The sequence below is a fragment of the Schistocerca nitens genome, chromosome 9, assembly GCF_023898315.1.
Source record: "Schistocerca nitens isolate TAMUIC-IGC-003100 chromosome 9, iqSchNite1.1, whole genome shotgun sequence".
In the NCBI taxonomy this organism is placed as follows: Eukaryota; Metazoa; Arthropoda; class Insecta; order Orthoptera; family Acrididae; genus Schistocerca; species Schistocerca nitens.
This window is the reverse complement of record NC_064622.1, coordinates 318691744-318835922: the sequence shown is the minus strand read 5'-3', so window position 1 is coordinate 318835922 and position 144179 is coordinate 318691744.

Below are 144179 nucleotides of genomic sequence, written 5' to 3'. Positions count from 1 at the left end.
ACCGAACTTCACTAATTCCCACTATATGTAACTTTAACCTATCCATTTTCCTTTTTACATTTTCTAACCTACCTGCCCGATTAAGGGATCTGACATTCCACGCTCCGATCCGTATAACGCCAGTTTTCTTTCTCCTGGTAACAACGTCCTCATGAGTAGATCCGAATGGGGGACTATTTTACCTCTGCAGTATTTTACCCAAGAGGACGCCATCATCATTTAACCATGCAGTAAAGCTGTTTGCCCTCGGGAAAAATTATCCCTGTAGTTTCCCCTTGCTTTCAGTCGTTCACAGTTCCAGCACAACAAGGATAGAAACGTGAAATAGAGAGAAATTAAAGTTATTCGTATTTTTATGAAATCCAATGGATTGTACATAATTCTTCTGGGCAGAAACGTTAAACTGAGACATTATTGTGGTTCAGAAGATAATCCCGAATATTGCTGGAATTTTAATTTTGCGTTCATGCTGTAGATCACCACAGAAACTTTTGTTCTTCAGAAATAAATTATTGCTGATGAATATAATGTACTGACCGGTTATAACACATGTCATTATTTTTCTTTATACGTTGTATACGTGCAAGCCACATTCATCAGCATTTTAAACAACTGAAAGCATTGAGTGCTGTCGGCATTTTCAGCAACTTTTTATGACTCTTTTTTTGACTTTAGTTGTGGTTATGGTTCCTTCTTTCAGATTTTCTCTATGTTTATGATACACACAATAACATCCCACATTCTTGGGATTAGAGCTTAATAATTAATTATGTCATGTTTCTGTCGACACAATCATGCACGATTCATGTGATTTTTTAAAAATGACTACAAGCTTTTTTTTACTTTCGTTATGTTCATGAAATCCCATTAACATCCCAAATTCTTTGGATTACAGCTTAATAACTAATTATTTCATGTTTCCGTCCACATGATTTATGGACGATTCATCGGATTGAAAAAAAGACTGCAAGCGTTTCTTTTTTTACTTTCGTTATGATTCCTTTGTTCAGACAGTCATTATGTTCAAGAAACACACAGTAACATCCAAAATTGTTAGGATTCCACCTTAACAACTAATTGAAATGGGCTGAACATACCCAACAACTGCTGTAACTTCGTTTATACACATAAATACACATTAGGTTTCACGTTACCATGCAACCTCTTTGGTACTACTGCGAAGATCGATATACGTACTCATGAAGTCGATTTAGGTTTATTTACGTCACTATGACGTAGGGTTCTCCTCACCTAGCGTGAGATGAATGCTACCGGGTGAAGATACTGTTACACTGTTTCTGCATTAGCAAAACCAAACTGTTTCTCTGACAACACACTTGTCTCTCACGATATCACACATTTAAAAAATCAGTAAAAATGTTTTTATCGACTATAAAAGAGGAGCATGGATGCTATAATGGATGTGAGTGTGAGGCAGGAGCTCATAAAAGTAAATAGAAGTTGGCTTAAAAAAAGGGGGGGGGGAAGGGACCAATCCGCTTGGTCATCTGTCCCCGTTAATTGGGTTATCCTCCGTAATCTGGGATCTCACCAGGCTGAATTAATAAAAGGAATAGAGAAAATCAAAGAAGAGCAGCACGTTTTGTTACAGGTACTTTTAGTAAGCTCGGGGAAGTGTCACAGAGATGCTTATCCAACTCTAATGTCAGACTCGACAAGAGATGCGTTGAACGTCACAGAAATGTTTGCTGTTAAAATTTCAAGAGCGTTCATTCCCTGTAGATATACCGATGAGCCAGAACAATGTAACTATTCCCCATCGCGAGAGTGAATGCTGCCTGAGAGCGTTGTGGGTATGCGAGGTATCTAGAAAAATATACAAGGAGAGCAGAAACGAAAAGGGAGTCATTCTAGTGACAATACGGGGCACAAATAGGGAACTCCAGTGATATAAGGGACGTTGATGAAGCGGAGATGGGTATGACACAGAACCTGAGAACGAGCGTCTGGGAAACGGCTAAGATTGTCGGCCGTTCTCAGGCTTCATGTCCTCAGCAACTATGGAAAGTGATTGAACGAGACCACGAGTAGGTGACGAAGTATTGGACGTCGATGCCTCATCACAGAAGGTAGTGGTGAGCGGTTTGCCTGCACTGAAGGGGAAAAAGGATGCGGCGACGATCTGTGAAAGATATGCCGGCAAAGTACATGCTGGTATCACGTATCAATACAACCCTATTGCCGTTTCACAGTTCGTGACGGAGTAGCAAGTTTCCGTCCGACGCCGGTAACAATCATGCAGGATGAGTCGGACACAATGGCGCGCGCCCTAAGGCCACGCCTCCAACGGCCCTGGACTATGAGCGCCCTCTGTCACCGCGATATAGGACGGCAAGTGGCAGCCGATCAGCCCATTTGCAGTTGAGGTGGTTTCGCCACGACACCATTATTTGTGCTTAGTACAGCGAGCCTCATCCTAGCTGACATTGCGATAGATTGACTCTGTTTCTTGCACCATTATTTATAATGGGCCTTCGTTTGCTTGGAGAAATATAAGTTAAGAAAATCATCTGTTTATTGTGTTAACTTGTTTGCTAATAATTTCTGCTGTCGTCGCCGGGCATCCGTTGTGTTGCAGAAAGGCACGAATCTTAGTCTGGAAATATTTTTTTGAAGCGACGTGGCTATCAAGTACAATACTTCATTTGCTTTGAAGTATTAAAGATTTTTCTACCGTTTATATGAAATAATAAAAGAGGAAGGAAATTATGGTGAGAATAATAAAGTAAAACTTAACGGCAATTCATTCGTAGTATACAATAAAAACTGAAAATAGCTGATGTGCTGCCTTTGTTTACGTATTATTTCTTTGTCTACTAGTAGCTCTTGAAAAGAGAGAAATTAACATGAATAACAGACTTCTTCAAAGACAGTTTCCACCGCTTGGCAATGACTAATTGTAATGCCAAGGTAGTGGTTTGAGCGGCGATTAAAACATGATATATGAGCAGAGTTTCACAGAATGAGAATGAAGAGGTGAATAGTGCTGATATTTTTGCCCGTGTAGAGAGGATAAAAAAAGGAAGACTGGCAATGGCAAGGAAACCGTTTCTCAAGAAGAGAAATTTGTTAACATCGAGTATAGATTTAAGTGCCAGGAAGTCATTTCTGAAAGTATTGGTATGGAAGTGAAACGTGGACGACAAATAGTTTAGGCAAGAAGAGAATAGAAGCTTTCGAAATGTGGCGCTACAGAAGAATGCTGAAGATTAGATGGGTAGATCACATAACTAACGAGGAGGTATTGAATAGAATTAGGGAGAAGAGGAGTTTGTGGCACAACTTGACTAGAAGAAGGGATCGGCTGATAGGGCATATTCTGAGGCATCAAGGGATCAACACTTCGGTATTGGAGGGCAGCGTGCAGGGTAAAAATCGTAGAGGGAGACCAAGAGATGAATACACTAAACAGATTCATAAGGATGTAGGTTGCAGTAGGTACTGGGAGATGAAGAAGCTTGCACAGGATATAGTAGCATGGAGAGCAGCATCAAACCAGTCTCAGGACTGAAGACCACAACAACAACAACTTTTTTGCCACTATTCAGTCACTTACCACTTTTCGAGAAAATATTGAAACATATCAGAGGAACTGCTCTCGAGGACTGTTTACGCAGTTGTTACGAATGCCTGTTCGAATCTGCAGTATGTTCTGGGCCATCTACATGTGTGAAAGTGTTTTTTCGCCGATGAAACTGTGAAAATCGAATCTCCGGAGTAGTTTTTACTGACGATCATCCGACTGGAGCAATGCTTATGATAACGAGTGATGCTGTTAAAAAGACATTTGAAGACAAATTTCGAGTGATGAAAATAGATGTTTCTTTTTCTTTTATAAGCAATAGGGCAGTTCTGAACTTATCACTTCTGTGTAAAATTGAATGTTTCACGTTAATAGATGTTCAATAAAAAAACATGTCTTCTTTGTTTATTACTTGATTTCCAGTATCTGTGAGCAGGGAATTAAGTCGACGAAAGTGATATTTTATTTTTTTCCTTGATCTCTTTATGCCCCCATTCCCCCACTTCCCCATTGAAAGACAGAAACTGGAACGTTTCGTACTGCTTTCAACCGCTGTCAAACTGTGCAGTGTGTAACTTTGTAGCGCTACAGTTCTCATTACGGCAATAGGCAGTGAAAAGACTATTCTTTTCTTGTTTGTCTGCCGACGTGTTGTCCCTTTACCGAACTGCAGACAGGCAACCGCTTTTCTATCGTCTACTGGTGTCGTCTTAAAATCTCAGAAGGAATTCGAGTCTGAACTACGAGCTGGTCACACAAAGAAAGATATCAAAAATGAAATTTCATTCATTTAGAAACATAGGAAAACAACACGACTGTTTCATAACATAATAACTGACCTGCAAAGCCGTATGTCTAGAGAAGGCGCATAAAAGCTTGTACACTGACGTAAACTCGTTTGATTTTGTTCACGACAGGATTGTAATACGATAAATTATCACTTTTTCGTTCGATGGCACTTTTGCGCAGCACAAGATTGGTCGTTAATGCTACACTTCCTGAAATATTATGCACATGTTATACACTAAGGTAACAAGTCACGGGACAGCGATAAGCACATATACAGATGGCGGTAGTATCGCGTACACGAGGTATGAAAAGGTAGTGCACTGGCGGACCTGTCATTTGTACGCAGGTGATTCACGTGAAAAGGTTTCAGAAACGACTGTGGCCTCACAACGGGAATTAACAGACTCCGAACGCGGAATAGTTGTTGGAGCTAGACGCGTGGGACATTGTAAGTCTCAAATTGTTGAAGAATTCAATAGTACGAGATACACAGTGTCAAGAGTGCGCCGAGACTAGATTTTAGGCATTACTTATCACGACGATCAACGTAGCAGCCGATGGCCTTCACTTAACAATCGAGAGCAGTGGCGTTTGCGTAGAGTTGTCAGTGCCAACAGACAAACAAAACTGCGTGAAATAACCGCAGAACTCAATGTGGGACGTATGACGAACGCATCCGTTAGGGCACTGCGGCGAAATTTGTCGTTAATGAGCTGTGGGAGCTGACGACCGACGTGAGTGGCTTTGCTGAAAGCACGATATCTCCTGCAGCACCTCTGCTGGGTGGGTTGAATCCTAGACGACTCGAAAACCGTGACCTGGTCAGATGAGTCCCGATTTCAGTTGGTAAGTACTGATGGTTGGGTCTGAGTGTGGCGCGGACCCCACGAAGCCGTGGGCCAAGGTTGACAACAAAGCACTGTGCAAGCTGGTGGTGGCTCGATATGGTGTGAGCTGAGTTTGCATGGAATGGACTGGGTCCTTTAGTCCAACGGAACCGCTCATTGACTGAAAGTGGGTATGTTCGGACTTCATATTCCGAAACTACGATCGAATTTGTATGGGTGACAATGCGCCATGTCACTGGACCACAATTATTTGCGATTGATTTGAACAGGCTTCTGGACAATTTGGGCAAACGATTTGGCCATCCTGATCGCCCGACCTGAATCCCAGCGAACATTAATGGGACATAATCGAGAGGTCAGTTCGTGCCCGAAATTCTGCACCGCCAATGCTTTCGCAATTATGGACGGCTATAGAGGCAGTATGGTTCAATATTTCTTCAGGGGACCTAAGAATTTGTTGAGTCAATTCCACAGTGAGGTACTGCTCTGCGCCGAGCAAAAGAAGGTGCGAGACGATGTTAGAAGCTATCCCATACCTTTTGCCACCTCAGCGTATTGCGTCGTAATTATTCATTGCACTGGCGAACTGCAATAATTAACGAAAATACAAAGAATAATTCTGACGTGACCACAAACTCGAGCGTGAAACACGTATGTATTCATTACCAGCGATGGCGAGGCATGACAGAGTCTCTGACCAGAGAGTTATTTATCGTTGCTAGTCTGCGCGAGTCGGCAGTAGAAGCTAGTCGGATACGGTAGTAGGGAGTCGGCATGCGTTGTCTGTGTGCTCTGCTCGCGACTCTGGTCAGCATTCTGGACGATGAGTATGGTTGTAGAAGGTAAAGAAGCAGCATTGCGCATATTTAATAATGTATGTCAATTATAATTTAATTTGTTCAAATAAGAAATGCCCCAATAATAATTTTCTTATAAAGTAACTCTTTTAAAAAAAGTATTCATTTCAATTTAAAGAATTTTTCCACTCTTTTGAAGAAAAAGCATTCATTTCAATTTAAAGTATTTTTCCTATGCATTCGTTGCAAGAATCAAAAAAATATATAGGCCAGCATTGCACGAAGCTGTGTCGATAGATAAGAGCAGATATAGTTGCAGTTTTTATTGAGGTAAGAATTTTGCTTTTGTTATTCAGAATACAGGGCCGAAAGTCAGCGCTGCTGTCCTTATAAAATTTACCAGATATTATTATTTCTGCTGAGAGGTTCAATCTGGGTCATGGTTCACTATTTAATTAATATTGTTGTTGGTTTATGGTCAATTTTCATTCCTTAATTTTTTTGTGTGGGGAGTTTATGCATGGTTCCATTTCACATTTTTTATTAAACATTATTCTGTTGGGAAGTTACATTTGGCACCATTTTCCTGTTTTTCATTAAAAATAGCTGTGCGGAGAGGTTACAAGCGTCAGCTGTAGATCGTGTATTACTGAAAGTTTTCAGTCCTTGTCGCGAATAAGAGAATGCCAGTTGTGCGTGCGTCGAGCCCGCACGTCGACACAGACGCCCAAAGTGCCCGCGGGCAGCTCATGTGCCTAGCCTAGATATGAGTAACGATGAGCGAGATGTCTGCTGAGGCCAGCACCATCAAATTATGGTTCAATCAAATAGAAAAGCAAACTGCTTTGCTACTATTTCCTTGTTTTCGATAGTTAATGAAGCCATCAGGAACACCAATGAAGAACAATACTTAATCTCTCAATGTAAAAGGCAATATCCGGACTGGCTGACATGCTCACTCACTCACTCCTCATCGCCCAGACCAAACCAGAAAGGATGGAAATTCGAAATTTCCAAAGGGTGTTGATCTTTAACTGTAGGCATCGTTTAAGAAGGGATTTCTGAAATTCCATCCCTAACGGGCTGAAACAGGGGATGAAAGATTTTTTGTAAAATATAACTATTAAGGAAATTTTGAAGCTAAACGTACGAAAATTTGTATTTGGTTTCTTGGTCAGAGACGAAAAAATACGTGTTTCAGCACTTTTGGAATTTTAACCCCTGTGGGAGTGAAATAGTGAGTGAATTATGTTTCTGAAAATAAATCATTATTAAAGAACTACTAAAGCATTTTTAGAGCTATTTCTATGAAAATTGGTACGTCCCAACTGCAAATAAAAGAAAGTGTTTCAGTGCTTCTTTAACTCAAGTCCCTAAGCGGTGAAATAGAGGATGAAAAGTTTCACGAAAATAATTCGTTATGAAAGTATTTTTAAAGCTAAATCTATGATAATCTGAGTTTGACTTCTCGTTTAGAAGTAAGATATGTGTTTCACTGATTTTGGAAATTCTACCCCTATGGGGTGAAACAGGGAATGAAAATATTTATCGAAAAATTTCATTATGCAAGTATTTTTGAAGCTATATATATGGAAATTTGTGTTTAACTTCTCTTTTAGAAACTTAAAGAAATATGTTTCACTGTTTTTGAAACTTAACCCCTAAGGGGTGAAATAGGGCCAGACTGGTTCATGGACTCTTTTTATTATTTTTGGAAATTCAACCCCCTTAGGTAGTGAAATAGGGATCAAAAGTTTTATGAAATTATTTCATTGGCAAAGCATTCTCAAAGCTAAATCTATGAAAATTTGTATTTAGTTTCTTTGTTAGAAGTAAGAACGTAAATGTTCCACTGTGTTTGGAAATTTAGCCCCAAGGGGATGACATAGATGATGAAATTCTTTAAGAAAACGTTTCGTTATAATAAAAATATGTAAAGCTAACTGTATGAAAATTGGCATTTCTCTTCTTGGTTATATATTAAGAAATGCAAATGTCACCACAAGAACGCAAAAAGCATGATTAACAAGAACAATGAATTCTAACTATCTACCAGAATCGCTCTTTGGTCACAAGTACATTTGGAAAGGACCATGCTTGTATGACCTCGATTGGAGCAAAAAATTTAGAAAGTGTTGTGATTTGTGCACAACATAAAAATAGGATAAAAGGAAAAGAAAAACAGAACAAAATATCTGTGCATACCGTATACACTATGCGAGCGAAGCAGTGGGCGCTAAGCTGGTACAAAATAAAAGCTACGTTTTATCAGAATGTACGGTCTAAGACCAAAATTAGGTCTGCAGCATATCACAGTGATCGCCTTTCATGATACTTCAGCGAAGCTGTTCTTTGTTTTCTTCGCGAACACTGCAGGTACGTCCTTTGTGTCTTTAGCAACAAGAGTAAGAAGTCCCAGTAGTGCACTGGACTTTAATTTGGCTGAGCTTCGCATTCGTTTGCTGACCACATATCCTCTGTCTCGGCGGAAGAGTGACTTGTGACCTTTAGCGGCTGCTGCAGCCAAAGTAACTTTGCACGACTATCAGGTCGCGGCTTAAAGATTCAGGTCAAATCAGTTCCTTCATTAAAGAGAGCCCGAAGGGTTGCAGAACTAGTCTAACTGTACGTTAAAAGGCAGCAGCACTCACTGCAGGCTGCTTCTGTAATGTACACCAACAAAAAGCAAGGATTAGTCATAATCTACTGTCACTAGTAATTACGGCAATTAATTCTAAATCTCGTATGTATGAGTACGAAAAAAAAAAAGCGCTGCTGCCTCCCTTATACGGGGTTGTTATAATTAAACTGTCGGTGTTGCGAGTGCTGCGGTGCAGGCTATATACATCATGCAGGACGCCGAATACTGTAGGTGCGTTCATTAATCGGTGCATTCGTGGAGTATGCTGAAAAACAATAGTTTGTGCCTCTAGATGAAAATATGGCGCTTTAGGTTAGGTTAGTGTTTGGTTAGGTTACGTTAGGTGAGGTGAGGTTAGTCAGAATGTGGTGTGGGTGCAGAAAAGGGGAGGAACCATCAAACATGATACGCTGGTTCTGGCACTTTTATTAGGATATGGTCACACGTTCCAACATGTGTTCAATATGGCCTCCAGACTCAGCAACACGCTGCATCCGTAACGTGGCATGGTCAACAGCGACATGTCATCATTTGCTATCCTCCAGATCAGGAAGAGTCCGGTTGTATCCCAGACAGACATGGTCCTTCAGATATCCCCACAACCAGGAGTCACATAAATTTACGTCATGGGATCGGGCAGGCCACACGTCTTGAAATTGCCTGGAGATGAAGCAGTCGTTAGCGAAAGTTTCCCGAAGGAAATTTTTCATCAGGCGATTTACATATGGTGTTGCTCCATCTATCATGAAAATAGTGGTGTGGACACAGTCGATTTCTCACAAAGTTTGAATCATGCGTTTGCACAAGGAGGTCCTTGTAACGTGCAGATGTCGCTGTACATCTAACAGGCCTGTGAGGTGTCTCCTGACTGAGGGTGAAATAGCTTGTGTAATCGCACCACACAGTCACATAAATTGATGCAGTGGATGTTCCTGTACAGCATGTGGAGAGTTGACAGTTCTGTCCATTCACGGCCTCATGCAGACCAAATCTGCCACGTGCGTCTGAAGAATATTTCCCAGCCATGTCATCCATTTCCATGCGTGCCAAAAAAGGAAAGACAAAGTCACGCTATTGTGGCTCATCTTGGGGCTTCACTTGGTGCCATTATGAATCTTGTAGGGATACCAGAGTAAAATGCGCCGCAAAATCTTTTGGATGTTGACCATGGCTGAGATATTTCTCGTGACTAGGCTCGAGTTCTCGCTGCAGAATTTATGGTATGTGCTGCACTGTCAGCTGTAACTACAGCAACTATATCAACAGTTGCCATGGGAATATGAGCCGCCTCTCTCCACCTGCTGCACCACCTAATTCACCTCTTTCTTTAAAATTCTTGGTCATATTATTTAGCCCATTTATCGACACAGGGTCTCTTCGCAGCTGTTTCTGTGGACTATATTCCCGCAGCACCGCGCTGCTATTGCCACCATTCTGATAAAAGAACCTTACCAGCAGTGCACGACCTTTCTTCTCAATAGCCATTGCGGTTCGGTCGGAAAACTAGGATCTTCTTAACCCTTTACACCAACTGTCGCTTCACAAAAGAAATCAACATTCGTCGACAATCGACAAACAGCATATTGACCTCAAAAGAGAAACATTTTACTTTTTGACTGCTTACACACAGCGCTCTAGCTGCACCTAGTGGTAAAAAGTGGAACTATTATGCGTTTCAGCATACTCCACGAGCACACTGGTTAATAAATGTACCAACGTTGTTTCAGCTAAGAGCTCGGACTGCAGCATTCAGAACACTGTTAGTTTAATTATACCCACTCTGTGCTATTCAGGTGCTGTTTTTATATAATACATCAAATAAAGGATTCAAAAATGTGTGCGAAATCTTACGGGACTTAACTGATAAGGTCACCAGTCCCTAAACTTACACACTACTTAACCTAAATTATCCTAAAGACAAACACACACACCAATGCCCGAGGGAGGACTAGAACCTCCGCCGGGACCAGCCGCACAGTCCATGACTGCAGCGCCCTAGACCGCTCGGCTAATCCCGTGTGTCAATAAAGGATTTATGTTACTCTGTTGATTAGAAAAAAAACCACTGTCGGCAGTCTATGCGAGGTCTGTTTAAAAAATTCCATAATGTTCGCAACTTTGCGCCAATGGTGTGTTGGAGCAAATGCGGTTGGCAGCCCTGCACACGCCTGTGTTTAATGTATAACTGCCGGAAGTCCCATTGTTGTATGTGTGTTAGTTATTGTTCAGGGCTGTATTGAGTAGAATGGTGCATCGCACTAGAGATGTGTCGAACTCGTTCATTCCCGTGAACTACTTCATTCATTTCACTCTTTGCCGTGAAGCATTCAAATGAAGTAGTTCATTCATGAAGTACGTAAGCCTGGCGAAGTTGCCCAGTTCGCCGCTCAGCCGAGGCTACGCTCGCTCGTACAAGTAAGCTTCGTAATACTTCATAATTTTACCAACAGATGGCCGAACTATGCAGTAACGTGCACGCAACGTTTTGCGTCTTACAGCGTCTGACGTGAGTTACCTTAAATAGAGCATGGTCGAAGGGGACAAAGGAAAGATAAACAGAGAAGCATGTCACATATAAAGAAGGTATTACGTTTAATCTTGCTCGACATTTTCTCATGAAGCGCCAAAATAAGTCTTCATCTGCCAAGTGAAACCTTATTTGTTTTATTCATGGACTGAAAACTAGGGCTACCAACGAAATGCCGTCCAATTTTATGTTCCTTTTAAAATTTAATCCAAAATGGAATGAGTATGTTTACCACTGTCACAAAGTGTATATACCTACGTTACGTAAATATTCAGAAGTTTTCCTGTATATTTTATTTTTGTTGAGAATAATAACCCTCTAAATTCAAAACGTAAACTGTCACCTGTAGTCAGTGGTACGATTTCAGGTAAAATCCCTCATTATTTTATTCGGAAAGCAGTTTTTGTTTCTGTTCAGGCTTATGCAACGGCTAGCAACTCACGATCGCCTAAAATTAGTGAAATTTGGGGTTTCTTCACTGGTTTAGGTGATGGGAAAGCAAAGTGCAACTGTTGCTCTAAGTGTATTTCACCGCGCGATTCGTCGACAGGCAGTAGAGGGAGAACAGAAGTGAAGGGAGAATGAGTGACGTAGCGCCGATGTAGTGGAAAAGGGAGAGTGGAAGAGAGTGAGTGAACTAGACAAAAGTGTGGAGTGTGCTATCTGTGAAGAGTTTGAAGTGCCAGTTCATTGAAATTGAGTGGTTAGTTCACACTTCACTGGAGTGAAGCGTTCATTTGAACGACTCATTCACGAGCTCCCCATCACTACATCGCACAGCTTGCGAATGTCGAGATGGAAGAGTTAGAGGCGCAACGCGTCTGCATAAATTTTTGCATGAAATCCACGAAAACCTTTACAGAGACACACCAAACGACGCAGGAAGCCTACAGGGATGAGTGCCTAAGCCGCACTCGGTGTTAGGAATCGTTCAAATGGTTTAAAAATGGCCGGACGGAAGTTACAGATGATTCTCAAAAATGGTTCAAATGGCTCTGAGCACTATGGGACTTAACATCTGTGGTCATCAGTCCCCTAGAACCTAGAACTACTTAAACCTAACTAACCTAAGGACATCACACACATCCATGCCCGAGGCAGTATTCGAACCTGCGACCGTAGCGGTCAAGCGGTTCCAGATTGAAGCGCCTAGAATAGCACGGCTACAAAGGGCCGGCAAAGATGATTCTCGTTCAGAACGGCCTTCGACGTCTACCGACGACGCTCATGTCAGGAAGGTAAACGAAACTGTGTGTTCCAATCGAGGAGTGACTGTCCGAGAGATTGCAGAAGAATGAAACGTATCTGTTGGATCATGTCATGAAATTCTGGTTCAGCATCTGGGAATGCATTGTTGCCGCCCAGTTCGTCTCACGGCCAGTGACGGATTTACATGTGGGCCCACTTGGCACTGGCCTAGGAGCGGCACCTTAAGGGGAGTGGCAATTTTTGCTGTGTACTCATTTTAATCTTTTACGTTTTAAGATAACTGCGGTAACAAATGACAAAAATTTTTAATGTTCATACACAATTTGCTAGTTTAAATAAGCCTTAGGAACGAAATTCGACAATACAAGCTTGGAAATACACGTAGTTTACTTGGTGACCGAATGGAAATCTAACATTGGGTTTCTGTCTGGTATCATCTTCATGATTGTTCAAAATATTTTGAAGTAAGCTGTCAGGACGGAAATCTACAATGCAATGTCTGAAACGTTATTATTCCGTGAATGTTGTCGGCTTCTACTTAACCCTACCATATTTTCCGCATGAAAATACGGGGACCCTCGAAAAGCTGTGATAAACTAATCAGCATCTTAAATACTGTAACATGTGTGGGCCTCAGGATGTAAAATCCGACTTTAATGTGAAATCTCTGTGGTCTTCAATATCTGAGCTTTGATTTAATGGCACCAGTTTAACAAAACATGTTGATACAGGGAATGTTTTTCATTTGTAAACACATGTTTGTACGAAAAGAACACAAGCAGAATATCTAATAATGTGTGAAATACACTCCACAACAGTTAAAAAATTTATTTATTTATTTACTTAGTTACTTTTCTTGTCGAAAAAAGAAGAAGAAACCAACTTTCATTTGTCTCATTTATTGTGCTGCAGCCTGCACGATATCGAAGTTCCCACTCTGTGAAATCGAATAGTACGCGGTATTGCAAATTTTATATTATACTTCTTTTTTTCTTCGAAGAAAGGTTATTTTTATTTTATGTTGAAACAAAAGGTGCATTAGTGTAGATATAACAGCAGTGTTCACACAAACGATAAAACACCAAATCAACTGCCAATAAGACTACTTAAACTTTGTAGTCTGTCTTCTTTGCCCACAGAAACCGCTAAAATATTATAAGAATAACTGGGATAAGAGTCGATCCAGCGCAATTCACTGCAAGAAATTGCAGAAATTATTTGCTTTTTAAATTGGAAAGACAGTGTCAAGAATATTCAGAACATATTTGCGTCCCAGCTAAAATTCCGGTGACGCGGGGAACAGAAGCCAAAGAAGGGACTGTCCCGTTTTCCTTATAAGACGAATTCCAGCCGACAGGAGCGCTTCTACTGTTCACTCAGAGAAATAGGTGACATCGAAATTAAATTATTCCGTATTGTCGTTCTTTCATAGCACAGTTACGTTGAGTAATCCCAGTTGGTCAGTTCATCGCTCTGTCTTTAAAGGAAAAATCTTTGTGCTCGTGTGCCGTGTATAAAAAAACAAACTTAGTGCTCATGTGCGGTGTACTACAATTGCAGTTGGATACAGCCTTTCTTTCTGTCCTTTTACAAACTGTTTTTCATTTGTTTTGACTGTTGGTTGACAATTTTGTGCCGCGCGGGATTAGCAGAGCGGTCTATGATGCTGCAGTCATGGACTATGCGGCTGGTCCCGGCGGAGGTTCGAGTGCTCCCTCGGGCATGGGTGTGTGTGTTTGTCCTTAGGATAATTTACGTTAAGTAGTGAGTAAGCTTAGGGACTGATGACCTTAGCAGTTAAGTCCCATAAGATTTCATACATTTGAACATTCTTTTTGGCAATTTTGTAAGTGCCTTAACATGAATAACAGTGAAAAAAGCAAACGTGCATAATGAAGTGGGGCGGCATTTCGGAAATTATCGAAGGAAAGGCGAGAACGAGAAGCCAATGTTCTAAAAACGAGTGGCAAAATAGGTAAATTTTTCGCAAAAAATGTTGCTGGTTCGACTGCGAGTTCAAGTAGTAAGGATGATATTTCTGGCACTGCAGCTGTTGTAAAAGAAGTGAATACAGACGAAACAAAAGTTGAAAATGAAGAAAAGCAAATTGTTCCTGATTTTGAGTTTCACGAAAAATTAAGTGTCGAGTCAGAGATTACAAAAAGAAATAACATCGCTGGTGATGATCTTGCAGAATGGTGTGCAACGAATCAACAATCGACATTCTCTTACAACGTAGTATTAATCAGAATTGTGACGGTGATTTTTCTAATTAAAGATCAATAGACGATAAAACCAGATATTTGAACAAAAATGTATTTTACCGTAAACTTTTAAATGGAAAATCAACTTTGCGTGATTTTCTAGTAAACTCCTGTAGCACCGGGGCTGTTTTTTGTGCACCATGTAAATTGTTCTTAGGTAAGACCGCGATTGCTATTAATGGTATTACAGTCTGGAAAAATATTTCAAATATTTTATCTCATCATGAGAATTCATTTGAACACAAAAACTCTGACCTATCACTCTTAACAAGAATAAGGTCACTTGGAACAATAGATAACCATTTCGAGTCATATGTTGACACAGAAAAAAATGCACTGGCGCAGTGTGTTGAAATGGGCGTTCGAAGTAGTGAAGAAGCTAACAAGTCGTAGACTTCCCCTACGCGCGACTGCTACGGTCGCAGGTTCGAATCCTGCCTCGGGCATGGATGTGTGTGATGTCCTTAGATTAGTTAGGTTTAAGTAGTTCTAAGTTCTAGGGGACTGATGACCTCAGATGTTAAGTCCCATAGTGCTCGGAAACATTTCAACTCCCCCTACGCGGCACGTTGAAAGATTCCTTTCATGAATGGTGAATTTTCTAGCAGAGCACATTGAACGATATGGGAATCCAGGGCAGGGACATACAAGTTATCGTTCTTCAACAATCTGTGGTGGAATAATAGAGCTTCTCTCTGAACGAATAAAAACAGGCCAAATATTTCTCTATAATAGCAGATTCTACTGTGGACATTTCAGATATTGATAAATTATGTTTCATAGTAAGATATATGAACGAAAATGGTGAACCTGTTGAATGTTTCCTTCTCTTTTAATCAAACTCGGGACACAAGTCCGAAAACTTAGGTGACGCCGTACTAAAAGTCCTGTCTACAAATTCCATTGGTATTACTGACTGTAGACGCCACTCATATGACAACGCAAGCAATATGCCAGGAATATACACTAGGTTGCAGGCACGCATTTAAGCATTATGTGCCTTGAGCAGCACATTCTTTAAATTTATCGACACTAGTGCTGCAAGCTGTTGTCGGGAAGCATGTTGAATTTTCAGTGTAGTGCAAAAACTTTATAATTTTTTCTCTGTTTCTACACAGCGCTGGGATAAACTTCTTTGTTTCATGAAACCAGGAAGCACGTTGGTCAGCAAGAGAGGAAGCGTGTGTAAATCTATACTAAAACTGGGAGGACGTTATCAATGCCCTAACACATATTGCCAATAATACGTTGAAAAACCACTTGTGCGAAATGAGGCTTCAACTTTACTGAATCAACTCAGCAGACTATAAACAGTATTCATGATGACAGTTTGGAAGGACGTACTCCAGAGATTTAATAGTGTAAATCTGAAATTGCAAAGTGTAAAAATTGATACTGAAATAGTGCATGAATTATATGAATCACTTGTAGGATTTATTGCATCTATTCGTGGCATGTTCGACTATTATGAAAATAAACCCATGGAGATTGTGACTGATATACAGTATGAATGCACCTTTAAAAGATCATGGAAACGCAAACTTCATGACGACGATGAAGCGGACTCTGAATAAGTTTTTCTGACTGGAAGGGAAAAATTTAGAATCGAAACATTTCTCCCAGTACTCGATCTTTTGTACGCCGAATTAGTGAGGAGTAAGGAAAGCTATAGAACACAGTTGGACTACTTCACAGTTTTCAGTAGCCTTAAGAACAGTTCACCTGACGATACTGCTGAACGTGCAGCAAAACTCCAAGCGTCATATGACACATTTAGAGCCCTCCCTCCCTAATGAATGTGTATATTTCGCGGAAATTTTGGAATCTTCTGAGATTAGTGACATACCAGTCGAAATGAGGGAATTTGTAGGAAAAGAGTGATTACAATCCGTGTTTCAGAATTTTGACATTGCTCTTAGAATATTTCTGTGTATGGCACTTACAAATTGTTCAGCAGAAGGCTAGTTTTCGGCTCTTAGAAGACTGAAATCGTACCTACGTTCTACGTTGCCTGAGAGACTGAATGCATTGTCCATTCTTCACATCAAAACCGACCTCTTAACTGATATCCGTCTGAACTATGAAGATACCGTCAACGAATTTTCTGCCGTCAAAGCCAGACGAAAACTTTGCTGGCTGGTTGAGTTTGTTTATTTATTCATATTAGCTTTAAAAATTTAAGATTGTAATGTGATTTTTATTATAACTTAAAGCACAGTCACTGCATTTATAAACTACGTATTACCTTTTTATTTTACAGTTGCCGATGGCAGAACGCAGAATTAAACCTCGTTTGCGTGCAGACGTGAGCGAAGGCGCCCGACAATACTGAACAGAACCCGAATGACCCAGGCCGCTCGGCGGAGTAGTCAAATCATACTGATACTTTAGTATATTACAACTGATGTGTATTCTTGGCGTCGGCTGAAATTTATAGTTATCGCGTAAATATACGTTATCGGTAGTAGGCTCAGATGAAAAAGTGTTAACAAATGACGTAGTTCAGATCTGTCGATAAATACGTAATACCTTTGCTAATACCGTTAGAAATAGCTATGGTGAGGGCAGTAGTTGCAGTACTTGTTGTTGCCGGCCGGTGTGGTAGCAGTTTTTGAATGCTGTAATTTATGACTGCAGTCATCTGTCACCTTATTTATGTCACTTCATTGTAGCCATTTTCGACTCTTGCGTTTGTTTTAGAAGAAAATTCGTGAAAGACATAATACCCTCATAGAAACAGCAACTGATATCATTACACTATCATCCCTGATAGACATCTCAGATAAAAAAGGCTGTTCACTCCGTAACGAAACACAGATTCATAGTCCGCACAGATTTACACGGGAAATGAAGATGATGCACAGAATAGACAAAATACAACAATACGGCCAATGTGACGAATGCAAAAATGGTGTCTCGCGAATGTAACACATTCTACATCGGGCAAATAGGACGGAATTTCAGCGCATTGATTATGAAAATTGGAAGGAACCTTCCCACAGTCAAAACACAGCTTAAAGAAAGTGAAGACATCGCGAAGATTTGAGCACTAATCTTACAATCCTTCTTGGAGCAAGAAGAGGAAGATATATGAACATTTTTGAACAATTAAAGATCTACAATTACACAGACCTGTATAGACAATACGGTAACTCTCTGCGAGTAATAGAAAGTGTCAAATAATAATAGGAAGTTGAGCACAGGGAATTACGAAAGAAATTTAAAGTCGACAACTTTGTGACAAAATTTTGCTACATACGTAGAATAGAACAACACAATATGAAACAATTGGAAAAAAGCATAAACGATAAAACATCTAACACCAAATTACATACATGAGTACCATCCTACGCGAAAATATAATTTGTTGCAGAACAAATTGATTTTTACCAGAGACCACATTAATAAACTTATTAGTGAGCCTAGCGATCGTCTCTCACAATTAATAGATTTCTAACAAAGCAAAAAGAATTCTTTTTTACACTGACGCTGTAAAATCGAAGGATGTAAACCAACCCAACTGCAAACAAATTAATTTTAATACCTACTATTTATGTATTTAAGACATCTTGGAATTATTACACAATATATGAAAACTGTGGATAAGTACAAAGCAAAGAAAACTGGAAACATGTCTTCCACAGCCTAATGTAGTAGATGACGTCCACTTCATGTTAGTGACTGGAGTCGGCTTTAGCCATTATGATAAATCTTTCCGGCGTGTGTAACAGTGATTTTTTGAGAGTGCCATAGTATGCAGGACATTTCAAAACCTATGTACGGGTTTTAAGGGTTTGTAGCATTTATTACATTTAACTTACACATATTCAGCTTACAATCATAAATAACACATCATGTGAAAGAGCAGCTGAAACAAATTTTCCTACAAGTGTTCAATGCGAACACCATGCATTACACATCTAGCCGACAGGCGAGTTCATTCCAAATTTTGATCAGTGTGTCTGAAGTGACTGTTGCGACAGTGCTGTTTCTAAAGTTGTCGATTGGATGGTAGAGAAAGCTCATACGTATGGCCCTTTATGAACCCCAAAGGCAAAACTTTCATGGACTCAGATGACGTGTGAACGTGGAGGTAGTATAAAACCAGCTCTGTCATCCGGCCCATTGCGGCCAATTCAGTGGTCACGGTAGAACGTCGTTTAACCAGTCGTATACTGAGTATGCCAGTGAGGCGGCGCACCATCTTACTGCCAAATAAAGTTCTGTGTTTCAGCTTCTTCCAGTTGAGGAAAGAGCCAGATCTTGCATCAAGATAAGAAACACCAGCTGCAGTTGCCTTGCCGAAAAAAAAGGACCATAACTTTCCGCCAAGATCTGGCACAAACAAACATTCAACTTAGGGTAGTCTCGCTGCAGTTGTACTAATTTGTGGGGATTTGCTGATATCCACATGCGGACATTATGTGTATTCACATTTCCACTTAGGTGAAAAGTCTATTCATCACTGAAGACGACACGATCCAGAAAATCTTCATCGTCATGCAAAAACATTTCGTTTGCCAAGTTGTCACGTAAATCGTAGTCTGTAGGCTTCAGAGCTTGTAACAGCACCAAAAGGTAAGGGCATAGTTGTAAACGTCTCCTTAAAAGCGTGCAAAATGCGCCACTGGAATTGCTAACTCACGACTAGCCTTCCCAACTGATTTCTTGGGGCTACCTGTGGAAGACTCACTCGTTCAACACGTTCTTCAGTCACTCTTGGTCGTTCCATATTCTTCCGTTTGCGCACCTGTATACCAACACAACTGAATTGCTTTCTTATTTGATGTGTTATTTGTAATTGTAAGTTGAATGCTAAAATGTCTTAAAACCCGTACATTGATTTTGAAACACCCTCTATAGACTTCCTCGAAAGAGATGTGCAGATGTTAAACCAGTGGACTGAAACACGCGATATGTGGAGTTCAGATTCCATTCCAACTATCCAGATTTAAAATTATTTTACATGGTGCTCCTAAATCGCTCGCGGCGGTGTAACGTTTGTAAGTAGGTTGTTTAGGTTTTTATGTTGGCAATGCCACGTAGCGCTCTGTATGAAAATCACTGACTGTGCTGTGTGCAGTCTGTGGCTGGTTGGACTCATTGTTGGAATATTCGCTTGTGTACTGTTGGGCAGTTGGATGTGAACAGCGCGTAGCGTTGGGCAGTTACAGGTGAGCCGCCAGCAGTGGTGGATGTGGGGAGAGAGATGCCAGAGTTTTGAGAGCAGACGATCTGGACGTGTGTCCGTCAGGAAAAGGAAATTTGTAAGACTGGATGTCATGAACTGATATATATAATGACGTCTGAACACTATTAAGGTAAATACGTTGTTTGTTCTCTATCAAAATCTTTCATTTGCTAACTATGCCTTATCAGTTGTTAGTGCCTTCAGTAGTTAGAATCTCTTATTTAGCTGGCAGTATTGGCGCTCGCCGTGTTGCAGTAGTTCGAGTAACGAAGATTTTTGTGAAGTGAGTGATTCATAAAAGGTATAGGTTATTGTTAGTCAGAGCCAATCTTTTGTAGGGATCGCCGGCCGCGGTGGTCTCGCGGTTCTAGGCGCGCAGTCCGGAACCGTGCGACTGCTACGGTCGCAGGTTCGAATCCTGCCTCGGGCTTGGATGTGTGTGATGTCCTTAGGTTAGTTAGGTTTAAGTAGTTCTAAGTTCTAGGGGACTGATAACCACAGCAGTTGAGTCCCATAGTGCTCAGAGCCATTTGAACCATTTTTTTTTGTAGGGATCATTGAAAATCAGATTGCGTTGCGCTAAATATATTGTGTGTCAGTTTATTGATGACCAGAATAAGTAAAGAGAGAAATGTCTGATTACGTTCAGTTTTACTCAGCTGTCTCTGTATCAAATAACGTGAAAGTTTACCAGCACAGTCATTCATAATTTTTCTAAGGGGACGTTTCACGTTATTTCCTCAGAAAAGGACGTAGTCGACTTCCTTCCCTGTCCTCGTACCAACTGACTTGTGTCTGCAATAGAGACGTTAAATCCTAATTTTCTTGCCTGCCTCCTTTAAAAAGTTGAATCACAGCATCTGAAATCAAACTTTCTTGTTTCTTGTGACGATTTCTATTGTCACTGTGGTGTCACCGCCAGACACCACACTTGCTAGGTGGTAGCCTTTAAATCGGCCGCGGTCCGTTAGTATACGTCGGACCCGCGTGTCGCCACTGTCAGTAATTGCAGACCGAGCGCCACCACACGGCAGGTCTAGAGAGACGTACTGGCACTCGCCCCAGTTCTACAGCCGACGTTCATAGCAATGGTTCACTTACAAATACGCTCTCATTTGCCGAGACGATAGTTAGCATAGCCTTCAGCTACATTTGCTACGACCTAGCAAGGCGCCGTATTCAATTGATATTGAGATTCTATTAATGTATTATCAAGAGCGATGTTCTACAAATGTGGATTAAAGTTAAGTATTCCAGAAGCTACGTACTTTTCTGTATAGCATTCATTACGTATCCTGTTTCAGACCTCACGCCAGCCTGCGTGAGTTTAAGTGCGTGCCTTTCGGCTTCCTCTCATTGTATCTAGGCTGTCTTGTCTAGACACAACATATTTGGCGACGAGTCTCAAAAGAGGATTTAGCGTTTGTATTGCCCTAATTTACTTGTGTCATGGCTTCGCCACAATCTCCAGATGTACTGTCCGAATTTTATCGCTTGCAGAATCAGCAGACGCAGGCGTTATTGGATGCCCTTGGACAGCTCGTCCAGGGTCAACGTGCAATGCAAAACGATGCGGCAGCCGCCGCTCCACCGCTACCGCAGCCACAACACGCAGTTGCACCACCTTTTCGTCCGTTTGATGCGGCGATGGGAAGCTGGACCGAGTGGTCACGCCAATTTGGATTCCATCTCGCCGCCTACAGAATTCAAGGTAACGAGCGGCAGCCTCACTTATTGGCCTGTGTAGGGGTGCAGACATACCGTGTGATAGTGAAATTATTTCCCCGCCACGACGTAGCAACTCTGTCCTACGAAGAAATTTTGTCTGCATTAGATGCATATTTCAAGGAATCAGTCAATGTAGTTTCAAAAAGGTATACGTTCTTTCGTACAAAACGTACAGCCGGTCAAACTAATCAGGAGTGGGTTGCAACTTTGCAAGGCCTTACAAGGGATTGTGCTTTTGAGTGTGAATGTGGACTCCCTTATTCAGATACTATGGTACGTGATGCAATTGCACAGAACGTTTCTGATGTTCATATACGGGAGCAAATTTTGAAACTAGTCAATCCCTCCCTTCAACAAGTGATGGACATATTGGATAGGCAAGACACACTTGACTTTTCTCAGGAATCATTTGAAACTTCGCCAGCCGTGTGTCACATTAACCGGCCCGCTGGGCGAGCTGCGCGGAACAGTAAACAGCCCTCGCGCTCGTCTGCGCAGCTGCCGCCAAGCTCTCAACCACGTGTCCCGCGGCAGCAAGCAAATGCAGTGCTAAAATCATGCCCGCGGTGTGCAGCCAGACATTCGCGTGAGAATTGCCCGTCACGCTAGGCTATTTGCTTTTTCTGTAATAAAAAAGGACATGTTCAGTTTGCCAGAAAAAGCTCAGATCGGACACTCAAAACGATTCCAGGCCCTTGCTTCACGCCGGAATCGGAATCGAACCAAGAATACTCAGGCTCGTGAACCTTCGCCCATGGACATTCATGTAGTTAATTCCACTCCGCCCAGTGCCACTCTTTCTAACAGTGACTGTGTTCGTCCCACAAAAAGTGTGCGTCGACGTCGCCGGAAATCACGTCAATTAGCAAGTGATTCTGTACCACTGTCTGTTCAAATTGCACGAGACAGTCGCTCTTGTCGTCAGCAGGACAATAAACTTTTTGTAGATTTGGACATTCATGGCACCGTGATACCATTCCAGCTCGATACTGGAGCTGCAGTTTCATTGATCAATAAAGACACGTACAAACAACTGGGCACACCTCCGTTGCGTGCCGCAAATGTTACGTTAAATAGTTATTCAGGTCAGAATATCCCTGTGTTAGGACAGTGCAGCCTTCTTGCAACATACAAGGGACAAACAAAACTTGTGTCATTTTACGTTCTTCGTTCTTCTTCTGCAGTGAACTTGTTTGGTTTAGATTTATTTCAGTTGTTTATCTTGTCTATAGTCAATCAGGTCCTATCAGTGAACCAGACTGTGCCTTCAGCCAGTGTTTCTAGTCTATGTGAAGAATCTGCAGACATTTTTGCACCGGGCCTTGGTTGCGCTAAGAACTATAAAGCACGTTTGGAACTGAAAGTAAATGCGCAACCGAAATTTTTCAGAGTGCGCAATGTTCCCCACGCATTGCGCGATAAGATCGCAAGAACATTAAATGATTTGGAATCACAAGGTGTGATTGAACGTGTGCAGGCTTCTCTCTGGGCCTCACCCTTAGTAATTTTGCCAAAACCTTCCGGAAAATTGAGACTTTGTGTGGACTTCAAGGCAACGGTGAATCCGCAACTAGTGATTTCAACTTATCCTTTACCCCACCCGGAAGATCTTTTTGACAAACTGTGCCCGCGTAAATATTTTTCAAAGTTGGACCTAGCAGATGTGTACTTGCAAATACCAGTGGACGACAAATCCCAGCGAGTTTTAGTGGTTAACACGCTTCTTGGTTTGTATCGATTCAAAAGACTGCCATTCGGGTGTGCATCCACCCCTGCATTATTTCAGCAATATCTGCAAACTGTTTGTGCCTCGGTCCCTACTGCGGCAAACTATCTGGACGATATTGTGATCTCCGGAAAGACGGAAGAAGAACATTTAGCCAATCTCAGAACATTATTTCATGTCTTGCGCCAACATGGTCTTCGCTTGCGGAAGGACAAATGTGTGTTTTTTGCTCGTGACTTACCATATTTGGGACATGTAATCAATGCACAAGGCATACATCCGAGTCCAGAGCACCTCCGTGCCATACAGGACTTGCCTTCGCCGCAGAATTTGAAGCAGCTACAGAGTGTTTTGGGTAAAATTAACTATTATCATCGCTATGTTCCCCATGCCTCTTCCATTTCAGCTCCGCTTCATCGCTTACCCCGTAAAGGTGTTCCGTTCGTCTGGACGACGGAATGCGACCGCGCCTTTCGCCATTTGAAATCGGCGTTGCTTTCAAATACTTGCCTTACGCCATTCGATCCCCAGGAACCCCTTTTGTTGATGGTAGATGCATCGGGTTTCGGGATCGGTGCTGTGCTTGCGCACAAAGATGGATCGCATGATCGCCCTATTGCCTTTGCGTCCAAATTGCTCTCGTCTGCGCAAAGAAATTATTCGCAGATCGAGAAAGAAGCTTTGGCTCTCGTGTTTGGTGTTACTAAGTTTCATGATTTCTTGTATGGTCGTCACTTTACCATCATCACAGACCACAAACCCTTGACATCGCGTTTTCATCCGAACAAGTCTGTACCTCCACGTACAGCACAGAAATTCATTCGCTGGTCTATTTTCCTCTCGCAGTACCGCTACGATATCTTGTATCGGTCCACTGCTAAGCACGGAAACGCCGAAGCGTTGTCTCGTTTGCCTGTTGCTGAGGATAGAGCATTCGATTCTTCCGAACTTGCTTGCATGTTCATTGATTCGGAAACCGATGCCGTGGTCGAATCGTTTCCGATTGATTTTCGTCGTGTAGCTACAGCCACAGCTGCTGACCCTGTCCTTGCTACCGTTTTGCGTTTTGTTGCTACGCAATGGCCCTTGTCGAAATCACGGATCGAGGATCCGTTGGTTCGCCGATTTTTTGCTCACAAGGAGAGACTTTTTGTTCGACGTGGTGTTTTGTTGTTGCGTTCTGTTAATGATCAGTCCAGGGTCGTGGTCCCACGTTCGTTACAGTCCTCTGTCTTACGGCTCCTCCACCAAGGACATTGGGGTATAGTGCGAATGAAACAACTTGCTCGTCAGCACTGTACTTGGTTCGGAATCGATGCTGCAATTACAAATATGTGCTCTTCTTGCATGGCGTGTGCCGAACAACAATCTGCACCACCGCAGAAATTCTCTGCATGGCCAAAAGCCACTTCCCCTTGGCAACGCTTGCACATAGATTTTGCTGGTCCATTTTGGAATGCTCGATGGTTGGTTGTGGTCGATTCTTTCAGTAATTTTCCTTTTGTTGTCCGGATGTCTGCCACGACATCATCTGCCACCATCCAAGCGTTATCCGCTATCTTTTGCATTGAAGGTCTTTCACAGACTGTTGTTTCCGACAATGGCCCACAATTCATGTCCGCAGAATTTCAGTCATTCTGCAAGGCCAATGGTATTCAACATCTGACATTCGCGCCGTTTTCGCCTCAGTCAAACGGTGCCGCTGAAAGATTGGTCCGGACTTTCAAGTCACAGATGTTGAAGTTGAAAGAGTCGCATTCTCGGGAGGACGCGTTATTGCTCTTTTTGTCTTCGTATCGGTCTCAGCCCCGCGATGGTCGCTCGCCGGCTGAGTTGTTGCACGGTCGTCCTCATCGAACCTTGATGTCTTTGTTACATCCGCCGCATCAGGTTCCTGTGCAGCGGCAGCCACCTGCTTTTGCTCCAGGCGACGTTGTATATTATCGCAACTATCGTGGTTCACGGCGTTGGCTCGCAGGGTGCATTCTTCGCTGCCTCGGCCGCGCTATGTATCTGGTTTTGGGGGCCTCTGGTGAGGTGCGTCGGCATCTCAATCAGCTGCGCCTCTGTCGTCGCACGGGTTCTGCCGCTCCCCGTCTGCTTTCAGCAACGGTGCCGTCCGGTCAGCGCCCTGGGGACCCATCAACTGGCTCCCTCATCCCCAGGTGTTACCGACGATGCCTTCCATTTTGCCCCATGGCGACGCGCCGCCGCCGCCGCCGGTCCTCCCGCCGGCGCCGCCCGCAGTGGACGCTTCGCTGCAGCCGCCGGGCACCTCCCTGGGTCACGCGCCGCCGATCGCTTCCCGTGACCAGCTGTCCTCCGACTTGGACCTCTTGCCCGCTCCGGACCAGATGTCGTCTTCGCCCGTCGAGCACCCCGACGCGATGGAGGTCGAATATTCGGCCCCTCCTGTCTCTTTACGGGCGCATACACCGCATGTTGGCGTGCACCCTGGACTAGGTTTTCAGGCGTTTCCTAGCTCCCCTCGGACCGAATAGCCGGGTGCGGGTGGCACAGCCTCGCCTGCTGTTAGGCTCCCCACCTCGTCGCATACGTCAACATGGGGTCCTCCCCACGGCGGGCGGAAGCCTTATAACACAACCGTACGCCGATTTGCGGGGGAGGAATGTGGTGTCACCGCCAGACACCACACTTGCTAGGTGGTAGCCTTTAAATCGGCCGCGGTCCGTTAGTATACGTCGGACCCGCGTGTCGCCACTGTCAGTAATTGCAGACCGAGCGCCACCACACGGCAGGTCTAGAGAGACGTACTGGCACTCGCCCCAGTTCTACAGCCGACGTTCATAGCAATGGTCCACTTACAAATACGCTCTCATTTGCCGAGACGATAGTTAGCATAGCCTTCAGCTACATTTGCTACGACCTAGCAAGGCGCCGTATTCAATTGATATTGAGATTCTATTAATGTATTATCAAGAGCGATGTTCCACAAATGTGGATTAAAGTTAAGTATTCCAGAAGCTACGTACTTTTCTGTATAGCATTCATTACGTATCCTGTTTCAGACCTCACGCCAGCCTGCGTGAGTTTAAGCGCGTGCCTTTCGGCTTCCTCTCATTGTGTCTAGGCTGTCTTGTCTGGACACAACAGTCACTATAGTCTGTTCATGGTAACTTTAAAGCGGAAGTAAACGGTTCGTTATGTATCCTTCCGCGTGTGGTGATGCCGTACTGGATTTTCCTTCCTGCAAAATGTAAGTGACGCCCTGTGGAGTACAGCTGCGTACGCTTATTATGGTACGTTTACGCTCCAGACTTTGCTGCTCGAACATTGACTTGGCGCCTGATGAATTTTACCTGCAGCTCCGCTAACCTTCCCACCGCTAAGAACCTTGCCTTGCGAGGATTAGACTAAAGCTGCAGCATTACGACAGTCGCGCCCCTTTGCCTCCCGTCCGTAATCCCACTGCACCTATGAAGCGCTTTACTAGTTATTACCAGTAAAACAAGGCCCAAGCGTCTGGGTGCTTTGCTAATCCACGGATAAAGACGCACGTTTCATGTAAGTAGTAAATTTTATTGCATTTTAAAGTGAATAACTAAGCGAAACGGTCCGCGGAAATATTGCCTTCTGACTGTTACGGCACCTTTGAGAGCGCGCAACTAATGAAAGGTTAACCTATGGTAACGGCCGAACGACATAACGTCAAATTCGCTGTATACATGGTTCGTAAAAACGATGTACAACACGCTAACAACATAACTTAAAATTTCTCTTAGTACTATTTGTACGGGGATCATTTTTTAAAGTTAGAACCGATTTGTAATGGAGAAAGAGAAACTTTATTTATGAACGTAAATTGTATCACAGACTACAATATGCACATTATATCAATTTTCAACGTAGCCACGAGGAGTGTCTAAACATTTTTCAGGTCGCAGCACCAGCTTTTGATCCCAGTATCTAGTGGCACAAGCTTTTGGATCCCAAGCAACAAAAAACTCTGCCGTCTGACTGCCAAACCAGTTAGTAACAGTTTCTGGCAACGTGTTGTCATTTTCTAAGCGCTTTCAACCAAGAAATTCATTCAATTTTGGAAACAGGTGGAAGTCTGATGGTGCTAAGTCAGGGCTGTGTAGTGGATGATCCAGCAACTCCCGATTAAAGTTGTCCAGTTGCGTCTTTGTTCTTGCCGCAACGGGAGGCCTAGCACTGTCGTGAAACAGAACGGCGACGCCGGCCGTTGTGACCGAGTGGTTCTAGGCGCTTCAGTCCGGAATCACGCTGCTGCCTCGGGCGTGGATATATGTGATGTCCTTAGGTTTGTTAGGTTTAAGTAGTTCTAAGTCTAGGGGACTGATGACCTCAGATGTTAAGTCCCATAGTGTTTAGAGCCATTTGAACCAGAACAACGCCGCTATAGAGCGGTCTCCGTTGTCGATTTTGAATAGCACGTCTAAGCTCTAATAATGTTTCACAGTACCTCTCGGAATTTGTCATTCCTCTTGGCAAAAATTCTAACAGAAGAATACCTTCCCGGTTCCAAAAAACGTGGCCATGACTTCTCTTGTTGAAGGTTTTTGTGTGAATTTCCGTCGTTTCATCGGGGGAGTTTGAATGATCCCGCTCACTGGATTGACGTTTATTCTCTAGAGTGTAGCGTGGAATACGCGTTGCATCACCGGTTCACAATATGACTCAAGAACTCGTCACCATCCTTGTGACAGCGCTCCAAACCGGACAAAGAATGTGCCATTCTCTTTGTTTTGTGTTCTTCTGTCAACATTTTCGCCACCCATTTTTTTGTAGTGTAGTGTGGCAGTAACAATGTGAAAAATTACTGATCTTGAAACTTGTGGAAATTTATGATGCAGTTCGTCAATAGTGAAGTGCCTGTTTTGGTGAATTGCCTTATCAACTTTTTATGTCAAGCGTTCATGCCATTAGGCGGCCCAGATCGTTCTTCATCATTACATTTGTCCTTCCTCCATCAAACAGCCTACACCATTTACGCACATTTCCACCTACACTTTAAAAAGCTGCTGGTGAATTTCAGCAGCGCGAACTTGTTTTGCATTTAAGAAGCGAATAATCGAGCGCACTTCACAATCGGCGGGATTACTGACTGACATGGCGACGAATGAAGCAGTATACTCACACGACCAACACCGGTAGACACGTAAAACGTAATGGCGGCGTAGTGAGAGGCTGGCCGAGAGTGGACGACCGTGAACGTACGTCACGTTTCAGGAAGCGCGGACACAATGTGCTATCGGTTTTTACTTTAAAAATGAGCTTCAGAGCCGGCCGAAGTGGCCGTGCGCTTAAAGGCGCTGCAGTCTGGAACCGCAAGACCGCTACGGTCGCAGGTTCGAATCCTGCCTCGGGCATGGATGTTTGTGATGTCCTTAGGTTAGTTAGGTTTAACTAGTTCTAAGTTCTAGGGGACTAATGACCTCAGCAGTTGAGTCCCATAGTGCTCAGAGCCATTTGAACCATTTTTTGAGCTTCAGAACAACATTGAAATGTTGACAATAATTCGATGTAAAATAAACAGAATCTCTTTTTCACTGTAATTTAACATTTTTGGGCGCCTATGTTCCACTACAGAACACGAAGCAAGGTTACAAATTTTCACAGCTCATGCGACACGAAAGACCCGATCAGTAACAGGAATAGCAGCTGTCTAACAGGATTTTAAACGCGAAGCACATGGGATAAAAATTCAGCGGCTTGTTTGGCAAAGTCAGTGAAGATATCCCGGGTCGAATAGCAACGAAATAGTACTTATCTCAAGCAGTGTGACGAGGTACCTGTGCTAGAGCTGTTACGACTGTGTACTTTCCGCTCAGGCCATTACAGAAGAGAAGACCTGGTAATAATATTAGGTACGTTAAAATGATTTAACGGGCATTCAGGCAATTTTGTATGTTACGATACTATATGAAACGTATGCTTAACAAATGTCAGTTGTACGAACGACGCAACATTCAGATGGTAGTACCTGCGCGGCAGCAGCGGTAGACGCTGAGCCGCCTACCCTCCGACAGCCTGCGATCGCAGAAGATAACCACCATTCACTGTTGTGGAGCTGTGACCCGATCATATTAATCATAATTAAAATAAATAACTAAATCTCTGTTAAATATCATGCAGTATATAAGGTTGAAATTTCACTTTCAGTGAAGAACTGACGCGCTGATTTATAACGTGCGCCGGCCACGGTGGCCGAGCGGTTCTAGGCGCTTCAGTCCGGAACCGCGCGACTCCTGCGGTCGCAGGTTCGAATCCTGCCTGGGGCATGGATGTGTGTGATGTCCTTAGGTTAGTTAGATTTAAGTAGTTCTAAGTTCTAGGGGACTGATGACCTCAGATGTTAAGTCCCATAGTGCTCCGAGCCATTTGAACCTTTTGATTTATAACGTGCACTGATTATCGTCTAAGAGATGTTATTGACCTTCGATTGATTTCTGGTCCTTTATTTTTGGGTGGGGGTGGGGTGGGGGGATGATAGATGAAACGTTTGGTGTACAAGACACCGATAGGCACAGCGGAGGTGGAGCTGGTTACCTTTCGGTTCAAGCGGCGCCCATCATTCGTGCAATTTCTGTTGTCTGCAGCGTGTTAGACAGTTTCCAGTTGTAGATTAATGCAGTTGGAAGACTTTTTCAACAATATCTGTAGAACAATATTCATCACACGACAATGTCAACACTGTATTTGAACATCACTAGCGTCGAAACCGCCACGGGATTCTAGCGGGCAAACAAACGGCGCTACTGTGATAATTTTGTCACAGAAACAGTGTGTTTCTTACTATCTCCTCTAAACACTCAAAAATTTACTGTACGTAATTTTTTACACCGTGCATATACACCTGAGGCGAGTAAACTACATTATACTGCGAATATTTACGCGCAATGATACTATATCCTGTAAATTAAATGAATTTATATACTGGAAAAAATGTCACGTGGCAACACTTGCTTAAAGAAACGTTAAAGAAATTTTGTGATGAATGAAAGATTGTTTGAAAGAAAACGCATATGCACGATTGCTTATATGGCTCAAAGCAGATCACTGAAAATTTACCAAATAACATTCTCAAAGAGTAAACAGTCATTCATTCTATACTCGTATACACATAAAATTATAGCGAATCTTTTTCTTGCTATGATATAACGTATTGATCGTCAAACTATTTTGTTCAGGAGGCAATACTGAAATCTTAGGGCGACACCTCGAGTCACAACATGTACTTTTCTGAAAGCTTACATAGTGACTAATTTTCCATACCGAAGCGGGTAATATGGCCAGTGCCATCGCAATAGAATCCCATGTTTCTTTTTCTGATTTACGTTTTCTAAGCGTCTTCACGCTTCATAGCAAGCGACTGCAGCAGAGCGTTTTCAATGGGACTTTATTAGGCCAAATATAGCAGAACGGGGGCGGCTTAAATATTCAAGTAAGTACTACTTAATAATTACATAAATAATTGTAATCTTGTAATAGGAAACAGATAAATTCAGTTTTTTGTGATATATTTAAGGCCTATATACTGGAGAAAATCGTTGTTGCAAACACGATGTTCACGGTCATAACACGCAAACCAAATTTTCGGGAATCCAGTCTCGTCGTCTCTCATTGCACCCGACGGCCAGTCTCCAAACGTACTGAGCGGTTTGTTTCTATTGCGATTGAACGTACGATGAACGAAGTACAGAAGCAAATAATGTGTTTGTGGTTGAGGTAAACTACGTAGAAAAACTAAAGCCCCCCCCCCCCCCCCCCAGGCATTCGCCTGAGCTACTTGTGAGTAAATATCCTGATATTTAGGCACAATGCAATTACTAATCAACACCTGACAAGGATTTTGCATTTATAGTCACGTTGTTCTGTAAATGTGTCATTACCGGCAGCTAGTCGTTAGATTGCGCCGCAGACTGTGGAGCAGCCATTAGCGGTAATCAATCTCTGCCTTTGCGGCTGCGAATGTTAATGGCGCGGTTCCGTTAGATGGCTCTTCAGTGTGACGGGGTAGATCCTCTTACGGTTTCGTAACAGTTGCGCTTGGAATACTTCATGATTAGTCAGGGAAGCATGTCGATAACTCTTCAGGACGCTCAGTGCTGTTCATCGTTAAGACGACAGCTTTTTTCTTCTATTATGAGGCCTTTCGCAGGTTCCTAGAACTTATTCTAAGTTCAAACATCAAGATGTTGCTGCAGGAAAACTAGCTTCTTTTAATGTAAACACGTCCTGACATACGCATCTATGACATCTTAAATGCAGATGAATATGTATTTTAATCCCTATTGTCTCCCCCATTATTATGTACTTCTATTCCCCTTTTATCGCCTTATTATATGTTACGTGTCATATTTTTTAATTCGTGTAATCTCTCGGCTGAAGACGTCCGAATTATGCCGCTGACAGCCCTCCACTGCCCGTATGAGGCAGGGGAATGAAATAACAATAAAGGGAAAAAAGTATGTAGATTTCGTCTTCCTAGATTTTCGAAAGACGTTTGGCACTGTATGATGTCATAGACTATTGAAGTAGATACGATCATACACAGTATAGTCGCAAAATAGCGATTGGTATTCTATTATTCTTTAGATCAAGAGATAGCTAAAGAGGTTTCGAATGAGAATGTTAAGGACTACTTGTCTTTTCGATTTTCCTTGATTAGGCTGATCAATTTTAAGCAATTACATCTTTCCCAGAATAAATTTTCATTCTCAGTATAGTGGCCGTTGATTTGAAACATTCTGGCGAATTAAAACTTTATACCAAAGCGGACTCGAATCTGGTACCTTTGTTTTTTTCTTTTTTTAATCAGTCAATTATTACAGTTTGCTTAGTCATAATAATTACGTGGGAAGAAATAAATAAGTGTAGGCAGGGTTATTCGTCCATTTTTTTAAATTTACGCCTAATTCATGAGTAAAATGTTTTAGATAATGACGAAGCAAATGAAAATCTCTGGTCTTCTAAAATAAATGATGGTCTCCATCGTATAATAAAAAAAATGTCTCGAAAAGGTAAATAATTATACTTTTTCATCATAAGTTTTTTTCAGATCATGTATCATACCAAATTATTTATTTTTTTCTTGTTATTTGGTTCGATCACATAGGACGCCCTCCAGGCGAAAGATAACGAAGTATACTTAGCATCAATAACAAACAAAACGTCCTTCTGGCAGAATAGAGAAAATGGCATCCGCATTCTGTAACTTGTGGCTAGATGCACTCTGAATTCCAACGCAGCTAGGTATGGTCCACGCACGTCTTCACGAAGAATATTTCATTTTGCCGGTGCATTGGACCGGGTCCTGGTAAAACACAGTCACACTGAAAACACCTTCTCATACCCGGGACGCCCCAGAAGCAAGGGGGGGGGGGTGGAGGGGGATCGAAGAAGGCACTACCCAACAAGTTGGCGTAGTACTGACGGTATCGCAGATAGTGTACGAGAAAAGTAAAGCGATCGTGCAGGAACGTCCAAAAATCAATAACACTCTTATCGCCCTCATGGAACAAATAAGAGGTCTTTTATCCAGATCACAGCGTTGGTCTTCGTACGTGGGAAATAAGCCTCATCTGCGATCAGAAGCGATTTCGGTGTTGTGGTATGGGGAGCCGTACGTAGAAGAAAGGCAAGCATCTTCTGAATCAGCTGCCACACCCCTGCAAAAGATCCACACATCAGTCGATGTTCGTCCATATCAAGCGTGTGACAACGAGGGCACAGCTTCGAATATGTCATGTTTATAGCATTCAGATGAAGTTGTGTCATATATTTTCCATTAACGACCAGATACCAAGTCGCAGGAGCGCTCGTATCGAGGAGGACATGGTGCACAGAACGCCAAACCACGGGCCATGCGATCATAGGATATCGACTTTCCACAACATTCCGAGCATGATTTCTCATCGTTAGGCAGTAAACATCACATACCGTAGGGTCCCTGGTTCCAGGCAAATCGGCATGGACGTAACTGTATTCGACGAAAAAGGTCCTGACATGTGAGAGAGAGGAAGAAATACGGGCTACTGCAACAGGTGCCACTCGAGAGGGAGCGTCCAGTTCGTTAGTGAGGCTTCCGATAGCCCGGTTCGGAGGCGGGTCCACGATTTAACCATCGAATTTACGTAAAGGGCAGCTGCTCTCGCTTGGACGTTGACAAGGCCGAGGCCGCCATCTCGAGGAGGAAGTGTCAGCGTGTCGTACCGCACTTTGGAGATAACACCTGTGTTTACAAAGTGGCCGAACGCCACCTACAGTCCGTGTGCCATTGCCTTTGGCATGGGCAAAATATGTGCTAAATGCGGTAGTCACGACACTAGATGAGTGTTAACAAAATCCATTGTAACATGTCCAATGCTCTCAGGAAGTTGCCAAGAACTTTCGTGCTTATAGCTTGAAGCAGGCGTTTATCCTTAAATGAGCTCGTACGCTGCACATCACGCGTGAAGGATATCCACAAACATTTGATCTTGTTCACTAATGGCAATGGAGCCGCACTCTCTGCTGGAAGACCTCTACCGACGAACATACCACTAGATTTCGTCGGGTTCACACAGCTGCCGGCAGCAGTCCCGTAGTGGTTGATCCATGGCAGTGACTCTCTCACGTCATCCTCCGCTAGAGCCAAGAACATCACGTCATCTGCACAGGTGCGGCACATGAAAGCATGCCCTCTCATTGTTATCCCTGTCAACCGGCTCCTCAAACCGTGTAGCAGTGGCTCAAGGGCGATGACGAAAAGGAGTATCGACACCGGATATCCTTGACGGACCAACCGACTAATATTAATAGGGCCTGACACATGACCATTGACTAGCAATCGCGACGTCGCACCTCGGAGGAGCCGCAAGATGATGTGTTTAAATCTGTGGGGAGAGGTCATTTGTCGGAGTACGTTTTCTAGAAAGTCATGACTATCAGAGGCGTGGTCGAAGTCCTCTTTCACTAAGGCACCGCGACTACAGGCACGTTTGATCCAGAGAAATGACTTGAGGGATGACGCGCTGAAGGTGAGCGGCAAGCAGCCGGGTAAAAATCTTGAAGTCACAATTTACCTAGGTCAACGTCCGATATTGTCCAACTCATCCACCTCCTGATGGCTTGGGGACGGGGACAAGCAAGGCTCCTAAGAATTCGGGTGGGAGGGGAAGGTCAGGGTTCATCAATTCTTCATACATTGCAATCCTGCATGAGCCCATGATGTCGTGGAATGTGCGGTAAAATTCCAGCGGAAACCCGTCGGGACCTGAGGCTTTGTTCGCCGCACCCTTGTGAAGAGCATCAGCGATGTCATCAGCAGTAATTGCCGGCGTGGGAATCTCCTCAGCAGCTCCGTTAAGGGTACCTGCCAGGGAACGGAGGACATCAGTCGTTACGCCATGTTCTGGTCCTCTGCTGCCCAGAACTGTTTGTAGTAATCCACAAAGGCGTTTATGATATCATTCTGGGACGTCAATCGACGACCATCTGGTATGTCGAGGGCGTTGACCAGCTTTCTTCAACGCCGCTGCTTCTCTTGAATAATATGATGCATGGACTGGGTTTCTCCTAGTACTGCACGTACTGTTGTGCTTTCAAGGCGGTGATGCGTAAGAGAAATTATCTTTGCCTTAATCCAACGAATTTCAACCTGTCGTTGAACAGAGAGGGCATGTTTGAGATTCTCACACCCGGGTTCCCGGGTTCGATTCCAGGCGGGGTCAGGGATTTTCTCTGCCTCGTGAAGACTGGGTGTTGTGTGATGTCCATAGGTTAGTTAGGTTTAAGTAGTTTTAAGTTCTAGGGGACTGATGACCATAGATGTTAAGTCCCATAGTGCTCAGAGCCATGTTTGAGAGTTCGCTATGTCGTTGCCACAGGATTTTGTCGCGACCGTAATTCATCATCAAATGGTGTAAAGCAGGCCTGGTGCGGTCGAGCCACCACCGGAATGTTGAAGGACACGCTGGAAGGCGTCTCACACAGTTGTTCCACGTCGTCTCTACGTCCTGCCTGCATTCCGAATCCTTGAGGTGGGTGACATTCAGCTTAAACAGGCCTCGACTGCGCCACTCCTTTTGCCTCTGGAGCCAAACAGTGCAAATGGCGATATGGTCGGAGAAAGCGGTGGGCCATAACTCAGTGTCAAGCGTGGCAGATACGATTTCTTGGGAAATGTAAACATGGTCAGGATGACATGCTGAATGGCTGGTGACGTACATGTATCCAGATCGATCACCATGCACACAGTCCCAAATATCGGTGAGGTTCAGTTCATGCACGAGCAGCTTGAGTTCCTGGCATGTGGTGAAATGGGGTCCTTCTGGGATAACACACAATTGAAGTCGCCGCCAAGAATAATATGGTCTTAGCGGCCCACAAACAAAGGAGCGACCTGTTCTGATTAGAATCGGGACCGTTTCCGGCACTTCGCCAAGGTGTAAACATTGATTCGTACATGGTGGAAAGTATTATCCAGACCCCTAGCTGGTAGTAGAGAAATCACATCGTCTACCTCGATGCCTTCCTTTAAAACAATAACCGTCCCACTGCCACCATAGATATTAGGAAACGTCGCTAGGCGAATTTCCTACAGAAGGACAACATCGAGGTTCGACGCCCTCAACATTGCACGGAGCAATTGTAGTTTGACAAGGGTGCCAATGGTGTTGACATTGATGGAGCCAATCCTGAAAGATTGTCACGGAATTGGGAGTACTGCAACGCAGTGGTACGAAGAGCAGCAGCGAACAGGAACGTTGTCCCAGTAGGCTGCACATCCCCATCCAGTAACCCTGTCGGTTAGCGGTAGTGGGTTGGAGCATTCGCTGCTGTTACAGTGGTGGATGTTTCGTGGTCTACATCGTCAGACCACACAAAGGTACGTGGATGGTGTGCGTCCAGTGGAGTACCTGTGGAGTCCAAACGTGCTGTCATGTCGGCGCTGGAAGAGTGGTGCTGGCTCAGCTGCTGTTCAACATCCATTGGTACAGCGCCTGTTGCATGCAAAAATGGTTGTACCTCCGATGGGGAGCAAGCTGGTGCACCCACCACGAAATTGTCCATCGGGTGAACAACTTGACAGTTGTGATCCTCATTATCTTGAGATTGCGTCCTGCGGGTGTCAGACGGGGCTATCCGCCGTTTCAGACGTCTTTTCGGCGACCGTTGCTTGCGCACGTGATCTTCAGTGTCTGAAGACGCCTGGTGATCTGGCTGGTCAGGCACAAAAACATCGGTAGGCACAACATGGAGTCAAGGGCCATCCTCTGCACTAGAGATTGCTCACCACTGCACATGACGGGAGGAGGAGGAGGCAAGGGCGTCGGTCCTTCCGCAACAGCCTGAGGCATTAACGGAGCCAATGGTGATCGCAGTCGGGCGTTGTTATGGAGAACATCGACAAACGTCAGTGGAAGCGTCGTTGGAGTGGTCATGGCCTGCAAGTCGCCAGGTGGTAACTGTGTGATTCTGCATTGCAGACAGCTGGAACGTAGGTGTCCTTCTTTGCCACATCCCGAGCATGTCTTTGGCTGGCCATCATAAATTATAATTACACGGCAGCCACCAATATATAAGTAGGACGGCACATGTTTGGTTTGCTCTGTACGGATCTGTCAACTCCAGGTACGTAGTGAACTGAACGCACTTTTCAGCTGTGTGACTAATCACCTACCTCTGAAGACACCTCGAAAGGGAGTTCAAATACACTGATCGTTTGTAGTCCAAGTCCTGCATGTGTCACTGTTATGCCACTGATATGTCCATCAGAGTGACGGAACTTATGACCACTTCGACTTGCACTTAAAATTTTGTCACATATGTCTTCGTTAACCAATTTCACGTATACCACAGTGCTTACTATAGACAGGTGGATGTCAACAAGATCGTTGCAATCAGTCTTGACTTCATTTCTGATAAACTATTTGATTTCAAGTGCTTTTCGTCGGGGATACTCAGGTGAAAAGCTAATCTTCAGTGTCGATTTTCGCGACTGGTCCCAGCGGAGGTTCGAGTCCTCTCTCGGGCATTGGTTTGTGTGTTTGTCCTTAGGATAATTTAGGCTAAGTAGTGTGTAAGCTTAGGGACTGATGACCTTAGCACAGATTTCACACACATTTGAACAGTGTCGATTTTCTGTGGGCATAAGCCATTCTCTTTCGAAGGAAATAGAGCGCGCTAAGACGATAGAATCACGTAAACAATTTTGCAAGCTAGCTGCGCGGCGAGGACGTAAACAAGACGTCCGTGCCGCTAGCGTACCGAAAGGAGTCGGTATTTAGCGGTCAAATGCTGAAACGACGCCACACGCCCTGCTCTCCCACTTCAGTTCCTAACTTCCACACCTCACAGATGGTCTACTGCATACCTTGCGGGACAACATTCGCACAAGAAAGGATATTGCGGAGACATAACTGAAACACAATCTGGCGGATTGTCTCCAGAATGATTTTCCATTGTTCATCGTAGTGTGTACTGATCTGAAAGTTCTTGGCAGATTAAAGCTGCGTGCCAAACCAGGTCTCGAATGAGGAACCTTTTCTTTTCGCTGGAAAGTGCTCTACAGACTGTCTTTTCAACTGACCACAATAAAAAGTAAGTCATAACGAGTAGGCCAGGAGGGCGATGCAGGCGTGGGCCTGGCCTGACCGCAAAGTCCCCACCTCTTACCTTCTACGACGAACGTGACGGGAAAGGAATTCGGCTAAGGAAATGACAACAATGGTTCTGTTATTTTCACTTTTTGTTACTTTTATTTTATTCAGTTTTTTTGTTGTTTGTAAATATATATCGACGAGACAGGAGTGAGTCAGCGCATCAGGCCATTCCAGGTGTGGGGCCGGGGGAGAGCCGTTAAGTGGCGTACGATATCAGGGGCCATGGGCAGAAAAACACAGTAGCTAAAAAGTGAATTCAGGAAAAAATAAAAGAAAGGAAACAATATTCATTCAGCCATGCAGTTCCTCCCGCAACAATTCAGGTCGCCGGCCTGGGCATGTGTGTACACGGCACAGTTCCAGAATGATTGTGAACTTGTCAAGAAAGTAGGAGGTGGGTACTCCCCAGTTATGGGGGACGGGGGAGATTGTTAATCAAACTCCACAAATATTTGGCAAAGGTACTAAGATCTGTGATGGATTGTTTGAGTGTACTGTGAGCTCCCACCATATGGAACCAAAATTCAAGTGTCGAGTGTGTGTGATAACGGAAAGAGGTAGAGAGTCGCCTGACCTCAGAACAACGTGATGGTGTGATGTTTAGCTGGGGAAAAATGAGAAGTGTGTGGGAGAAATAGAGATAGCAGTGGACCTTCGCTGGTGGGGTGTGGAGGTAGCAGGTCAATATACTTAGTATTAGGAACTAGACATTGCTTTTCGTAGTGAATGCAAGGTGGTGCTCGTCAGTGTCCCCATATAGACAATTGTGCAAAGTGTCGATGTAGCCTGACTGGTACTATGTTGTCATTGGTTGTTCGAAAAATTGCCATTGACAATGTGGCACCAAAATGTCCTGGTGTCAGATGGAAGGAAAGGTGCATGAATAGTCATCCACACTGTCAACTGTTGGGCATCTGAGCTTTGTGCCTCCAACAAGTTGCAGAGTGTGTGCATCAACAACAACTTACAAAAATGCTTTGTCCATGGTGGACACGTTGTTGGAAGAGCATCGTGTACATAATTAAGTTCGAAGTACTTGGAATTAAGAAATAGTGCTGGAGCAATGTGCACCACATTAAATTGTGGGGCAGATGAGTCCAGCATGAGGATTTCCAAGATGCGTTGAATGAGGGATGCTGAAGGTTCCCGCTGACGTTTCGACGTGGTGTGTGTATATAATACCTTGGCCTTGGCGAGAACATGGACAAGACTGAGGCCACCTTTCGTAGGAGGGAGGGTGAGGGTCTCATATCGGACATTTAAGATGGTACCAGCCGAAAAGGAAGTACCCAGGATCAATGATAGAGGGAGTACTTGGGTGGCATGAACGAATTTAGGTGCACTTAAGTGTTGACGTAAGTCACTGTTTGTAGTGGGTTTAGGCTGTGCGGGATGTTGTGGAAAACGTGGTAAAAGATGGACTGCAACTGTCAGTGGTATGTTTTCGCTGCAGCAGGAACTGGTAAGATCGACATCCAAGTAATGGAACATTGTCACAGTGAGCAATGGTAGTGGTCCCTCATCTTGGAGTCCACATCTGATGTTCATGTACCTCGATTTGGTAAAGTTGAGGTGACTACCCAATGATTGTCCATAATATTATCTCATTGTATATTTCTGTGGTCAAGTGTACGAGAAGTAGGAAGTCATCTGCAGTGGAACCTGTGGTTGCACAATGTAAATCCTGTAATATGAGGTAGGAGTCCTTTTGTTAGAGGGTTGAGGGATATCGTATCCCAAATAGTCGACAGAGGGCATCCCTGCCGGACCAAATGCCAAACAGGGATCGTCCCAGGCAGTCATGAGTTCACCTGGATCATGGACATGGTATTGCAAAGTAAGAGCGAATGCCATCTGTGAATGGTGGAGTGAACCCCACGCATTCCGTCACAATAGGAAAAAATGGTTGTGGACAGGTCAAAGATGCTGCTGAAATCCAGCAACACAAGTGTCACACGGAGGTGGCAATACGTGACCAGCACAATCAGGTCCCAATATTCGTCTGTTACAATCTGGAGGGGGCTCCACCATCTCATGTTGTTTATTCTGGAGAAGGTGCTGCAGGTAACACTGCATGCATAAGCACTGCCAAGAGATGTGTGATTTTATAATCCACATTGAGTAATGTGAGTGGGTGAAAGTTAGTAATATGAATGCTCCGTGTCAGTTTGGGCACTGGTATGAGAATGTCATTGACAAAGTCTGGTGGTATGTGGGAGAAAGTATTGAACAACTCCGGGAACATCTCAGTGCAATGTGGAAGCATCAGTAAGCTGAAGGTCAGATAAAATTCAACCAGAAGGACACCAGGGCCTGGAAATTTGTTCAGCGCACCTTTGGCAGTCGCATCTGCCTAGTCTGCTGTGACCGCTATCACAAAGGGTTCTGCCTCCATGTTGTTAAGGATGTGGGTGAGGAGTTGGAGAAAATTGTCAGAAACCGCCGCCGCCGGTTCTTCATCCTAAATATGTTGTTAATGATCAGTGAAGGCTGAGGCGACCACTGATTGAGTGTTGACAGTCTGAGTCGTAAGGGTGGAGACGAAGGAACGTCGTCGACGATGGAGGTTAGATGTGACATGAAGCATGAATGGAGGCTCCTTATCAATGATGTCTTGACAGGAGACCGCGCCATCAAGCCTTGTAGTCTGTTATGTTGAAGTTGACAGTTGTATCACCCCACAATTAATGGCACTACTTCTTCTTAATATAACTTAGTTCATCGACGTCAGTGTGTTAAGCCTGATGGGGAATATAAATTAATGATTTGGGTATCAAATATTGTGAGGAACATACCCCATCCAGATGGGAGAGCAAACACATTCTGTAACTAGGATACCTTCTCGGATCTAGAAAGCCATGATGATTGAGGAAAACAACTTGAATATGTAGAGAGTCGGAATGGTAGCAAAACACACCTTTTGCAAAAAAGCTTGTCGCAAGAAGTTGCTGCTTCGCTGTATTGCTGACCGTATTGACATTGAGTGCTGCAAACTTGTATGTGTGATGTGTTAGTGCTGGGAATGGATCTGCCATCGCTAGAAGCGGTGGAGGGTGGTGTAGGCGGACTTCACCACTCCTTGTGCTGCAGTGTGGATGGAAGTTCTGTTGGGTATAAATGCAGGACAGTGGCGGCATCTCTAGTTGAAATGCTGGTTCGTCCACCACGTCGTCACCACAGACCTTGTGCTGTGTCTCTATGGTCTTCTCTGAAGGGAGGGCTGTCTTGTGACGACTGCATTGAGACTGTGATCTCAACTCATGTGTCCGATGGGGAAACAGCCATAGTATTTAAGGGTGCCAAGGTAACTGTCACGCAAAACGTTTGACACTGTCACCGTCGGCTGACATCATGGTGCGAGTGTCTCCCAGCCGGGCAGGATCAGCTTCGTCGTGGAGAGGAATGTCGTAGGGTCCTGTGACTGACCAACGTAGACGTTTGCGTCAGCGTGGTTATCGTTTTTATCCACGTGTTCTTCCGCATCAGACGACGCCACCGAGGTGCAACGTACTGACTCGGAGGCCATCGTAGGCACTACAAATGCGTTGAGTGGCCTTGGGGTGGAGTCACTCCTTCTGTTGGGGAAGATGGCTGTAAGGCAGCCTCCTCATTATTAATGACGACAATGACATCCGAATGGTAGTGGGGAGATATATCACCGATGTGGCCATGCAATAGGATTGGAGTTGTCATCGTCGCAGTCAGTGCCGCCCCATTTGTCATCGGTAGGACTGTTGTGTTGCTCAGCAGTGGCACATCCTTAAGAGGAAGTTGCACAATATGTCGTTAGACGCATTCTGACCACAGATGGTCCTCTTTCCTGCCACCAGTACATGTGTGTGGTTGACCGTCGCACTAAATGATGGCCCTGCAACCTCTGATCTGGAGGTAGGAGGGTACATGGCTTTGAAGGTCGATGGAAACTTGCTTAATACTGTTCAGGACAGGATATGTCCTGAACCATGCCCACTTTTCGGTTACGTGTTTGATGACCATACTATAAGGTTGGAGGGCATTGATCACAATGTCTGCAGGGACTTCTGAGACCAAGACCAGTACATTCAATGGTGATGGCTCCTACATTGCCTTCAGAATGACAAAAGTGTAGTACACAGTGAACCACATTTTTTACATAGACAGTGTCTGCTCCCGGTAGCTGTGTGGTCAGCACGACAGAATGTCAATCCTTAGGGCCTGGGTTCGATTCTAGGCTGGGTAGATCTTCTCCGCTCAGGGACTGGGTGTTGTGTTGTCCTAATCATCATCATTTCATCCCCATCGACGCGCAAGTTGCCTAAGTGGCGTCAAATCGAAAGACTTGCGCCCAGCGAACAGTCTACCTGACGGGAAGCCCTAGTCATGCGACACAGACAGTACTACTGCTTATGGAAAGATGGGACCATATTACTTCATTTGGCGGTATTTTCACTTCATTGCACAGGAATCATGAAACATCAAGAGTCTTCGGATCGGTGAAATTGGAGAAAAAGTGAATCACAATGTCACTTTTCTGTAGTTGTATTCCATGGTGTATCCTTAGGTGAATGGAAGCACATGATTATGATTGCAGTAAACACAAACACCGGCTAGCTGTGCCTCACTGTGGAACATAGTCATATGTCTACACCATACCCTCACCAAAGACAGATAGTGAGCTATCAAAGTACAATTCATGACCTGCATTCATAACTTTACTTCTGCCAATAGATATCCTGCCTTCCAAACTTTCTATTCAGGAGTGCTACTCCCACAAGGTACACTGGAGAGCTTCTGCAAAGTTCGGGAAGTAGGGTATGAGGTACTGGATGGAATGCAACTGTGAGGGCAGATCGTGAGTTGTGCTTGGATACCAGGCAGTCTGCCTTCGCCAGGTCAGCGGCTTGGACGTCCTGTTTATGTCCCTCCCACATTAGCGCATGCGTGGTGTTGTTATGGTGTACAGCTTAACTACCTTCGAAGCACCACGGCATACTTACAACGAAAGCGTACCTTGAAGTTGAGTTTCACAACTAAGTATGCGCGACCAAAAGCATTGGAAATTGACCAGTTTTTTCGAGATGACGTTCACATCGAGTATAATGAACTAATAGGGATTCATCTCTCCTTCGCACGCAGAGAGGTCTATGTGAAACTGGTGGACGACATGGCTTGTGGAAGGATTCTCAAAAAGACTATCGACCTTCAGTTCAGACATTTGGACCATCCCATTGGCCCGGTGAAAGTGGAACATGCAGGTCTCGGCCAGAGGACAGTTCGGTGTTAGAGTTGCCATTGGAGGTGCCTGCAGAGACTGTGCTCACAGCACTGAGACCCTACAGCTCTGTGATAAGGTGTACAGCAGAGAAAGGGCGCACTTTACCATGTATGCAGTTCTGAATGGGGTGTGTCAGGTACACCTTAGTAAACATGTCCCATCCTATATGAACATCGGCCGATGATGTGGCATCGTAATTAACGACAGACACCAAAAAACCTGTTTGGGTTTGGGATGCAGGCAAGAGAGACATCTCAGATCAAGCTGTATGCAATTTCACAACACGCAGCTGCTGATGGGGGAGGTGAACATGGCACCCAAACTGTCAGTGCCCTCATTGATGTATGAGTGAGTCATTCGATCTATTCCATCTGATCATCGACTTTCGACAGAAGCGTCGCCTTCAGTCGACTATGAGCAGCCTCCAGTATGGCGATAGGTTATTACAGACAGACATTCTGCACTGTCAGAGGAACCTCCGCCATCTGTCTTGCAATGTAAATGGAGAATGGCCATGCAGGAGGGGTTGGCCACCGCAGATTTGTTGATGTGAACCGACACTTGTATCCCTGAGAGCAATATCCACCAGTCGTTGTCGGATACCGACACACATGTCCGGAAACAATGGGTTCCAAAGCGACAGAAGGAACGCTGACTGGCTCTATTTGATACCTGCAGTATAATGTCAACAGAAGATGAAAATCTCGACAGCGACGACCATTCCCAGTAGGAAAATACGATCGTTGGTTCCACTGACGAGATTCGATCAGCAGCAGATTCGAAGGAGACCTCTCACAGTGTCATGCTTGTGCATGATGGACATCAGATGCATTTAGTATCTGACCTCTGATTTCAGCCTCTATGGTAATTCCGAGGGATGATCACAACATAAGCCTGTGTTGGCCGACGATGCCGAGGACATGACATCTACTGTAGTAGCTAAAGCAGTTGTAGTTCCTTCACAGCACCACAGTTAATTGTTAGTGTTCATATGAGGGAACTCATTGTTGATAGTGGGGCCTCCACCTCTCCCAGCAGACGCCAACAATGCCACCTTCCTGTGCCAGGCCTATTGGATTGGCATCGTCAACCTCAATACAATTAGTTCTGAGGTCAAGCTTCAATATTTCGTGACTTGCTGCTGTCGGCAGATCTCGATGTCGTACTCTTCTAGGAAATGCGCTTCTGTCAGTTCCCATCTATTTATGGTTAAGGTGCCATACATTGATAATGGTAGCGATACAGCCGTTCTTGTGAAGAAAGGCATTGCGATCTATGGTGTGACCTACCTTTCATAAGCACGAGGACTTGCTATCACATATTAGGGCGTCAAGATTGTCAATGTGTATGCCCTCTCTGGTAGTGAGACTGTTTGGGATTTTATGTGGAGGAGGTCGCGCCCTCATACGAGGGAAGCTGTGATGATATCTTCCTAGGGAGTTACTTCAATTGTGTCCTGTCACCATAGTATGAAACACTATACTTAGCATACAGCGAACTGCAACACCTGGTGCAAGACCTTCGCCTCGTCGATACCTGGGGAAGTATTCTCATCTACAGACAGCGATACACATTTGTTATTGGACATTCGGCGAGTCGCCTTTGCCGGGTCTGTGTCTCCCAGGGCTGGCAAAGACACTTGATACTCAGATATGGCCAGCGGCCTTTACAGATCATGATGACCACCTCTGGACAATTTTCCTCCCACAACAGAGGGAGTGGTGGAACAGGAGCACATGGAAGATTAATGTAGTGTTCCTCAAGGATCCAGAGTGCCGGCAGACCGGCAGAGGATAGTGGAAACCTGGAAGAACTGTGAGAGGCGGCATAGGACGTTTCCTTCCGTGGTCCAGTGATGCTCTGTGGCGTGTAATGATGAATAGCAGTCGAGAAGCTGTGAGTTGGAAACAGCACACCATGGAATATCGTTTTATGTTACTCCAGTAGACACCTGCCTAACCACCGTCGCCAGGACGTCAGACTGAGGTCTGGCAATTGCAAGCAAAGGTCACAATGCTTACATGACGACATATCGAGGGCATGCTTGTGCACATGCATAGTCGAGACTGCGTCGGGGGTGAACCGCTGGCCATACATCATATTATCTGCGAACATTGCAGATGTCGAAGAGCACTGATCCCCCTGCTGGATATGTTGGATGGCCACTGCCTGATAGCCCAAAAGGATGTCGCCAACACCTTCTTGGATCGTTACTGGCAGTTCTACGCCACTGATGCCCAAGATGCTGCGGCGACGGATGAAGTCCTCTTCTTGCTGCCTCGGATCCTCGATGGAGACGTCGTGGCGACTCCCACAGTTCCCATAACGGCGGAAGACGTCGCCAACGCCCTCAGCAAAGGGGCAATCAACAGAACAGCGGGCCCAGTTGGTCTCCCATTGTATGTTCCATGACGTTGTGATGCCCTCGTAGGTTATGATGTACCAAGAACTGATGAACGCTGCAGTGCAGATGGCACCTGCCTTTGTTGACAGCATCCATATTTCGGTCCGCAAGCTGTCTGCAGGGAGGGGCGTTGGCCATTACCGGCCTGTTATGTTGCTCAACAGCGATTTCAAGATATTTACGAGGATTCTGGCTGCCCGAATTCCCACTGCCCTGTACTAAGTCGTCTCTGTAGACTAGACTGGTCTCGGCGGTGACAGCAACATACAAACAGTGATCAGTGATGACCATGATGTCGTCGCACTAGCGGAGGCATGTCACAACCATGGAGCCTTAGCGTCAATGGTATCTGACTGCGCTTTCAGTAAGATATGCCACGACTATCTTGAGATGGCGCTGCGGCAGCTGTCCTTCCCCCAGCTCTTCATAAACACCATCATGTGCTTTCTGTGTGGCGCAATTTCACATGTTACGATCAAAGGACGTATAGAGGGCAAAATCAATATCGGCCGCTCAGTGAGACAAGGTTGCCCCTTGTTGGTGGTTATGTATGCCATAACCATGGGGCCACTGTAACACGGACTATGATGATGACTTCAGGGACTTATATCGCCTATATTATCAAGCGTAAAATTGAAAACAGAACCCATAAACACTGAAGGGCTATGTAAAAAGACTTGACCATTAGTAGGTTGGGCCTCTAATTCAACATCAACTGCTTTATAAACAGTAAGAGGGGAACGTCTTCTGCTCATGCAGTAGCGCCGCTTTTGTCTGTCATGCGTACGTGGACGATATTTTTAGTGCATATGCTAGATGAAGTTCAAAGATCACGACGAACGACCCATTGTTGTGGCACATATTTCTTCAACTGTATCTCATCTTAAGAGTTTTTTTTTTTTTTTTTTTTTTTTTTTTGTGGACTTCAGTTATGTCAACACTGGCCTGGTGAGTGAGCAGCTGCAGAGGGCGTGTAACGCTTATAGCCACATGATGTGAGGCCGTCCCTGAAATCCGATTTAAAGCCGTCTACCCTCTGTTAGTTGGCCGATGGTCTGGCGTTCAGTGCACGGCGTTCTTCTCGGTTCCAACGCCAGAGTAGGTTGTTATTTGGTGGTCAACCACAAATACATGAATCGACAGAAATTCCATTCCATATGTATGGCCGATTCTCCATTATATCTCCAGTGCCATCTGCGTGATACAGCATGTCTGGAATGTGGGTCTTCTGTGGAGGTTGACGAGACTGATGTTTTCCCTCATTCAGCTAATGACCACTTCACTAGTGTCTCCGACATTCCTTCTTATGCCAGATATGACTTTTTATCAATGTACTAAGATGTACGCAGTGACGTGGATCAAGGGTGTGACCATATTGTATCCTTTATGTGATGATGACAAACACTTTCTCGATTTTTTGACCTTCGTATTAGAACGATTCACTCCTTTAGGACGCCACCCACGCTACTGCCAATACGCTGCTAATTTTCTGTGTCTTATTGGACACTCCCCACAGTACAGGTGTGCTGAGTACGAGAAGTTAATCTTATGTGCATGTCAATTTTACGAAACAGACCGAAAAAAGTGACAGAACCATGTGAACCATTTCTACTTGAAGATTTACCTGGCCATTATGGCGGGTTAGAAGTATCCATGGACATGTTCTTCGATGGTAGCAGCGGTTGTTGTGTCTAATGTTGGTTCGGAAGGAAGGGCGACCTTTACGTTCTAGTTATGCTTTTATTTATTTATTTTTGGTTGTTTAGTTACTTGCTTTATCCCTAGAAGGGCACCAATGGAAGAGTAAATATGTTTTGCTTAACGTGCCTTTCTGCTACATACTCAAAAAGAAATTGCCTTCGTGTTTCTACTCCAGGAAAGAAAAGAAAAAGTCGGCACAGTGCCGGCCTGCGAAAGGCAAAGGTCCCATGTTTCAGGCCCGGTTTGGCGCCCGCTGTTAATCTGCAAGGAGATTTCACTTAATTAGTTGTTGCAGACGCACACTTCATGTTGGTTAATTTCATACCTGATTTTTCCATTTTCCACTCTTCGTATGGTTATGAAAATTCGGACAAGAATATTCCCTCATATCACTAATAAATGTTTCGTAATTAATTAATCTCTAGTTATTTTTCTACCCCATTTGTCCATTTCCGGTTCTTCGTTATGGTATGAAAATTCGGACTAAAAAGACTTTTAGACCAAATTTTCATACCAAAACGAAGAGCCGGAAATGGACAAATGGGGTAGAAAATTTGCGGACTAAAAAGACTTTTTGTCCGATTTCTCATACCAAAACGAAGAGCCGGAAATGGACAAATGGGGTAGAAAATTTTCCATCTTATCACTAATTAAGTTTTCCTTAATTACTCTTATTGCCTTGAAGCAAGTAAACGTTCTTTTGCAAAACTAGAATTCACATAGATCAATTTTCTATTCTTTTTGTCCATTTCTGTCTTCATTTCGTTACGAAGATAGGAAAAAAATGCATATCAAATCAATAATTAAAGTTTTCTCAATTATCCTGATTACTTTCAAACAAGTAAACCCATTTTTGCAAAAAAAAAAAAAAAAAAAAACCTCGCGCTGATCAGTTTTATACCCCATTCGTACATTTCATTTGGCTATGAAAGCTCGGAAAAAAACGCAGTGGGTAATTTATACGGAGTCTTTCCATTTGCTCCTCTCAGACATTTGACCAATAAGACAAACACATCACTTGGTAAAAGCAACGAATGTCTGCAGAAAACAAAATCATTTATGCTCTTGATTAAAATTACATACAGTGTGCATCGTCCCAGAACTACTAAATTTCTAACTGGCTTTGAACTGATTGCTAGCATCAGCTAAAGCTTCACACGGCGAAAAATAATTTAGTCCATAATGAATACAGCGCAATAGCTGGCTCTACATAATCAGCTTTCAGCCTTCCTTCTTCAGAAAACAACGACTGGCTGTAGTCGACGTGTCTCTTGTTTATAACCATTGTTCTGCGGCTCCACTGCATACGCTCTTCTTTCACAGGTCAACATTTACATGTCCATTTACATCTATACTCTGCGAACCACTGTGAAGTTCGTGGTAGAGGGTACGTCCCACTCTACCAGTTTTTAGGGTTTCTTTCCGTTCCATTCACGTATCGGTCTCGGAATGAGTGATTGTTTAAATGCGTTCGTACGTGCCGTAAGTAATCCAATCTTGCCTTCACGATTCCTGTGAGAATATGCAGGGGGTTTTAGTATATTCCTAGAGTCATCATTTAAAGCCGATTCCTGAAACTTGGTTCCCATACTTTTCAGCATAGTTTACGTCTATCTTCGAGAGTCTGGCAGATCAGTACTTCCATCGTCTCAGTGACACTCTGCCGTATGTCAAACAAGCCTGTGACCCTTCGGACTGCTCTTCTCTGTATACGTTCAATACGTCCTGCGATTCCTATTTGGTATAGGTCCCACACATTTGAGCAAAAACATTCTAGGATGTGTTGCACCAGTGATTTTTAAGGTATCTGCTTTGCAGCCTGATCGCCTTTCCCTAGAATTCTAGCAAGAAGCCGAAGTCTGCTACCTGTTTTACCACGAACAACCTACGTGATCGTCCCGATTCATGTCCCTACGAAGTGTTACACACAGATATTTGTGTGAGTTTACTAGTAATAGCTGTGACTCATTGATATTATTTTCATAGGATACTATGCATATATTATATTATTTTCGTTTTGTGAAGCCCACAGTTTTATTTTTTTAGTATTTAAAGCTAGTTATCAGTATATGCACCACTTTGAAACCTCATCAAGGTCTTACTGAATATTTGTACAGCTTCGATCATACTGTATTTCGTTGTAGATAACTACATCATCCGCAAAAAATCTGATGTTACTGTTAATATTGTGCGGAAGATGATTAATATACAACGTGAACAGCAAGGCCTCAACATACGTCCCCCGAGTACACTGTACTCCATTCCCCAGAATTCGAAGCTGGACAACAAAGGTGTTGGTGAAGTAGTTACCGCAATGAACTCGCATTCGGAAGACGACGTTCCAGAGTGCTGTCCGGCCATCCAAATTAAGGTTTCCGTGGCTTCTCGAAAATCGCTGCGGGCAAAAGCCTCGATAGTTCCTTTGAAAAGGGCTAGGGCAGTATCTTTCCCCATCCTTGAAATATTCTGGTAGATTGTGAATACAGCTAACACGTTTTCTATAGTATTTCAATTTTTAGCTTTGATGAGTCCAATAGAATTTTATTCTCCAACACTTTAAGCACACAAAACACTTGAATGCGCAAACATGTTTACAAATATTTACAATTAGATTTGCATTCAGGAAGAACTTATTATAAGCTTTATACAGGTTAAACTGATATTTGTTACAATTTACAGTTCACCTTTAATGTGTTCAACTGAACTTCTGCTTCTCACATCAGTCCATTTATTATTCATAATTGAAAACACTCTTCCTGCACGAACATTTGATACTTTTGCATCATGCGACAGTTCTAGAACCTAATGCCAACATAAACTTTCATACATGCACATGTTAGTACGTAAAACTAATTTAATTTGGGAGTGACACTAACGCGCTGCGTAGTAGAATCATTACTGCTTCTGAGCAAAGCTATAATGTCAATCTAAAGTTCGACCTATCGCTGAGAATATTTCGATAACCAAAGCTGAACTGTCAAAAATCGAAGAAATGTTGCGCTCCAATATTAGAGTGAAATATAGAAGAAATATTGTTACATACGCGAGACTGAAAAAATAGGTCAAAATACGTGAAAACCCGGGAAATACGGGAGACCTGGCAACCTTATTCCGAGCATGTGTTTCGTCTCTAATGACCTCGCTGGCGACGGGACATTAAACCCTCGTCTTCCTTCCTTCTTTCGAAGTTGAATGTCAGTTCCGAAGTTTAGTTAATGAGAATATGAAACAGATGTTATCCACAGAAATTAATAAAATACTTTTTCCCCTTTTACTACCTTTCTTTCACCACCCATATACAATTTTTAATTAATATTTTTCGTCACTCATGTTTGAAGTTAATTAAAAAAAGATTGGAGTTAAAGGAGTAAGCGTTAAGGAACCACAGTGTTTCCCATGACGCTCCACAATACTAAATCTGCGATATACCAGGATCGCGGACTACATTGCTAGAAATGCGCCAGACGTCTGTAAGGCATGTAAAAACTTACTCCTCCAGAATCCATTAGTGGACAAGTACCCCCTCTTGTTCCTCTTTGTTGATTCTTGTGCTTCCTTCCTTTTTCGTTTTTCGCCTGAACCGAAGAGACTGCACATTCAATTCGTCACGGGGCGCAAGACGACATTAGCTCGCAAACATTTTTCCGGCCTCTGAATAACCATTGTGTCGTAAGCCACTCTGACCTTTTTGCTTTGACTCGTCATCAGCGAGATTCATGTCGGTCCCCGTCATCACGCACACACACACACACACACACACACACACACACACACACACACACACACAGACTGGCACTCTCGCGCACGCATACGCACACCCTATCTGTATGCTATTAATTAATATGGAGTGCTTCGGTAATAGCACCACTTACGTAGCTTTTAGCGACAGTCAGCCAATCGACAGCCAGAGGGTAATGACCATTTTCGCCGTTCTCTTGCTCAACGGCTATCAGACTACACGCGAGAGACTGATCACCTTTCAAATGTAATATTTTCCGTTCATGTTTAAGTAGTTACGCGACAGGGCAGAAGAACGTAGTGATTAGTTCTATTGTTACTATCACAAGAAAATCTTCCGTACAACCACAAGTGGAACAAAATTAACCAGCGAACACTGACGAAGTTGAAAACGTACCGTAATAGAAGCAAAACGTCCCAGAAAATATGTATCTGCAAACAAGCAGTGTAACTTATCTAAATAAAAGTTGTTTGTTTGTAGTAATCTAAACCTGGACTAGCTTCCCCTCTTTAACTTCATATACTGTAACTGTGTTGTTGTCCTGAAGAACGCAAGTGGCGTAGTTACGTAAACGCTACGTGATTACATGAGTCGCCAAAACTACCTGACATTTGTAGCTGTATTTGAATACAGCTTTACTTACTTAATCGGCAAACCTAAAATTACGAGGGGCGTTCAGAAAGTAAGCTCAGATCGGTCGCGAAATGGAAACTACTATGAAAATCCGATAAAGCTTTGCACAGATGTGTTAGGTAGTGTCTCTAGTATAACCCCAGTTAGCATCACGTCGCTCTTCTCATTTCTGAGCTCGCAGTGAGTGCGTAAAAATGTCTAGAAAATAGTGTCTGCCGCCAAGTACGAGGGCCTGGTGAGAAATTTCGCCTGAAGCTATGCAGCTAACATTACATAACTGTCGTGCTGTTTCTTCTTCAAGACAATTCTCAGCCGCATTCTGCAGGGGCAATGAAGATGCTCCTGCATCGTTTTCAAATGGAAATGTGAGATTACCCACAATACAGTCCGCAATTATCTCCCCCTGAGTTTCATCTCTGGTCACATGAACCGCTGTCTTTGAAGACAACATTTTGGCACAGACAACGAGGTGTAGGCCAGCGTGGAGAATTGGCGGAAAGCACTGGCGGTTGCCTTCTATGATGAGGCTATTGAAAAGTTGGTACAACGCTATGACAAAAGTGTAAGTCAGAACGGCGACTACGTAGAGAAGTAACTGAAAGGTGTAGCTAATTGTTAGAAGTAAAACATTTCTGATGTTCACTGTGGTTTCAATTTGGCAATCAATCGGAGCCTACTTTCTGAACAGGCCTCGTATATGCTAATGAAACTGTCCTGTGAAATTCTGTTTTGTGCATTGCAGTGAGCAGTGGTACAATGCGTTATGTCCCAGTAGGTGACTTGTAATTTCAATACACAAAAACAAACAGAATAAAAATGCTATATAAAAATATCAATCGAATTTTGAAAGAATAAATATCAAAAATGTTTCTACAAAAAAGCACTGAGCATTTACGGGCGTAAACTGACTACATCAGCTTCCAAACATTAAATAATGTACACGCAAATGCAACACTGCGCTGTATGAATAAAGTTGTCTGCATATAAAATGTAATCTGAAATGAACTTTACCTAAACTCAATCCGATAGTAATTTTCAAAAACAACACCAAGCTATAAGTGATCTTACTATGTTCTGACTATAATGCAAAGCTATAGTCCTATCCACGAACGATGGCGGTTCGCTCATGTCGAGGCACGGACGGATAAAGCATTGCTGACGATTCCAAGCGACATTTGTAGTACGCGCACGCACGTGCTTTCTGCTTGAAGAAAGCTTATACCTTGCAAATTATGAGAAAGCGTATATCCTGCAAATTATGTCTGTCGCTTGCTTATGTAGAATCTATAATTACCACCACAATTAGGGATGACAACTCGCAACAAATGGAATCGAAATTCACTAAACAACTCACTACAATCATGTTTAACGCTTGCATTAGCTACGGCGTTCATAGCAGAGTGCTCAGAACACTAATGAACGCTCATTGGCTGTCGGAGAATATGTGACGTGGGTGCGCAGAACAAGCTGAAACTCGACCGCCATCATTCGTGTCTCCAACTATAGCCTAACTAGATTTTTTATGGCTTACTTGTGGCAACGGAAAATCTGTACTATTCGAAAGTTCGAAAGTGATGAACACTGAGACACAGCGCAGCAGCAGACCAGCTAAATAGGAAATAAAGCCTTGCAGAGCGCAATGAAAGGACGTGCAACTATGCTAAGCAAATGGTGCTTCACTCACTGTGTTCTCCAAAATGCATTGAGGTGACACACATAACTAGAAAATGAAATTCGTGAGGATAGGGTAGCAGTACTTAGATTTACTGAATGACTGAAAGGAAGTTAACTTTTAAAAACTATATTGTGAACCTCTGAGACCTTCCTTAACAATTGCAATTATCTTAACAAAAGTTATCTTTTATTAAAAATATGACTCTGACATGAACTTAATTATTGAATTCATAAAGGAGTGCTGAATGTATAACCTCTGAGTTAATTACGGCTGAACAATGAATCTGGTTAACCCAAACCAACAAAGAAACAGTTCCACTTAAGCTTCCCGTTTTCCAAACACATCACGGATTCCATGCAAGCAAGCAGTGCAGTTACAACATTGCCTCAAAATCTTCACTTCTCGTTTTAATCTTTACCAAATCAAATTACTAATATTCCACATACTCTGTATTTTCCTCGCTGTCCACTGCAAGCTATTTCCAGTCCCCTCAGTAGCATAGTTGGCATCCGAGTCACTCACTGCCTTCTCTTAGAATGAATGCTTCAGCAACGACAATACTGCTAGCAGACATAGATCACATTGCTTGTACTCAAAACCTCTGTAACGTAAAATATAGACTATTGAAAAGCTCTGTTTGAAAAACAGGTATGAAGTACCACACATCAGATGAAAATAGAGTACGCATCATTTTTCTTGAGTGCCAAAAATAAGCTAGAAAGCTTACAGCTGTTTCCGAGATAACTCCGAACATACGGCTATACTTACATCAGTATGTTGCCCTAATTAGTACAAACTTTTCGACTAAGTCCCTATTCTAATTGCGATGAAATTTCACCCATGCCTACGTTAACGAGAAATAGAGGACTTTATTGGTGTGCAAAACTTAAGGACGGAAGTAATTCCCGCGTGATGCAGCACTGCCAAGTAACTCAAGGGGTCGGCCGCTGTGGTCGAGCGGTTAAAGGCGCTTCAGTCGGGAACCACGCGACTACTGTCGCAGATTCGAATCCTGCCTCGGGCATGGATGTGTGTGATGTCCTTGGTTAGTTAGGTTTACGTAGTTCTAAGTCTAGGGGACTGATGACCTCAGATGTTAAGTCCCATAGTGCTTAGAGCCATTTGAAGTAAGTCAAGGATACTTGGACCTTGCATAGGTAGAACTGCTGCAGTACAATACAATAGAGTAGAGTACAGAAGGTAAGTGAAAGCAATGTGCACTAAGAAGAACAAAAATAATACTTTTATTCAAAGATAGTAATTGCACTGAAGTAGCCCAGTCTACGATGATCCCTTGTACGTTACAGACAGAGAGACATGGTTCTTAACGGGGTGTATGATCACTACGGACAGAAATTCGTGGTCTGAAATATGCCTCCATACTGGCCACTAGGTTGGGGTTTGGGTTTTTCCTCCACCAGCACTGTTAACAACTGCTAGGTACATCTACATCTACATCTACATCTACATGGTTACTCTGCAATTCATACTTAAGTGCCTAGCAGAGGGTTCATCGAAACAGTTTCATACTGCTTCTCTACCATTCCACTCTCGAATAGCGCGTGGGGAAAAGGAACATCTAAATCTTTCCGTTCGAGCTCTGATTTCTCTTCTTTTCTTCAGTTAAAACTTCCAGGCTGAGAGGCCGTGGTCGATGTATAAAATTTCCACCTGACGTTTCGTCTCCATCTGCGGGAGACATCTTCTGAGGTCGTCCGGCTACTGCCAATGAGGCTCCAAGTACTACCGCATTTATAGAGGGCATAGAGGGCACCATCATTCGTCACGTGATGCCGACGGATGATAAACAACAACTCTGCAAAACGGAAACTTATCCACCCCGACTTTATGGACTCCCAAAGGTACATAAACCACAGGTCCCGTTGAGACCGATTATGAGTGCCATAGGATCTCCAACACAAGAGGTGGCCAGATATCTCGTCTGCTTCCTGCAACCACACATTGGCCAAACAGACTGTTACATTAAAAACTCGGCGCACTTTATTGAAAAACTGAGGGAGATTAACGTCAGCCCAAGTGAGCTTCGATGTAGTGTCATTGTTTACCACGGTGCCTGTAAACGAAGCTATTTCATATATAGCAGATATTTTTACGACTGGCATAGTGGCTTTATTTAAACACTGCCTGACGACAACTTATTTCCAGTACAACAACGAGTTTTACGAACAGATCGACGGGGTGACGATGGGAAGCCCTCTCAGCCCAGCTGTTGCCAATTTATTTATGGAGATCTTCGAACAGCGAGCGCTGCAGACTGCCAGTAAAAAGCCTGTTAAATGTACCGCTATGTTGATGACACATTTGTAGTGTGGACTCATGGTGAAAAAGAGTTGGCTGTCTTCCTGGTGCATCTGAACAGTATTAACCCGAAGATACAGTTTACGATGGAGAAAGAGAGCAACGGTCAACTCAATTTCTTGGATGTGTCGGTAATTAAACGCGTGGATGGGACGCTGGGCCACAAGGTATATAGAAAGAACACTCACACAGATCGATACCTCCACAAGGAATCAAACCATCATCCTAGGCATAAAAGAGGTGTCATGAAAACCTTGGTGGACAGAGCTAACAAAATCTGCGAGCCGGCTTGCTTACAAGATGAACTAAAACACTTACGGTCAGCCTTCAGGAAAAAGGGATATACCAGCAAGGAAATTGATCGAGCCCTCCATCAAAGAAGAAAAGAAGCCAGAAGTCCAGAGCAACAACGGTCACCTACTGGAAAAGTTTTCCTACCGTTCATTAATAAAGTCACGGACCGTATCGGGAAAGTTCTGGCCAAGTATGGGATCGGAACAATCTTCAGACCCACCAAGAAGATTAAGGAATATTTAAGAACTGCAAAAGACGCCCGACACCTCCTAGCAACACCTGAGGTATACAAAATTCCATGCAGTTGTGGACAAGTATATATTGGAACAACGAAAAGAAGTGTAAACACACGCTTAGCCGAACATAAAAGAAACTGTCGCTTAGGACACATCGAAAAATCAGCCGTAGCTGAGCATGTTTTTTCGATATGGGAACCACGAAATTAAATTTAATGAGACAAGCGTTCCAGCACGAACATCCCATTATCATGCGCACATGTATAGAGAAGCAATAGAGATTCACAAACACCTTAACAATTTTAATAGAAAAGAGGAAGTTTTAAAGTTAGACAAGGCTGTCGACGTTGCGCCAGCAGAATGACAATCGATTACTCTTAATCGAGAATGATGACGCCTTCCAAAGATAGGCATACTGTCAGCATCACGTGACGAATGATGGTGCCCTCTATAAATGCGAGAGTACTTGGAGCCTCAGCGGCAGTAGCCGGACGACCTCAGAAGATGTCTCCCGCAGATGGAGACGAAACGTCAGGTGGAAATTTTATACATCGACCACGGCCTCTCAGCCCGGAAGTTTTAACTGAAGACAACACCGGCCGTGAAAGCCTACATTGTATGATTTATTTTATTATGATGATCATTTCTCCCTACATAGGTGGGTGTCAACAAAATATTTACGCAGTCGGAAGAGAAAGTTGGTGATTGAAATTTCGTAAACAGATCTCGCCGCAAAGAACACCGCCTTTGTTTCAGTGACTGTCACCCGAACTCGCGTATCATATCAGTGACGCTCTCACCCCTATTGCCCGATAACACGAAACGAGTTGCCCTTCTTTGCACGTTTTCGATGTCCTCCGTCAATCCTACCAGGTAAGGATTCCACACCGTGCAGCAATATTCCAGCAGAGGACGGACAAGTGTAATGTAGTCTGTCTCTTTAGTGGGTTTGTCGCTTCTTCTAAGTGCTCTGCCAACAAAGCTCAGTCTTTGTTTTGCCTTCCCCACAATATTATGTATGTTCTCTTTCCAATTTAAGTTGCTCGTAATTGTAATTCCCAGGTATTGAGCCGAATTGACAGCCCTGAGATTAGTGCGATTTTTCGTATACCCAAAATTTATCGGATTTCTTTTAGTACCCATGTGGATGACCTCGCACTTTTCTTTGTTTAGTGCCAATAGCCACTTTTCACACCATACAGAAATTCTCTCTAGATCATTTTTTAATCGGAATTGATCGTCTGATGATTTTACTAGACGGTAAATTACCGCGTCATCTGCAAACAATCTAAGGGGTCTGTTCAGATTATCACCTAGATCATTTACATAAATCAGGAACAGCACAGGGCCTATGACACTTCCTTGCGGTACGCCAGATATCACTTCTGTTCTGCTCGATGATTTACCGCCTTTCACTACGAACTGTGACCTCTCTGAGAGGAAATCACGAATCCAGTCACTCAACTGAGAGGATACTCAATATGCACGCAATTTGACTAATAGTCGCTTGTGAGGAACGGTATTAAAAGCCTTCTGGAAATCTAGGAATATGGAATCGATCTGAGATCCCTTGTCGACAGCACTCATTACTTCAATGGGAATAAAGAGCTATTTTCTGAATTCGTGTTGGTTATGTATCAATAAGTCATTTTCTTCAAGGTGATTCATAATCTTCGAGTAGCGTATATGCTCAAAATCCTACTGCAAATTGAGGTCAGTGATATGGGTCTGTAATTCAGTGGGTTACTCCTATTTCCTTTCTTGACGTTGGTGCAATGTACCTCCTCTACACATTCCACGCATGCTCAATTGGATTTAAGTTTCAAGAGCTTCGCCACCTGCGCTGTTCGGTGCGGTCGCGCGTTGTAATTCATAAAAGTGAAGTAAGTGCCAGATTCACCCCTGAAAAGACGTAGATGTCAAAGGGGTAAAAACATTGATTGGTCAGTGTAGCGTGTTCAGAGATTTGAAGATCAGTACGCACATGCTACATTATGCCCCCAACATCACAATAACAGAATCGCCTGAACGATCATGTTCGACAATGTTTCTGGGTGCATTACGTTCCCATCCCTCGCGATATGGAGGTAGGCCTCCGTCCAGAATCACTACTGCGACAGAATCTGCTCTCATCCGAGAAGAGCACTCGCCTTCACTCCTCGTTGGTCCAGTCCCTACGCTCTTGACACCGCCGATTTGTGGGCGTCAAGGGAACACTTTAAAGTACTGGTCGTCGGGCTAAGGGACCGCCACCCATGCAGTCGCCGTGTCAACGTCGAGCGCGAGAGTGCTCGTCTTGCAGTTCTCTTACATATGGTAGCAGTGGCACCCGCTGTTTGACGTCGGTCCCTTCTTGCCTGTTGCACAACGCAGACCGTCGTCCGCTGCTGTAGTTGTTCGTGGTCGGCCACCTCCTCTCCTTCAGGTAACAGTGCCTGTGGTTCTGAAGGTTCCTCATAACGTGAAACAAGGCTGTGAGAAATGTTGAGCTCCTCGGCTACACTTCGTCCTCCTTACATCTACATCTACATTTGTACTACGCAAGCCACCCAACGGTGTGTGGCGGAGTGCACTTTACGTGCCACTGTCATTACCTCCCGCCGGCCGGAGTGGCCGTGCGGTTCTAGGCGCTACAGTCTAGAGCCGAGCGACCGCTACGGTCGCAGGTTCGAATCCTGCCTCGAGCATGAGTGTGTGTGATGTCCTTAGGTTAGTTAGGTTTAATTAGTTCTAAGTTATAGGCGACTGATGACCTCAGAAGTTAAGTCGCATAGTGCTCAGAGCCATTTGAGCCATTTGTGCCATTACCTCCCTTTCCTATTCCAGTCGCGTATGGTTCGCGGGAAGAACAACTGCAGGAAAGGCTACGTGCCCGCTCGAATCTCTCTCATTTTACATTTGTGATCTCCTCGGGAGGTATAAGTAGGGGGAAGCAATATAGTCGATACCTCATCCAGAAACGCACCGTCTAGAAACCTGGACAGCAAGCTACACCGCGATGCAGAGCGCCTCTCTTGCACAGTCTGCCACTTGAGTTTGCTAAACATCTCCGTAACGCTATCACGCTTACCAAATAACCCTGTGACGAAACGCGCCGCTCTACTTTGGATCTTCTCTATCTCCTTCGTCAACCCGATCTGGTACGGATCCCACACTGATGACCAATACTCCAGTATAGGTCGAACGAGTGTTTTGTAAGCCACCTCCTTTGTTGATGGACTACATTTTCTAAGGACTCTCCCAATGAATCTCAACCTGGCACCCGCCTTACCAACAATTAATTTTATATGATCATTCCACTTCAAATCGTTCCCTACACATACTCCCAGATATTTTACAGAAGTAACTGCTACCAGTGTTTGTTCCGCTATCATATAATCATACAATAAAGGATCCTTCTATCTATATATTCGCAATACGTTACATTTGTCTATATTAAGGGTCAGTTGCCACTCCCTGCACCAAGTGCCTATTCGCTGCAGATCTTCCTGCATTTCGCTGCAATTTTCTAATGCTGCAACTTCTCTGTATACTACAGTATCATCCGCGAAAAGCCGCATTGAACTTCCGACACTACCTACTAGGTCACTTATATATATATATATATATATATATATATATATATATATATATATATATATATATTGTGAAAAGCAATGGTCCCATAACACTCTCCTGTGACACGCCAGAGGTTACTTTAACGTCTGTAGACGTCTCTCCATTGAGAACAACATGCTGTGTTCTGTTTGCTAAAATCTCTTCAATCCAGCCACACAGCTGGTCTGATATTCCGTAGGTTCTTACTTTGTTTATCAGGCGACAGTGTGAAAATGTATCGAACGCCTTCCAGAAGTCAAGGAAAATGGCCTCTACCTGGGAGCCTGTATCTAATATTTTCTGGGTCTCATGAACAAATAAAGCGAGTTGGGTCTCACACGATCGCTGTTTCCCTATGATTCTTTCCCGCATGAAATCATCTAAATGTTGTTTCCGGACCACACAGTAATGAAGAACACAACTATCACAGTGCACCACAATTGCTCACTGATTGACACACATTATCTTTTCTCGTTCCTTCAACTGCGTCGCATAGACCATCCTCATTTGGTGCTATAACCACGCTGATCCAAAACCATGAGACGTCCAACTATCTGTGTGCGACTAGGAGACCTCTGGCAAAACGCTCCCTCACATTCATTCATTTCCACCGAGTTGTTAGTACATTGAGTTACTTGATGCAAATCGTTCTCAAGGGGCGGCCGCTGTTGTCGAGCGGTTCTAGGCGCTTCAGTCCGGAACCACGCGGTTGCTACGGTCGCAGTTTCGAATCTTGCCTCGGGAATGGATGTGTGTGATGTCCTTAGGTTAGGTACGTTTACGTAGTTCTATGCCTATGGGACGGATGACCTCAGATGTTAAGTCCCATAGTGATTAGAGCCATTTGAACCATTTTCGTTCTCAAGTTTTGCAGAGCTGTACTCCTGCACGTAACTTGTTACGATCTACTAGTCATTCGTATCTGTTAAAGGAGGTGTTCCGCCCATTTTCCTCCCATTTGAATGCAATACATCACTCGTATCTGCAGTGACTTTCTTGAACACCCGCACACATCCGGAGCCCCTCTTAAAGCTTGACAAGACGGTAGAGTTCGCTGCTCCAGTTCATGTATCCGTATCGTCTTGACTGCTATGCACTGCGCTTCTGCGTTGACCTCAGACATAAAAACCGAAAACATGGATGTCAGGTGAACTTGGTGCCGAAGATACATTTTGGACCATACTGGCACACTGGATTCCTTCTTCCGTGAGTAACCAAGTGAGATAGTGTCCCATCACACATGTATAATATTTCCCCAAAGTTGTGTAAAGGAATATCCTCAGACCGTCGTAGTAGATACTTCCCCAGAAACCGAAGGTACCCCTTCAATCAGGTTTTCTTGGAAGTAGATGTGGCCCAATGAGACCATCATTTCGTACCGGTAACCACACGTTCAGTGAGAAACTTAGCTGAAGTGATGACTCAGTAGCTGGATAAAGCGTTACTCGATAAACGATGGTTGACTACAACCTGTTGTTCCATCCGCTGCCAAGTAAACCACTCTAGAATTGAACTCTCCGTTACTCATTGTGAAACAGTTCATTTGTCTGAAACGATCTGGCTACAGTGACTTGGGATATAAAATTCTCCGTGAACTTTTGCGTTTTAGTACTGGAACTGGTGCAGTTATTCTCCACGCCGAAGCGTAGAGAAAGAGAGAGAGAGAGAGAGTAGAGAGAGAGAGAGAGAGAGTTGGACTGGTCTTCTTCAGATGTAAGTTCACAGTTTGTCCACGACTGATCTCCTTCTACTTTGTTTTCTTTTCCAATTATGATACACTCTGTGTGCAGCGAGGTGTGGACCATTTAGTTCGATAATTGAGGAGAAAACAGCATTTGTGTTGACTTCAAGTCTACAGCTAACCCACAGACAGTAGCTGACACTTATCCATTACCTGGCCCTGAGGAACTCATGGACAGGCTTGGTGCAGGATGTTACTGCTCTAAGATAGATTTGCGTGATGCCTACTTGCAGATTCCATTGGATGAAGAATCACAGAAAGTGTTTGTTCTAAATAAACACTCGGGACTGTTTATGTATTTGCGTTTGCCCTTCGGCAATGCTTCCGCACCCGCCATTTTTCAACATTGCTTGCAACAGCTGACTATAAAAGTGCCAAGGTTTCTCAAACTACCTTAACGATACTGTCATATCAGCTCGTACACCACAGGAACACATGGCCGATTTGTGCACTCTTTTTCGAGTGTTGTCAGAAGCAAGACTCAATTGTCGTCTCGAAAAGTGTGACTTTTTTTGAAACTGAACTGCAGTACTTAGGTCACATTATTAACAGTCAGGACGTGTACCCACTCCAATCTCATTTGCTTGCAATCCGTGACCTGCCTGTTCCTCGCAATCTGTCTGAACTGCAGTTAGTACTAGGCAAGACGACATGCTACATTCGGTTCACATCCAATGCCGCACAGATCGCTGATCCATAGGATCGCTTGCGTCGCAAAAATGTATCTTTGGTGCTGACTAAAGACTGTCCAGACGCATTTCAGAAACTCAAAATTTGGAAATTTGTAGTAAGGTCTTATGGGACCAAACTGCTGACGTCATCGGTCCCTAAACGTATACACTACTTAATCTAACTTGAACGAACTTACGCTAAGGATGAAACACACACTCCCATGCCCGAGGGAGGACTCGAATCTCCGACGGGGGGAGCCACGCGAACCGTGACAAGGCGCCTCAGACCACAATAAGTTGAAGCTTCTTCCTACGCACTTGGCGCAGTACTTACGCCCAGAACGGGTGCACAAGACGGACCCATTGCTTTTGCCTCAATGCTGCTCAATCAAACGCAGTGCAGTTACTCTCAAATAGAAAAGGCTCTCACTATTGTGTGTAGTGTGACCAAATTCCATCACTATTTGTACGGTCGCTGGTTCTTTCTGGTGACAAATCACAAGCCTTGGCACTCTTTGTTTCATCCGTCAAAGTCAGTTCCTACACGCGCCGCATAAAAATTGCATCGATGAGTTTTGCTGCTGTCGCTGTATCAGTATGAAATTGTGTACGGACCTACGGCAAAGCATGGCAATGCAGACGCCCTATTTCGCCTTCCGATTGGCCCAGACTCTGATATTGATCCATCTGCCGCATCTTGTTGTCAAATCGATTCGCAGTACGCTGAATTGCTGGAATCTTTCCCTTGCACTAGAGACGAATTGTACAGGCCACGGAAGCAGGCAAAAAGCTCAAGATTTTGTTGCATTGCATTCGCACGTCTTGCTCCCGTTCATTGAATGGTATCTAGAACTCAGTTTTGTGCCGAAATTTTGCACGCGATCACACATCTACATCTACATGGGTACTCTGCAAATCACATTTAAGTGCCTGGCTGAAGGTTCATCGAACCACCTTCACAATTCTCTATTATTCCAATCTCCTATAGCGCGCGGAAAGAATGAACAACTGTATCTTTCCGTAAGAGCTCTGATTTCCCTTATTTTATCGTGGTGATCGTTCCTCCCTATGTATGTCGGTATCAACAATATATTTTCACATTCGGAGGAGAAGGTTGTTGATTGGAATTTCGTGAGAGGATTCCGTCGCAACGACAAACGCCTTTCTTTTAATGATGTCTAGCCCAAATCCTGTATCATTTCTGTGACCTCTCTCCCATATTTAACGATAATACAAAACGTGCTGCCTTTCTCTGAACTTTTACGACGTACTCCGTCAGTTCAGCAGGGTGTGATTCTAATTCAAAATGAGAGTGAACAAGCCGGCCGGGGTGGCCGAGCGGCTCTAGACGCTACAGTCTGGAACCGCTCGACCACTACGGTTGCAGGTTCGAATCCAGCCTCGGGCATGGATGTGCGTGATGTCCTTAGGTTAGTTAGGTTTAAATAGTTCTAAGTTCTAGTCCCCATTCTTTTGACAGTGAACAATCGCTTGTGCTCATTCCCAGTGTTGTAAAAGTATGTGTTGCAATTGCTCCACCAAGGACATTGGGGAATTGTTCGCACTAAACATTTGGCGCGACAGCACTGTACTCAGAAGGGCATGGACGCTCATATTGAACATATGACGTTACACTGTCGCGCATGCGCGGAAAACCAATCCGCTTCGCAACAGACATTCTCAGCTTGGCCTAAAACTTTCAATCGCCATGGCACTGAGTGTAGACTGACTTTGCAGGACCATTTTGGAACACTAGTTTGTTGATAATGGTACACTCTCTTAGGAAGTTCCCATTTGTGGTGCCTATGAACTCAACCACGACACAGAGCACCATTCAAGCGTTGTCCTCCAAATTTTGCATCGAAGGCTTGCGAGAAGTACTTGTGTTGGACAACGGACCACAGTTCACTTCTCGCGATTTTGAATAGTTTTGTGCACGAAATGGCATTCGTCGTCTGACTAGTTCTCCTTTACATCCACAGTCCAACGGAAAAGGAGAACCCTTCGTACTCACTTTTAAGCAACAGATGGCCAAGGAACGGCGCTGCAGCTCTTTCTCGCCTCCTATCGCTCCCACCCACAAGACGGATGCTCACCGGCGGAACTTCTACATGGCCGCCGCCATCGGACGGTGCTCAACATGCTACACCCACTGCAGCATCAGGCGCCGGCAATGGTTCGCAAGTATCACTTTGTGATACGTGAGCTTGTTCTTTCCAGGGTTCATGGCAACTGTGGGCACTGAGAAAGAGGCGTGATCCAGGAACGCATCGGCTGTTTTATGCATTTGATTGCAGGTCCAGATGGTTTGTAGCGTCACCACCAGAACCAAATTCGAGCATGTCATTTGCTCCGTGATTCTGCATTTCTTCTAGCAGATTCACGGGACCGCGCGGCCTTCGCAGCCGTCCGCTGGTGCCACCAAGGAGAATGGACGATGCGCCCTCGCCCCCGTGGTTCCTGCTCGCAGACCCAATGGACCTAGACCCACAGTCGCCGTCGCCGTCATCGCCCCACGACACGCCCTGAGGTCTGGCTGCAGTTTTCTCGAGGCTATTCCTGTTGCCTCGCAAGCCAGATGCTGGGTTACGGTCGGGTGTACGCTATCTTCCATAGTCACGGCTTCTGGCTCATCCCTCCCTGTTCTCGTTAGCATATTTCCTAAACGACAACGGTGAGGACGAATGTGCTGGCGTAAACTGCAGCCAGCACACCAATCGGCAAAGATGTAGCGAGAAGATTGATAGTAGGTGCTGGATCAAGCGCGTCTATTAGGAGAGAGGCCAAAGACAGACTCGCAAACAGCACTCAGCCAACGCCCTCTCGACCAGAGTACACTCCTGGAAATGGAAAAAAGAACACATTGACACCGGTGTGTCAGACCCACCATACTTGCTCCGGACACTGCGAGAGGGCTGTACAAGCAATGATCACACGCACGGCACAGCGGACACACCAGGAACCGCGGTGTTGGCCGTCGAATGGCGCTAGCTGCGCAGCATTTGTGCACCGCCGCCGTCAGTGTCAGCCAGTTTGCCGTGGCATACGGAGCTCCATCGCAGTCTTTAACACTGGTAGCATGCCGCGACAGCGTGGACGTGAACCGTATGTGCAGTTGACGGACTTTGAGCGAGGGCGTATAGTGGGCATGCGGGAGGCCAGGTGGACGTACCGCCGAATCGCTCAACACGTGGGGCGTGAGGTCTCCACAGTACATCGATGTTGTCGCCAGTGGTCGGCGGAAGGTGCACGTGCCCGTCGACCTGGGACCGGACCGCAGCGACGCACGGATGCACGCCAAGACCGTAGGATCGTACGCAGTGCCGTAGGGGACCGCACCGCCACTTCCCAGCAAATTAGGGACACTGATGCTCCTGGGGTATCGGCGAGGACCATTCGCAACCGTCTCCATGAAGCTGGGCTACGGTCCCGCACACCGTTAGGCCGTCTTCCGCTCACGCCCCAACATCGTGCAGCCCGCCTCCGGTGGTGTCGCGACAGGCGTGAATGGAGGGACGAATGGAGACGTGTCGTCTTCAGCGATGAGAGTCGCTTCTGCCTTGGTGCCAATGATGGTCGTATGCGTGTTTGGCGCCGTGCAGGTGAGCGCCACAATCAGGACTGCATACGACCGAGGCACACAGGGCCAACACCCGGCATCATGGTGTGGGGAGCGATCTCCTACACTGGCCGTACACCACTGGTGATCGTCGAGGGGACACTGAATAGTGCACGGTACATCCAAACCGTCATCGAACCCATCGTTCTACCATTCCTAGACCGCCAAGGGAACTTGCTGTTCCAACAGGACAATGCACGTCCGCATGTATCCCGTGCCACCCAACGTGCTCTAGAAGGTGTAAGTCAACTACCCTGGCCAGCAAGATCTCCGGATCTGTCCCCCATTGAGCATGTTTGGGACTGGATGAAGCGTCGTCTCACGCGGTCTGCACGTCCAGCACGAACGCTGGTCCAACTGAGGCGTCAGGTGGAAATGGCATGGCAAGCCGTTCCACAGGACTACATCCAGCATCTGTACGATCGTCTCCATGGGAGAATAGCAGCCTGCATTGCTGCGAAAGGTGGATATACACTGTACTAGTGCCGACATTGTGCATGCTCTGTTGGCTGTGTCTATGTGCCTGTGGTTCTGTCAGTGTGATCATGTGATGTATCTGACCCCAGGAATGTGTCAATAAAGTTTCCCCTTCCTGGGACAATGAATTCACGGTGTTCTTATTTCAATTTCCAGGAGTGTATTTAGATCGCCGCCGCGGACTGGAGGGCTCAGTGTCAGTCACTAGCGCACTCCCTCAGTTAGTAGCTCAGTCATTGGTGCACTAATTCGCATCCTAGTTTGGCGTCTGCCATTCATCGCTCAGCGGGACTTGTACTTCACCGGCAGTGAGGCTAACATGGACTATAAGTGAAGAGCTTGTACCACAACATATGGACTCTTGAAGTTGAGTAGCTTCCTGTTTATGTAAATAATGGACCCTGTTAATAAATGTGTGCAATTGTGTTGTAGAAATAAGATACTGGCAACCAAACAACATCCTATCCCTTGATCTCCTATGGTACAAGACCGAACAGTCGTGTCGCGGACACTACGGTAATAACAACAGAATCATTCACATTTCAAACAAATACAACTCTTTATTTAACAAAAGCTGCAGCAAAATGTGGCAAGACATTAAATACTGCAGCTTAGTGAGTCGGCAGCCGCGCGCAGTGGCTGCGCGGTTAGAGGCGCCATGTCGCTAATTGCGCGGCCACTCCCGCCAGAGGTTCGAGTCCTCCTTCGGGCATGGGTGTGTGTGTTGTTCGCAGCACAAGTTAGTTTATGTAGTGTGTAAGTCTAGAGACCGATGACCTTAGCAGTTTAGTTCCTTAGAAATTCACACATATCTGAACAGTTTTAGTGAGTTGGCGAGATAACAGTGACCAGTTACTGACAGAAAATCTTATTACAATTGTTTGGATTATTTCTTATAAATGGTAGACGCTCCTACTTGAAATTTAATATTATTTAGGCTGTTAATGGATATAACGAGTGTAAGCAAACAAACTTCAGAATAGTCAGTTACTAGCTGTATCAACAAATGAAAAGCTTGACTTTAAAAAAATCACTGAATGAAATGACTTAGGAAACATTTTCAAGAGTAAAATTAACATTAAATGAGATACAATAATAATACAATATACTGTATAAGGAAATTGCTTAGTTGGCGAAGACTCCGTATGAGGCCGCAGTGACGTTGCAGTCGGGCAGGACGCCGAGGCAACTGCCTAGGAAACAAGGACCGGGTCCTCGTGACAAGGCGAGTTAACAACTGGCCCGACCGGACAGAACACTGCCGAAATCTGCTAAAAACTAGAACTAGAGATAGATTACAGAATTACAGGCTAGTTAACTCGCAAAGCTATACACGTTAGAAGGAGGCGCAGAGAAGGATGTGATAGTAAGACGGTCAGGCTCAACTGACTATGTTCAATCCCACAAAAGGGATTTTAAAAATTGTCAGTAGGCACACTAAAACTGATTTAAGTGTTAATAAAAAAATTCAAGAGATCATTTCATAATATGCCAGACAGTGATAGACTTAAGGGGCTCCGGAAAGGCTCAAAATCATGAAAAATTCAATTTTTAATTTTTGCGTTTTCTGAATCTGCAGACTATTACCTTTTAATAGATATATAATTTATTCAATTCCGAAGACTACAACTATTTTTAAATTTTTTTTGAAATGTGTTCTACATGTGCGTGACCTACTGTGGCGCTGTTAAACTGCTGTCAAATGGTGTTATTATTAACGTCCGTGTTCATCAGGTACATTTTAGTGATGTGAGATAAAGTATGTGTTGTGGCTAACCTGTGATGGTTCAATATATATCGCTGGTGTGATTGTCGATTGTTTCATGTTTATTTACTCTGTCGTTATCTCGAAAATATTCGTAATTAATTCTGTTTCTTGATTCTCTGTTTTGTTGAAGTATAATAATGAGTAAAAGCAAAGTTATTAGAAATCCTCTGAAGGCTTTTAAGAAAAGGAGAAATGTTGGAAAGCCAAAGGTATGTGTTATTACTGTAAAATCCCCAACATAGCTTGTGTCCCAAAGAAGAAGACAGTTGGTGTAAATATAACAAAGGATTGCTAACTGGTGAATTGTACACTCATAAGCATAGTCTGCCTCATGCAATAATGGAGGTGATAAAACCTATTTTCAGAGACTTAGCAGCACCTGAACTGTTGAAAAAGTGTATTCACGGAAAAACTCAAAACCCCAATGAAAGTGTAAATAGTGTTATATGGTCGAGAATCCGCAAGACTGTATTTGTTGGAATAGAAACACTTCACTTTGGTGTGTATGATGCTGTTGCGACTTTCAATGATGGCAACATTGTAAGGTGCAAGGTATTTAGAAATATGGGAATGAAGATAGGTTCTAACATGGTACGAGCGATGCTTGCTTTAGACAAGGAACGCCTTCGGGCTGCAGACAGGGCTGTAAAGAGTCTAGAAATACAAGCAAGAGTAAACAGGAGGAGGAACAAGAGGAAGCTGGAGGAGGAGTTTGCAGAGGATGAAGATAATCCATCCTATGGACCTGGAATGCACTAAAAAGTTAATCCAATCTTTGTCGCTCGATTCCCAAAACTTTTATTTTCTCATACTAATTACATCTTTTCTAAGGATCTTCCAAACATATTTGTTTCAAACTTTCAGTAAATGTTACACAGTACCTTCTGCATAATTTAACACAGCCTTTTTCCAAAAAACTGTATATTTGTGAATATATAAATAAAAAATTGCAAAAAATGTTGTGAATTTACATTACAATTGAAAAAAAAATGATCTTTAATAACTGAACTAAAATTTTGTAAAATCCCTGTGTTAAGTTGTAGCCCATATTTCAATAAATAATCTGTAAATAGTTCAACTTCCTACCTCAAATACTTTGTGAGGAAAGATGTAATTTATAAGCGTTATTTTAACATTGCAAGTATAGGGCGTTCCGGAGCCCCTTAAGTAAGAAACCTAATTATTTCGTCAAGTAGCACCAAAATTATAATTACAGCTTGGGCAGATTTTCAGGGAGCAGTTACTACTAATAAGTAATTGAATAGTTCAGCCTTCAGCTAATGGCCATCAGGTAAGGGTGAGCAGTGGATGCCTAGAAGCCCAACTTTACACCACGCTCGTACTCAGATCGTACTTTATTGAAGACCATGAACCCACGGTATAATGAATGACCAGAAGGCTTAACCAATATGCTTGTAGAATTAACAAGAAAAGATTTCAAAATTATCGGACTCTTAAAAATAATCCTCAATAAGACGGCCGTTACGTACATTCACTCGGACGTGACTGAACTGAAAATGCGCTCAGCCTTTGACCTACCCCGGTAGAACGCCTTGCGGCCCAAAATACAATAACACAGTTTAACGATTCAAGGTTCATAGAAAAGGTCAAAATTTTAATTCACTAAGGCACGTTTCACACAGCACCGCCTCCACAACAAGGCACTAACAATTCACAATGTAAAACAAAGTCTCAAATTACTCATCAGCTGGAACCGACCGCTCGCCTCCGGCAGGGGATGGCCGCAAATCAAAATTTCGGATTGTCCCTCATAAGCTTACTTTCCGAGACATAGCCCTCCAGGAACGAACAGCGGACGCGGCTCAGTCGGCGTCGCGTTCCTCGCATTCAACCGCGTTGGCGTTCAAAACGCCTGCCTGCCTCAACAGGTTCACGGCTTCTCCGATCAACAGCACAGCGCTCTGTGACCACTTTCTTCACGCCGCAGGCCGCGGTCCTTCCTCCGAACCCTCACTGCCAACTAGTGAGGCTCCGTTGTCACGCTGAAGAGGTCTACTAGATCAGAGCATAGATGACCACGCAACGGCGCAAAGAGATCAAGGCGGGCCGCACGGCTCGTAGTTCATGATACGTCCCTCGAAGACGCAGGCATTGTCGGCTGAGCGGTCAGCTTAGCGTTCATGCTCACTCCATCTCTCCTCTACTGTCCGTATTACCTTCCTTACCCACACTACTGGCCATTAAAATTGCTACACCACGAAGATGTGCTACAGAAGTGAAATTTAACCGACTGGAAGAAGATGCTGTGATATGCAAATTATCAGCTTTTCAGAGAATTCACACAAGGTTGGCGCCGGTGGCGACACCTACAACGTGCTGACATGAGAAAAGTTTCCAACCGATTTCTCTTACACAAACAGTAGTTGACCGGCGTTGCCTGGTGAAACGTGGTTCTGATGCCTCGTGTAAGGAACAGAAATGCGTACCATCACGTTTCCGACTTTGATAAAGGTCGGATTGTAGCCTATCGTGATTGCGATTTATCGTATCGCGACATTGCTGCTCGCGTTGGTCGAGATCCAATGACTGTTAGCAGAATATGGAATCGGTGGGTTCAGAAGGGAAATACGGAACGCCGTGCTGGATCCCAACGGCCTCGTGTCACTAGCAGTCGAGATGACAGGCATCTTATCCGCATGGCTGTAACGGATCGTGCAGCCACGTCTCGATCCCTGAGCCAACAGATGGGGACGTTTGCAAGACAACAACCATCTGCACGAACAGTTCGACGACGTTTGCAGCAGCAGGGACTGTCAGCTCCGAGACTATGGCTGCGGTTACCCTTGACGCTGCATCACACACAGGAGCGCCTGCGATGGTGTACTCAACGGCGAACCTGGGTGCACGAATGGCAAAACGTCATTTTTTCGGATGAATCCAGATTCTGTTTACAGCATCATGATGGTTGCATCCGTGTTTGGCGACATCGCGGTGAACGCACTTTGGAAGCGTGTATTCGTCATCGCCATACTGTCGTATCACCCGGCGTGATGGTATGGGGTGCCATTGGTTACACATCTAGGTCAACTCTTGTTCGCATTGACGGCACTATGAACAGTGGACGTTTCAGTTGAGATGTGTTACGACCCGTGGCTCTACCCTCCATTCGATCCCTGCCAAACCCTAGATTTCAACAGGATAATGCAGGACCGCATGTTGCAGGTCCTGTACGGGCCTTTCTGGATACATAAAAGGTTCGACTGCAGCCCTGTCCAGCACATTCTCCAGATCTCTCACCAATTGAAAACGTCTGGTCAATGGTGTCCGAGCAACTGGCTCGTCACAATACGCCAGTCACTACTCTTGATGAACTGTGGTATCGTGTTGAAGCTGCATGGGCAGCTGTACCTGAACACGCCATCCAAGCTCTGTTTGACTCAATGCCCAGGCGTATCAAGGCCGTTATTACGGCCAGAGATGGTTGTTCTGGGTACTGATTTCTCAGGATCTATGCACCCAAATTTCGCGTCTGTAGCGTGTCAACTTCGTGTTGTAGCAATTTTAATGGCCAGTAGTGTAGTTATTTTTCCTGTGAACTACTTGCGTACAAGACAGGAAAGAGAGAGACAAGTAGCAGCGCAAAGTACCCTCCATCATGCCATTAACAGTGATTTCTGAGGTAGTTGTATAGACATAAGTGGAACAAATCTGCCTCAGCTGTTACAGCCACGTCGTCTCACGTGAACAGTGAAATTCCCACCAACAAAGAGTTGAAAGATGGAAATCCTCCAGAGGCAGATGGGCAGAGTAAGGCGGATGGCCCAGCACTAGCAACCCAAAACGATGCATCCCCAGTGTGCCGTGAAATTAAATTCGGCGGCATATCTGTATTCCAGATTGCCCTGCCGGGCGTGGCAGCGCTGTCCTGGGACTTGGACTCTAGCCAGAATGCGCGTCTGGCGGCATCTGAACAGCAGCGGTGCCGCCCCAGCGCTTTCCTGAGGTGTTGTGATACAGCTGAGGTCAGTTAGCTGTACCGGACAAAAAGGGCGACATCGACTTGGACCAGCGTCATTGTGCACCTTGACAACCTGAGAGGTGGCGCCATAAACTGAACACACCTGTTTCTGTTGACGTGGCTGGCCACGGAGTTGCCGCGGTATTCAGGGAGCAGTAACGATCAGGCAATGAACAAGCAAGTGAGAGACATGGAAAATTGAGCGCCGTGGATCCGGGTAGCGTGTTTGCAGAGTCTCAGTGGTTTACACGGGGCGTGACCAACCTGCACGTGGGGATCGTCTACTTCAGGAGTGGACGGTGTCTCTTCTGGGTGTTTAGAAGATGTCAGAAGCGACTGTTCACCTTGGTGTGTAGAATACCGGAGACTTGAGGTATACCGTCAGAATTTCGGAAAAACGTCATCCACACAGTTACGAAGATAGCAGGAGCCGACAGGTGCGAAAATTAATGCACAGTCAGCATAACAGCGGACGTAACTAAACTGCCGACAAGAATAATGTATATAAGAATTGAAAAGAATACCGAGGATCTATGAGATGGCTTTAGGAAAGATAAAGGCACCAGAGAGGCAGTTCTTACGTTGAGGCTGATAGCCGCGCGGGATTAGCCGAGCGGTCATAGGCGCTGTAGTCATGGACTGTGCGGCTAGTCCCGGCGGAGGTTCGAGTCCTCCCTAGGGCATGGGTGTGTGTGTTTGTCCTTAGGATATTTAGGTTAAGTAGTGTGTAAGCTTAGGGACTGACGACCTTAGGAGTTGAGTCCCATAAGATTTCACACACATTTCAACATTTTTTGAGGCTGATAATGGAAGCGAGGTTGAAGCAAAATCAGATCACTTTGATAGGTTTTACGTGAAATTTACTCGCAGTTGCGAATACGAACAACCAACAGCTGTATAAGGGAATGATGACAATGAAAGTTGGTGCCAGACTGGGATCCGAACCCGAATTTACCGCTTTACGCCAGCGGTTGTCCCAACCGCATTGGCTATCCTTGTACGACTCACGGCTACTTCTATAGTTTGTCATTCCTGCGTCGCAACCTTCACTCGTACACCAGTTATGTAATTCCTATAAAGGTGAGGATATTTTGATTGAAAGTCGTTGCCTGGGATCGGCGGATAAATACGGTATTGAAGTGCCTGTGTTGTTAAAAAGAACGATGCATGTATGCATGTCAGAAGGAACACTGCATTGTTCTTTTTAACAACACAGGCGCTGCAGTATCGTGCATGAAGAAGGCCTGAAGGAGCTCTGCGTCGCTCTTATTAACAACGCAGGCATTGCAATATCATATTGGTAGGAGTTGGCGACCTGAAAAACGCGTTCGACAATGTAAAATGGGACAAGATGTTCGAAATTCCAAGAAAAATATTAGCAAGCCACAGTAAAGACTGGTAATATACTGTATGTACAAGAACCAAGAGCAAGAAATAAGATTGAATGACTAAGAACTAAGTGCTCGGATTGAAGAGTGTGAAAGCCAGGGTTGTAGTCTTTCGTCCCTGAGATGTCCCATGCAAAGCGACTGTTTCTACGCCGCGTCTGCACCGCTGTCAGCAAACGGCTGACCGTGGCCAATAGCATCTTCAGCTGCTCGCAAACTGCAGGTAAACTACTGCTTCATCTGCACACAGAGTGTGCTTCTCCATTCATCCTACCATTAAAATTCAGCTCAAAACAGTGGATGAGAAAATATGACAGTGAAACGAAAATGAGACAGGTGGAAAAACGTAGATAAACTGTTTATTATTTCAAAAGTAATCGCCATAACCGTTAAAACATTTATTCCACTTTGAGGTCAGACGATCAGACTGCTACATTGAAAAATGTTTGTGGTTGCCCACGGAACGACGATTGTGCCTAGGCCTTCACCTCTTCATCCAAAGTAAATCGATGGTCGCGGATGTCTTTATTCAGGGCTCCAGGGCTCCAAAAATATGGAAATCTCATGGAGACAGATAGGGACTGTATGGAGGACGTGTATGGGCTTCCGAGCGAAACTTCTGCAGCGAACTCGAGACAATCTTGGCAACTTGTGCATGGGCCCTTATGCTCCATACAGTCTCGATCTCTCATCATGAAATTTCCATATTTTTGGAGCCCTGAAGAAAGACATTTGTGGCCATCAATTTGCTTCGGATGAAGAATTGCACGCCTCGATGCAATCGTGGTTCGGAAGGCAGCCGCAAATATTTTTCCGTGAAGGCACTGATCGTCTTCTTTAACAGTGGGGTAAATGTCTTAAAAGTTGTGGTGATTATTTTGGAAATAATACTTTTTCTGTGTGGCTAGTTTTCATTTGTCTGCTCCTGTTGCCTTTTAGCGAAGCATTTCCATTACCAAACTTGTACAACGAAAACAAACATTGTACGTGACGCTGACAGTAGTTCGCTGCACGCCGGCAAACCAACAAATGCAAATAGATCACAGAACCGAGTAAATAAAGTGACACTAGCGCCTACTGTGGCGGTAAACTACACTGTAAATAAATTCACTCTACACAAACGAACGAAAAGTGCGCAAACTCATACAATAAAATAAACAGCATCCCTAAAAGCAGGTAAACAAATAGCTCCTGTTCACTTGTATTTAGAAGCACGTAACACTGCCACAAAAATAAAATATGTATAAATCTGTGTACAGACTGAGTCCTGTTGCTGCTACTGACCTCTGTGCTCCATGACTAGTACAACAGAGGAACATGTGACAAATTTCATCACTGCAGCACAGTTTTCTGCATAGCTCTCTAATGCCATGCGTAAACCCTTTTGGCAAAGAAGATCCATGCGAGGAGACTGGAGCTAACAGGCTGCCCATCCAAACGGATGTGGGCTTTCTTCAGAAACGAAAACAACCATTCCTATCGTTTAGTAGGCTGCCATCAATACTAATAGTGTACATTCCTACTAATACAGTTTGAAAGGATCCTTAGAGGGCTATTGGTGCTAAGATTGAAGGATATCTCAGCAAAATTAATCAATGATTATATTGTTAACAATATCAACTAACGTAAGTTTTTTCTAATAGGTTTAAAAAATGGTTCAAATGGCTCTGAGCACTATGGGACTTAACTGCTGAGGTCATCAGTCCCCTAGAACTTAGAACTACTTAAACCTAACTAACCTAATGGCATCACAAACATCCATACCCGAGGCAGGTTGCGCGGTTCCAGACTGAAGCACCTAGAACCGCTCGGCCACTCCGGCCGGCTAATAGGCTTCCCGATGAAGAAATTATAGTAAGATTCATTGTACACTGTTTTCATTTGACCATGCTAGAGTATCGTAGCAGTTATCTATGTATTAGCTGAAAAAGCCCAGCTTCACTTGGTCTTTATTTTCATCTGTTTCCTTAAAGTATTCCAGATAATTCGACAACATCCGAGAACTTCGAAAAAACGAGCATCGAAAGAAATTTTCTCGAGTGATGAAAAATACTCTTAAGTACCCTAAATTCCACGTTAGTGGTCAACAATACCGTAATAATTAAGGACTCTGTCGCTCACATATTCGTTTTTTAAAGAACAACGTGAACATTCAAAGTACTGGAGAACATTCAAAAACACTTATTAACATTCAAGAACGTTAAAGAAACCCGTGGAACATTCCAAACCATCGGAGACCATTCCAAAACATTACAGAGGGCTCCCTAATGTACGACACTCTGTATTATTTTAGACCTTGAAAATCCGGCCATATATTAGAACATTCTAAAACGTTCATCGACATTTAAGAATAGTCACAAACGCTTGACAACTTTGCAGATAAATCGAATTCTGTCCCTTGAAATATACATTGATGGTAAATAGGGAAGACGTCCTGATGGCCACCACAATGCGATTGTGTCCACTTAAACAAAACATCCACAACGAAAACAGCTACCACTCCACAACCACTACAATGCACAGCGGCGGAACCAACGCCCAGACCCCAGACACAAAAACGAGTTTCATGATTGACGCCATGGTATAAGATCCGCGATCTCAGTTTTATTAAAAAACGAAAAACATCGTCTGGATCACACTCATTTATACCCTAGTGATACTAAATGCTAGTCTTACTGAAAATTGCAGTATTTTCAACTTAATTGTAAGTTCGGTATATATGACTAAAATCCTATGAATAAATTGTTTTTCCTTTACCATTTGCGTAAATTATATTGATAAACGTTTCATGCTCATTTTTCTTCCAATACATGATCTTAGAGAATCTAAATTAACATAATAGTTGATGACTGTATTGTTAAACTAGTAGTCATTGTCGGAACTTGCATTAAATTCAAAAATTCGGTGGGAAAATTAACGCTTTCATTTGTATCGATCATTGAATCGAAAGATTTATGTATTCTTTCCCAAGCAAGAGTCCAGTTTTGAATTTTTAAGTTGATATGAGGTCTGCTTCAATTCATGCAGCGAAAATGGCTCTTTGAAATAATCAATTTGAATTTGTGTAATTTTGAACAATGTTCAGATAAACTGATCTGTTACTTCATTTGGACTGTAGAGAATATTACTTAAATCATTTGTAAGTTCAATCTAGCCAGTTACAAAGTTTTATGAGGACCTTAAGCAAGCTGTAAAAGTTTTTCTGCAAAATATTTTTCTGGAAAGTTAACTTGATGCTTGTTCTTAATTGTACTTTCTTCACCCGGGGCCAAAGAAGTAACTGCTTCAAACAATTTATTTCATCTACTGTGGTTGAGTTTGGAATAAATGGGATCGTTTGCCGAAAATCTCCGGAATGTACACAAGAACCCCGTTCATAGTGACTAAGTGGGACCGAATGTAATCTGGATTACCGAAAATCCGGATAATCCAGAAATATTCTACCAAATGCTAGATCTCTAATATACAAACCATTTTTTTGGCACTATCACGAAATACTTTGGCACTATCAACAAACAATTTTTTGGTACATAAACGCTATACGTACTGAGGTGTATTTACTGAAGTTGTTTCGTTCTTTTAAAAGTGTATTGTAGTGTACCTTTCTTTATAATTTATTAAAATACTTAAATGCCTACCTGAACTGGGAATGCATACAAAACTGGAGTTACTGTGTAGCGCGTTGTAACTGTAAGTGGTGTGCTTACTCTGGTTATTGTTAGCAAAACTTTATACAAACTGATTGGGCAATGAAACTCCCAATACCAATAAAGAAATACAGTCACTGAAAAATACATTCAGCGCCTTAGGTACTGAATCCTCTGGCCCTGTTCAAAAGTGAAAACTTTGGTCCCTGTGCACATAACAAATAAATAAAATTGTGTTACCTTTAAAGCAACAACGGTGGATCGCGCTATATTCTGCTCTCTCGTGAAGAAGAATAAAATATACTAACTACAGGCTCAACGGTGTGCAAAGCTGACCGTAATACTTGAAGTATACATGAAATTCTTTTGGCTGTTAAATGAAAACATTTAAGAAAAATTTTAAAAACATCTGACCTAGACAGGAAGGCGGTAGTGATTTGGGTGAATTACTAACACTGACTTTTTCAATAGTAAAATTGTATTCGACGTTAAGCCTGTCTTTCCAAAACATTTGACAATTGAAGTTACATTATTCAGAAAAATTGCATCCTTTTTACTAAATGAAAAGCTTTCTTTGCTGACGTAGTCACAAACAATGAGATTTGTATAGGAAGTATTATCAAACATCACTAAAAAGCATAAAGACAAATCATCAGATTACGTATACCTGTGCCAACAAATCTTAGCAACATTACAGAAGGAAAATATCTAGCTAGCCTATACGTCAGATATGTTCACCAACATTCTGGGGTTACTCAACATGAAAATCACTGCTACCAGTTATCAGCCAACTCATTTACACTAACGCGCTGGCGTAAGAACGGTAATAAAAAATTAACTTCTTTACCTTAACTGCGAGAAGACTTCTGTTTCCATATTTATATTTCCAATAATACATGTACTTTCTTCTTTGTAGTATTAGTCCAGTAACCCTTTCTTGTCACAGTTAAATTTGCATTTGATCATTTCATTTTACATTCCATTATAAAACCACTCATCGTTTTTAACTACCTATTTTACGTATGGTATAACACAAAAAGATTGATACGAGAAAATTCCTACATTATAATCTAACACTTGGTGGCTTTACAGAGCACACCACAAAAACTGCCTACTACATCCTCTTTCGCTCACTGACTGATACACAATCACTGCGGTCGTGCAAAGACAGCGACCCACTTTATAGAGTCCATTAGAGACATACATCGTTACATCGTTTATAATATGACAGTTTTATTTTCGTTTACATTAGTATCATTACAGTGTTCGAGTGCCACATGTAAGTGTACCCCAGTACACTCCTTCGAAGTACTATCTAGATTTATTTCGTTTCAAACTCGCTTGGCGTTTCAGAGCCGAACGATCATGTAGAAGTTTTACTAACGTAAGTCCGGCTGTTGTGTCCGACTGACGTTCTAATAAATCGTTAGTTTTCCAGCTGTGCCATTTCCTCCGCATGAAGCATTGTTTCTTCCCCTCAGGCGGCAAATTCTTTGTCCACTTCACCACGCCAACAGTGTTGTTCTCTGTGGCAAATATCACCATCGGTGTGGTTGTGTGTTGCACAATATGCGGCAATACAAATTTCGTCATTGGTCATCATGTGTAACCATCAGCACTGTCATTTTGCAAACGGGTCTGTAAGACACTAGAGTCTGCGTCCGAACTATCTGGAATATTTGATATCATTTCAAGAAATTCTGACATGTTGGCAAGTTGACAAACTTCAGCAGTGGAACAACAAACAGCAGGCCATATAGTTTTCCTTGCCTTCAAAATTGACAGGTCATTAATTTGATCCCAAGGAGGTGCAAACATGAAAATCACATATTAGGTATTTACCGATTTCAGTACAGAAACCACACCAATTTCTCCCTCTTAGTCAATTGATGTAGCCAGTGACTGTCTTCTGTATGTACGTTGGATGTCCTGCAGCAAACTTTGATTCATCTGTCGTAGGAGAACCGTTACGTTAGGAAGGAAGAACATCCTCTAATGTCGCCATTTGTGAGCTGTTCCACACTCTAATGTAAAGGTGCATTGTCAATAAACAATATGGCCTTCTGAGGAAGACCTTCTTCCTACAAATATCATCTCACATTTGGCACAAAATCAACGTAAACCAGTTCTTAAAAATGCCACTGTTCATCCATATATTCTTTTTGTGACTTGTAGACAACTGAAGAATAGGACCGAATAACATGTTTCAGTGCAAGCGCAAGTTTTGATTTTGCTATCAACAGAAGAGCAAATTTGTGTCTCCTGGATAGATCTCTGCAAACCATAAATCGATCTTTATGGTACTTATAACGCCTCACTAAGTCATTTAACTTGGAAGATAGCGTGTTATTGGAAAGCATTCGATACAAACAGTCCAGAATCATCTAAATTATAAATCTGGCGTGGGGTTTAGTTTTCGGGAGAAACGAGACCTTCAAATTCATTTTCGAAGTTTTCTGCAGACACAGTACACCCTGAAGAACATTCACCCGTCACTGAAAGCTGGCTTGCACCATTATGAGCTTTTTATCTTTCCAAGCAACCTCGACTGGCTGTGAAGTTCGGAAACTAAGATGAAACCGGATAAACCGGAAATTCGAATTGAGGAGGGCCGGGTAAACGAGGTTCTAGTACAAAAGTAATACACTTCCCAACAATTCCGAATTACCTCGGACCTAATACTTCGAATGACTTTTCGTAAATCTTTCCACTTTCGTCTCAATGATTAATTTAGACAGTTTTGAAAGTTAACCTCGTCCAGACGCTGTTAATACATTACAAACTAGAAATTCTCGTTCTGCAACGTTTATTGGTAGTTTCAAAGCAGAATGAGCATTTCTTCCACTGGCATTAATGTTGTCCCAATTCCAGATCCTGCCGGTCCAAGCGCAGTCTATCTATTTGGCGGGTATTATAGCCAACATTAAATTTATCATGTTTTTCCGATACCTCCTGATGCCTCCAAAGTAATAACTCAGCCAGTAACTCTGTTCACGTGATCGATGATGAAATCATAAGCTTGCTTTTGACTTTCTCTTAACAATGGTTTTTGGAGCGATATGTTTCAATAATTCAACCGTATTATCTCTTATTTACAGCTTTTTTATCCCGACTAGATTTTCTCTTGCAGTATTTCGAAATTCAATACATCCCTTCCATTTATTCATGGCACTTCTGTTCTGTGCTCAACTACAGTTTTATTGGTTACAGTTAAGTATTTGTCCTCCAAACGAATAAGTGCTTTATTAAATATCTTTTGAATGAACTCTGTATTTAATTCCAGCTGTACTTGTCACACCTGATGCAATACAACATGTTGCTTTCAGTTTCTCTCATAACGTATTTACGATTCAGTGTACTATAAGTTGTTATATTATTGCTTGCAAACAGATGTCGCGATCATTCCGCGGTTGGTGTCAAAGCAGCTTCCTGAAGTGACAGATCCCAATGGCTTTTCCGTATGTTTCGTGTACATATCTATCGATTTAGTTTAAAATCTGTGAGCATGTTTTTCGACGAATTTTATGTAGTAGCACTCCGAGGTAGAAGTACTCAGCAACACTTGGACACACCTTGTACGGCATGTGTCACTTTTGAAGATACCTTTGGGGCTTTCACCCTGAGTTTCTTACTTTCTTCGTTCAAAGATTCGTTTGTTGCATTCGATGTGAAATATGATAACACATCGGCATGTATCAACATTCTTGCAAATGATTTACTTTGAGTAAGTTGGAAAATACAATTAACGTTCTATTCACAAGTGGTTCACTTCTTACTCTCTCTTTAGTTTCTCTTGTAAAATATACTTGTTGGGCATTTTCTGAATGCGTTGCCCAATGAACAGCTGCTGATTCTCGATTATGTATGCGGAATCCAATAATCACTAAGCGCTTCATTACAGTTTATATATCTGCAATTTCATACTGACTTTTCTTTTATCTTTTGAATGTTTTTCTTTGTTTTCTCTGCTTATTACGAATACAACGCGTAACTACCTTTATTAAAATATTTACATACATATTTAATTAATTTCACTGAGTTGCAGTACTACATATTTACGTGTGCGTTAAATATTTTTGAGAGAAGCGGATCGCATGATAACAACCATTGATTATCTACTATATGAATGAGGTAATCCTCGTTTCAGTCATTCGATTAAGCACATCCTGTATGTAAATATTACAAATATATGGTAGTTTTTGGTGACATCCATAACTCATTTGTTTCCGTCAAAAAATCGAGCTGTTATGTTATGACGGTCCATGGGGGCTTGTTCTTAAATCAGATCTTTATTGACTCAGACCCTGATGGACAGCAGCTGAATGTTATGAATAAATCAGGGCGACGATGTTTTTTTATAATTGAAAGCATCTTGCATACACTTTTCCTATGTAAGTTGATAGAAAAACCACCAGTCTTCCAAAGTCGTGAATGTTACCGTTTTTCGTGACTTTATTGTTCTATACGCAAAATTTTTTAGTTTTGTCCTACAAATATCATTCGTTCTATCCTTACTTCTCTTCACATAAAGTGCATATAAAAAATTGTTGTAATAAATGACGGGAATTGCACCCCTTGTCGTCTCTGATCATTACGAGATACGCATAAAATTCCTTCGAAGTTAGTTTCATATTTGTTTCTATAGCTGTGTTTGGGGTAACTTGTTTCAAATTGAAATGACGACTGTCATTTTCTCTTATAAACATTAACAGATATTTCAGTGCGTCTTAAAATGATGTGTTTCTGCGATACTTTGAAAAATTATATCACGACTTGTGTACTCATTATCCATAATTACAATGGCAATTAATTGTCATGAGATGTATTGAATCAACGTTCGTGATCTCCAATGGTTTATCTGTCGGCTCGAATCTCGTACTCATTGGAATCTACTTGATACAGTGCTGTTTCGAATACGTGACTGCTTTCTTAAAGTTGATCAAATTCCGTTTGTTTTCCGCCAATTAAGTACACTTGCAAAATTTCCAAGGTACTTTTGATACTGGTAACAATGCTATTTTGTTGCGTTTTGTCCATGCGCTTCTAATCGTTGTCTTCCCTGTAATCTTGTTTCTTCAGCGGTTTCTCTGTGTCTGCTCACCGAGTGTCTCATTCGATTGTCGTCTCTAATTTCAGCTCGTTGTTCATCTGTTAAATTTCCTCTCATCCCGTTCATTCTCTTTCTGTTTGAAGCTTAAAGTGTTTCATACTCCGCATCTGCTTCATTTCTTTGCTGTTCTTTCTGATTATTTCTTTTCAGTTCATGACTGGAAAGATAACCTCCTGTTTTACGTTTCAGCTTCTTGTTAAATCTTGATATCTAGTAAAAAACTAAAATTTCATTTAATACACTGTTCACTACCTTAGGCAGTTAAGAAACTTTGGAACACTGTAGAACATTCTCGAATCTTCCGGCAGGTTATATAAGTTTCTGGAACACTATAGAACATTATCGAACCTTCTGGAAGATTCTATAACGTTCTTTAACAGAAGACAAAATTCTCGAACATTCTAGAAGGAATATTGTGGTCAGTCTCAGCCACTTCGATACTCGATTGGCAGCAAACATCCATTGGTTTCTTGCCCTATTCTGACACCCTGTCCTCGAACCCAATCCCTGTAAATACAAATCGAAATCTTCTTCATGGGTAGCATGGAAGTCTGTATACCCCCATGTGGCTGCAGAGGTGGGTTGTTGAATTACAGTGGAGCGCACGGAGAAACCTGGCTTACATTTGTTATATCGATTTTCGTGCGTGTATATTTTAATGTTTGTGAGATATATAGTACCAATTTTTAATGAAATAACTGAACATTTCCATGCTATGAGATCACGTCCGTGAGGGTCACAGCACTTAGGGTCCGTGGACTGAACATTACACCTACCCACATCCATTCTTCCGCAAATTGTGTATCTGATTAGTGTGTTTATATTCCTTTACGCGACTTACACTGTATTTAATTTGATCTTACGATCGAGAGTTGCTGCCTTGCTTTACGAATCGCCTTCATAGAATTATTCTGAATTGTGAGTGAATAGTGAATTGAAAATATACCGTTAATTTATTCAAACTATCCTACGTTTCGGGTCAAGTACGGGTGAACCGCTGTAGTGGCAAAGTATCTTCTTAAGGGTCAGGGAAAATCATCCGACTTTTTCTACTGCTTCAGAGTCGAACGGCATCAGGAAGACTCAGAACAAAATTAAAAACAAACAAGCAGTAACATGATTTTACGAGAAGTTCAGAAGAGGTAACCGGAGAAAGGAAGGAGCATCATTCACAGTTAAGTTGCCACAGGTAATTACCTCTCTTTTCCTTGGAAAAACTCCTCCTGCGTCACTTCGTTTTCATAAGACGAGCCTCATTTCAAACTCTTTGTCATCATAACCTACTTTTGTACGCTCCACCAGCACATGGAACTAATTACAAGAAAACCAGACGATGCAATTTCGTGGACTGTCTGCGTGATCTTTATTCAAAATTAACTTCTTGTGATGAGTCCCTGGAGCCCACTACATATATATTCTGATATAACCAAGTTTCGTCATATTTCAGCTTGTCTCGCTTTACAGAGCTTGTTCATTAAAGAGGCATTGTGAGTCAGCGCTATTTTGTGAATCCCTGATGAGGAAAACACGTAACACAGGCATACAACCTTCCTTGTATATGCTCTTACTACCGTATGCCGCAATGGGTTAGAGCTATTCTTTGTCAAGTGGTACTGTATTAAAACTGAGTGAAGTAATGAGAATTCAGAATTGAGAAGAAGTCGTGTGACGAGGGCCTCCCGTCGGGTAGACCGTTCGCCAGGTGCAAGTCTTTCGATTTGACGCCACTTCGGCGACTTGCGCGTCGATGGGGATGAAATGATGATGATGACAACACAACACCCAGTCCCTGAGCGGAGAAAATCTCCGACCCAGCCGGGAATCGAACCCGGGCCCTTAGGATTGACATTCTGTCACGCTGACCACTCAGCTAACTCAGCTACTCAGTTAACTTCTGTAAGCACAGCAGTTAAAAGAGAAAATAATGCACAACGTGAGGCATAAGCTTGTCGTAAATCAGAGAACTATTATGGGAAGTCTCATAATAAAGTAGCGGTTGTCTAATTAAAATAGCCAAACACGTTATTAAGTAGGATGTAAATCTCAGCGGAGAGAGAATTTACCAATGTACGTTGCGACAACTCAGGCTAGTTCAGTAGAGGGATGTATAAATAAAGTTTAAACAACAACGCCTACACAGCTTCAACTAAAACAGCACACAGTAAAACTGAACATTCATTAATCGCGATTACCAAATTAATTACACAAAACCAGCACACATAATATTCATAATTTGCCAACAGGGCAAGAGCAGTTTTAACAATGTAAGGTAGCCCAAATGGCACAATTAAACTCTTTAAATAAAATTGGGGTTAACACAAACCTACAACAATGTAACACACATAGTATAAAGAACCTTACAGCACAGTGAATGTCTCGGAATAGCTGCTCACCAAACAAGTCCAAGAAGTGCCGATGACTACCGCTCAGTAACCCGTAGACTCAAATAGCAGAGAAAGTCGCTAGGCCATCTTCCGACATGTTCGAGCGACTTGCCTTTCGGGCACATAAGATGGCAGAGAATTGTCTCAGCCACTCAAAAGTGTCATTCTATTTCGGTAATTGCCAATTACGTCCATGTCCCAAATAACTCGCAGTTTGTCCTTCGGTGAGCATCCAGCAGTTACCGGTGGCAAACGACAGACAAAGAAACATCACCAACTCGCTGTTATATTGTAAGGAGGAAAAAGATCGCTTGCAAGATATCAGCCCCAGAAATTAATCCTACACGACAGGTTATGCCATAATTCTGAAAGTACGCAGGTTATCTTCTGGCTGTACAGCTTCTACACTCCGCGCGCCCGGTTGTTTGTCAGTCTCTCCGCCCCACTGGAGCCGCTGATTGCCTGAGTGCGATGTACAGCGTACAGCACAGCGGAATGACATCCAGGGCATACTTATTTGCAAGCTGCTGATGGCAGGGAATGAGAAGGGGGGGGGGGGGGAAGAGGGGGTCACTTATGAGTGTATGTTATGCAGAGCGTGTCGAGGGGATGCAGAAAAGGGCTGTCGTTGTCGTAATGCTGAAACGGAACGATTTCTATGAAGTCCAGAAGGGCATATTCAAATGTGTGTGAAATCTGTAAGTAGGCTGTTTTGGTTTTTATGTTGGTAACGTCACCTAGCGCTCTGTATGAAAATCACTGGCTGTGATGTGTGCAGTCTGTGGCTGGTGGGAATTGTTCAAATGGTCGCTATTGTAGTGTTGGGCAGTTGGCTGTTAACAGCGCGTAGCGTTGCGCAGTTGGAGGTGAGCCGCCAGCAGTGGTGGATGTGGGGAGAGAGATGGCGGAGTTCTGAGAGCGGATGATCTGGACGTGTGTCCATCAGAGACAGTAAATTTGTAAGACTGGATGTCATGAACTTATATATATATATATATATATATATATATATATATATATATATATATATATATATATATATATAATGACTTTTGAACACTATTAAGGTGAATACATTGTTTGTTCTCTATCGAAATCTTTCATTTGATAACTACGCCTATCAGTAGTTAGTCCATTCAGTAGTTAGAATCTTTTATTTAGCTGGCAGTAGTGGCGCTCGCTGTATTGCAGTAGTTCGAGTAACGAAGATTTTTGTGAGGTAAGTGATTTGTGAAAGGTATAGGTTATTGTTAGTGAGGGCCATTCTTTTTTAGGGATTATTAAAAGTCAGATTGCGTTGCGCTAAAAATATTGTGTGTCAGTTTAGTGATGGTCAGAATAAGTAAAGAGAGAAATGTCTGAGTACGTTCAGCTCTGCTCAGCTGTTTGAAAAGCAAATAACGTAAGATGTTTATCAGAACAGTAATTTACTACAAATGTTATCTGTATTGTTATATCCTTTAATGATGGACTTTTTACCTTTGTAATTGTATTATTATGCTGTAGATTTATAATTGTATATACACCAGTTCTTCAAATTAAGTTACATTTCACTGCACACGTTTCTGTTGGTCATAGTATATGCATAATAGATGAGACTTTTAGTGTTTGCACGTGTGTCGATAATTCAGCAAGGGACTGGTTAACAGCATTGCTGGTTCTAAGGACATACCAAACAGTTTGTGAGGGCACAAGTGGTGGTTTATGGACTTGCTATATTGTCTGCAAGACTCTTCGATGGTGATAGTGCACCTGCACAGTCGCAACAGATGGCTGCTGGCCATCTCTACAAGGACTACAGTGGGTCTGCACCTTTGATGGCCCACCAATACCATAATTTCTACAAGGACTACAGTGGGTCTACACCTTCGCTGACTCACCAGTACCATTATTTCTACAAGGACTGCAGTGGGTCTGCACCGCTGGTGGCTCACCAATACCGTAATCTCTACCAGTACTACAGTGGGTCTGCTCTGTGATGACCTACCTTCCAATATTCTTTAAAACTTCGACTGACTCTGCTGTGGGTTTTCTCTGTTGTGGACCATTACCTGTCTGCATGTCAAGAGTCAGCACTATCTTTCTGTTGGAAGGACAACACTGCTTCTTCAAGACTGCAGGGAAATCCACTACTTCCCTGTGCATTTTCTTTTACTGCTCAGACTTTGTGCATAAACTTGTAATTAATACTGTGATGAATGATCAGGACTGTCTTTATGCACTGTGAGAAAATCTTAGCTTTTGACCAACATTGTATCAATAGGTGTGTGCATTTGATATCTTGTAATTATAATTTTTTTTTTTTCAAATCTGTATTGGCCACGGCCCAAAACAATTTGTAAAATTTTTTGTGGGGAGTAGGGGAGTAGGCTGTTTAGCTTTTTATGTTGGTAACGTCACCTAGCGTTCCGTATGAAAATCACTGGCTGTGATGTGTGCAGTCTGTGGCTGGTGGGCATTGTTGAAATAGTCGGTATTGTAGTGTATGGCAGTTGGCTGTTAACAGCGGGTAGCGTTGCGCAGTTGGAGGTGAGCCGCCAGCAGTGGTGGATGTGGGGAGAGAGATAGCGGAGTTTTGAGAGCGGATGATCTGGACGTGTGTCCATCAGAGATAGTAAATTTGTAAGACTGGATGTCATGAACTGATATATACATTATGACTTTCGAACACTATTAAGGTAAATACATCGTTTGTTCTCTATCGAAATCTTTCATTTGATAACTATGCCTATCAGTAGTTAGTCCATTCAGTAGTTAGAATCTTTTATTTAGCTGGCAGTAGTGGCGCTCGCTGTATTGCAGTAGTTCGAGTAACGAAGATTTTTGTGAGGTAAGTGATTTATGAAAGGTATAAGTTATTGTTAGGGCTATTCTTTTCTTAGGGATTATTAAAAGTCAGATTGCGTTGCGCTAAAAATATTGTGTGTCAGTTTAATGATGATCAGAATAAGTAAAGAGAGGAATGTCTGAGTACGTTCAGTTCTGCTCAGCTGTTTGAAAAGCAAATAACGTAAGATCTTTATCAGCACAGTAATTCATTAATTTTTCTAAGGGGACGTTTCAAATCTTATGGGACTTAACTGCTAAGGTCACCAGTCCCTAAGCTTACACACTACTTAACTTAAATTATCCTACGGACAAACACACACACCCATGCCCGAGGGAGGATTCGAACCTCCGCCGGGACCAGCCGCACATTCCGTGACTGCAGCGCCTAAGAGCGCTCGGCTAATCGCGTGCTGCCAGAAGGAAATGAACATTGACTTTCGGGCCAAGGATAGAAGCATTTCCGAAAGGGCTAAGTTTGTAAATTTTACTTTTTTTGGTAAAATGGCGCTGTCCAAAACTGGCACCGAGCAACCTGTGGTGCACCACGGACATAGTTGACAAGAGCGAAAGTCGGCAGTGGAGTGTGTACGGGTACCAGACGTGGAACTGTTGAGCAACTGATCGCCCAGGTGATCATGAGGTTACCAACCATGTCTCCTCAACGGTCGTTCAACGAACTTCGCTGTTTATCAGGCACTACAGGAGACGCCTCGTTCGTACACCCATGCTGACTACTATTCATCGGCGCTGAATGTTGGAATTTTCGTGCCATCTGGACGTCCAGTGAGTGGCGACAGGTAGCCATTTCGAATGAATCACGTTTTATGCTCCATCGGCTGTCGGCGTCTACGGCGTTAGCAAACAACGCAAAACAATCGTCGGGAAGGTCCAGGCTGGAGAAAGGTGCATTGTAGGTTGGGCAATGGATTAGTTGCGTTTCCTGGGTGTCCCCATCTCTGTGGAGGGCACGGTAGATGATACACAAGTACGTATCTAGCTCTGGGGACCGTGTCCACTCATACGTGTTGTTTGTTTCTATTCGGCACTACGGCATCTAACAGCAGTTCGATAAAACGTAGCACAGTGTATGTGTGTGGTTCGAAGAGCACTGGGATGAGTTTTTCGTACCATCCTGGCTATAGAACTGCCCAGATTTAAAGCCAATCAAGAATCTGTGGGACCACTTCGATCGGGCTACTGCCGCCACTGGTCCTCACCCGAGAAAGCTGCTGCAGCTGGTCACGACACTGCAGATGGCATGGCCTCACATCCGTGCCAGTGCCTTCCAGAACTCCACTGATCACTTCCTGGACGTGTCGCATTGGTCCACGCTGCACATGATTTCAGGCTTCTGAGGGGCGGTCACGTTAATGCGACTCGACAGCGTACATTAACCTCATGCACAGCTACATATTATTTTCTTTAATGGAGAAGTTTCATCGAGCTATGTTATGTGTCAGCGACACATCATGCCGAAGTTACTTTCGTCCTTAAGCTTTGCACACCAGTGTAAGTTGGGATGAAGCTATGGCACTGGACATATCAGGGTTATTGCAACTATGCAATGATGACAAGTATCTGACAATTGAGCAGAAGTTCTTTGCATACCATAAAATGCAAAACTGGGCTGGCTTCCACGTCGTTTCTCTGACTGTATACGCCCCAGCAAGAGAAGCTCCGACAACAATTGTTGCGTAACAGTGCACACATTTCTTAGGCACACTTTCATATCTGTGCCATGAAGTTTTCAGTACGATTAATATGTAGAACTACGAGCGCTATTCGGGAAGTAAGAACGATAGGTCACGAAATGGAAACCACAGTGAAAATCAAAACTGTTTTATTTGCAACAGTTAGGTACAACTTCCAGTTACTTATCTCCTTAGTCGCCGATCCGACTTAGACGTTTGTCGTAGCGTTGTACCAACTTTCCAGTGTCCTCTTTATACAAGGCAGCCGCCGGTGCTTTCCACCAATTCTCTCTATGCTGGCCTACAGCTCGTTGTCTGTGCCAAAATGTCTTCATAGACAGCGGTTCATGTGAGCAGAGATGAAACTCAGAGGGGGACAATTACGGGCTGAATTGTGGGTAATCAAACATTTCGAATTGAAAACGATGCAGGAGCATCTTCATTGCCCCTGCAGAATGCGGCTGAGAATTGTAGAAGAAACCATACGGCTGTTATGTAACGTTGTCTGCATAGATTCAGGCAAAATTTCTCACCAAGCCATCGCGCTTGGCTGGAGACACTATTGTTCTAGGTATCTTTATGTGCTCCCTGTGTGCTCTGAACAAAAACGAACGATGTAGCGCGATCGACGGGCATACTAGAGAGACTGCCCAACACACCTGTGCAAAACTTCATCGAATTTTGTCTGTGGTTTCCATTTCGCGACCGGTCGTTCCTTACTTTCCGAATAACCCTAGTATATGTCATGGGTAAGGATCGCACATGATTAACGGCTGAATAAATTCATATTTTCAGGATGGTGAAAATGCACTGAAGATTTTGTGGTGGGCGTGAATGTAAAAGTAATGTTATTTTAATTGAAAATACATTGAAAATCTTTTTAGAGGCGCGAATGTAAAATTATGTTATTTTAATACCACGAGTTCATGTTCCATCTAGTTAAGATGCAGACCCATAAAAAAAAGAAATGAAAAAATTAACTTTCCTGGTTAACCAAAAATGTTCCTCGTAAAGGCACCTGTTTTACTGCGGTACACTGACTGCAGTTTTCAGTCATACAAAACCTACTGAGCTGCTCGTAAATGCTGTAATACTGGAGAAGAACGACCCACGATCACAGAACAAAGAAATTTACTATAAAAAGCAAACTCACGTTGCGGTATAGAGCCACACATTGTAAGCTGCACGGAGGAAAACCAGCGCCAATACCAACGCGACATTCAGTCAAAAATGCAGCGGAAGAAGCACCAGACTTGGTAGGACATCTCTCGGTCTCTCGGCGACGAAACGCCGCCCCTGCGGTCCTAAACGGTTAATACTGAATGTTTCCTCTTGTCTGTCTTCCACCCTACTCACAAATGCCACTGGTAGCAGGCGCCGATTTGCGAGTTTTTGCCACCGTGGCAGCCAAGAATTTCTTCACACCTTTTAAAATTCTGGGGAAGCCAGCAGAATGTTCTCCAGAAACGCTTATTGTATCTCCGTAAAGCGATTAGATGTTGGCACTGGACGGGTTCGCAGCTCGTTTCCCACGCTGCGTACGGTAAAATGGCGGTGGTTCATTATCTGAATCTGCTCCTGGGAAAGTGCGTGGGGATTTCCTTTCTCCCTTGGACCAATCGAAGATCGCACAGCTCTGAAAAGGCATACCCCGGCCTTGTAGCATCGTTACCTGTAGCAGCGTTCTCACGCGACCGTGTCGTCATTGGGGGGAAATCGGAGAAACCTTCCTAAAATCCGCTCCTCCACCGCCCAACACCGAAAGCTTGAAGTTGGACATTCACGCCACGTTCCAGTAATGGGGAGACATCACAAGCCCTGTTTCCATATCCAGAAATTCTAGGATAGTACAACAGCAATTAATTTATTTATCGTTGCCTAGCACATGTGACTAACCAGTCATGTCGTAACTTTACAAAAATTCTACTTCTATACAGAGAAAATTAATCACCGCCAATCAAAACATTGGGCACTGTGGCCTACATCGAGTCTACAAACGTCATACACGAACTTGAACGGACTTACGACCATTGTGAGTGATAGTACACATGAAAATGACAATAAAATTGCCGATTCGTAAAGTATAAAAAATGGTCGTTACAGGCTTGCTCTAAAAATGGTTTTATTCCACAAAATTATTATGGCTGTGGACTCATGCACTATAGAAGATACTGCTGGAAATGTTTTGCAGCTACCGTATTTTAAGTACCGAAGGTCTCTTTATCGCCTCTTGATTTTCTCATAAAACAAATACAAGTCGTTGGACAATATTTCAATACTGGATACACCTTATCACCTACAATGAGAGTGTATGAGATATAATCTTCAAGTAGATAGGAGCTAAAAAAATAAAAAAAAAATAAAAAAAATCTAAAAATATTTTTGTCAATTTTGTCTGAAATTATGTCATAAAATAGGTTACTTATTTTGTTTCTCATTGAGGAAATTGGAGAAGTTGGATCTAAGTACTGATTCAGTTCCAGAGGTGAGTTTTTTTTAAATACTGCAATAGTCAGTTTAGATCATAAACTCGTCTCCATACGAAAAAGTAAGTTGCACTGAGAAATACTTTATTTTATTTCTTCCCCATTGTTCCCTAATCCGAGTTTGTGGTCTGTCTCTAATGATCTCGTCGTCGACGGGACGTTAAATTCTAATCTTCCTCCTTTTCTTTCCTTTCAACGAAAGGGAATGAGTGACTGAGACGGAAATGATATATGGTTGTAGCATCTCGCCGATATTATTCAGTCTTTATATTAAGCAAGTTGTAATGGAGACCAGTGAGAAATTTGGAACGAGAATTGAAGTTCCGGGAGAAGAAATAAAAACATTGAGCTTTCCTAACGCCAGTGTAATTTTGCTAGAGACGGAAAAGAACTTTGAAGGCCAGTTGAAGGGAATGGATAAAATCTGGAGAAGAATATACAATATAAACATTAACGCTGGTGGTACGAGAGTAAAGGAATGTAGTCGAATTAAATCAGGCGATACTGAGAAAATTACATTAGGTAGCGAGGCACTAAAAGTTGTCGATGTGTTTTGCTGTTTTGGCAGTAAAATGACACGACGACCGAAGTAGAGAGGTTATAGAGGATATCCCAAGACGAATGATCAATATTCAGGAAATTAACAGAAACTTTCATTTTCATGGACATGTGCTTTATTTCGAAGGGTTTTTCAGATAGAACATATTTAATGTACATTTGATTTCGGGACTGGTCGTGGTAGTATAATTAACTGTCCAGGAATATCGCTAGACCTTACGCCATTACACCATTAGATTGTTGTTTATGAAGTTGGATGTAGTCTGAGGTATACAACGGAATGTGAATACACGAAATGAACTGCTGGTTCGCATCGTGGACGCTGCTACCCTCATTAGGGAACTTCCAGAGACACTCAAACAAGCGCACATCACGATCTCCGAAGAGTGCACAGCTGTACTGAAATTGGAAGATTTGTTACGAACTGTACAACAATTATAATGTGATGTGGTGTCTGCACTGTTGTACAGGTGGAAACCAGCCGATGTATTGAATAATACAGAAAATAAATAACACAGTACCTTAAATGTGTACTATCTCGGTAACCATTCGGAACAGGGTATATATCGATATGAAGTTCTTTGTTTCCAATGATCGTTACTTTCATATACCTGCATCGAGAATTCCTCTAGGAATTGACAGTGGACGTAATAAGAGAAGTACTTCTGAAAAAGAGAAAATTGTTAATACTGAGTATAAATCTCAGTACTGGGAAGTTTTTTTTGAATGAATTTGTGTGGAGTGTACCCTTTTACGGATGTTAGGCCTTGACGGTAAACAGTTCGAGAGAGAATTGAAATGTGGTGCTACACAAAAATGCTGAAGGCTGGATGGGTAGGTCGACTAATTAACGAGGAAGTACGGAATCGAAATAAGGAAAAAAGAAATGTATTGTACAACATGGTTAAAAGAAGGGATCGATTGATGGGACAGATTATGAGCCATCAAGGAATAGCCACTTTGATAAAGTGGAGAACTAAGGGGAGTTAAAAATTGTAAGCAGGTTCAATTCGATGTAGGTTGCAGTAGCAGAGACGAAGAGTTTTGCACAGGTTAAACTAGTATGGAGAGTTGCATCGAACGTGTCTTCGGACATAAAAAAATATAGCAGTTTATTTCAAAACTAGATTCCTGCAAATTTTTGTGATTTATTCCTCAAGTAGCAGGTTAAAACTCCCAATCATACATGATTTCTACTACACAAGACAGCGAAGGATGAATTTGTGATTCAGTGATTGTTATTCAGGAAATTTCTGACGATCAGAATAGTGAGACATTAACTTGAGTGACCTATATATTAATTTTATGTTATAACGGTAGCAAGGAGCACACGTGCACACTTTTCAAGCATTGTGTCAACTCTCGGCGAGTTCAAGTAATTAAGAACGAAGAGGTCTATTCAAATTAGCTACGCTCGGCGAATATCTTACTTCAACTGTTAAACAAGGGATATACCTCTCCGTTTTCTACTCCAAGAATATTACTTTTGTATTTGCTCAAAATCTTCTTTTTCTCTAATATTTAAGGTTTGAGATGTTATTTCCAGATCCTCGTTAATTATAACATTGTCCTTATAAGTAGCGACTCCTAGTTTTCGCGCATTTACGCAGTAGCAGGCGTTTTCTTTTAATTTATTCTTTTAATTACTCGCTCCGACTTTGTATTCTCGGCGCTCGAGTATCTCAGAAAACTTCCGTAATCAACATGGTAAGGAATTGGAAAAGTAAATTAAACTTTTACAATCCACGTTCTGGTTTCAGACTAGATAGGCGACTAACACTAATTGAGACTATGCAGTGGACACTACCATTATAGTAGTGTAGAGGAGGCAGACGAAAAAAGTCCATGCGCTATTAATTCAGGAGAAAAGCGCGTGAAGTAACATAATACGACTTTTAATAATCGCTGTTATTACTCTGAGGAGGTTTACAAATAAATTATTGGCGTTAGGTTAGAGAAGAGTATTAGTAGTACTGACAAATTGTAAACTAAAATGATTGTATAAAAAATTACCGTCATCATCATCATCATCATCATCATCCGAAATTTGACATCTAGTGTTCGATGAACGCTTCTTATAGACTTTTCTTTGCATTACGATCTCCAGCGATATCCTTTCGTGCTAGTACGCATGTTTTCTAATCTCATATACGCATTTTCCGTTACGTTGTCTTCTGATTTCTTATCTCTTGAAACACAGCTAAGAACTTCCTAGACTCATCGACCAGCCAGTCGCTTAGCTTCATTTCCATTTCATTTTTATAACAGCTGTAATTACATCCATTCCGTTAATTTCTGTGACCATTTTTCTGATTTCCAATCTCTCCAAGTAGATCATAGCGTGCAAACTCACCACTGCTTGTTGAGAACCCCTCAGTTTTTGAATGGTTTTCGGATTAAATACCTGTGGCACAGGTAAAAATATTTTAAAGGAAGTTACCCTGAAATGTACTTGGTTTTTTTTTATTTTGGACGTACAAAACTGGAAAAAATTAATGGTAAAATTTTAGTGGAATTTGCAGAGTCATGTCCGAATTTGCCATAGACTAGTGTGTTGTGAAAGGTGAAAATACACAAGGCGAATAACTGAAACTGAGCAAAATTGGTGTTTGCAAAAGCACAGCCGGTCGACCATCACTCATGATGCCAAGAAATGGAATCACCAACAATGTGAAGCACTTTAATTTCGAATTTAAAATCATTCTTCCAGTTTTAACTTTGGTTATTGCGATATTTGCAGCATAACTTTTTTATCTAACCATTTCTTATTCTTCTTCTTCTTTTTCTTCTTCGTCGTCATCATCATCATCATCATCATCATCATCATTCTCATGATTATCATCCTTGTCAGTCATATATTGTGCGCTGCTCATATGATATGGTGAATTATGAATTGAGTGTGTGTTTTCTCGCCTCCACCACAGTTTCTTCTGATATTAAATTCACTCTGTTTGTACAGTTTCTTTAACTGATGAACTGTCTTGCACCACCTGAGGACAAAAATATATCCCATTTGTATCAGAATTGCCCCATTGCTGCGTTATCAGTCATCTTGCTCCTTGACTGGGAAATATGGAACTTTTGCATTACATTTTAAAAACAGGAAAATAATTGTGTTATATTTAAACAAAAATTGTACAGCTAGATACAATCCCTACAACACACGGTGGTTATAATTAAACTTTCGCTGCTGGAGTGGGCCCTCATGGAAAACGAGTGATCGTAGGACCATGGAACTTCCTGGGAAAATTTGCAAGAACATGGAGAAAATAACTGAATGAAACATTTTATTTTCAACAGGAAACATATTGTTAACTGCGTATCATGTTTACGTTGAAGGCTACAGACGTTGCTCAGTGTGGAGGCCTTCTGCTTCCACGATAGATTGAATAATATTTCACAATTGTGTGTTAGAATGCTAGAGCGAGCTAAGTCACACAGACATGGAACTTAGCTTTTTGAGTTCTGCGTTTGTCTTTGTTGCACGAAACTGACCTCATTGTAAGTCACTTTCTGGTTCATAGACAAGTATTGTAATCAAAAAATACATGAAAATTGAAATCGTCTTGTAACGTCCGTCGGGTATCAGAAAAATTTCAGATTTAAGTCACCTAACCTGGAAAAGAAATTTAAAAAAGTGGTTACTTTTACAACAGTCCAGTTTTCACCAGTTACTTGTTTTCAAATGCAGTTGGGTTCAGATTACCTTCAACATGTGTTTCTTGTTACATGTACGGATTACTAATAATGTCTGGGATTCAAGTCACACGGACACTTAGCAGCCGTCCATTACCGGAACCTATGCTCACTTCCAACCCTCTGGATCCTTCTCCTCCTTTCCACTAGTTCCACCAGGAGTGTCTGGTTGAAGAACACAGTAGCCTGTATGATGGTTTTCAGGGACGCAAGGGAGCAGGGACATCAAGTCTTTGTGTTTTGTAACAGCAATCTTTCAACCATCATAACACAAACCCTCCACATTTTGTAAGCGTAAATACACTGTGATGCTGTAGAAACCTGTTGATGTTCTGTGTTTCCGAGGTCACCCAGTAGTTTTGTACGCAACCTCAACTGCCTCCCAAACAGCCAACGGAGGGTAGTTTTCTTTAAATTGCGTAAAGCCAGACTTCCTATCTTCGATCTTCATGACACAAATATTGAGAAGTTTCAGCTTCTTCCTGGAAGTCTACGTCTGTTTCTTAGCTAGATTTGCAGCTGCTACCTTAAACTCTCGAAAATATTCTTTGGTCATCCTCTGACTCCTCGGAACACAAGATGTGAACCGGCAATAGGCCGTGCACAGCTCACTCTCACTAAATTCCGCTACCCCTCTCCCTCCCTCAAAACGCAAATATCTTAATACACTGCGCAACAGAATTAAAGGATCACTTTTTCGAAACTTCGTAAATGCATCCCACTTCAACACATGTTTAAAATCTGGCACAAAGGGCCTACAGCCTTCCTCTACAACTGAAGACTTGAATGGGAAAACATCCCAAGTCCACATTTGTTCAATTTTCACTTTTAATATGAAACTGAATGTACATGCCTAGACTTATGTCACTGCCGATAAGAACTTTCTAAGTCCACTTCTTTCCCCTTTTAATGGCACAATAAATTTTTAAATCAATGAAATAACGTCCCAAGTCCATGAACTTGGGCAGTTTTTCTATTCAATAAGTCGCATTCAGTTTTCAGTATTTCATGCCAGCTACAACAATCAACAACAAATATTTTTTCCCAACACTGAACAGTCTTACTAAATACTGCATTGTTGGTATTTTATATATTTAACTATCCACTCAATTTGCTCGAAGTCTGTGTAGACAGTGCACCGTTTGTGAAACATAATATTTTTCTCCATTCTAATGTGGAGGTGATTTCAAGTCATGGCGATTGAGAAGTTCGCTGTGAAAAACATAAAATACCTTTCTATGCTCCATGGCAAAATGTCATAAATGTCATAAATATATGGCATTATATTCCTAATAATGATTAATTTCACAGAAAAAAAATCTGACTAAGAATACGACAGAGAGGGGGGGGGGAAGAGAAATAGAGGGGAGAGGAAGAACGCAGAGAAGCAGAAAGGAGGAGGAGAGAGAGAAATTATTATGAGTATTTTTGAGTATTTTATATAAGGGTTCAGAAATTCAGAAACAGAGAACCATGTTCAATCATAAAAAATATAAAAAAGCACTAACATTTTACTTATCTTTTATTTCATTGTAAAGGTTTTCTGGGAACATTCGTCTGTGCGGGGTTTTCTACGAGAAACAACAGTAGGAGACAACTTTCTTATTTTTCACAGCTAAATCGTTAAAATTACGTAATATAGTTGAGTTTTCGTATTCAGTGAACAAATCACAACATTTTCTTCTGAATTTGCAGTTAAGGCTGTTTTTCGACTCGGATGTATTTCTCCTGTATGTCTGATGTATTTTCTCCCGCGTCGAGTTTGTGTTGCGCGACATTTTTTCCCACTTGTCAGGTATTTTATGTTTTTCACAGCAAACTTCTCAATCGCCATGACTTGAAATCACCTCCACATTAGAATGGCGAAAAATATTATGTTTCACAAACGGTGCACTGTCTACACAGACTTCGAGCAAATTGAGTGGATAGTTAAATATATAAAATACCAACAATGCAGTATTTAGTAAGACTGTTCAGTGTTGGGAAAAAATATTTGTTGTTGATTGTTGTAGCTGGCATGAAATACTGAATACTGAATGCGACTTATTGAATAGAAAAACTGCCCAAGTTCATGGACTTGGGACGTTATTTCATTGATTTAAAAATTTATTGTGCCATTAAAAGGGGAAAGAAGTGGACTTAGAAAGTTCTTATTGGCAGTGACATAAGTCTAGGCATGTACATTCAGTTTCATATTAAAAGTGAAAATTGAACAAATGTGGACTTGGGATGTTTTCCCATTCAAGTCTTCAGTTGTAGAGGAAGGCTGTAGGCCCTTTGTGCCAGATTTTAAACATGTGTTGAAGTGGGATGCATTTACGAAGTTTCGAAAAAGTGATCCTTTAATTCTGTTGCGCAGTGTATTAAGATATTTGCGTTTTGAGGGAGGGAGAGGGGTAGCGGAATTTAGTGAGAGTGAGCTGTGCACGGCCTATTGCCGGTTCACATCTTGTGTTCCGAGGAGTCAGAGGATGACCAAAGAACATTTTCGAGAGTTTAAGGTAGCAGCTGCAAATCTAGCTAAGAAACAGACGTAGACTTCCAGGAAGAAGCTGAAACTTCTCAATATTTGTGTCATGAAGATCGAAGATAGGAAGTCTGGCTTTACGCAATTTAAAGAAAACTACTCTCCGTTGGCTGTTTGGGAGGCAGTTGAGGTTGCGTACAAAACTACTGGGTGACCTCGGAAACACAGAACATCAACAGGTTTCTACAGCATCACAGTGTATTTACGCTTACAAAATGTGGAGGGTTTGTGTTATGATGGTTGAAAGATTGCTGTTACAAAACACAAAGACTTGATGTCCCTGCTCCCTTGCGTCCCTGAAAACCATCATACAGGCTACTGTGTTCTTCAACCAGACACTCCTGGTGGAACTAGTGGAAAGGAGGAGAAGGATCCAGAGGGTTGGAAGTGAGCATAGGTTCCGGTAATGGACGGCTGCTAAGTGTCCGTGTGACTTGAATCCCAGACATTATTAGTAATCCGTACATGTAACAAGAAACACATGTTGAAGGTAATCTGAACCCAACTGCATTTGAAAACAAGTAACTGGTGAAAACTGGACTGTTGTAAAAGTAACCACTTTTTTAAATTTCTTTTCCAGGTTAGGTGACTTAAATCTGAAATTTTTCTGATACCCGACGGACGTTACAAGACGATTTCAATTTTCATGTATTTTTTGATTACAATACTTGTCTATGAACCAGAAAGTGACTTACAATGAGGTCAGTTTCGTGCAACAAAGACAAACGCAGAACTCAAAAAGCTAAGTTCCATGTCTGTGTGACTTAGCTCGCTCTTGCATTCTAACACACAATTGTGAAATATTATTCAATCTATCGTGGAAGCAGAAGGCCTCCACACTGAGCAACGTCTGTAGCCTTCAACGTAAACATGATACGCAGTTAACAATATGTTTCCTGTTGAAAATAAAATGTTTCATTCAGTTATTTTCTCCATGTTCTTGCAAATTTTCCCAGGAAGTTCCATGGTCCTACGATCACTCGTTTTCCATGAGGGCCCACTCCAGCAGCGAAAGTTTAATTATAACCACCGTGTGTTGTAGGGATTGTATCTAGCTGTACAATTTTTGTTTAAATATAACACAATTATTTTCCTGTTTTTAAAATGTAATGCAAAAGTTCCATATTTCCCAGTCAAGGAGCAAGATGACTGATAACGCAGCAATGGGGCAATTCTGATACAAACGGGATATATTTTTGTCCTCAGGTGGTGTAAGACAGTTCATCAGTTAAATAAATAGCGTTACTTACTTATTATTGAATAGTACATAATGGAAGGATTATAGTGTTGAAAATTAATATTCCAATATCTCTGTTACTGACAGAAATCACACACAACTACTTCTCATTTGATGTCTGAGTAGTCCTCATGCCATCTTATGTGGCATTTGTAACACTCTATTCAGTTCTCTGATTGTCATCTCGTCACATGAATGAAACTGCACTATGCTGTTTTTGGAAGTGTGAGACTGAGAGAGGACAAGTTACTCTCTCACCTATTTTTGGCATACAGAAAATTATTAAGGACTTTATTGCAACCTGGAAGCAAACCAGGAAGCAGAAACGAAATAATGGACCAGGGATGAGACTTATATATACAATGCAGTAGGATTGCGTTTCATTTCAGCAGCAGCGATCCTGACAGCGGAGACAGGAGGCATCCTTGTACTATGTAAAATTACGTGTACACAATCATAAATGCCACTACAAAGATTTCAGGCAAATCACAAGCACCTGAGTGGGTAGACGCACTTCCTGACCATTTCAGCAGCAGCAGACAACATTGCCAGACATCGAAAAATGAAAGATGAGTTACAAGGAATAAAATGCATGAAATTTCGCTTTGGTAGTATTATCGAAGGCATAGGGTAGTAATATAAGTTAGTATTTAGTATTGAGAGAAGTCTGTACGTTTGGTGGAGATATAGAGGTAGCGCCAGCGTAAAATTAGGGTGCATGACAGGGGTAGATTAACCAAAAACTGACAAAAACACCTGTACAAACAAACAAAGACAGCTCACACCATATAATTTACATCCATACAACATTAACAGGGCCCTGTAGTCATTAAATTTATTTCTGGATATTTTGTCCTTATTAATATTACAAATGTAAAAGATGTGCATTTCATAATTTTTTTCTGTAAATTGATTGTTGATGTTGTTGTGGTCTTCAGTCCTGAGACTGGTCTGATGCAGCTCTCCATGCTACTCTATCCTGTGCAAGCTTCTTCATATCCCAGTACCTACTGCAGCCTGCATCTTTCTGAATCAGCTTAGTGTATTCATCTCCTCGTCTCCCTCTTCTATTTTTACCCTCCACGCTGCCCTCCAATACTAAATTGAAGATCACTCGATGTCTCCGTACATGTCCTACCAGCCGGTCCCTTCTTCTAGTCAAGTTGTGACACAAGTTCCCCTTCTCCCGATTTCTATTCAATACCTCCTCATTAGTTACATGATCTACCCATCTAATCATCAGCATTCTTCTGTAGCACCACATTTCGAAAGCTTCTATTCTCTTCTTGTCTAAACTATTTACCGTCCACGTTTCACTTCCATACATGTAGATGAAATGACATTTGTGAGAGAAAATGGCAACTGACCACACTTTAGGATTGAGCAGATCCGCCATTGGACTCCAGAACCAACACAGCAACAGGACATCACAGCTCACACCAGCCAGTGAGGGGCGAGTGGAGCAGGCAGCGGTAATGGGTCAGCTGTAGCATCTCAGGTGAGTGGGACAGCCTACAGCTACGGAACTGGCCGCTGCCAGCTGACATGCCCGTGTCAAGCAGCCTGGTCATCTACCAGTGGAGGCAGCATGTCTCAAGCCAGCGGAGACAGCAGAATTCCACCACGGGGTGCTAAGAGTGATGTGCTCTGTCTACAACAGGCGAGCTAATCTGATGTCCTGCACCGGCAAGGCACCCGTTCCGATCCACAGGCGAATGGGCAGAGTAGGGCTGTCCCACGTCCAGCTAATGCTGAATGGATTTCTATGTCAGGGGACGGGTTACACGTCAAATTCAACGCAGTCATGCCAGTCCCTAATGGATGACCGCAGTCTGACCAGGATGAGGTCAAGGGTCCAGCTGCAGTGTAGAAGCTGCCACAAATGCTGGATGCTACGAATATGCCAGATGCTGCCAGAGAAGAGAGAGAGCACCAGAGAAATCTGCCGCCACATCTGCCACCTCATGCACTGAGTGAGAGGGCATTCCACTCTGGCACAAATTGCTGGCCTTCAGTCCTACCAGTCACGGTTTGTGCGTGTGCGTAAGTACCATGTTCTCAATTCATGTGACATTTTAAATTGTATAATTTGTCTCTCCAGGGACCCTTGTGGAGGGAGCAACAGGATACCTTTCTGTAATATCATTATGTAATATTTTTTGTGATTTTGTAGTATCAATTGAACTGTTTTGATTGTGAGACCTACGGTTTTTTCTGCACATTTATTAATGCTCTCGACAATGATTATCTGCCTGTATTTGTTTTCACATTGTAGAAAATAATACACAAATTTACACTACTTATGTAATAAGACAAACAGATTACACATGTTATTTCCTTGTTCATTCAGAAGTTGAGAACATATGTGTTTGATGATTGAGACCAAATGAATGATAGAGCAGGGGAAAATCTATGAGCAGAGAACAGTTCATACTCCAGGACATTGTAGATGATTAGGGACTTTAGACATCCCTGACCTCAGGATATGGTGTGAATGGGTACATTTCTGTGCTGCAAGACCTTTTAAGCACATATCAAATGCTTATTGGAAGTCCGTGATGTAGCAATGACCCCTGGGTCTAACGTAATTCATACTACTCACAGCAATGTTTACATGTACTCTTGCTGGCTTGCAGCTTCATGTGAGTGAATGACCCCTGGAATGAATTAGGTCAAGCTAGGATGTGTTTCAGCCATGGGAAATCCTGATTGGCAAAGTTACCTTTTTCTCATATATATCGGTTATCAGGATGAGATTCTCCTACTATTTTCAATGATTTCCTCTGGTTCGTATCACACTAAACAATATTGAAATGAGACACTACCCAAGCAGAAATCTCCTGCAGGTAGGGGGCAGTGTCAAAGTTACTCTCTCACCTATTTTTCACATTTGGAAAAAAATTAAAGATTTTATTACAACCTGACACACCTTGAGTGATACTCCAGAAAGTTAACGGCCTGAGCAGACGTTAATTGAGCCTAGTAGGGCGCTAAAAGCATGAGGTATTTTTATGATTCTTAGCTCACAGAAACAGCTTATTGTGAGTTGAAAACAATTGGTGGCGAGCCCATCCCTTAGTAAATCTTGCCAGACAGGTCTACAGCCATACAGGGAAAACAGGGCAGCCTCTCATCGGGATAGGGCTCCGGCAGAACAATGCTGTGATACACTGCCATGGCACTAGCAGAAACCTGACAGGGGTGACGGTCTAGTGGAATTGTAAACCGGGCATTGTGTGCAGAGCCACATGTATCAAAAATTCACAAGTTTTCATGTTCGCCGATACATCAAGAAGGCCATTGAGGCACTTCTCTCAGCTGCCCCTGTTGTATAAGAAAACTCCGGCACCTGAGAAATGTTTAGAGATAGCTAAGACTAACAAGCTCCAAGCCACAGGCGATTTTGATAGAGATCTGATTGTATCTGTTCACTTGTTGCCATGGGAAGAGATACGACTTTGGAGAAAATCATCTTTTCCCGCTCCGCAAAAACTTAAAAAACCCAATAATTGACGGTTTCTTTCTTCTTCTTTCAGAGACACAGGTTTCGTATCTCTTACCCTAGTTCGACATGAGTTTGTGCTGTCGTGTGGGAGGGTAGATTTAGCGCCTCTAGAGCCCTGCGATTGGCTCAAGAAGGTGTGAAGGCAGTGTCGTTCATGCACTTTGTTGGAATTTTTTGCTGGGTAGGTGAGAAGCACTCGCTTGGTGGACTTTGGTCTGGTAAGCACTTCTGGTCGAAGCTCTGGCATGTGTGCTTGGTACTTGTGGCCTGTCCTGAGACTGACTTCACTTGCAAGTAGTTTAGACTGGGGAGCCTATGGTGAAGTTCTTAGTTTACCGAAAGTCTGACTTCAAACGTCTCGGACTACTCGTATCCCGAGGGAACACTTATTCGTATTTGGTTTACCAGGCTTGACGTTTGGTATCCTTGTGCGCTCTGTTATATAAGTGAGCCAAAATGGTGCTTGGTACAACCAGCGAATGAGTATGACACACACTGAAATCTACCGTGATTTCAGGGCTGTCGTAGAGAATAAATTGTGATGCGTCTGCCTGGTCGCTAGACAGTGAGTTTTTTGCATTTCTTTCGTGGCCCGATCGATCCACAGGTGGCGCTTCCACGTCTCACCTCCTCCGCCGCACACATGCCACCAGTTGCAAGTCACGTCGCCGCACGAAGTAAACAGGGTAACGTAATGCTCCGGCATTGTCAGGGTGTACAGATCTCAATGGCCACTTGTTCTCAGCTGCACCTAAGTAGAGTAACTCCAGTATATTTGATCAGTCAAAGTCTGCTCAGTGTCAGATCAATTCAGCTTGTGTTATCCACATTTATAAGGCCAGAGTACTAGACTCACAGATCACCTAGTTAAACTGTCTTTCCCAACCATGCGCCATCCAGTAGAGTGTTTAGTCATCTGTCAGTTTATTAGGGAATTAAATCTATAACTTGTTCGGTATATTTTAGTTTTGGGTGGTAAAATAAATGTTGTTAGTACACTAAATTTTACCAACATTCTCAATCAGTTAAGTAGTCCAAAGAAGTTACTTTTCAAGATGAGTCCTGGGCGTCAAAACTTCAGACAGTTTTGTCTTTTTCTTACACAAATCGTGCTTCGATTCCTCGGTAAAAATACGATGGTTTGGATCCCGAGCCTCTTTTGTATGTTGCACTGAACGTTCATCTAGATCTACGTGATAAACCGCAGACCCCCTAACGGTGTGAGGCTGAGGGTACTTCTGGTACCACTATTAGATACCTCCCTCCCTTTTTCACTCGTGAATGGTGCTTGGGAGGAATAACTGCCGGTAAGCCTCTGCATTAACTCTAATTTCTCGAATTTTCTCGGAGTGTTCATTTCGCGATATGTCCGTGATAGGAATTACTATGTTCTCCGAATCTTCCAGGGAAGTGCTCCAGAAACATCAACAATAAACCTGTCCATGTCGCATAACGGCTCTCTTACAATCTCTGCCACTTGAGTTTGTTGAGCATCTATCTAACGCTCTTGCACTAACTAAACGATCCCCTGAAGAAGCACACCTATCATTGTTGGATCTACTGTATCTCTTTCATCAATCCTACTTGGTAAGGATCCTAGATTGATGAGCAATACTTAAGAATCGTTCCAACAAGAGCCTTGTAACCCACTTCCTTCGTGGATGAGTTACACGTCCTTAAATTAATTCCTATGAATCTCAATCTGGCACCTGCTTTCCCTTTTATTTGTTTTATGCGGTCGTTCCACTTAAGGTCGCTCTGGATAGTTACTCCTAGATACGAATTTTACGATAGATACCGTCTCCAGCAATTTATCATCACTGGTGCAGTTGTACAGTAGTGGATTTCTTTTCCCATGTAGCCTACGCGCTATATGTTACATTTATTTAATTTCAGAGTCAACTACCAGAGCCGGCATCATTCATCAGTCCTCTAAAGGTCATTCTGCAAATCGGCGCTACCTTCTGCCATTGCTAGTTTCTTATAGAAGACTGCACATCTGCGAACACTCGTAATAAGTTTCCGACGCCTTGTACTAGATCTTTTATAAACATTTGTAATTAGGCTATTTAGGTTTTTATGTTGGTAACGCCACGTAGCTCTCTGTATTAATATCGCTGCTTGCGCTGTATGCAGTCTGTGGCTGGTTGGACTCGTTGTTGGAAGTTAATCGTGCAGTGTTGGGCAGTTGAATGTGAACAGCCAGTAGTGTTGGGCTGTTGGAGGCGAGCCACTAGCAATGGTGGATGTGGGGAGAGAGTTGTCAGAGTTTTGAAATGTTAATATGAGCGGACGATCTGGACTGTGTCCGTCAGAAAAAGAAGTTTGTGAAACTTGATGTCACGAACTTATATATATTATGACTTTTGTACACTAATTAGGTAAATACATTGTTTGTTCCGTATTAAAATCTTTCATTTGCTTACTGTGCCTATCAGTAGTTAGTGCCTTCAGTAGTTAGAATCTTTTATTTATTTAGCTGGCAGTATTGGTGCTCGCTGTATTGCAGTAGTTCAAGTAACGAAGATTTTTGTGAGGTAAGTGATTCAGGAAGGGTATAGGTTATTATTATTTCGGGCCATTCTTTTGTAGGGATTATTGAAAGTCAGATTGCGTTTCCCTAAAATATTGTGTGTCAGCTTATACATGATCAGAATAAATAAACAGTCTCAGTAAGTTTAGTTTTGCTCAGCTGTTTGTAAATCAAATAACATAACTGTTTTTCCAGCACAGTCATTCTTAATTTCCTAAGGGAACGTTTTACATTCAAAGAGTTGCGGTCCTTTCACACTTCCTTGAGGAACCCCGAAAATTACCTTTACGTCTGCCGATTTTTTTCCTTCAAGAGCGACGTATTGAGCTACATCTTTAACCCAGTCTCAAATCTGGTTCCATACTTGGTAAGTTACTATATTTTTCATTAAATGGCAGTGCGAGACAGTGGCAAATGCGTTCGTGAAGGCTTGTAGCACGGCATCAATCTGAGTGCCGTTGTCAATAGCGCTATGAATCTCATGCAGTAACAAAGCGAGCAGTTTTTCAAGATCTCTATTTGCAGAATCCATGTTGAATTTTATAGAGCAACTGTTTCGTTCTCCAGAAATGTCTTAATTCTTGAGGATAACTCTACAACAGATTAACATCAACGACAAGGGCCTATAATTGTGTGCATCTGTCTACGACCCTTCTCGGAAACGGGAAAGATCTTCGCATTTTTCTAGACACTAGGCACCCGTCGTTGCTCCTGCGATCTACGATAAACTGATGCTAAAAGGGAAGGAAGTTTTTTCTCATGATCTGTGTAGAATCTTACAGGTATCACATCCGGTCTGATGCCTTTCCAACACTAAGCAACTGTAGTTGGTTTTCTGTTCCACGATAGGTTATCTCAACATCTGCCATCCCGTGTTCGTACGATGATTGAAAGGATGGGCCGTATTAGAATCTTCCGAAGTGAAGCAATTTCGGAAGACTGAATTGAATATTTCGGCATTCTCTATATTATCTTCAGTTTTGATGCCAGTATGGTCACTGAGTGAATGAATAGAGGATCTCTAACCGTTTACTTATTTTACGTAAGAACAAAACTTTTATGGCTTTTACTCAGATCTGTTGACAAAATTTCACTTTCAAAATAATTGAAAGTTTCTCTCATTGCTCTCCTTACGCACATTTTCGTTTCGTTCAGCTGTTGTTTGTCGGCTAGATTTCGCCTTCTTTTGACTGAATGATGAACCACTTCTCTAACACGGCTATTAAACGAGGGTGGGTCTTTCTCATCCCTTAAGACCTTGCTCCGAACGTACTTGTCTAAGACATATTGAACGGCGCTTACGAATTTCTTCAGTTCGTGTTCCACATCGTCGTCTTCAGCACTGAATACTTGGTAAATTCATAACGTCCTTGTTCCACCTTAAACGATTCCTTATCAGCCAACATCGGCTTCCTTGGTGAGACTGTTACGATGCTTGTACTTTGCGAACAGTGATTTTTACCTTTTGTCACACTTAATCATCTGAAGGCAATGGTTTAAAATCAAAAATAATTTAGCAATGTTTTCATTTAATGGAAGTATAAGGGGCGTTCAAAAAGAAACGAGCCGGTGGCATGAGAAACCAGGTACCTGTATGTAAGAAGTATTGACCATGGCTGTTGAGACACTTGTCTCACTGTGACGCAAGGCGGTGGATGGCTGCCTCATAAAATTCCAGGGGCTGCGATGTTAACCAGTTCCGCATGTACAGCTAGACGTCGTCGTCCGAGGTGAAACGTTTGCCCCTCAAAGGGGTCCAAAAGTGACGTAATCACAGGGAGAGGGGTCCGAACTGTATGGAGGGTGGCCGAGAACCTCCCATTTGAATTTCCGCAGGAATGCCGCGACTGTGTTGGCCGTATGATGCTTTTCATTGTCGTGGAGAAGAATGACCCCATGGATGAGACTGCCTAGTCATTTTGATTTGATCGCTTGGCAAAGAGTGGTCAAGGTTTGCGAGTGACGCTGGGCATTCACTGTTGCCCCGTGCCGCAGAAAGTGAATCAGAAGGGGGCCATCTTGGGCAAAGAAGAACGCCTCAGCGTAACCTTTCTTGCACTCATGTGGATGCCGATGTCCAGCTGTACGTGCGGAGCTTGTTAACATCGCAGCTCCGCCAGGGTCAGTACTTCTAACATACAGGTACTGGTTTCTGTAATTTTGCCTCTGGCTTGTTTCATTTTGAACGCCCCTTATACCATACGTTGAAGGTCCCGGTTTTTCATTTTGCATCAGGAGATTCATCAGGAGTTTCTGTGAATAGGCCTTCAGGTACTACAGCCTGAGAGGAATCATTTTTAGTTTCGGCTTTTTCTGTAAGTAGAACACTATGTGGTTTCCGCCACAGAATAATCGTCCTCGTTAAACAAAGAGGGTCGTAAGATTCAACCCACGTTCTTTGGAACCATTATTTGCATTACCAGCTGTAGCTGCTTGGAGATAAGGGTGTTCAATAGCTCAGCAAACTTTTGCCAGTAATCACTTTCCCGTGACCATGTTATTGTCACAGACTTGACTGAAATATATCTTTAGGAGATCAAAACCTGAAACATCCAATGGTTGAAGACTCGGAGCCCTCTGCCTAGGTAGTTTCTGGGTCAGTGCGGCATGTTGGCAACCGAAGGGGCCGGAGTTCGATTTCCGAACCGGGGAAGATATTTTCACCTCTCTGGGACTGGGTGTTGTTTGTCCTTCTCTTCGTGCCGTCACAACTGACTCGAAAATCGCCTCCATGGCGTCACATGACAAGTCTCAGTGTATATAACTTCATACCAGAGTACGGTTTGGCATTAATGAATGTTCTGAAGTACCGATACACACTGTCGTATTTTCCACTGTTGAGGTGGTAGTATGGGCACGCGTGGTAAGTCAATTTTAATAAAAAAAGGTGAGGAGTAGAGTGAGGCAGAAAGTTAATCATGAAGGAACGATTTTCACCACAAGAGTTGATAACCTTCAGTGTTACGTGTGTCGTATGATTGTGAACAAGCAACAGGACACGTGATTCACTGGAAGGTCTTACATGAAGATTCAAATGTTTCAAAAACGAGGAAAAATACTGTTCCATTGCTCCACCCACTGTAACAGCAATGTCCAACGACCTCTGGTGGTGTACTTTCCACAACAGCAGGTCGTATCCGTTACCGTGAAAAAGTGTGGAAATGCGGCAAGTAGAATGAAATAGCGTTGATGGAACTAGGACAGTAACATTTCTGTCTTTCTCTGGTGATACGAATGTGGAAACGTTATTAGTTCCTAAGGGTATGATTAAATGATGATGGCGTCCTCTTGGGTAAAATATTCCGGAGGTAAAATTGTCCCCCATTCGGATCTCCGGGCGGGGACTACTCAAGAGGACGTCGTTATCAGGAGAAAGAAAACTGGCGTTCTACGGATCGAAGCGTGGAATGTCAGATACCTTAATCGGGCAGGCAGGTTAGAAAATTAAAAAAGGGAAATGGATAGGTTAAAGTTAGATATAGTGGGAATTAGTGAAGTTCGGTGGCAGGAGGAACAAGACTTTTGGTCAGGTGATTACAGGGTTATAAATACAAAATCAAATAGGGGTAATGCAGGAGTAGGTTTAATAATGAATAAAAAAATAGGAGTGCGGGTTAGCTACTACAAACAGCATAGTGAACGCATTATTGTGGCCAAGATAGACACAAAGCCCATGCCTACTACAGTAGTACAAGTTTATATGCCAACTAGCTCTGCAGATGATGAAGAAATTGATGAAATGTATGACGAGATAAAAGAAATTATTCAGGTAGTGAAGGGAGACGAAAATTTAATAGTCATGGGTGACTGGAATTCGAAGTAGGAAAAGGGAGAGAAGGAAACATAGTAGGTGAATATGGATTGGGGGGAAGAAATGAAAGAGGAAGCCGCCTTGTAGAATTTTGCACAGAGCATAACCTAATCATAGCTAACACTTGGTTCAAGAATCATAAAAGAAGGTTGTATACCTGGAAGAATCCTGGAGATACTAAAAGGTATCAGATAGATTATATAATGGTAAGACAGAGATTTAGGAACCAGGTTTTAAATTGTAAGACATTTCCAGAGGCAGATGTGGATTCTGACCACAATCTATTGGTTATGATCTGCAGATTGAAACTGAAGAAACTGCAAAAAGGTGCGAATTTAAGGATATGGGACCTGGATACTGAAAGAACGAGAGGTTGTAGAGAGTTTCAGGCAGAGCATAAGGGAACAATTGACAGGAATGGGGGAAAGAAATACAGTAGAAGAAGAATGGGTGGCTCTGAGGGATGAAGTAGTGAAGGCAGCAGAGGATCAAGTAGGTAAAAAGACGAGGGCTAATAGAAATCCTTGGGTAACAGAAGAAATATTGAATTTAATTTATGAAAGGAGAAAATATAAAAATGCAGTAAATGAAGCAGGCAAAAAGGAATACAAACGTCTCAAAAATGAAATCGACAGGAAGGGCAAAATGGCTAAGCAGGGATGGCTAGAGGACAAATGTAAGGATGTAGAGGCTTGTCTCACTAGGGGTAAGATAGATACTGCCTACAGGAAAATTAAAGAGACCTTTGGAGAGAAGAGAACCACTTGTATGAATATCAAGAGCTCAGATGGCAACCCAGTTCTAAGCAAAGAAGGGAAGGCAGAAAGGTGGAAGGAGTATATAGAGGGTTTATACAAGGGCGAAGTACTTGAGGACAATATTAATGAAATGGAAGAGGATGTAGATGAAGACGAAATGTGAGATAAGATATTGCGTGAAGAGTTTGACAGAGCACTGAAAGACCTGAGTCGAAACAAGGCCCCGGGAGTAGACAACATTCCATTAGAACTACTGATGGCCTTGGGAGAGCCAGTCATGACAAAACTCTACCATCTGGTGAGCAAGATGTATGAGACAGGCGAAATACCCACAGACTTCAAGAAGAATATAATAATTCCAATCCCAAAGAAAGCAGGTGTTGACAGATGTGAAAATTACCGAACTATCAGTTTAATAAGTCACAGCTGCAAAATACTAACGCGAATTCTTTACAGACGAATGGAAAAACTGGTAGAAGCGGACCTCGGGGAAGATCAGTTTGGATTCCGTAGAAATGTTGGAACACGTGAGGCAATACTGACCTTACGACTTATCTTAGAAGAAAGATTAAGAAAAGGCAAACCTACGTTTCTAGCATTTGTAGACTTAGAGAAAGCTTTTGACAACGTTAACTGGAATACTCTCTTTCAAATTCTGAAGGTGGCAGGGGTAAAATACAAGGAGCGAAAGGCTATTTACAATTTGTACAGAAACCAGATGGCAGTTATAAGAGTCGAGGGGCATGAAAGGGAAGCAGTGGTTGGGAAAGGAGTGAGACAGGGTTGTAGTCTCTCCCCGATGTTATTCAATCTGTATATTGAGCAAGCAGTAAAGGAAACAAAAGAAAAATTCGGAGTAGGTATTAAAATTCATGGAGAAGAAGTAAAAACTTTGAGGTTCGCCGATGACATTGTAATTCTGTCAGAGACAGCAAAGGACTTGGAAGAGCAGTTGAACGGAATGGACAGTGTCTTGAAAGGAGGATATAAGATGAGCATCAACAAAAGCAAAACGAGGATAATGGAATGTAGTCAAATTAAATCGGGTGATGCTGAGGGGATTAGATTAGGAAATGAGACACTTAAAGTAGTAAAGGAGTTTTGCTATTTAGGGAGTAAAATAACTGATGATGGTCGAAGTAGAGAGGATATAAAATGTAGACTGGCAATGGCAAGGAAAGCGTTTCTGAAGAAGAGAAATTTGTTAACATCGAGTATAGATTTGAGTGTCAGGAAGCCGTTTCTGAAAGTATTTGTATGGAGTGTAGCCATGTATGGAAGTGAAACATGGACGATAACCAGTTTGGACAAGAAGAGAATAGAAGCTTTCGAAATGTGGTGCTACAAAAGAATGCTGTAGATAATGTGGGTAGATCACATAACTAATGAGGAGATATTGAATAGGATTGGGGAGAAGAGAAGTTTGTGGCACAACTTGACTAGAAGAAGGGATCGGTTGGTAGGACATGTTTGGAGGCATCAAGGGATCACAAATTTAGTATTGGAGGGCAGCGTGGAGGGTAAAAATCGTAGAGGGAGACCAAGAGATGAATACACTAAGCAGATTCAGAAGGATGTAGGTTGCAGTAGGTACTGGGAGATGAAGAAGCTTGCACAGGATAGAGTAGCATGGAGAGCTGCATCAAACCAGTCTGAGGACTGAAGACCACAACAACAACAACAACAACAACAAGGGTGAAATGATCTTCGGTAGCTTTTTGGGCACAGAGAACTATTCAGAATGCTATTCTGCAAGCTTTTTGAGTTCCTGTGGGTGAAATGACTTTCGGTACTTTTTTAGGCACACAGGACAATTCAGATTCAGCTTCATCATAAATGAGCGATGCCGAAAAAAATTATTTTTTCCTCCATTACGATCAGCATGATACGGGTTAATACTAAAACTAAAAGTGGGGGAATGTACCGAATCTGTCGGAGAAGTGGGGAAGAGCGTTGTACCTGGTAGACAGTGTGCCCATAAACACGAAATTTTTTTTGGTAGGTGTTTTAGTCTATTGATGGATTTTAGAAGGAATGTGCACTAGAAACTGCCAGAAACCATTTCGGGCATTTCCTATTGTTTATGTTATTATGAGGCATGAGGTTGTGTTTTGTCCAGCATTTGCTAATGTGTTAAGTTCTACACATTTAAGTGCTGTGTAATATATTAAACCTGTTTGGAAGATATTATTAATTTTTCAGTTACAGAATTCTATAATGAGTGAAGTTCTATAAATTTTTAAAGGCTAGTTGCATAACACGTGGACTGTTTACTATATACTTCATCGGTAGAGCACCGTCTTCTACTTTGAAATAGAAGGAGGTCTTCTACTATGGAACATGTGATATTTGCAGATGAAGTAAGTTTCTTGAATGTCTTAGCAATTTTAGCCGTCTTGAAAATGAAACATGTGTTAATTTCCAACACCTTCTATTTAAAAATGTATTTAACTTTCAACTGTTTTTCGAAAATACTTCCAATCTATTTGATTTCACTTACTGATAACTGGTGTGTAGCAAACTAATGATGTAACAGGTAAACTGTTAAAAACTTGGTAGTCATAAGATATTTTCTATTGCAACACCCTTAAATTTCTGTACAATATTTGTTCCTAGGTGTATGACCATGTTGTACTTTGGAACATTTTTTCTTGTTTCGGTAAACCTTACTTTTCCGTTGTAATTTGTGTAATTTCAGTAAAACATTGCAGCACAAAAAAATATATGCGACTAATGAAGAATAAGAAATTTTTTAGGCTTCTATAAGAGGGCTGGCTAGAGACGAATGTTTGAAAGGAGATTCAAGATAAAATATTTTTCCTTACGATAATTGAGATCTTACATTTAACAATTACATACCACAATTCACAATCTTTTTGATATCCACATCTTGATATCAGTGTATGTAAAAACCCCAACAGGTCTTTTCTTACAATGGAATTGATAGTACTTATTCAAAGAGCTGTTGTGGTGTTTCTTAATTCCAACAGATATTCCCAAATTCTGTTAAGTTTGAATACTTTTAACATAGGAAAACTTATTAGTTATCCAAGCAGAAAAAACTGACAGAATCATAAGAGCTCCAAAACCTTGTTAAGTTCACAAGTAGAAAAAATTTAGAGAATCATAAAAGCTCTCTGATATTTCTTTTAAAACACATTTCAGTTGCCAAGAAAATTATTTTGTGAATTTCCCCCTTACAAATCACTCCACGAGTATACCGATTATACACAGTTTTTTTTTCTTTTTAAGCATAGATAGCTGTCACAGACAACTGGCCAACAGAAAAATCTGGAAATATAAAAAGTGGAGGAGGTAGTCTACCAGAAACTTTAAATTTCATTTTCTCTCTGTAGTTAGATAGGATTTTGTGCCATAGCTTCCCTAGCATCGTGGGCTACAATCCAAAAGATTAATAGAAATAAATAACCAAAAATGTCTTAGAAAAATTAATATAAATTTTTGCATTTCTCGAATCCTCTGCAGTTTTGTCTTTCAGTTCAAATTCTTTTGTGGTTTACCTAAATACGAGACGTGTAAATGAATTCTAGAAGAAATCAATTTCAGTGTAAAGAAATATTGCCGATCTAAGCACTATTCAACGAAAGCAAGCGAATCATCTCTATATCTTAAGCGGAAATTTGGAGATCACTATAGTTATCATTTTGTGTAAGTGAGAGGGCGATTACATTATTTAGGAAGCTGATACACGTACCAGATATCTGGTTTGCAGGCACTCGTCCAAAAGCACAAGATTTCTTGGTGTCCTAAATGAACTGATTGGTGTCACCCAGGAGAGGTTTCAACAGCAGTGACTGCTGTTCAGAGTAAATAAGGACACCCTTTGTATTTTTATCGCCGGGTAAGAAGCCACACTTAACTATAAGAAATCTTATTACTTTTCCAAATCTGGACTGATTTCTTACAACGCTATGGTGATGTAACATATTTATCACAACCAGTTCAGTGCATTTACTGACTGACCTACGTGTACAAACCATTTCAGTGTGCAGAAAAGCACCATCCAACTGAGTCATGCTAACTGCCAGTAACCTAGCAAATTACACAACTGTTCTCGCATTTATTTCGACAGAATTGGTTTATATAACATGTTTCGAAGATGAATTAGGTTCTACTCAAGTATAATGATTTATAATCCGTAAGAGAACAAATCAGGCAACCCATACGTTGACGTAACTGTTTGCCCTGCAATTTTTCTGATACTTTGTGCGATACTTGTACTTTTGTTCTTTTAATCTATTGCAGTTGTAATACCTGATAATGTCCTAAGTCCGAAATGTAGATTGTGAAATAAAACCTATTGTACAGTCAAATGGCGGTTATATCTTTCACAAAATTTTTATGACTGTGGCTCCACACAAAGATAAAATCATAAACTGCAACATCTTCTGAACTTGTCACCCTAATTAAACCCATAGAAGCATGGTCTTTCCGGAATGTACTTCTGACCAAGAAGCGATTTTGCTGTCATAATGAAATATTTCTGTAAAAATTTTTATCCCATATTTCACCCCCTTTGGGCTTGAATTTCCAAAAACATTGAAACACATAATTTTGCATTTCTAACTGAGAACTCAAACACCAACTTTCGTAGACGTAATTTTTGAAAATAGTTTGGTAGTTCTTTAATAATGATGTATTTTCAAAGAATCTCTCATCCCCTATTTCACCCACTTAGGGATTCAATTTCCTAAAACACTGAAACAAACATTATTTTATTTCTATTCGAGAATTCAAATACCCATTTTCGTAGATGTAGCTTTATAATGCTTTAGAAGTACTTTAATAATGCTTTATATTCAAAATAATATTTAACGCACTCTTTTACCTTCATAGCGGTTGAATTTTCAAAAGTGCTGAATCACGTAACAGTCAGTTCAGCGTCGTGGTTGGGCGCAGCTTGCTCCATGTAAGTCCACCTGCCGTTCTGGAACCTGAAGATGATCCTTAAGGATTGAAACCGCTCACTCCGATTAAAAGAAATTTGCAATCAAGATTTTTTTAATTATCATAGTAATATAAGATCGCTGATAATGTCATCAAAAATTTTATTTCCATCTCTGTCTTCATTAACAATTATTGTTGTCTATAACTCGTCCTAGTACCGCGGAAGTTATCCCTTACTGGCTTAATATAGGTAATATTATTCAATCCCTTCTTCTAGTTAATGAACGTATGGGCTTTAATACGAATAGTATGACATCATAAGGAGTCAAGCCAACAAATGTTACATTCCTTGCCGATTCTGGGGAGAATCTTCTCATTTCTTATGCATCTATTTAATTTTGGACGTCCATCTTGTAAGCACGCAGTCGTTCTCATGTATCCGTATCTGTATCTGAACACTTCAGGTTGAGGCGCTCACGCTGTTGGGTGTAACTGGACTTATCGCCTTGATTCTTTATGTTTGCCGCTATTTGCTCGCCAGCAGTCTGGGTCGGAGTGAGTCGGTGTATATGCCGTTTGGCAGAACGGCTGCAGCGTGTAAGATTTGTGGCGATACTACTCAATGGAAGTATGATTTTGAAGTGATTTTAATGCAGGGTTACTCATAAATACCACTTGGGTTTCCGAAGACGTCTGCACGAAAACTGCAAGACACGTAAAATATACACTTTTATCTGGACGGAGCATCTCTCCAAGCTCTTGACACCTGTTACATATGCTTTACGAAACATTTAATAGTGGTGGTGGAGAGCTTGAGAGAAAGCGCGAACGTCCTGCTGATGTTCGTTCTCCACAGAACGTTGAAACTGCCAGAGCAGTGTTGATCAGAACCCCGGGCAAATCAACAATGAAAACAGCAGCACTGCTTGGGATTGCTAGACGATATGTGTAGAGCGAATTTTAAAAACTGATTTACAATTGTATACACAGAACGTAAGTGTTGCCTAAATTAACGTCGAAGAACTAACATCGAAAAACGAATCACATTCCCTGTTTGCTTTTCAGATGAGGCACATTTTCACTTGTTAATAAACAACATGTGCGCTTTGGGCGACCGAGAATCCAAGCGAAATTAATGAAAAGGTGCCTTACGCTCCATGAATTCCTGTATTGGTCGCTATCTCAGTTCATGGGGTAAACGATATCTAAAAATGCTGAGTAATAATTTTGCTCCTCAGCTCCTTGCGAAAGGGTTTAGACTTGAAAACCAGTGGTTCACCACGACTGAGCAAACCCACACACAGATAATGTTGCCTTAGACTTCCTGCATGAAACACTTAAGGCAAATGTCACTCCAGACAAATTTCCTAATCGTTTCGCGTATGGATAGAGCTGACCCATGAACAGTCCTGATTTGTATCGGTGAGATTTTCTTCTTTGGAGGAAAAGTTTTTCCCTAAACATCCTCGTACGCTGAGGATGTGTATCGGAGGGTAATTCATAACATAGGAGTTCGAGTTGAAGAAGTTGGTAGACGTGATAGTGGTGATATTGAACATGACATAAGCAGAAATTAATCTTCAATTATATTATTAACTCGTTGTATTTTACGTTTGTGTATATCGACTGAATCAAATATCTTTGTAAAGGGACAAATTTAGAATCATTTTGTGCTGCGCCCTGTATATTCAGCCGTGTCAGGATTGAAACAGAGACAATACAATTGTCTTAATATTAAAAAAATGAAACCTAATGTAACTACTGCAGAATATACGGGGCTTAAATCTGTAATAATGACCTGCCATTAGTCTTTCACGGCCAGTGTCAGATCAGTGCATGTAGAAGTGTGTAAAATATAATTAAGCGTTTTAGACGAATCACTTTCCGTATCTTGTAGAGCGTTGTTTAGCACGTCTCCTACCTGTGATGTGCAGCGAAATTTCAGGTGCTGTAAAGAATCGATGTGACATGTGGTTTAACTGGAGATCAACACAAAGAAGAGGAACATAAATGAACTGTTTTCGAGTGTCCTACTAATCCTCTTGAAATTAGTATGTATTTTTTTCAAGTTCCTGTTCCTTGGCTTAGACACAGAATGTTTCAATTTTATTCTGACAAATTTCGAGTGGATGTAGAAGGTGTCTTGATGAACAAAATGAGGATAGGAACCTGGGTCCGGAAACGTCATCCAACGATGGTACAGAGCGTCAAAGTAATAGGCGCCGGCGCCTGTGTATTTATGTCAATACAGGGTGATTCTGTGATGACGTTGTGAGCTTTCATGGCTCGCAGAGAAGGATAAATGTATGAATTTGCGTTCAGGGACCCTGGTCTGCAAAAGGAACGAGTCGAAAGTTATAAACGTAAGTCGTTCTAACACCTCTAACTCTGGAACATATGTATCGGTACTGTTGTTGCTAATAATGTGGGATAGGCAACTTCCAGAGGTGGTAGTATGGGCCAAAACAAGGAAAAAATGTCCAGTATACATCGGCCGTTAAAATGCACTCCTCAGGAGCTACTGTGAAACATGTCTCCTCTATTGAACTAGTGCACATAGCTCTTAAGGTAAGTAAGTTTATTAGACATCGTTTTTCTTGTTTTGGTCAGTACTGCCACCTCTGAGAGCTGCCTATATACCAATCTTAATAAAAACAGTAATTAATACATTTATCCCTTTCTATCGTCCCTGAAAGTTCGATACACGTAATCACCAGGTATTTACATATGCAGGGTGTTACAAAAAGGTACGGCCAAACTTTCAGGAAACATTCCTCACACACAATGAAAGAAAATATGTTATGTGGACATGTGTCCAGAAACGCTTACTTTCCATGTTAGAGCTCATTTTATTACTTCTCTTCAAATCACATTAATCATGGAATGGAAACACACAGCAACAGAACGTACCAGCGTGACTTCAAACAGTTTGTTACAGGAAATGTTCAAAATGTCTTCCGTTAGCGAGGATACATGCATCCACCCTCCGTCGCATGGAATCCCTGATGCGCTGATGCAACCCTGGAGAATGGCGTATTGTATCACAGCCGTCCACAATACGAGCACAAAGAGTCTCTACATTTGGTACCGGGGTTGTAGAGCAATGAGTCGCATGTCAGCACAAGCATCTTCAATTGGGCCAACTGGCGGTGAATCGGGGAAGTACAGCACATACTGACGAAACTAAAATGAGCTCTAACATGGAAATTAAGCGTTGCCGGACACATGTCCACATAACATCTTTTCTTTATTTGTGTGTGAGGAATGTTTCTTGAAAGTTTGGCCGTACCTTTTTGTAACACCCTGTATACACTTCGACGCTCTATATTTTCACTGGATGACGTTTCTGGACATGGATTCCTATCCTCACTTTGGTTTTCGAGACACCTTTCGCAGCAGGCCGGAGTGGCCGTGCGGTTCTAGGCGCTTCAGTCTGGAACCGCGCGACCGCTATGGTCGAAGGTTCGAATCCTGCCTCGGGCATGGGTGTGTGTGATGTCCTTAGGTTAGTTAGGTTTAATTAGTTCTAAGTTCTAGGGGACTGATGACCTCAGATGTTAAGTCCCATAGTGCTCAGAGCCATTTGAACACCTTTCGCATCCCTTCGTAGTTTGTCGGTGTAATTATTAAACAGTCTGTATACAGTCTATGTTGTTCACAGACTTAATGGATACTGAGCACCATTCAGAAAATAACACTCTTGAAATTTCGTAGGCCCAAGCACTATGATAGTATAAGCCCTGTTTGAGGTTTAGGCACACAGTTGACTAACGAAAAATAGTTATTGTCGTACCGGGACACTTAGAAAACTACGAACGTCTGTAAGTAAATAGGGCGCTTACAGTCTGAAATTCCACATTTCGAATGTTTAGATTTTCCTCCTATTCCATTTGTCCTACAGCCCAAGACTCACTTCCGCGGATTGCTCTGTATCGGGCGCGCACTCTCAGAAATCTTTCCCCGAAGCGGAGACTGAGGGACGGAAATCGCCGTGCCGTGTCGCTGCTGCTTGAGGGACCCTGCGCTCGGCCCTCGGCAGCTGGTACTACGGCCGGCCCGCAGCGTGCCGCGTCGCGCACTATTGAGTTACGGCTGCTGGGACGCCCCAGAGTGGGCGCTGTGTATACACAGCGGGGTGCTCCGCCAGCACGCAGCCACTCAGCGGGGAAATCGGAGGCGCCGTATTGGCTCCCGTCTTTGTGTGCCTCCCGCTAGAGGGCAGGGGATGGAGTCTCTCCAGGGAGAGATTACCGACCTGAGGAACGCCGCACGAGCCAGTAAATCCGCTGAGAGATGACCGTCCGGTTCTACTCCAGGACGGTGCGCATTTATTCAGCCCAATAGTAGAAACGACGTCGGGAGTGGACCGCTACAGTAACTGGTACACTAACTGATCAAAAGTATCCGGACACTTCCACTCGATGCGGAATTTCCGCTAGATGACACGAGAGGTGGATCCAGAGATAGATATAAAAGGAGACCCAGAGTATTGTGTCATCAATAGGGAGTTAGTAACAGCAGAATGAGTCAGTCACGAGAGCACAATGAACGTGGACTAGTAACAAATTCAACAGGGACATTTCAGCCCTTCTCAATCTGCCCGTGTGGACTGCTGCTGATGCGTTTCTGAATTGGAAACGCCAAGGAACGGCCGCAGCTACACCAAGGCAACGCAGATCTCATGTATTGGCGGACACGGACCGTTGAACATTCGGAAGCTCGGTTGTAAAAAAATTGTGTGATATCAGCAGAAGGAATTACTAGTGAGTTCCAGAGTGCTACCAGTAGCTAGAACAATGACTGTACATACGGAGTTAAAAACAGTGAGGTAGAATGGACGAGCAGCTCCCCGTAAGCCACGTCTGAACTCATTGTTACACTGGAGGCAGTGTAGAGAGGTGACGCCACTGGACAGTGGATGCTTGAGATGAGTGATTTCGAGTCACCATGTGGCAATCCGATGGAAAGTTCTGGGTTTGGCGAACGCCTTGAGAATGTTAGCTGCCATCATGTATAGTGTGTAATACACAGGAGGTAAGCTATGGGGCTTTTCTTCGTGGTTCGGGTATGATAACCTCGTTGTTCTTAAGAAAACGCTGAGTAAGGAGAGATATGAACGTGTACAATAGAAGAACAGTTCGGATACGATGGATGTGTGTATCAATTGATAGGCAAAGTGTAGTGAAGAAGCATCCGTGGACAGTATCATTCCTGAAGTGGACTGACCTGCCCAATTTCCGGACCCTAATCCAATGAAATACTTTTGGAATGATTTACGACACTAACTTCGCTCCATACCCCAGCGTCCATAATCACTACCTCTTCTGGAATCGGTTTCTCCACAGAGATTCAGACTACGGCAAGTTGAAAAGTAGAGTGGGAGAGAGGAAGGAGGAGTGCTATACATGTGCGTATGATAAACCACTTCCCTCGAAAATTTCTCTCCTTCGTACCTCCTCTGTGTTAGCAGAGATGACGTGTCATCGATCTCATTTGTACTAAGACTGCAGTATGCGCTAAGTGCTTATTTGCTTCCACGACCCCGAGTGGAATGTACAAGTTCTATAGTTGTTGTCCCCTGTGCAGAAAAAAGTGCTTAGGTCGTCAATCCGTTATCTTGAGGCTGTAAGAAACACTTAGCGAGGAATTTATATTACGAGGGCTATTCGGAAAGTGAGGATCGATCGGTCGCGAAATGGAAACCACTGTGAAAATCCGACGAGGCTTCTCACAGACGTTTTGGACAGTGTTCCTAGTATGTCCGCCGATCGCCTCAAGACGCTCTTTTCAGTTGTGAGCGAGTAAAGGTAGGAGGGTCGGCTGAGTGGCTTCGCCTTAGTGAATGCAGCCCACCTCACACAACTGCCAGGCACTTCCTTCTCCATGCCAGTTCTCAGCCACACTCTGTAGGGGCAGTAAAGACGTTCCTGTAGCCTTTTCGATGGAAAGAGTTCGATCACCCACAACATAGCCCTAATTGACGCGTCCTGAGTATCATCTCTGTTCACAGTATCGCTGGATACGGAGACAACACTTGGGCACAGGCTACACGCTGTAGACCAGCGTAGAGAATTATCAGAAAGCACAGGCGGCTGCCTTCTATGACGGTGGTATTGGAAATTTGGTATAACGCTCCGATAAATGTCTAAGTCGGAGCGGCGACTGTGTAGAGAAGTACCTGGAAAGTGTAGCTAAATGCGCAAAGAAAACAGTTTTGATTTTCACTGTGGTTTCTATTTCGCGACCGATCGTTCCTTACTTTCCGAACAACCCTCGTATGCGAATAATTAAATTTCGAATTAGTTTGTTTATATGGGATGCCACTCGCTTTTTATTAGCTGAACACGAGAAACTGCACAGTTACATTCCACTTTAGAGTCAGAAATAATTTTAATTCTTCAACAATATACTGAACTGCGTATTGCCGTGGTTACTATCAGACTCTTCTCAACTACATTTGCAAATAACCATACATTTCTAATAAGGTCTTAACCTGATGCCGACTGCGGCAGACGACATGCCTGTCCTCAGAGTCTACCGAAACTGCTCTGATCATCCAGCCGAAACACTTCGCCCGTCATCCAAGTTAGGCGTGGTCCGAAGATCAACACAGTGCTTCGTCTGCCTCTTCGTTTAACAGTTGTTCATTATTCTGCTAGTAATTAATACTTGCAAAGTAATAGAATGAGAGCACGCTATTGAGAGATGCTTTAATACGAAATGCAAGTGAATACGCTATTGAGAGATGCTTAGTTTTTCTAACAATAATAGCAGAAGATTAACATTTTGACGCGCAACTTCCCAATGCTGCAGTCAGTTGCGGAGAAGGTCTACAATTTAGCCTGTTTTTCTCACGATAACCGTTCCGAACAAACCATCTGTCATCGGTACCTCACATCACATTATATCTTCCCACTATTTACCTCTCAACTACTCTAAGAAGAGCTTCTCGTACCTGAATATGGTGCCAGAATTGTTACAAGACCACTCAATCGAAGTGTTCTCAACATAGTTCAAATCGAGCGAGGTGGCGCAGTGGTCAGCACATTGGACTCGTATTCGGGGGGACGACAGTTCAAACCCGCATCCGGCCATCCTGATTTAGATTTTCCGTGATTTCCCTAAATCGCCTCAGACAAATGCCGGGATGGTTCGATTAAAAGCGGACGGCCGACTTCCTTCCCCAGCCTTCCCTTATACTACGGGACCGATGATCTCGCTGTTTGGCCCCCGCCCCAGATCAACCTACCAACCAAGAGTTCAAGCTGTCATAAAAGGTAGGGATGGACAAGACCCATATTAATGTCCACTAATAGGTGTCTTGAGATTTTTGATCAGGAATTGTACGTGTCTGCAGATGTTACGCTATTATCCATTTCTACGTGGGATGCTCCAAGGGTCTACGAGGGTCACCCTGTGGCATCCGTTCCCATTCTTCAATATGAGCCCGTGAGAGGGGACTGTGTGATAGAACAGGCCGGCAACGAATAAGTCTGTCAAGCATGTGCCACATATGCACGATGATCTTGCGGTCGGGACTCGTCACTGGCCATTTCATTCCTTGTCTCCAAATTCCGCAGAACAACACTGCCGAAGGCCGCCACATGCGCCCAGGCATTAGAAGGAATTCAGGGCCACCGCCAAATGCAGCACCTACCACATGGACCATCAGGATTTGTTCCATGTAGTGCCTGCCGGTAAGACGACCATGGACAACGACAAGATCTGTATGGCTGTCAACAATGAAGTCTCCTAGTAACGTCACGGAATGTTGGAAATCCGCCGGTGTCCTGAACATTTGAGAGGTGCCACTCACCACAGGTTTTCATAAACGATCACAGACATCACCTTGCATCAGAGGGTATGTTGACTCGTCTGTAAATAACACGTTTGACCAGTGACAAAGTTTCCAGTTAATATGTGAACGGCAAAACTGAAGGCGAGCAGCAAGATGTCGTGTCAAACGGGATACTCAAACATGAAGTCTCGAGTCGCAGGATCCTTTCTCGTAAAGTGTTCACCGTCTTGCAGTGCTCTGGCTGTATCCGTTCGACGCCGCAAAGCAGAAATGCCCGGAAATTGGTTTTCACGTGAGGTTGCAACTCGCCTTTATAGACATATCTCCCTGTTGCGTGTCCACAATCTATGGAAGACAGATGGAGAGACATTGGAATCTGATGGAATACGACGGAAAAGTTCATCTTTTTTAATCAAAGAGACCACTGTTACTACTTCCATTGCATTAAGATGTCGCATTGCATGTGCTTGGTTGAGTATAACGTCCAGCAAACGACAGCTGCTATCTGTTTACCTCACTAGAATACAGTCCGCGGCTAGTGGTCTTGCGGTAGCGTTCTCGCTTCCTGCGCACGGGGCCCCGGGTTCGGATGACTGGGTGTTGTGTGTCTTTCATCATCATTTCATCCTCATTTTCTCGCAAGTCGCCATAGTGGCGTTAAAGGACATGTGGAGCGGCGGCCGAACCGAGGGGTCTCTTGGCCACCAATGCCATACGCTCATTATTACTAGAACACAGTGGGACACTGGTGCTCACTTCATTCTGAGGGGCCGCCTGACGCTGTAATGCGTCGCACAGAGAATAAGAAGTAAATGGTTTTAACTGCTTCGTACATTGAAACCGAAGAACTCAAGCCTTACACTAAGACCTCCGATACCATCTATATCAAAATAGATCTAACAAGCGGACGTTGATTCACGTGTTCCCCTAATTCTTTTGAACAGTGCCCCAATAAATTCATTCAGAGTTCATGGAATGGTCGAGTAGCAACTATTTGTATCGTTCCCCCAACCAAATTTATACCTTCTCTTATAGCCTGTTAGTTGACGCGACAAAGAGCCGTAATCCCCCTTCATTCCTACAAGACAAAAACAGCACACTCCGAATATTTATACTGTAAATTGCAGGAATATGCACGACAAATTAATATACGGCTCTGCTACCTTCTTCCTGAGATATGCTGAATTGCATAAAGGACAGTAGGTAGGGTTGGCGAGGAACAGCGAATTAGTTCCCTACTGAGAACGTTACATGACAGTCAATGTTTTCGCGTATCGGCTAGCGAATATGCATCCTTTGTGACTTTTAACCTCGTGCTTGCTACTCATAGCACCCAGTCATTATACTCTCACAGGACAAAACATTAATAGCTGCCTTAAAGCACCATGTCGCTTGGGAGGCTACACATATTGTAAAACTAATGCCGAGCGCTCATGTGAGTCTCCACTGTTGGAGTGTGCTGTGGCAGCCAAGTGGTCAGTACGTGCGAGTCAACTGTATGGAGTTAGCGCCGTAAGACGGGCCCAATGGAGTCGTAACAGAATGGCACAAACAAGTTATCATGATTGAATATGCCCCTGACCACACTGTGAAAGGTGTTACCCTACTTGATGGTGTATCAATGTAGACTGTTGAAGTGCCTGCAACGAATAGGGCATTACTCGTAGCCACTCATAACAGAGTATAATAACAGTTGTAAAATGAGCCAAACAGACAAGAAACCTGATTTGTAGTGCAAGGCCCACTGAACCAATAATACACTCTAAGTGATTTGACAACAAAAAAGATGGGACTAAATAGCCAGGCACTGTCTTTCTCGTATGATTATAGAGAGTGTAAAGGGTACAACTGCAGATATTTTTATATGTGGTACCTTAATATGTACATATATTAGGGTGTTGGTTGTTTTTGCTCTGCGTCCAACAGTCTTCCTGTAAACACGTCATGTAATTTACTAAGTGACATTATCTGCACGGTCGTGACTGTATCGCTAAGCGGACTACGCTAATGATATAAACTACGCGTCTTGCGTTCACGCGTACACATATCAGCTCTTGACATGCTGCCCAGGGGAAAATAAGCATTAATGGCTTGCTCTCGCCACATGTACTTGCAGTTACTAATGAACCTAAAAACACACGACTTGTAATGGCTATAATTATTAGTCTGCAAATGACGTAAGGCCGATGTAATGCAGTTTAGTACATCGTTTTCAGTGCCGTTAGCAATATCTGCATTTACAACCATTACACTCTTCATATGAGAATTTAAAGTAGGACTACCATTTACTTTGCGTTCCATCCTTTATGCATTCTCAACTGATATTAGCTGTTGGGTCTATTTCAGTTTTATCTGTCGACGCTAAATAACTGATGCCGCAAATTCGAATATCTATTTTTAATTTTGAGAACAGAGAGTCTGCACATTAACCGAAATCCATTTATATTTGTGTTTCTAATAAAGTGCTACCGCAGGGAAATCACATAAATATATTATGTGTATACTGATAGGAGGAGGCTACGTTTAGCGTTACAATGCAAAACAACGTCTTAACTGGAGAAGAAATGCAACATTAAAATGATTCACTAAGGATACGAATTTCTCAATGTTAATTCCAGAAATATAACTCGGTCTCAACAACACTTCAAAAACTGACCTCGAGAATGTTTTCCCGTAAAGTGAAATCGAGTAGTAGTCTTAACATTAGCCTGAGAAAAACTTCATTGTCTACATTGGTTTCCATTAGTTTTAGGACACGTTCCGCTAGAAACACCTTCCTCATATTGCCTCAAAGTTCATTACTTCTGTTAATCCAGTGAGCTGGTGGTCTGGAGTTATTTTATACTGACCTAAATCCTACAGGGCACTGATAAGCAATGGCACAGAAATGGAGAAGGTCTCCTTTTAAAGTGCACCGTAAACACTGGGAAGATCTGAAAAGAATAAATTCTCTAGATAGTTTGAAATTAGTGCAGTAGTATGACTAAGCTGCTAGATGATACATGAAATGGTGACGTATTTTGTTAAAAGAGGAAAGCAATTATGGAACAGTGTTTTAAAAAGCAGAAATGTTGGTGAAACATGTGGCCAGGCATTCACAAGTAATTATCTCGATATATTATAGGAAAAACTTGAAAGCATGAAACTTGTCTATGGATTGATGACCATGAGAAGAGGCGCACGGGAAACTGATAATAAATCACATTTTGGAAAATCTCTAAATGTCACCGAAATCATTATAGGCACCATATCTTGAAGTGCAGCTTTATTGTTCAAAAGAATCATGAGGTGAGCAGCAAAGGCGCTTGGCGCAAGAAAGGACAATCGAAATGGCGTTTAAAGAACATAAATGAATTACTTCAGAAATTTAGTTATAGCTTTGTTCTCTGGAAATCTGTAGTCTCCGTGACGAGCTTAGGGAAAATCCATCTGCTCTCTTGTTTCATTCGAGTTAAGTCAGTATTACTAGTAATTTGATTTGCTGCCGGCAATGCGTCGCTTTATAAAAGATACATTCAGCAGTTAACGCTTTTGAAACGCATTTTTCACATGAAGGGGTTTGATGGAAATTGCTCGTACAGCCCTGGAATTTAGATGGCATAGCCCTTCGCAGAGCTTTTAACTCACATGTGACTGCGAATACTTTCCATCGAAAATGAAAAGATTCTAGAAACAAAAGCCCGCACCGCTGGTAAAGCGAAATTCTGCCGAAAAGTGAAAACGCTTTACCCACTCCGGCTGTTCAAACTGATCCTATGATTTCACCTTGCATTCTATAGGCGAATTCAGCGCTGGATTGCAACCAGATTCGACGCACCGTTTCATATATAACGTACTCTAAGTGATATATTTCAATAGTGTACCGAATCAGAAATTAAACCACGAATTTTTGAAGGCCGATTTTAACAAATGTTCTTTTTTCAGCTGCAACGTATTTTATGCAATGAATTATACATTCTGTAGCAAATAGTCCTTTCAGAAATACGTGCACACCTTGTTTACACACCGATAAACACCTTAAGAAACTGCGACTATCATCTTTTGTTCGTACGTTATCTCCACAGATTAGCCTATCTCGCCAGTTGGAGCCTCTATGGATCAACTTTGTATTGTAATCTAACACGGTGATACACAGTAAGTTACATCGCTACGAGAAATTATCACGAGAGGATAATATTGAAAATGGCTAATAACTGCAAGATTAATATAAATTTATCACTGCCATGACCTCAAATATGGTCTTCTGCTCATAAAGAAGCTAAGCGAAGCAAGTTATTGATATCTTCGCAAACATTCCCCTTCAAACACTTCCACACAAGAACACTGCATAACAATAATTAATTTTATTTGTGGGTAAGCCGCGGCTGTTCTGGTCTATTCCTCAAAGTACGGTTCACATACTTAGTGAGGGCAGTGATGCTGCCACTATGTTTTCCCCTCTTCGGTTTTATTCACAGTTGATACGTGGGAAGAATGTCTGTCGGTAATCCGCCATATGATATCTAATTTCTGTGGTTTTTTCGTAGTGCTCATTTCGCGAAACTATATCGAAGGCACTAGTATGTTGCCCGATTCCTCATGGAAGGTCAACTTCGGAATTTTAAGAATAAACCACTCTCTGATTCACAGCATCTGTCATTTAACATCCACCACTGGACTTCAGCGTCTTCTGGGCGCTTACTAAAAGAAACTGTGACGAAATGTGTTACTCTTCATTGGGTCTTCTCCATCTCTTCTTTTAATGCTACATGGTAAGGATCCCATAACGGCGAGCGCTAGTCAAGAACTTGGCGAACGTGTGACACTTTTGCACGCGTGAATTACATTTCTTTAAGAAACTTCCGCTGAATCTCAGCCTAGGATGTGTTTTTTCTACTTTTTGTGGTCATTCCACACTCGGTCTCCTCGGACGGTCCTCTTAGATATTTTACGACTGTTAAGATTGCGGCTTAACGTCCCGTCGACGATGAGGTCATCAGAGACGGAATGAAAGTACGATAGAGGGAAGAGGTAGAAAAGAAATCTATTATGTAGTTTTTGAAGGAAACATCCCAGTATTTGCCTTAAATGACGTAAAGAAACTACAGGAAAACAAAATGCGGATTCTTCGATGGGGATTTAACTACAGTTCTACTGAACGCGAGTCATGTGTGTTACTGTTGACACCGCTCAATATATGTAATTATATTTGTAAATAGACATCCATGCCAAATGTCAGATAATTAGTTACTAGTTCCACAGATCATATTAACAATAAACGTTATGATAATGGGACTTGCATATAAAAGAAACATAGAATGCATATATGTATTCAAAAAATGAAAAAGTATTTATATGGCTACATTTTGACCACATACAGATGTTTTCTGAATAGTGACTAATTATTTCTGGTGAAGAACCGTTAAGGAGAAACATCTTTAATCTATATTTTGAACCACATCTGGTACTTCAGACGTTTTATTTACTTGGATAGATCGTCAAATAATTTTACAGCTGTATATTTCACCCATATCTGTGCCAAAGCTAGATTCATCACGTGACAATGAATGTCACTATTCCTTCTTGTGTTGTGAATCTCTTTGTTACTCTCAAATTCACATGAATTGTCAGCAACAAATTTCATGAGTGAATAATTGTACTCTGAATCTGTGGCTAGTGTTCCAAGTACCAGATACTATACTTCTTTTATTTTTGACTACTTGAAAATAATAGTGTCGAGAAAAGTAAATATGTCGCACGATATGACGATAATTTTCTCCCTGCACGACTTAAATATTGTGGTATGTGGTACCACTGTGGGGACAGTTATAATTGTAGTCGGATATTCATTTTTAATTCGAAAATCTAACATGCTGAGTGCAATGAGTTCTCGTTTAAACTTGAGATTCAGGTTGATCTTTTTTTGGCGTTCTCGTATTTTTTATGAAATGAAACCCTTCACACCAATCACCAATTATATATTATTTTAGTTGTGGGGGGGCATTACACTTTTTAACTTTAGTACAACTAAAAGCAGCGTCGAATGATAGCAATTCTTTAATTTGCTGCAAGCTGCAATATCTCTGCTTCAAAGATAGAGGAGCGTAGGCAATGGTACGATATAAATAATTTCGTTATGTTTACCAAGCTCAGATGGTATTTTAACTGATTCGAATCTGGTTTATAGCCTTAATTGCTTAACCTATTATTATTATTTAATTGTTATTTCTGATTTCATAGAAAGTATACTGACTTTAAAACGGCAAAAAGTGTTTAGAGACATAAATTCTTCTCGCTGCAATTACGAAATAATTGCTGCTGTAACCCTGGAGCTTTCTTTTGCATAATTTGTACACTCGTTTGCGTGGAGTTGAATCAAAACATGCGTCTAACTATCAGACTTCCCAAACTAAACTTACTTTAAAAAAAAAAAAAATGTCAGTGCTAACCTTACTTCCTACTCCTCTTTAAGCGTTGCCACCTGTTCTCAAACATCTCCCAAGACGATTATGACCTAGATTTTGTTAATCGTACTCGCACACCACCTCTACACTGAGAATTAAAATACTCTCTTCCGAATACTTTCTCTCGTATTTGCATGGAAGGATAGAATCTCGTTCATTACCGTATTTCCAAGTCTGGCTCTGACTTCACTACACAAGACTATAACTTGTACAAAACATTTTTTCTACAGGCCTATGAACGTATTTTAACTCTTCACACTCATTGTAAGACTCTCGCAGATGTCACCAATTTTTGGCTTTGGACAAATATCTTACATCTCTGGGCAGCATCTGCAGTTCAGGTTCTGCCCGGTAGGTGGCTCTGCTATCGCCACATCTAGTTCAGGCATCGTATAGTTATAGAACGGAAAAATTGCAACTACAATTAACATACATTATAAGATATTAATTCATCCTTTTCTTATTTCTTCAAAAAATTTATTTAGCGTCTCGACATTCTGAGTGTGGAAATGTTCTAATAACACTCACTGAGATCAGCCTTACAATTTGGTATCTTGCACAAGTTGTTCATAAGAGATACCTGGATGATATACATCTATGAACACCACACGTAATCCAGATTACTTTTTTGTGGAATGAATACTTTTGGACTATCTTAGGTATTACCACAGAATATTATCCGATAAGACAATTGTGTACGAAAATGTGCGAAGTATGTTAACTTATTTTCCATATCCCCGAAATTGGTAAATACTCTCCCAGCAAAAGTAGCCGACCCCAAACACTTTAGCTGGTCCATCGTACAGTTTCACCACTTTATGTTTTCATCAATATTTTCACCTAAGAAATAATTTTCTACCTTGTCTATTATTTCTTGCTGGTATACTAAGTTAAATGGAAGTGAGACGTGTTTTACAGCGTATGAAGACACGAGTTTATAATCTATTAAGTTTAAAGGTAGCCAACTTGTGTAAAGAAAGTCAGTAAAATTCACATAAACGCAATTTTCTACCTTCTTTATTGGTGCTTCTTTGCTGCACTTCTCTACAATGTTTGTATCATCTCCAAAGAGGACCAAATCTTCATCCTAATTCCAATAAACTAGCACATCATTAATATAAAGCATGAACAGAAGGCCAAAGCTAGAACCCTGTGGGACTCTCAATGATATTTCTCTCCGCGTGGATGATGTGGTGTTCATTTTAGTGTTATTAGAACAGTCTAGAGTAACTTTCTGCGAAATATTTCTTTCTATACCATCCTTTTTTGTTAGTTAGGTATATCATGACAACTTCTCTAATACAGTATAATGACTGACACAATCAAATGCCTTCAGTGAGTCACAGAAGATCCCAGTTGGTAATTTTATCGCTTAAAGATTTGGTTATGTGCTCAGTAAATGTATTAGCAGCTGACTAAGTACAATGGCCGTTTTTAAATCCATACTGTGACAGAATAAATATCTCATTACTACACAGGCGTGTAACAAACGTGGAAAACGTTATCTGCTCATAAGTTTAGAAATGAAATGTAAGAAGTGACGCTGGGCATTAGTTATTGACACGAGTGGTGTGACCATTCTTATAGAGGGACCTAAAGATTGCATATTTCGACCTTTATGAGAAGACACCCTGAGTTAATAACGCATTACGTAAGTGACGAAGAACTTTACACATTGTAGGGCCGAAGATTTTTAATGTCGGATACATTATCCAGCCGCTATGAACTTGTACTTTTTGGAGTCATGCTGATTTTTTTTTCTGTCCCTGTTGGAGAGGTGGGATTAATTTTTATTTCACTAAATACACTCTGTATTACTTCTTTAGTGAACTGTTTTCTATCTCTTCTGGACTACTGTCAATAACTTCTTTCCCTATGCTTAAAAAAGTAATTATTAAAAGTATCTGCTACACATGAAATGTCTTTTCCTTGCTCTCGTCCTCTTTGAAAAGTGTTGAAACTGTATGTCTCCTCTCGCTTCATTCCACGATAGATTGTTAGGCAAACTAGCCACATTTTTATACACAAATTAGAATTAGTTTGATATGCAAATTACTTACACTTGAATTAAATCCAGTCGAAATCGGAAAAATTCAGCAATGCATGTTTATATCCAACTGCAATACAATAGTGATTGCGTAAGTGATTTCTTCCTTTTCTTTAATCTTGGCATCGTGCGTGTTTACTGGATACGATCTACGACCATTTGTCTGAGCTGTGTCAGCCACAGACCAAGCAGAAGAGTTCAACAGAAGAACCTCTCCAACCCCCCACTGTATTAGGAGGCAGGGAAAGCACCGGCCTCAGGTGCTGGACTTGAGTGGGATGGACGGTGGGCCGACCACTGTGCAACGCCCACTTCCAAGGCAGACATTGTCAGCCAGGTGTCCTCTGCTTGCACTTTACTGCTATGATCATCAGCGCACACTCCGCTGCAGAGTGAAAAACTCATTCTGAAAACATCCCCGAGGCTGTGGCTAAGCCATGCCTCTGCAGTATCCTTTCTTTCGGGAGTGCTACTTCTGCAAGGTTCGCAGGAGAGCTCCTGTAAAGTTTGGAAGGTAGGAGACGAGGTGCTGCCGGAATTAAAGCTGTGAGGAGGGGGCGTGAGTCGTCCTCGGGTAGCTCAATTGGTAGAGCACTTGCCCACCAAAGGCAAAGGTCTCGAGTTCGAGTCTCGGTCCGGCACACAGTTTTAATCTGCCACGAAGTTTCAATCAATGCCTTCTCTGCGTGATAGCAGTGGAGATACTATCGAAGACAGTGCTGCCAAAGCAGAGTTACTAAACACAGCCTTCCGAAATGCCTCCTTAAAGAATACGAAGTAAATATTCCAGAATTCGAGTCAAGAACAGCTGCCAACGTGAGTAACGTAGAAGTAAATATCCTCGGATTAGTGAAGCAACTTAAATCACTTAATAAAAGCTACCCTTCTCAATAATTCAACAGTCTTAATCGCTTTTATTGTTATTATTATACCGCGAACCGGTTTCAACCTGACGTAGGGGTCATCGTCTGGGCGTTTACACCATTGGTCGACTGCTGGTGGTGTCACTCCTGTCTACATAACTCTTCTGGTCCAGACTGTATACCAATTAGATTCCTTTCGGAGTATGCTGATACATTAGCTCCACACTTAACAATCATATACAACCGTTCGCTCTACGACAGATCCGTACCAAAAGACTAGAAAGTTGCACAGGTCACACTCATATTCAAGAAAGGTAGCAGGAGTAATCCACTAAATTACAGGCCCATATCGTTAACGACGATATACACCAGGATTTTGGAACATATATTGTGTTCGAAGATTATGAATTACCTCTAAGAAAACGGTCTCTTGACACACAATCAACATCGGTATAGAAAACATAGTTGCTGTGAAATAAAACTAGCTCTTTATTCACATGAAGAGTTGAGCGCTGTTGACAAGGGATTTCAGATCGATTCCGTATTTCTGGATTTCCGGAAGGCTTTTGACACTGTACCACACAAGCGGCTCGTAGTGATATTGCGTGCTTATAGAATATTGTCTCAGTTATGTGACTGGATTTGTGATTTCCTGTCAGAGATGTCACAGTTCGTAGTAATTGACGGAGATTCATCGAGTGAAACAGAAGTGATTTCTGGCGTTCCCCAAGGTAGTGTTATAGGCCCTTTGCTGTTCCTTACCTATTTAACGATTTTGGAGATAATCTGAGCAGCCGTCTTCGGTTGTTTGGAGATGACGCTGTCGTTTATCGACTAATAAATTCATCAAAAGATCAAACAAACTGCAAAACGAAATAGAAAAGATACCGGAATCGTGCGAAAAGTGGCAGTTGACCCTAAATAACGAAAAGTGAAAGGTCATCCACATGAGTGCTAAAAGAAACTCGTTAAACTTCGGTTACACGGTAAATCAGTCTAACCAAAAAGCCGTAAATTCAACTAAATACCCAAGTATCACAATTCCGAACAACTTAAATTGGAGGGAGCACATACGAAATGTTGTGGCGAAGGCTAACCAAAGACTGCGTTTTATTGGCAGGACACTTAGAAAATGTAAGAGACCTACTAAGGCGACTGCCTACACTACGTTTGTCGGTCCTCTTTTAGAATACTGCTGCGCGGTGTGGGACCCTTACCATATAGGACTGACGGAGTGAGAGGCACCCACATGCCTTGCTCATACTGTGGCATCAAGCAGTCAGGCCTGAAAGATGAGTGGTCTGCCAAGCGAGTGGATGTATTCTTATTTATCGAGTAACATCAATGACTGATTACGAGCTCTAGTACTCACAATTAAGCTACAAATTATTCTCCTTTTTGAATATTACGCAACGGAAACGGATAACGCACATCTGACTATTAGTAATTTACACAACTGTGATTGTTCACTACGCACTGGCAATACCACATTTTCTTTCTTACCCAACGGCTTTGATCAACACGTGGCCATCGTACTGAATATGAATGGTGCACACATTATAAATTCTGGATATCATGACTGCACACTATTAGAAGAACAAAGCCACCAATCTTTTTCTTTTCACTATCCTTTTTATTCCGATAAATTCTATTACGATTCAAAGATAACCTCAACACACCATTACATTTTATACAAATATTACACATGAGAAACGCCGCCCAGTGGGCATGGCTTTACATTGGTAATTCTCTATCTTATGGTCTCGTAATTATCTAACGCTAAAGTGCACTTTCTGGATAGGATAGTGGATCTTTTGCTATATCTCACACTTCGACTCTCACACCCATCATCACGAAAACTTCCTCCAGACCGAGCGCTACAAAAAGGAACATGCATAACCCACTGCCTCTGAACCTGTCTTGGTACTCTCCCATGCAAACCGCACATAATTGAATTACGTGAAATACATCACACTGCCAACGTAGAATACAATCACAAAGAATAGTCACAACGTTAGAATCACTTCACTTTCAGCTTCCCCACTTCAATTAGTATTCATCCCAGTTTCATAAGACACTGCCTCACTTCGAAACTTTTCTTTCCTACTACGAACTCTGGAAGATATATGCACGTCTTCCTGTGCAATGCACGCTAAGTGGCGTTGCTGGATAGACGGCTGACTCACCTTGCTTCTCTCTCAGAGTATTATAGTTTGAATCAAGCGTCAAATGGAAACATTACATGCAAAGTAATATTAAGATCATATTCGTCACACACACGAGTCCTCAACTGATACCTTGGACGAGTACTTCTCTTTATCCTTTGTCTCATACACAGATTTAGACTCACACAGTACTCACCACGTGGAAGTGCGCGTCTCTAATTTCAAGTCCTGCACACGACATTTCTTAAATATTTCCAACTTATAGTACACACGCCAATAATTCAGCTTAACTTTAGCACTCGGAAGTATTTCAACTTAGTACTAGCACTCGCAAGTATTCCAACTTATTGCTACACGTGGTTTCACTGTGACCGTTGGTCACTTCCGAAGATTACTACGATCCCCTTAATATTACCTGCCTGTCATTTAATTCTCCCCCCAAAAGTTCATGAAATAGAGAAATAATTATTCAAAACTACTCTTAAGTATTTCACATGCATACCATTCTTTCCACTCTTTTGTTTGTATGGAGCACACCTAAGATAGTTCTTACCAACACAAGATCCAGCGCCAGACTGCTGAAACATGGCCGTTCTTCAGGTCATCTCGCACCTCCGCCGAGGTGGGGGAGCACCATGCTACCACATTTCAGGCACGCAAAGCTCAGGTAAATTTCATCTCTTTGGTTCCACCAAACGTGACCAAAGGACCGTTTCAAAGATGATCATATATTGCACATTCACTATCTGCAGTTAGCAGACGACCATACATTCATTCATTTCACAGATCTCACCAAATTGGATGTGTTGTTGTTGTTGTTGTTGTTGTTGTTGTGGTCTTCAGTCCTGAGACTGGTTTGATGCAGCTCTCCATGCTACTCTATCCTGTGCAAGCTTCTTCATCTCCCAGTACCTACTGCAACCTACATCCTAAATTGGATGTAGGGATTTATTTTGTGGGAGTGCACATGTGATTATTTAAATAAATAAATTGTCCTTCTTTCCTACACTGGTATCCGGGTTCGGTGTATTAAGTGAAATTGAGTTATTATTACAAAATATATGTTGTTCTGACAAGAATAACGAAGAATGTTGTACCTATTTTCAATGTTGGGCTGTACTGTACCCTTTCAGAAGTACATCGACAAAGTTCAAAGAAGGGTAGCACGTTTTGTATTATCGCGAAAGATGGGAGAGAGTGTCATAGAAATTATACAGGATTTGGGCTGGAAAACATTAAAAGAAAGGCGTTTTTCGTTGCGACGGAATCTTCTCACGAAATTCTAATCACCAGCCTTCTCCTCCGAATGCGAAAATATTTTGTTGACACCGACCTACATAGGGAGGAACGATCATCACGATATAATAAGGGAAATCAGAGCTCGTACGGAAAGGTATAGGTGTTTATTCTTTGCACGCGCTAAATTGGAATAATAGAGAATTGTGAAGGTGGTTCGATGAACCCTCTGCCAGGCAGTTAAATGTGATTTGCAGAGTATCGTTGTAGACGTAAATGTAGACTCACCTGCAGTTTGCTGTATATACCACATAGTGCACGACTTGTATCTCTTGAAGGAATGGACCTTTGATACCGTGGCGACAAGGCATGGCGTCGAATAACGCTGAAATTTGAACGACGTTGTTTTACCTGCTAAGATAACTGCGTGAAGGTTTGACTAAGGACTACTGATTTTTGCGATGCTACCGTGCGAGAGCGTTGCGGTGGGTCGAAAGAGAAAATGTTCGAAAATGGGGAGTGACAGTTCTCAGCTGGTTGTTGATTACGATGGCAACTAACACCACCCTCTAAATCTCGTCGTGAAACACATATTGTGCCGATGGCGCCACTGCGGTGTATGAAGCAGTCATAGCTGCGCCCTTCAGGCCGGAGGCAACTGGGCTTAAAACTTTTGTGCGGATCTCCCGATCCGGAGCTGCCGTCACTAGAACGTCCCGAATCAGTTGTAGCAACATTTAGTAAGGAGTGGAGGGTTGGATGTATTTGACTGACGCAGCGGATCTGCACTTTGCTGACTGAAGTTTGGTAAAACCAGTAGAATCCACAGGAGCTTTTGGCGCCTCTTCTTTCTAGCAGTGAAGGAGTAACTACACTGCTGTGATAGACTGTTGAGACAAGCACCTGCAGTGTGTTCTGGAATAGAGATCCTCAGCTGGTAGCGCCTTCAGCAGTTTATTTTCTGCGTCTGCCATAGAAGAAAGGAGCCAGATTAAAGTCATTCACCAAACCACTGCGATTTACCAACTCTAGATTGTTCAGTAGTGATTCTCTCTGCGGTTTAAAATGGGTCACTATTGCAACCAGGCAATTTCGAAACTCTAAACACATGGCGATATTTAGATCTGAATTTTATCACTCTGAAAAAGTTAGTACTTTAAAAAGGACTGCATGTCTTCAAATGTTTGAATAATTAAAAAAAAGGTTACTCTGTGGCAAGCAAGTAAATCATAATAAGATCGCAAACACTTCTAAACACTTTAAATTTCTTAAGCCTTGTAATTTGAAATTCAAATGTAATTAACAATTGATCAGACTTAAAAGGCATATCTACATAGACTATGTGATCAAAAGTATCTGGCCACCCCCAAAAATATACGTTTTTCATATTAGGTGCTTTGTTCTGCCACCTACTACCTCAGTAGTCATTACACATCCTGAAAGAGCAGAATGGGGCGCTCCGTGTAACTCACGGACTTTGAACGTGTTCAGGTGACTGGGTGTCACTTGTGCCATACGTCTGTACGCGAGAGTTCCACACTCCTAAACATCCGTAGCTCCACTGTTTCCAATGTGATAGTGAAATAGAAACGTGAAGGGACACGCACAGCACAAAAGCGTACAGGGCGACCTCGACTGTTGACTGACAGAGACCGCCGATAGTTAAAGAAGTTCGTAATGTGTAATAGGCAGACGTCTATCCAGGTCATCACACATGAATTCTAAACTGCATCAGGATCCACTGCAAGTACTACGACAGTTAGGAGGGAGGTGAGAAAACTTGGATTTCATGGTCGAGCGGCTGCTCATCAGACACACATCACGCCTGTGAATGCCAAACGACGCCTCGCTTGGTGTAAGTAGCGTAAACATTGGACGACTGAACAGTGGAAAAACGTTGTGTGGAGTGACGAATCACCGTACACAATGTGGCGATCCGATGGTATGGTATGGATATTTCGAATGCCTAGTGAACGACATCTGCCAGCGTGTGTGGTGCCAACATTAAAATTCGGAGGCGGTGGTGTTGTGGTGTGGTCGTATTTTTCATGGAGCGGGCTTGCACTCCTTGTTGTTTTGCGTGGCACCATCACAGCACAGGCCTACATTGATGTTTTAAGGACCTTCTGCTGAAGGGCACTTCGGGAATGGCATCTTTCAACACGATCTGTTCATAATGCACGTCCTGTGGCGGAGTGGTTACACGACAATAACGTCCCTGTAATGGACTGACCTGCACAGAGTCCTGACCTGAATTCTACAGAACACCTTTGGGATATTTTGGATCGTCGACTTCGTGCCAGGATTCACAGAGCGACATCGATACCTCTCCTCAGTGCAGCACTCCGTGAAGAATGGGCTGCCATTCCCCAAGAAACCATCCAGCACGTGATTGAACGTATTCCTGCGAGGGTGGAAGCTGTCATCAAGGCTAAAGGTATGTCAAAACCATATTGAATTTCAGCATTACCGATGGAGGGCGCCACGAACTTGTAAGTAATTTTCAGCCAGGTGTCGGGGTGCTTTTGATCGCATATTGTATGTTGCTGACAACGCTCTTCTACAAGGAAACATGCACGACACCGCAACGGCGTAACACCTATGTGACTACACAGATACACAGACAGCCAATTATACCAGCCACTCAAACGCCACTTAGTGTCTAGCTACTACATTTACCAGTCTCGGCCACTAGTATACTTAGACACAACGCAAAAGCACTGCTTATACCGGCTAGCGTGCCATATGAATTACTTAGTAATGGGCAGCCATAGGATTTCGGCACTAACCTTTGTAATAATAACTACAGTAGGTAGTAACACATAAACCACATTACCTGATCTCATAATTTGTAATCAGGCCCTATTCACCGCTCAGATCTTACACTATAGATCTTGTTTGAAAGTGGGCACTCTGCTTGTAGCCAGTAACCAGGAAGCTGGAGCCTTACTATGTATAATCGGGTCAACAGCCGTAAGCGCGACTAGTAACTCGGTTCGCAATAGCCAGCACTGAATACACAAACCAACGTTCGGGCACATCCACGGGGTAGCCTCTCCACAATAACGGCCAGTACAATGTTCTGCTCACAGATAATAGCCTTCAGCCACAGACAAGTCATTGTTGTTGTTGTTGTGGTCTTCAGTCCTGAGACTGGTTTGATGCAGCTCTTCATGCTACTCTATCCTGTGCAAGCTTCTTCATCTCCCAGTACCTACTACAACCTACATCCTTCTGAATCTGCTTAGTGTATTCATCTCTTGGTCTCCCCCTAAGATTTTTACCCTCCACGCTGCCCTCCAATACTAAATTGGTGATCCCTTGATGCCTCAGAACATGTCCTACCAACCGATCCCTTCTTCTGGTCAAGTTGTGCCACAAACTCCTCTTCTCCCCAATCCTATTCAGTACCTCCTCATTAGTTATGTGATCTACCCATCTAATCTTCAACATTCTTCTGTAGCACCACATTTCGAAAGCTTCTATTCTCTTCTTGTCCAAACTATTTACCGTCCATGTTTCACTTCCATACATGGCTACACTCCATACAAATACTTTCAGAAATGACTTCCTGACACTTAAATCTATATTCGATGTTAACAAATTTCTCTTCTTCAGAAACGCTTTCCCTGCCATAGCCAGTCTACATTTTATATCCTCTCTACTTCTACCATCATCAGTTATTTTGCTCCCCAAATAGCAAAACTCCTTTACTACTTTAAGTGCCTCATTTCCTAATCTAATACCCTCAACATCACCCGACTTAATTCGACTACATTCCATTATCCTCGTTTTGCTTTTGTTGATGTTCATCTTATACCCTCCCTTCAAGACACCATCCATTCCGTTCAACTGCTCTTCCAAGTCCTTTGCTGTCTCTGACAGAATTACAATGTCATCGGCGAACCTCAAGGTTTTTATTTCTTCTCCATGGATTTTAATACCTATTCCGAAATTTTCTTTTGTTTCCTTTACTGCTTGCTCAATATACAGATTGAATAACATCGGGGAGAGGCTACAACCCTGTCTTACTCCCTTCCCAATCACTGCATCCCTTTCATGTCCCTCGACTCTTATAACTGCCATCTGGTTTCTGTACAAATTGTAAATAGCCTTTCGCTCCCTGTATTTTACCCCAGCCACCTTTAGAATTTGAAAGAGAGTATTCCAGTCAACATTGTCAAAAGCTTTCTCTAAATCTACAAATGCTAGAAACGTAGGTTTGCCTTTCCTTAATCTTTCTTCTAAGATAAGTCGTAAGGTCAGTATTGCCTCACGTGTTCCAGTATTTCTACGGAATCCAAACTGATCTTCCCCGAGGTCGGCTTCTACTAGTTTTTCCATTCGTCTGTAAAGAATTCGTGTTAGTATTTTGCAGCTGTGGCTTATTAAACTGATTGTTCGGTAATTCTCACATCCGTCAACACCTGCTTTCTTTGGGATTGGAATTATTATATTCTTCTTGAAGTCTGAGGGTATTTCGCCTGTTTCATACATCTTGCTCACCAGATGGTAGAGTTTTGTCAGGACTGGCTCTCCCAAGGCCGTCAGTAGTTCCAATGGAATGTTGTCTACTCCGGGGGCCTTGTTTCGACTCAGGTCTTTCAGTGCTCTGTCAAACTCTTCACGCAGTATCTTATCTCCCATTTCATCTTCACCTACATCCTCTTCCATTTCCATAATATTGTCCTCAAGTACATCGCCCTTGTATAGACCCTCTGTATACTCCTTCCACCTTTCTGCTTTCCCTTCTTTGCTCAGAACTGGGTTTCCATCTGAGCTCTTGATGCTCATACAAGTGGTTCTCTTATCTCCAAAGGTCTCATTAATTTTCCTGTAGGCAGTATCTATCTTACCCCTAGTGAGATAAGCCTCTACATCCTTACATTTGTCCTCTAGCCATCCATGCTTAGCCATTTTGCACTTCCTGTCGATCTCATTTTTGAGACGTTAGTATTCCTTTTTGCCTGCTTCATTTACTGCATTTTTATATTTTCTCCTTTCATCAATTAAATTCAATATTTCTTCTGTTACCCAAGGATTTCTACTAGCCCTCGTCTTTTTACCTACTTGATCCTCTGCTGCCTTCACTACTTCATCCCTCAAAGCTACCCATTCTTCTTCTACTGTATTTCTTTCCCCCATTCCTGTCAATTGTTCCCTTATGCTCTCCCTGAAACTCTGTACAACCTCTGGTTCTTTCAGTTTATCCAGGTCCCATCTCCTTAAATTCCCACCTTTTTGCAGTGTCTTCAGTTTTAATCTACAGTTCATAACCAATAGATTGTGGTCAGAGTTCACATCTGCCCCTGGAAATGTCTTACAATTTAAAACCTGGTTCCTAAATCTCTGTCTTACCATTATATAATCTATCTGATACCTTTTAGTATCTCCAGGGTTCTTCCATGTATACAACCTTCTATCATGATGCTTAAACCAAGTGTTAGCTATGATTAAGTTGTGCTCTGTGCAAAATTCTACCAGGCGGCTTCCTCTTTCATTTCTTAGCCCCAATCCATATTCAGCTACTACGTTTCCTTCTCTCCCTTTTCCTACACTCGAATTCCAGTCACCCATGACTATTAAATTTTCGTCTCCCTTCACTATCTGAATAATTTCCTTTATTTCATCATACATTTCTTCAATTTCTTCGTCATCTGCAGAGCTAGTTGGCATATAAACTTGTACTACTGTAGTAGGTGTGGGCTTCGTATCTATCTTGGCCACAATAATGCGTTCACTAAGCTGTTTGTAGTAGCTTACCCGCCTTCCTATTTTCCTATTAATTGTTAAACCTACTCCTGCATTACCCCTATTTGACTTTGTGTTTATAACCCTGTAGTCACCTGACCAGAAGTCTTGTTCCTCCTGCCACCGAACTTCCCTAATTCCCACTATATCTAACTTTAACCTATCCATTTCCCTTTTCAAATTTTCTAACCTACCTGCCCGATTAAGGGCATTCCACGCTCCGATCCGTAGAACGCCAGTTTTCTTTCTCCTGATGACGACATCCTCTTGAGTAGTCGCCGCCCGGAGATCCGAATGGGGGACTATTTTACCTCCGGAATATTTTACCAAAGAGGACGCCATCATCATTTAATCATACAGTAAAGCTGCATGCCCTCGGGAAAAATTACGGCCGTAGTTTCCCCTTGCTTTCAGCCAAGTCATCCTAAGCCTAAACTCAAACATGAACACAATAGGTTAATACACTTATCGTTCACTACAAGATTATGCGACATTTTAGCAAGAACACTCTGGCACACCCTCACACAGTAAGCTACTTAAATAACAGTTAAACGAAGAACTGTCCAATACATGAGTCTCCTCACCATGACATGCAAAATTTTAGCCGGACTCACATGATACCTGAACCTGAACGAGTGTAAACCATACAACCGAAGCATCGATTCAAATCCCAATTCAAGGACGTGATAAGGGCAACAGCGACCTACACTGGCAAGAGCCAAGGTAAAACAACATTCACTATTGCAGTCCGCTGCTCGCTCTATTCCAATTTGTTCCACAAACTCAGAAGTCCAACAGTATGCGACTTTCAGACTGGAATGACCTACTACTTGTCCAACGAACGCGCAATGTTGCCGCGCTAGAGCGACGCCAACGAAACGGCGCCGCACTCCATAAACGAGCCGGTAGAGAATGCCGGAGGGTGAACACGCAACAACGGTGAATCTTCGTACGAAACCGTGTAGCGAGGATAGACGAACTGGTATTTTCTACACAAGCCCTGCATATCCGCGATCCAGGAAAGAAAGGTTATAGCCTAACGTCCTGTCGACAACGCGGTCGTTAGAGACGTAAGAAGACCATACGGCCACATGCTTCTTCTGAAATCTGGACCACAAATGATCTGTCACAAGGTCTATGGTCAAATATTTGAGTCCCACACAACGTATCAGCGTGCCACCTAAGCCAACAAATATTTTATTAGAAATGCGATTAATGGCTTATGTTAATTCTTGAAAAGTTCGTGCCATTGCCTGTAGGTTCACGTAAACAATGTGGCATCCTCAGGTTGTATACCTTGCGAGTCGCTCCCAGTCTGGCGTAACACGGATCAGGACGTATGTGGAACGTATTGAATAGTAGGTAGGCCGCTACGATGAGCGTTTGTTATTCATAGTGCTGGGCAACAAATCGAATGATCGCAGAGAAATCAAGCTCTGGTTTCTACATCTACATCTACATTCATACTCCGCAAGCCACCTGAAGATGTGTGGCGGAGGGTACCTTGAGTACCTCTATCGGTTCTCCCTTCTATTCCAGTCTCGTATTGTTCGTGGAAAGAAAGATTCTCGGTATGCTTCTGTGTGGGCTCTAATCTCTCTGATTTTATCCTCATGGTCTCTTCGCGAGATATACGTAGGAGGAAGCAATATACTGCTTGACTCTTCGGTGAAGGCATGTTCTCGAAACTTTAACAAAAAGCCCGTACCGAGCTACTGAGCGTCTCTCCTGCAGAGTCCTCCACTGGAGTTTATCTATCATCTCCGTAACGCTTTCGCGATTACTAAATGATCCTGTAACGAAGCGCGCTGCTCTCCGTTGGGTCTTCTCTATCTCTTCTATCAACCCTATCTGGTACGGATCCCACACTGCTGAGCAGTGTTCAAGCAGTGGGCGAACAAGCGTACTGTAACCTACTTCCTTTGTTTTCGGATTACATTTCCTTAGGATGCTTCCAATGAATCTCAGTCTGGCATCTGCTTTACCAGCGATCAACTTTATATGATCATTCCATTTTAAATCACTCCTAATGCGTACTCCCAGATAATTTATGGAATTAACTGCTTCCATTTGCTGACCTGCTACTTTGTAGCTAAATGATAAGGGATCTATGTTTCAATGTATTAGCAGCACATTACACTTGTCTACATTGAGATTCATGTGCCATTCCCTGCACCATGCGTCAATTCGCTGCAGATCCTCCTGCATTTCAGTACAATTTTCCATTGTTACAACCTCTCGATACACTACAGCATCATCTGCAAAAAGCCTCAGTAAACTTCCGATGTCATCCACAAGGTGATTTATGTATATTGTGAATAGCAACGGTCCTATGACACTCCCCTGCGGCACACAGGAAATCACTCTTACTTCGGAAGCCTTCTCTCCATTGAGAATGACATGCTGCGTTCTGTTATCTAGGAACTCTTCAATCCAATAACACAATTGGTCTGATAGTCGATATGCTCTTACTTTGTTCATTAAACGACTGTGGGGAACTGTATCGAACGCCTTGCGGAAGTCAATAAACACGGCATCTACCTGTGAACCCGTGTCTATGGCCCTCTGAGTCTCGTGGACGAATAGCGCGAGCTGGGTTTCACACGACCGTCTTTTCCGAAACCCATGCTGATTCCTACAGAGTAGATTTCTAGTCTCCAGAAGTTTTAGACAACTTCATAAGTTGCACTATTGAAGAGAAGAGCACCGCTCGTTTGTTCATCAATATTCATTGCTTCACAGTACACCAACAAAAGAAAGACAAAAAAGGAAGAGAGAGAGAGAGAGAGAAAGAGAGAGAGAGA